The sequence below is a fragment of the Salmo trutta genome, chromosome 38 (genome assembly GCF_901001165.1).
Source record: "Salmo trutta chromosome 38, fSalTru1.1, whole genome shotgun sequence".
NCBI lineage: Eukaryota > Metazoa > Chordata > Actinopteri > Salmoniformes > Salmonidae > Salmo > Salmo trutta.
Window position 1 is genome coordinate 14,957,603 of NC_042994.1, and position 119,446 is coordinate 15,077,048.

At 44.0% G+C, this 119,446-nt stretch overlaps 4 protein-coding genes across 5 annotated transcripts; 3 read left to right on the top strand and 1 right to left on the bottom strand.

The window, feature by feature from the left end:
* The first annotated feature begins 4,304 nt into the window (after positions 1-4,304).
* Positions 4,305-16,328, top strand: LOC115178454 (cytoglobin-2). Its single transcript, XM_029739636.1, has 3 exons — positions 4,305-4,854; positions 13,061-13,292; positions 13,561-16,328. Exons 1-3 carry the CDS (start codon positions 4,697-4,699, stop codon positions 13,723-13,725), a joined length of 555 nt encoding a protein of 184 aa, XP_029595496.1. The 5' UTR covers positions 4,305-4,696; the 3' UTR covers positions 13,726-16,328.
* A 25,079-nt stretch (positions 16,329-41,407) lies between these two features.
* LOC115178789 (sphingosine kinase 1-like) lies at positions 41,408-68,275 on the top strand. Its single transcript, XM_029740105.1, has 5 exons — positions 41,408-42,379; positions 56,349-56,498; positions 62,200-62,294; positions 62,619-62,734; positions 63,932-68,275. Exons 1-5 carry the CDS (start codon positions 41,947-41,949, stop codon positions 64,845-64,847), a joined length of 1,710 nt encoding a protein of 569 aa, XP_029595965.1. The 5' UTR covers positions 41,408-41,946; the 3' UTR covers positions 64,848-68,275.
* A 114-nt stretch (positions 68,276-68,389) lies between these two features.
* Positions 68,390-113,556, bottom strand: LOC115178788 ((E3-independent) E2 ubiquitin-conjugating enzyme UBE2O). 2 transcript variants are annotated; one of them, XM_029740103.1, is made up of 20 exons: positions 113,105-113,556; positions 93,671-93,730; positions 93,181-93,291; positions 92,127-92,224; positions 91,967-92,030; positions 91,235-91,378; positions 90,949-91,058; positions 88,902-89,052; positions 87,475-87,580; positions 86,808-87,162; positions 82,667-82,821; positions 80,943-81,055; positions 80,429-80,560; positions 80,103-80,201; positions 78,872-79,745; positions 78,507-78,643; positions 78,010-78,213; positions 75,656-75,713; positions 74,429-74,583; positions 68,390-72,838 (listed from the first exon to the last, which is right to left on the bottom strand). In XM_029740103.1, exons 1-20 carry the CDS (start codon positions 113,477-113,479, stop codon positions 72,254-72,256), a joined length of 4,086 nt encoding a protein of 1,361 aa, XP_029595963.1. In that variant the 5' UTR covers positions 113,480-113,556; the 3' UTR covers positions 68,390-72,253. The 2 variants fall into 2 exon arrangements, with proteins under 2 accessions (XP_029595963.1, XP_029595964.1); XM_029740104.1 differs by having other exon boundaries at positions 80,112-80,201; positions 113,105-113,554.
* Positions 113,557-116,078: 2,522 nt separating this feature from the next.
* Positions 116,079-119,226, top strand: LOC115178176 (serotonin N-acetyltransferase-like). Its single transcript, XM_029739236.1, has 3 exons — positions 116,079-116,371; positions 118,270-118,424; positions 118,805-119,226. The coding sequence occupies exons 1-3, from the start codon at positions 116,206-116,208 to the stop codon at positions 119,108-119,110; spliced, it is 627 nt and encodes a 208-aa protein (XP_029595096.1). The 5' UTR covers positions 116,079-116,205; the 3' UTR covers positions 119,111-119,226.
* The last annotated feature ends 220 nt before the right edge of the window (positions 119,227-119,446 follow it).

Here is a 119,446-nt window from a genome sequence, read left to right on the forward strand (position 1 = left end):
TTTTGCCGTCAGAACAGCCTCAATTCGTCAGGGCATGGACTACAAGGTGTCGAAAGCGTTCCACAGGGATGCTGGCCCATTTTGACTCCAATGCTCCCACAGTTGTGTCAAGTTGGCTGGATGTCCTTTGGGTGGTGGACCATTGTTAATACACACGTAAAACTGTTGAGCGTGAAAAACCCAGCAGCTCTGCAGTTCTTGACACACTCAAACTGGTACGCCTGGTACCTACTACCATACCCCGTTCAAAGGCAGTTAAATATTTTACCCATTTACCCTCGGAATGGAACACGTACACAATCCATGTCTCAATTGTCTCAAGGCTTAAAAATCCTTCTTTAACCCGTCTCCTCCCCTTCATTTACACCAGGGGTTTCCAACAGGTTGATTGCGAGCTACCAGTAGCTCATAGCCCGTAAGCTACCAGTAGCTCATAGCCCGTAAGCTACCAGTAGCTTGAAGCCTGTAAGCTACCAGTAGCTCGTAGCCAGTAAGATCCCGGTAGCTCGTAAGCTACCAATAGTTTGTAGCCCGTAAGCTACCAGTAGCTAGTAGCCCATAAGCTACCAGTAGCTCATAGTCCACCTATGAGTAGCTCGCCAAACAATTCTGAAAGTACATGCACATGTGCCTTTGTGGGTTGACAGAAATACTTTCCCCTGAAACCTTCTCAATTAATTAAGGATCGGACCCTTTTTTTCAATTTTCGCCTCAAATGACATACCCAAATCTAACTGCCTGTAGCTCAAGACCTGAAGCAAGAATATGCATATTCTTGATTCCATTTGAAAGGAAACACTTTGAAGTTTGTGGAAATGTGAAATTAATGTAGCAGAATATAACACATTAGATCTGGTTAAAAGATAATACAAAGAAAAAAACATGCATATTTATATAGATATTTTTTCATCATCTTTGAAATGCAAGAGAAAGGCCAATATATGACTTAGGAATATAGGCGCAATTTAAATGTTGGCCACTAGATGTCAGCAGTGTGTGTGCAAAGTTTTAGACTGATCCAATTAACCATTGCATTTCTATTCAAAATGTTGTATCAAGACTGCCCAAATGTGCCTAATTTGTTTATTAATACATTTTCAAGTTCATAACTGTACACTCTCCTCAAACAATAGCATGGTATTCTTTCACTGTAATAGCTACTGTAAATTGGACAGTGCAGTTACATTAACAAGAATTTAAGCTTTCTGTCCATATCAGATATGTCTATGTCCTGGGAGATGTTCTTGTTACTTACACCTCATGCTACTCACAATAGCCTACGTTAGCTCAACCGTCCAGTGGGGGGGAGGGGGGGGCGATCCTTAGAGGTTAAATGTTAACTGCAAAGTAGGCTTACCTGGCAGAAGTATATACTTTATATCTACTATTCGTTATTTTCTAACTTTGCCATGAAATGAGGTGCAGCAGTACAGAACCGTTGCCAGACCAGCACATTAGATGGCACATTCCTCACTAAATGTGTTAGTGTTCTTCCAGACCAATTTGTTTTTCTTCTGATGTGATTTAAGCATTGACATGGACTCAGAACATCCAATTTCGTTGTTTCTCTATAAACAATTGTAATTTTAAGGGGGAAAACAAAATCTAAATCCAGGAAAAATAAAACTGAGAACCATATTTGGGAGAAGATAAAACATAATTCGTAAAAGAAATCACACATTTTATGGGGCCCCCCTTGGAGTTGTTTATTAACCATTATTTTACCAGGTATAATGACAGAAAGGACCCGGAGAAGAGTTGCAGGGAGGAGAAGAATGAGGAGCAAGCAAAAAAAAATTGGAAAGCCAAAAAATGTGTAGCTCGCGATATGTAGAATTTTTTTAAGCTAGAAAAGGTTGGAGACCCCTGATCTACACTGATTGACGTGGATTTAACAGGTGACATCAATAAGGGATCATAGCTTTCATATGGATTCACCTGGTCAGTCTATGTCATGGAAAGAGCATCCGTTCCTAATGTTTCTGTCACGTCCTGACCAGTAAAAGGGGTTATTTGTTATTGTAGTTTGGTCAGGGCGTGGCAGGGGATGTTTGTTTTGTGTCTTTCGGGGTTTTGATATAAATAATTCTATTTCTATGTTTATTCTAGGTTTCTCTTTCTATGTTGTGTTTTTTCAATGACCTCCAATTAGAGGCAGCTGGTGGTTGTTGTCTCTAATTGGAGGCCATATTTTGTGTGTTCGTTTTCACCTGTGTTTGTGGGTGGTTGTTTCCGGTTTATTCTGTGCACCTTACTGGACTGTTATCGTCGTTATTTTTGTTTAAGTGTGTTTGCCTTCAATAAATACGAAGATGAGCAATATACCCGCTGCATATTGGTCCGATGATTTCTCCTCTTCAGACGACAAAGTTTATGACAGTTTCTTACACTCAGTGTACATGTTGTTTACTTACAGCAAGGTCTGAGATGGAGAGGCGATAATATGAATACTATCATACACTATGATCATAGAGGCTAACTTGGCCCCAAGCTACATTTACACAGTACATATGCTTTATACATGTATGAGTAGTCTGTGACTCGGTCTTCATAATCTAGTGAGATTTTGAACCGACCTTTGCCAATTTGCAAAATGCTTTGTGTTTCAGTAGATGTTAGTGGCCAGTAACTTTATATTCCCACAGTAGAAATTCTTTATACTCATACTATGCTATGAACAGTGTATTCTGTATGTATATGAGCAGGGGGTCATTTAATTATGTCCATATAGGTTTTAGTATTTGACTTAGTATTTGCTCACCCTAAGGCTGTGTTTACACAGCCAGCCTACTTCTGACCTTTAAGACCAATCAGATCAGAGCTATTGCTAATAATTGGGCAAAAGATCAGAATTGGGGTGACTGTGTAAATGCAGCCTAAGTGACACGTGGAACGTCTGACAGACATTAGTGTGCAATTCAGTTTAGTGTTGACGGGTGCCACACTTTGTACAGAAATCTGTCATCTTTCAAATGCTGTGACAGCTCTGTCTCAACGGCAGGCAGGCTTTTTCTATAGCCTCCATGGCACAATAAAACTGTCACCGTAGCCTCCTTTTCTCTCCCCCCCCCCCCCCCCCCCCCCTTTTGTCTAGCCAGCAGTTTGTTAACCGTCTCCTCTGGCTGTAGCGAGCCACCGAGCGAATGTCAAATGTGGCATTTTCAATATCTTCAACACAAATTGACCCCTTCAGTAGCAGCTTTCTTCAATCTTCTTGTGTTGGTCTGTCTGCACTGCACAAATCAAAGGGTAATTTCAAACCCGACGATCCAAGACTTTTGTTGAATTTACTTTTGAATGGTTTCATCAAGATGTTTTATGAATCCTACATCCAATACAATTCAATCCGTGAGATGTAAATACTCTATGATAGATAATGTAATTCATATTTTACACTTTGTTCTTGGCCTCCATTATTTATTTCATAACTTTCTCAATAGCCTGAACGCAAATGCTAACTTCTCTTTTTTACTCTCTGTCTCTCTCTCTCTCTTCGATCTCCTTTACCTGTCAAACTGTCAGGCACAATGTCCTGTGAGAGCCTGTGGAAAGACAGAGGCTTCCTATAGCTTTTTCTGTCACAGTTTATACAAGCTCTCTCATGAGACAACACAGAACCCCACCACGCGCGCACATGCACGCAAACTCTCTCTCTTTCTCAATGTGTTTGTTTCTTTCCTTCTCTGGTACGGGAGCTGTCTTCTCTCTGAACTTCTGCGTTTGTGAGGACCTGATGGAATGGCGGAGGGAGTGGGAGAGAGGGGTGGAGAGAAAAGAGAGGGGGTGGGGAGAGATAGAGAGAGGGGGTAGAATAGATAGCATCTAGGATCTCTGTATTGTCCTCCCTCCTCCCTCTCACACACTCTCCTATCTCTCCCCTCTCTTTCTCTCTTTAATTTTGTCTACCTAATGTGCGCACACATGCAAACACACGCACGCACACACACACACACACACACACGTATGCACAAACATGCACGCGCGTGCACATACACTTTCCTCACACTTGTTTGTCTGCCTGTCTCTCTGTGCCCTCCCAGGGATGGAGACAGCGGCATCGCTCTATGAAAACAGTTGTGAGGAGTGTGTGCGTGTCTATGTGTGTGCGTACATGTGTGTGCGTGCGTGTGTTTGCGTGTCTGCGCACATTAGGTAGACAAAATGAAAGCGAGAGAGAGAGAGAGAGAGAGAGAGAGAGAGAGAAAGAGAGGGGGAAGGAGGGAGAGATAGGAGAGTGTGTGAGAGGGAGGCGGGAGGACAATACAGAGATCCTAGATGCTCTCTATTCTACCCCCTCTCTCTATCTCTCCCCACCCCCTCTCTTTTCTCTCCACCTCTCTCTCCCACTCCCTCCGTCATTCCATCAGGTCCTCACAAACACAGAAGGTCAGAGAGAAGAGAGCTCCCGTACCAGAGAAGGAAAGAAACAAAGAAACGGAGGAAGAGAGAAAGAGTGAGGGGAATAAAAAAACAGTGGAGGACAAGTTTTGGAGGAGAGGAGAGCAAAGGGAGAGAGGGGAGGTTTGGGTGGGGGGTGGGTAGCGTACAAGGCTGCTCCGTCTGTCTCCTCCATCCCTCCGTCTCCGTCGCCGTGGGTTCACAGCTCTCCCTCTCCCTCCCCCCCTCCCTCACTCCCTACCTCCCCCGCTCGCTGCTGGCGGGAGCCTCCGAGCTGCTGCGGCGGAGGTCGTCTCGGATGGAGTCGCCGAGAGACGTAGGAGGAGAGACGATGGAGCATGGGGAGCGGCCTGAGCGGGCCGAGCCGCTGACTGATGCCGAGCGGGAGATCATCCAGAACACCTGGGTACACGTCTACGAGAACTGCGAGGACGTGGGCGTGTCGGTCCTCATAAGGTATGTGGTCAGGTGGGTGGGTCCTCATAGTGGTGGGGCTGTTGATCTCCATAGTGATGGGACTGTTGGTCACCATTGTGGTGGGGCTGGAGTTCCTCCTAAGGCACATTTGGGCTGATGGTCCTCATTAAGTACGTGGGGCTTAGAGTCCTCATAGTTTTGCGGCTGGTGGTCCCCATAAGGTACGTGAAGTATCAGGGGGTCCTCATAAGGTTTGTGTAGCTGGTGGGGCCAGATGGCATGGGTGGGGGGGTCCCTCAGAGATGGGGCTGGGGGTCTGCAATTTTAGTGGAGTACAATTAAAAAATGACGTTCTCATGTACAGCATCTTATCAGGCATAGAAAAGTTTGGGCAGAAAAGTTGTGATTGGGGTAAATGAGGACTAGACTTGACCAACATATAGACACAGATTTCCACTGATGTTTACAGCAGCTGAGCACCGCTGGATGTGTGTTTTCCATAGATTTGTGCAGATTGGAGGGGGCTCATGCATTTCTATAAAGCCCACAGCAGGCTCTGGAAAAGGCAGGGAGATTGAGTCCACACTGCACAGACCACACACACACATAGATTATTCTGCTCTCATTCACTCACTTCTGTCCTCATTAAAAAGCAATTTCTCAGAAGCCCTCTTCATTCTACAGACTATTTCTGTAAGACACTATAATTGAGGGAGAGCTTAAATGTCCCCCTGTCTGAGGTAGACGTTCCTGTCCTAGCTGTTCAGTTTACACTTATTTTACATCTTTTACCTGTCACATTTTCACTCTAAACCTGAACCAGCAGTTTAGCAGGTACCTTTCTGTGGCACCTTGATGACTGCTTATTATTCTTTATTTATTGGAATTATAATATTACAAGTTGTCTGTCACTTTGTTTGTATGTGTGTGTTGGTATTAATGCTGAGGCTATGCATCTGAATAAAGAGTCGCTGTCTGATTGAGCTGGGATGCGTTTGACTTTTGTCTCAGTGTTGTCTCAGTGTTGTCCCAGTGTTGTCTCAGTGTTGTCTCAGTGTTGTCTCAGTGTTCCACATGGAACGCCGAGAGGGCTCGTTAAAACGGACAGCGTGGCGTCGCTAAGGCAGTGATGTGCTCTGATTTTGGGTCGGAGCGACAAGATAGTCCCTTAGGGAAAGCTCTGAGGAAAGAGAGTGTGTAGAGTTGTCTCTCTCTCTGTGTGTGTGTGTGTGTGTGTGTATGCGTCCGTGCGTGCGTGTGTATGTGTGTGTGTGTACATACGTGCATGTGTGTGGCGTTCTTATCTGTGGGTAACAGCAACAAGCTTTGGCACTTCACTGTCTCTCTCAACTCTCCCTCTCGGTCTCTCTCTCGTTCTCCATATCTGTTCCTCTCTCTCTCTCCCTCACTTTCTTTCTCACTATCCGTCTCCCTCCTATTCTCACTCGCTTTCTTCAGTCTCCCTCCCATTCTCTATTCCTTATGTCTCTTTCTTTCTATCTTTCATTTCTCTCTGTCCCTTGACATCAAGATCACAGGCTCTCTTGACATGCCCAGGCTTGAATGCTCTGCTGGGTCTGATGATCCTCCTGAGTGCAAAGCCTCTCATCTGCACATACAGTACCAGTCAAAAGTCTGGACACACCTACTCATTCAAGGGTTTTTCTTAATTTTTATTATTTTCTACATTGTAGAATAATAGTGAAGACATCACAACTATGTAATAACACATATGGAATCATGTAGTAACCAGAAAAGTGTGAAACAAATTAAAATATATTTTATATTTGAGATTCTTCAAAGTAGCCACCCTTTGCCTTGATGACAGCTTTGCACACTTTTGGCATTCTCTCAACAAGCTTCATGAGGTAGTCACCTGGAATGCATTTCAATTAACAGGTGCGCAATGTTAAAACTTAATTTGTAGAATTTCTTTCCTTAACGCATTTGAGCCAATCAGTTGTGTTGTGACAAGGTAGGGGTGGTATACAGAAGATAGCCCTATTTGGTAAAAGACCAAGTTCATATTATGGCAAGAACACATCAAATAAGCAAAGAGAAACGACAGTCCATCATTACTTTAAGACATGAAGGTCAGTCAATACAGAACATTTCAACAACTTTTATCGCAAAAACAATCAAGCACTATGATGAAACTGGCTCTCATGAGGACCGCCACAGGAAAGAAAAACCTAGAGTTCAAGTAACAGACACATCTCAACATCAGCTGTTCAGAGGAAACTGTGTGAATCAGGCCTTCATGGTCGAATTGCTGCAAAAAAACAGTACTAAAGGACACCAACAACAAGAATATACTTGCTTGGGCTAAGAAACATGAGAAATCTGTCCTTTGGCCTGATGAGTCCAAATTTGAGATTTCTGGTTCCAACCGGCGTGTCTTTGTGAAACGCAGAGTAGGTGAACGGATGATCTCCGCATGTGTGGTTCCCACCGTAAAGCATGGAGGAGGAGGTGTGATGGTGTGGGGGTGCTTTGCTGGTGACACTCTCAGTGATTTATTTAAAATTCAGTGTCATCACGCTCTCCGTAGCCGACGTGAGTAAGACCTTTAAACAGGTCAACATACACAAGGCTGCGGGGCTAGACGGATTACCAGGACGTGTGCTCCGGGCATGTGCTGACCAACTGGCAGGTGTCTTCACTAGCATTTTCAACATGTCCCTGATTGAGTCTGTAATACCAACATGTTTCAAGCAGACCACCATAGTCCCTGTGCCCAAGAACACAAAGACAACCTGCCTAAATGACTACAGACCCGTAGCACTCACGTCCGTAGCCATGAAGTGCTTTGAAAGGCTGATAATGGCTCACATCAACACCATTATCCCAGATTCCCTAGACCCACCCCGATTTGCATACCGCCCAAACAGATCCACAGATGATGCAATCTCTATTGCACTCCACACTGCCCTTTCCCACCTGGACAGAAGGAACACTTATGTGAGAATGCTATTCATTGACTACAGCTCAGCGTTCAACACCATAGTGCTCTCAAAGCTCATCACTAAGCTAAGGATCCTGGGACTAAACACCTCCCTCTGCAACTGGATCCTGGACTTCCTGACGGGCCGCCCCCAGGTAGTGAGGGTAGGTAGCAACACATCTGCCACGCTGATCCTCAACAGTGGAGCTCCCCAGGGGTGCATACTCAGTCCCCTCCTGTACTCCCTGTTCTCCCACGACTGCATGACCAGGCACGACTCTAACACCATCATTAAGTTTGCAGACGACACAACAGTGGTAGTCCTGATCACCGACAATGACAAGACAGCCTATAGGGAGGAGGTCAGAGACCTGGCTGGGTGGTGTAAGAATAACAACCTATCCCTCAACATAACCAAGACTAAGGAGATGATTGTGGATTACAGGAAAAGGAGGACCGAGCACACCCCCATTCTCATCGATGGGGCTGTAGTGGAGCAGATTGAGAGCTTCAAGTTCCTTGGTGTCCACATCAACAACAAACTAGAATGGTAGAAACACACCAAGACAGTCGTGAAGAGGGTACGACAAAGCCTATTCCCCCTCAGGAAACTAAAAAGATTTGGCATGGGTCCTGAGATCCTCAAAACGTTCTACAGCTGCAACATCGAGAGCATCCTGACTGGTTGCATCACTGCCTGGTACGGCAATTGCTCGGCCACCGACCACAAGGCACTACAGAGGGTAGTGCGTACGGCCCAGTACATCACTGGGGCTAAGCTGCCTGCCATCCAGGACCTCTACACCAGGCGGTGTCAGAGGAAGGCCCTAAAAATTGTAAAAGACCCCAGCCACCCCAGTCATAGACTGTTCTCTCTACTACCGCATGGCAAGCGGTACCGGAGTGCCAAGTCTAGGACAAAAAGGCTTCTCAACAGTTTTTACCCCCAAGCCATAAGATTCCTGAACAGGTAATCAAATGGCTACCCGGACTATTTGCATTGTGTGCCCCCCCAAATCCTCTTTTACACTGCTGCTACTCTCTGTTTATCATATATGCATAGTCACTTTAACTATACATTCATGTACATACTACCTCAATTGGGCCGACCAACAAGTGTTCACACACATTGGCTACATTTTTACATTTTAGTCATTTAGCAGACGCTCTTATCCAGAGCGACTTACAGTAGTGAGTGCATACATTTCCTACATTTTTTAAACATTTTTTTTCTTTATTTTAATTTTTTATATATTTTTTTGTACTGGTCCCCCATGGGAATCAAACCCACAACCCTGGCATTGCACACACCATGCTGGCGTTGCAAACACCATGCTCTACCAACTGAGCCACAGGGAGGGCCGGGCTATCTGCATTGTGTCCCGCCACCCGCCACCCACCACCCGCCAACCCCTCTTTTACACTACTGCTACTCTCTGTTCATCATATATGCATAGTCACTTTAACCATATCTACATGTACATACTACCTCAATCAGCCTGACTAACCGGTGTCTGTATGTAGCCTCGCTACTTTTATAGCTTTGCTACTGTATATGGCCTCGCCACTGTTATTTTCACTGTCTTTTTACTGTTGTTTTATTTCTTTACTTACCTATTGTTCACCTAATACCTTTTTTGCACTATTGGTTAGAGCCTGTAAGTAAGCATTTCACTGTAAGGTCTACACCTGTTGTATTCGGCGCACGTGACAAATAAACTTTGATTTGATTTGATCATTCAAGGCACACTTAATCAGCATAGCTAGCACAGCATTCTGCCATCCCATCTGATTTGCGCTTAGTGGGACTATCATTTGTTTTTCAACTGGACAATGACCCAACACACCTCCAGGCTGTGTAAGGGCTATTTGACCAAGAAGGAGAGTTATGGAGTCCTGCATCAGATGACCTGGCCTCCACAATCACCCGACTTCAACCAATTGAGATGGTTTGGGATGAGATGGACCACGGAGTGAAAGAAAAGCAGCCAACAAGTGCTCAGCATATGTGGGAACTTCTTCAAGACTGTTGGAAAAGCATTCCAGGTGAAACTGGTTGAGAGAATGCCAAGAGTGTGCAAAGCTGTCATCAAGGCAAAGGGTGGCTACTTTGAAGAATCTAAAATATATTTAGATGTATTTAACACTTTTTTGGTTACTACATGATTCCATATGTGTTATTTCATAATTCTGATGTCTTCACTATTATTCTACAATGTAGAAAATAGTCAAAATAAATAAAAACCCTTAGGTGAGTAGGTGTGTCCAGACTTTTGACTGGTACTGTATGTCACACTCCCTAACATCCCTCCAATTCAGGGAAACGGAGACATCACTGTACCCACTAATTGGCCTGCTCCTATTAACAAGCAGATGGCCCGAGTAAGCAGGTCATCTGTGTGGAATGGATAATGGTCTAATAGCTATCCTGAAAGCACATTGAAGAGTGGATGGATACTGGGTCAAAGCCTTCCACGGTTCGGTTGACTTCCATGGTTCGCCATGTGAATGCTTAGCTATTTGCATTTCTATCCTTCTGCTTGGATGGTTGGAAAGAATAGACAGTGACAATAGCCTGGGCTAAGGTCATCATCAATGCGCACAAATGCAATTTCACCCGTGAGGAGACCACCTCCGGCCATCTCGAGTACTGTAAACAAATGGCAGCTCAATGAAATCACCAAACATCGAACAATAGTATTAGGCTGTGACTGGATGCTTCTGATACTAGCATGATGGATATGGAGTTCTCCAAAGTGGTCCATCTTGAGGACCGAGGAGTCGAGACTTGATTTGATTTCATGAAGTGCTTTGAATGACCGTAAAGAGAAACTACTTCTCTGTGCTGTGTCTAAGGCTCGCTCGAGTTAGTCAAGGTTGTTTTTCTCAGTACTCGAAAGCGTGTTGCCTTTCCGAAAAGAACCCTTCAAGACTAATTAGAATGTGACTAACAAACCACTAATGATGCTGCTTTGATGACTTCATTTAAATGCAGCGACAGGTTGGGGGAATTCAGTGTGAGAACATCTTTGACACTCCAGACACTCCACTCTCACTCTCTGGTTCTGGCTGGGTTAGGGTTTCAGGGCAAATGTTTTAACAGTCTTGCATTATAGAGATACGAGATGTAGAAATATACATGCAGATATAAAAGTGGATATACACTGTTTGTATATTTAACAGTTTATTGCACAATACTCTTGTACCTATAAAGGGGGCCCTAAAGAGGATTGGCGAGGTATACGAAAAAAGTCCTTCATTTCTGACTTCAAAGAGAAAAAGTCCTTTCCTCACAAAGCTCTTAGGGACTTTCATGTTTATCTGCAAGGAACAACAAGCTAGTGTCCCTTGTTGTTTCAATGACAAAGTGAAGCAGCGACAGCTGGGAGAGCTTGGCTTGGGGACAGCTACAGCAAGCAGGCGCCTCTTTAGCATAGCGTAGCATAGCTTGTCACTGGATCTGCGGGGATGCAGTGTAGTGTAGCACTGCTGCCAGGGGCCAAACCTAACCAACGCTGAATAACTAAACCCTCGTACCCATTCAGCCGCATTGGTGTAAAGCACTTACATGAGTCAAATTGGGTCAGAGGTGAAACAAGACGAGAGTGTATGTGTGTATGTGTGTTTCAAGTGTTCATTTGTTTACATATAAAGCATGCTGAGCTTTCACCAGAAAGGGTGAGAACAGAGTCAAAAATCTAAAAATATCTCCTTGTACGAGCAGTGCACCGCCTTGTAAGCTTGTGGAAACATCATTATAGTCTTATCGTCAAAAATACATAGCCACTAATTGAGGTGGCCTGATGTGGTCAGTCTTGGTGGTGGTGATGTACAAAATGTAGACCTCAATCAAAACAAAGCCGGGCCATTCCCATTCTCTCAGCTTACATCTCATAGGGTGGTTGGAGAATGGGCTTTACTGTATGGCCCTAAAATAACTTGCAGTTCAAACTAGTCCATAGACGGCACACACATCAGTCATAACACCCTCTGTGTGAAGTCCAGTAATCCTCAGAGAGGTGCTCTTCCTTTTGAAGATCCATTCTTTTCCGTTCAGGACAAGTGTGTCGTTCTGCAGGATATACAGTATCTATGACTAGGGAGGGAAGGTCTTGACAAAAGCACTTTAGGACATGCAAGGCTCACATAGAGGCTGGTATCTACTGTCACCTTTGTGGATGACAAAGCAGTCACAGGACATTGAGTTTTTTGCATCCTTTATCGCTGTGTATGGCAGGTATTGTTATGTGGCTCATAATCAATTCCAAAGCATTTAGGCAGAGGAAACATCCCACGCACAGTGACCACGGGTGAAATGCTCCGAGAGGAACATCGACTGCTAACAGTCTCGCTCCTTCGGTCCCCAGCACCACCTGCATCTAATTACACTCAAAGAAAGGTAACGATCTTAACCCTCCTCGCCTCATCAGCACCACTTTACCGTTCCCGCCTGCCAATCACCCCGTGTTGCGTGTTGGTGGTGCCCTGAGCAGATTCTCCAAGGCTCCAAGTAGACACGAGAAATCATGAGAAGTGAGCCACACACTCCACTCGCAGGGCGTAAACACTTGAGTCGTAAGCCCAAGTCGTGACATGTGTAAGTAAACCCAATCACCGAGAGGCAGTTGAGGCTATGTTAAGCGGCTTATTACAACTCGAGGCACATTGTGCATTTTGAAAACTTTGGGTAGTTTTCATTAGCTCTAGGTCACACATACAATGAGCAATAACGTCTCCAGAATTTTTTTTGTAACGCATGGCCACAGGGCATCCGTTCAATGAGTAGATTCAGAAATCTTCAAGCTTGAATGCTTCGAATAAATGTTATGAAGCGTACATATTCCCCACTAGTACCGATTTCAGTAACTTCAGTAATTTCAGTGACTTTTGCCCAGGGTCTAAACGGACATATTATTCATCCCTCATTTTTACACTGACATCATTTGATTGCCTGTAGGTATGTTGATATCTTCTGGTTTGCTTTGGGAGGATTATGAGGACATTCGAATAAGAGTGTTATTGTCTAATTAGAATATCAATGTCCTGGAACATTTGAAACCAGCATGGATGATATCCACATAAGTTGTGCTTGTACCATCATGGCTCAGTACTAACTCTAACCCTGACTCTTTTGTCCCCCAGTTTCTTGGACTTCCCCTGATATTGTTTAATTGCATGGTCGTTCTGTGGGTATTATGATATTATGACACTAACTTCTACCCAGAGCCATAGATAAACCTTTTCACCAGAAGTTCCGGGAAAATCACAGAGTAAGAATGGTATTGCTCTTCTGTCCTCCAGGTTCTTTGTGAACTTCCCATCGGCCAAGCAGTACTTCAGCCAGTTTCAGGACATGGATGACCCAGAGGAGATGGAGCGCAGTGTCCAGCTGAGGCACCACGCCCGCCAGGTGATGGGCGCCATCAACAAGGTGGTGGAGAACCTCCACGACCCAGAGAAAATGTCCTCTGTTCTGGCTCTGGTGGGCAAGGCGCATGCTGTCAAACACAAGGTGGAGCCTATGTACTTTAAGGTGAGGGCGTGGCTGTCTGTGTTAATGGTCCATAATGTCCCTCTGAAAGGTTTTGAGTGGAGAGGACTGAAGTTGCATTGCTCTGTTTCAAGTTGAGGCCAACTGGAAAGACTTTGAGGGTGCTTTTGTTAGATGAGATTGCTCTCCTCCATTTTTACTCTTTTTTTTTCATCTAGCAATTTTTATTTTTCTATACATCTTGCCATCCTCTTCCTCTCACCTTTCTCCTCATTGTTTATCTCACTTCCTCCCTTTCTCCATCTCTCAGATCCTGTGTGGTGTAATGCTGGAGGTGTTCTCGGAGGACTTCCCAGAATTCTTCACGGCAGAAGTGCAAATGGTGTGGACCAAACTGATGGGGGCGGTGTACTGGCATGTGACGGGAGCCTACACAGAGGTTGGCTGGGTGCAGCTCTCCAGCTCGGCAGTGTGAGGGGCGATAGCAGGGGAGATTTATAGGGCTGAGACTGTTCATAGAATATCTTTTTGTGTTCAACTTTTGGGGGAGTCTTTCCCCTCTCCCTGCTGACTCATTGTGTGTACTTTACTGTATAGCCCCTGAGGTGTTGTCTGTATAGCCCCGGGGGTTTTGTCTGTATAGCCCCTGAGGTGTTGTCTGTATAGCCCCGGAGGTGTTGTCTGTATAGCCCCTGAGGTGTTGTCTGTATAGCCCCTGAGATGTTGTCTGTATAGCCCCTGAGGTGTTGTCTGTATAGCCCCTGAGGTGTTGTCTGTATAGCCCCTGAGGTGTTGTCTGTATAGCCCCTGAGGTGTGGTCTGTACAGCCCCTGAGGTGTTGTCTGTATAGCCCCGGAGGTGTTCTCTGTATAGCCCCGGAGGTGTTGTCTGTATAGCCCCGGAGGTGTTGTCTGTATAGCCCCGGAGGTATTGTCTGTATAGCCCCGGAGGTGTTGTCTGTATAGCCCCGGAGGTGTTGTCTGTATAGCCCCGGAGGTGTTCTCTGTATAGCCCCGGAGGTGTTCTCTGTATAGCCCCGGAGGTGTTCTCTGTATAGCCCCTGAGGTGTTGTCTGTATAGCCCCTGAGGTGTTGTCTGTTTAGCCCCTGAGGTGTTGTCTGTATAGCCCCGGAGGTGTTGTCTGTATAGCCCCGGAGGTGTTGTCTGTATAGCCCCTGAGGTGTTGTCTGTATAGCGTACAGTAAGTGAGCGTGTGTATTCTCTTATACCCTCATCCAACACTCATTGTAGTATTGTAAATCTCCAATGTTTTCAAGGGAACTAAGGACTCCATTTTAGGGAGTTTTGTTGCTCACTAAAAGTATGCCACTTTGGATTCCCAAACACACCCTGTCTCTTTCCATGCCCATCTCATGCACTATACAAACACACCCATCTGCTAACACCCTGTCCATACGGCAAATGGCTATTTAAATGTATAAACAGTTTCAAAGTGATGGGATAGAGCCAAAGGCTGACAGACCACTGTTAAGGTGTCATCTCCGACTTTATAAGCATGCATGCACGAGCACACACACACAAACACACACATACACCACTCTGCCGACTGCTAATATGCTAATATTTACGGAGCATTTACTTGGTTTACATTTCCTCATTAAACTCTCCATTAAGGGTTTAAGAAACTGACTCCGAAGGTCTCTGGAAATACAACGGACCCTTTGAAGTAGCATCAGTGTATCTTTCACCTCTGAACCACTAGGGTAAGGAAAAATATTCATATCGACCATATCTGGTATATTAAGCACTCTACAACCCTACCAACAGTTCTAGACACTTTGGTACAGTTTAAACCATGTTGGGTTGGCATGTACAATACGATAACACAAGTTGGAGCCCTGCTCCCGACTTTTCCCCTGAATACACTACAAATGGATTTTGAATGTCAGTTTAGATCCAATCTCCTCTGTGTCTCTGATGGTAACTCCTGCGCTCTGGTCCCTCTCAGCTTTGTAATTTACCATTAATGAGGAAGTAATGGGGCTCTGCTCTTCCTCTTCTGGTCATTCATCAAATATCTCCCCTACTCTCTCATCCTTTCTTTCCTCTGGCCAAATGCTGAGAGAAAACATCCCTCTATCTGCTTTGCTACCATGGCTATTTGGCTAATAATATAATTCTACTCATATTCTACTGCCTTCTCCTTTGTTGTTCCTTTGGAGGCCAGCAGTAAAGTTACAAGATCAAGGACATACAGTAGGCTTATATGGCTGATAAAAAACCGCCACAGGAAGTCGAGCTAATACAATATGACAAACTCATTCAGCAAGAGACCAGTGGCTGTAGATGAGAGGAAATGAGGTGGATTACTGTAGAAGTTGTTGTCTATAATAAATGATCTCTCCCATTACACCTTCAGTACAATACACTCACCAGTCTCACACTGTTAGCAAAACATTTGACATCAGATCTTGAGTACAAACCCGTTAGAGGTCAGGCTCCTCTGTTCCTCTGAGTAGCTCGGGGTGGAGGAGTATTTGTGTTGGGCGTGAGCCGCCCCGACAGGTTGTTTTATTAAACATGTCACCCATAATTCACAAAATGGCTACATAATCTTTTTTTCTCCCTTCAGCTGTAAGCTCGTACCCTCCATCTGCAGAGTTTTCCTCCCTGACACACTCTCGTGAACACACACACGCACACGCACACACACACACACACACACACACACACACACACACACACACACACACACACACACACACACACACACACACACACACACACACACACACACACACACACACACACACACACACACACACACACACATCATATACTACATCTGGGACTTCTTGTTGTGAATTGTTGTTTTTTTTGTCAGTGAGTTTTAAAGCTTGGACTTTATATTTTTCTAAATATATAAAACAAAATAATTATCTGTATATGTATTTGGAATACTTTATATAACTATGATTATATACATTTGTTGACTGGGGGAGTGGGAGGGGTTTTGTGCTTAGCATGTTTGCACAGCCTACTACAGACTTGTAGCTTTGCAGACCTGGTGAAATGAACTATCAATGACTATCAATAAAGTGATAATTACCTACTTGCTTCAGGGTGTTTGGACTGTCTTTGAATGTGTGACCATATACTGTAGGTTTTATGTATTTGAATATATCTGCCAAGAGCATATGTGTTGACTATCCAAGACTGTGCAGAATTTCCTATGAATTAAATAGTTTGTCAATTCTACTCAGTTCTCAATTTCTTTTAAACTTTCATTTAACTAGGCAAGTCAGTTAAGAACAAATTCTTATTTTCAATGACAGCCTAGGAACAGTGGGTTAACTGCCTGTTCAGGGGAAGAACAACAGATTTGTACCTTGTCAGCTCGGGGATTTGAACTTGCAACCTTTCAGTTACTAGTCCAACGCTCTAACTACTAGGCTACCGTGCCTCCCCAGATTTTACAGGTCTTAGAGTGCCAGTCTAAGAGAAGTAGCCTGGTCCAAGCAAAAACAGATCTTGGACCAGGCTAGGCTACTTCTCTTCCCTCCCCTTCTCTCCTCTGGTGCAGAAGACTGAAATAGCACCCAGGACCTCTTGCCTATAGGTGCACAGAGGTACTGGTTTTTGAGTCCATCTGTTTCACTCTGCTAATTCTATAATGAGATGTAAATGTCATTAATCAATGATTAATTAACGTGCCTGTTTGCTGGTTGATGCCCAGAGCAATGCTCTTTATCAAAGGGCACCAGTGGGATCTTCAAACAGTGAAGAAGGCATCCTTTTTAAAATTCCACACGGCAATGTGTTACTGGTCTCTTGCCGATATATCATCATGTACTGTATCATCCGATGTGGTTATAACTTTGTTTTATTGTAAATTTATGCAAATCCAATGACTGCTCGGAGTTTTACAGTGTTGGCGGGAAGAATTCCCGCTATCATGGAAACTTCCAGATATGGGTTTTAATTGAATGATAAAGCACTGTAGAAGATTCGACATCTCCCACCTCCTACTGTATCTGCAGAGGAATATCTCCAGTGGTATTTAGCAGTGTGTGTGCTCCCCTGTGTGCTGTGTTGACAGGATGGTGACATTTCACCATGGCGACCAGTCTCTTGTCACCAAGCTTGTCATTCTAGCCAGCGCTGGTGACAGTCAGGGACTCATTTGGACAGGTTCCCATGGTTGATAACAAAGACACAAACACACATGTGCACCTACATCAACATTCAAAGCCGTACAGTAAGGTGAGAAGTGCCGGTGAATGAGAAGTGAACACACACACACACACACACAGACACACGCATGTGCACACACACACACACCTGCCTACCTATCTGACTCAGCAGTTGCAGGGATGTTGGGATTAAACAGCCTATTAATAGTGTCAGGGACAAGAGAACAGCATTTGGCAACAGATCCATCATGCATCACCTATGTGGCTATGTAACCTTCTCATAGTACAATGGGTAATGTCAACACATAACCCCATCCAGAGGCCCTCTTAGCAGCATACAGGTCGTCTCTAGTCATGAGAGGTGCGGACTTAATTGTTCTTACCCCCATGGCTACCACATCATCCACAGCCTCCAATTGATTCATAGAACCCCTCTCTTCTCCACTGTAACTCATGACCAAGTCTTTGCTGCAACTTGGTAAAATAAGGGTTAAATATACCAGGTTATGACACATTTGGCCAGGTCATAGAGCAGGGGGTGTCAAACTCATTCCACAGAGGGCCGAGTGTCTGCGGGTTTTTGTTTTTTCCTTTCAATTGAGACCTAGACAACCAGATGAGGGGAGTTCCTTACTAATTAGTGACCTTAATTCATCAATCAAGTACATGGATGGAGCGAAAATCCACAGACACCCGGCCCTCCGTGGAATGAGTTTGACACGTGGGCCATATAGGGTTAAGTAATAGCAATGTTAACAACAGTCTGATGTCACTGCACTCAACCAGGTTTGGAAATGTCATAATAACAAGTATCCTTTCACTCATCTGAATGTGGATCTATATGAGTTAAAAGAATGTAGACTTGGTTAAAAGAATGTAGTGGAAAAATAGCTGGGGCAAGATATCAAAACCATGCAGGTGGCAGTGGTTCTTAGATACATATCTCTTGGTGATTTATGGATCCAAGAGGCTCTCCATCATGACAGGGCTGTGGAGGAGAAACCTGAGGAATCCACAATTAGGAACACTTCTCCAAGCCAGAGATGAGATGCGCACATAACTTGCAGAATTCACATTCCTGGCGGTGCTCCTGTGAATCCAAAACCATCCAATACCCACGCTTCAGAGCGTTCCTGACAGACAACGAGGAGTCTGTGCCTGCCTACATGGGGAATTTCACATCTCCGGTGCTGATAGACTGCCTTGAGAATGGCCATCTCGAGATGCCTGGGTCACATTCACAATCTCCTCACTCTAACAAGACAGGGGAGGATGGTATTCATTGACATCCGGGACAGAAAGCATCCATCCGTTCTTTGCGCCTTTCCCTGTAATGGTTCATTATGTTGCCAAGGGTCTGGCATTCAGGAGCCTATGAAAAGTTTTCCATAAAGGAAGTCGTCAATATAGGCTCCTGTGGGGCACATCATGGTAGTAGCATTGATAGACTGTGATAATACTGGTTGATAAACAGGAAGATGATTCATCTTGAGACTTTTTCTAGTCCAGTAACTCAAGCAGAAATTCCATGTGTAACTGGTATACATGTCTAATGAGAGATTAATGAGAAAGTGCGTACACATCACATAGTGGCTTATACTAGTATAGTATCAGTGATCTCATCTGGTCTAATCCCTACCTGCTAATCCAGCCAGGTTTTAGCAGGCGTCTAGGAAAGACGTATGGGCAGCGGACTGGAACAGGCTAACAGGCTAACGCTACGCTAACTTGGCCCCTCTGGATTGTGGGACAGGGAGCCCCCATGAGCTGTTCATGCTGACACGGCCTGCCTGCTGGGTGCGTGGGCCAGGTTGATCATGTGCACCACGATCCTGATCATCTCGACCCTGTCAGTCATTCTGCGCAGGCGATTCAACAACCGAGTCAAACCGTGAGTACATCCAAGCCTACCCACCGATACACGATTCATCCCTTTACATTCCCTGCTTGCCAGTGTCTGGCGTAGAGAAAGTCAACTGGTCTAGACGGAGAGCTCCAATCCCTATCATGCTCTGGTTGGGGGCTCTAAGTTTGGTGTCTGAGGGCTCTAGTCTTGTTTGATGGCTTTATTCTTGTGTGGGATTTGCAATGAGAAAGAGTCAGTTTTGCAAGCACTTGGGCTCTTCAGTTCAAATCATTTGTTCCAATCATTTGTCATCTCCCAATCATTTGTCATCTCCACTCTCTATCTCTATTATGTGTGATGACTATAATGCCAGTACGAAGTACACCAGATGTATTTGTTCTAGTTCCCCCAGCCTTAAGGCCCTCCCTGTCCTTGAATGTCATCTCACTGTGACTGTCAGAGTCTGGGAAAAGAGGCAATTAAGTGGTGTGAAAAACACCAGGGGTCGAGGGTTGAATTGATTCAAGGTGATTTTGTGCTGCGAATCTGGCGTCGTTAGTGTGAAGTGTGCTCAGTTAGTTCCCTGCTTAATGTCATGTTGAAGGACAGCTCTTGGAACAACCATTCTGGGAAAAACCAGAGGTTTCTAGTAAATATTAATTGTTAACGCCACGGCGGCCATAAAACTCAAGATCATGGGGAGGAAATCAATTGCGGTACTACAGCATGAGACCCTAAATAACAGACGATCTCTTCATGCAAAGCTGAGAGAAGAAGGAAAGCTCAGTATGTGAGGTTATTTTGTTTTGAGATTTAAGGAATGTAAAAACACCACTATGATGGATTGATTGTCTATAGAGGCTTGGGTGTGGTGGTTTGGATGGCAAGCTGATGCCAAATACCAGCCTGTACCCGGTGTGCCAGCCTCCCAGTCAACTCTGAACTCAAAGCAAGTTGGGCTATGAGATTGTTTACAACAAAAAAACGACCCAAGCTTCCATCGCCTCATGTGTTGTTTTCTACCATTATGACTCATGGATTACTGTCAAGCCATTCAAATCCATCCCTAAAATGCTTGTCAAGCTAATCTTTGAGATAATCTTTCTCTGCTCACATTTGTCTAACTGCAGAACAAGACAACAGGCTGTGATCGGGTTGAAAAGTTTGAGTTGAAAAGTTGAGGGTAGACATTATGGCGTTATTAGAGTTCAAGCCAGTTTGCCAGGAGGGAGATGGGACAGCCTGTTCTTTCGCCATGAGATTTACGACCAATGTGAGCATTCTATTGTGTGATCAATTTGACTGGGTGGGACAGTGTTACTGTAGTGTTTCACCATCCGATCTGATAGACATAGTCTTAGATTGGCCTGATACACTATTAGGTAACACTTTATTTGAATAGGCCATCTGTAGATGCTCTAAAGACTATTTGCAGACTATCAGTAGCATTTCAAATATCTATCTACCAACCCTAACCCTAGACCTACCCCAACCTTAACCCTTATCTAGGCTGTATCACATCCAGCTGTCCCGTAAGGCAGCGCACAATCGGCCCAGCGTTGTCCGGGTTTGTAAATATGAATTTGTTCTTGACGGACTTGCCTAGTTAAATAAAGGTTAAATAAAAACAAATGAAATTATTGTAACCCTCAGCCCTGACCCTTACCTAAACCGTAACCTTAGCAAGCAGCTGCTTATCAACAGATAGTTTGTTGATAGTATGATCATCTGTAGAACATCTACACATGGACTATCCACACTATCCAAATAAAGAGTGACACACTACTGTCCTTGGAGAGCCTTGTTGCTGGAGAGTTGAGTAGAGAGAGAGGCCACTGAGGACATTCTCCCGACAGTCCTTCCCACAAGCACATACTTACACAGACAACATTACAGACACTCTTCAGCCACCCACAGTATTACTCTCACACAACCAGTCTAAAGAAATAACACACGTTTAGTAACACTACCTCTTCAGCAATATAAAATGACCGCCTACCAAAAGGCCTCCTGCGGGGATGGGGGCTGGGATTCAAAATAAATAAAATAAAATAAAAATGCGGTGAAATGTGTTGTTTTACAGGGTCAGCCATAGTAGTATGACACCCCTGAAGCAAATTAGGGTTAAGTGTCTTGATCAAGCGCACATCAACAGATTTGACACCTTATGGGCTCAGGTATTTGAACCAGCAACCTTTCCGTTACAGGGCCGACACTCTAACCGCTAGGCTACCTTCCGCCTTGCCACCAAGTTTACTATGAAAGAGCATTCTCTCATCAGCTTTCCCTATCAGCTCAGCAAATGGAGATGCCACAGGGCTGGGCATGGCAGGAGTGGGTTGAGTATATTCAAACATCTCCCGTGGGACTGAGACCCAACAACACAGATCTTCTGTTTACCCCTGGAGCTGATTAACACTCTCTCTATGAACCTCTGGCCTGCCGTACAATCTCCGGTGGCTTGTTTTAAATCATGTAAACACACACGAGAACACACGTATACAGGCAGTACAAGCCAAAACAGGCTGCTAGATAGATATGCTCGGGTACTAATTCTCTCTGTATATTGAACACCGACTACATTACAAGGACCAAACATTGTCTATGCAGATTGTGGAACGCCCACCAACCTGAAAACAGTGACACATCACTTTGCATTGAACCAAACTGACTGTGCTTGAGCAGCTAAAAGGAGAAACCCCCTCAAAAATCAACAAAGCAACCAAAAAGCATGTCCTCGGAGTAATCTGTCTCTCTCTTTCTGGCAGGAAGTCACTGAGTCACTGAGGTAATGGTGATAGCCCATGCCAAAAAGGCGAGCAGTCACCATACTTACACTTAGAACCCCCCAGAGGTATTCAGCTGTGGGAGTTTATCTGTCACACTCTCCTCTCCTGTGCTAACGCGATCTTTCACCTGCTGTCCACCCACGTCTCCACCCCTGTTTTCCTCTTCTCTCCTCCCTTCCGTCCATCCTTTCAGCCATCCGGACAAGCTGGGGGAGAAAGAGATGGCATACGTGCAGAGAGAACTGCAGCCCGTGGAGAAGTGAGGCTCCCCGCGCTGTCAGGCATCAGTTCCAGGTGCATTGCTACAGTAAAGTTGGATGTAGGCCAGACCGACATAGCCTTCTGAAGCACACACCTGTCATCCTCTTCGGCCTCTAACGGAGTTCACCTGCAATTTGTGAGTAAACAATACAGTTAGTTGTGTCTGTAGTAAAGGTGTAGTTCAAAGAGGGGTTTAAATGATGCTGTGGGAAAGCATACCTACATCAAAGACCATCAAGCACAGTGGGCATAGTGTGCACCAGTCAAAATTCTGGACACACCCACTCAATCAAGGGTTTTTCTTTATTTTTACTATTACTAAGACATCCAAACTATGAAATAACACATATGGAATCATGTAGTAACCACAAAAAAAGTGTTAAACAAATCAAAATATATTTTAGATTTTAGATTCTTCAAAGTAGCCACCCTTTGCCTTGATGACAGCTTTGCACACTCTTAGAATTCTCTCAACCAGCATCACCTGGAATGCTTTTCCAACAGTCTTGAAGGAGTTCCCACATATGCTGAGCACTTGTTGGCTGCTTTTTGTTCACTCTGCAGTCAAACTCATCCCAAACCATCTCAATTGGTTTGAGGTTGGGTGAATGTGGAGGCCAGGTCATCTAATGCAGCACTCCATCACTCTCCTTATTTGTCAAATAACCCTTACACAGCCTGGAGGTGTGTTGGGTCGTTGTACTATCAAAAAACAAATGATAGTCCCACTAAGCCCAAACCAGATGGGATGGCATATCGCTGCAGAATGCTGTGGTAGCCATGCTGGTTAAGTGTGCCTTGAATTCTAAATAAATCACAGACAGTGTCACCAACAAAGCACCCCCACAACATCACACCTCCTCCTCCATGTTTCACGGTGGGAATTATACATGCGGAGATCATCCGTTCAGCTACACTGCATCTGACAAAGATCTCAAATGTGGACGTGTTTCTTGGCCCAAGCAAGTGTCCTTTAGTAGTGGTTTCTTTGCAGCAATTCGACCATGAAGGCCTGATTCAAGCAGTCTCCTCTGAACAGTTGATGTTGAGATGTGTCTATTATTTGGGCTGCAATTTCTGAGGCTAGTAACTCTAATGAACTTATCCTCTGCTGCAGAGGTAACTCTGGGTCTTCCTTTCCTATGGCGGTCCTCATGAGAGCCAGTTTCATCATAGCGCTTGATGGTTTTTGCGACTGCACTTGAAAAAACGTTTAAGTTCTTAACTTTTTCTGCACTCACTGACCTTCATGTCTTAAAGTAATGATGAACTTTCTCTCTTTGCTTATTTGAGCTGTTCTTGGCATAATATGAACTTGGTCTTTTACCAAGTAGGGCTATCTTCTGTATACCACCCCTATTTTGTCACAACACAACTGATTGGCTCAAACAAATTAACTTTTAACAAGGCACACCTGTTAATTGAAATGCATTCCAGGTGACTACCTCATGAAGCTGGTTGAGAGAATGCCAAGAGTATGCAAAGCTGTCATCAAGATAAAGGATGGCTACTTTGAAGAATCTCAATATAAAATATATTTTGATTTGTTTAACACTTTTTTGGTTACTACATGATTCCATATGTGTTATTTCATAGTTTTGATGTCTTCACTATTATTCTACAATGTAGAAAATAGTCAAAATAAAGAAAAACTACGGAATGAGTGGGTGTGTCCAAACTTTTGACTGGTACTGTAAATAAGAGGTCAAGGTCTATAGATATGGTTCAAGTTTAACCATATCTACATATCACTAGTTGCTCCAACAGGTGGAGAAAGAGCATGAGAAAGACACAGGCTTGTTATGGGAACGGGTTCAGGAAAAAGTATAAGACCTGCTCCCTCTGGTTTCAATCCAGTAAATTAGTCAAATTAGAATCTGGAACCGCTCTTCCCCAAATGCATCTGGCTGGCTAGTCTTTGTGTTTCCATGGTAATACCAGCAAAGCTTCCTGGATGGTAGGCATCAATAACCACCCAATCAGAGTTTAGGCTTAGTGCTAGTGAGGTGCAGCAGGCTCCGGGGCCCGCATTCACAAAAAGTCTGAGTAGGAGTGCTGCTAAAGGATCAGTTTTGCCTTTTAGATCATAATGCATATGATTCTACGGACAGGAGTCGTATAAAAACACTTTTTCTGAAACACTTTTTAATACGGGCCCTGGATTTACTACACAGAGACTTGGTATGACTGTAGTAGTGGATACTTTAAACAAGTGTCCAGGAGTCGAGCCAAAAGCATTTTAGTCCCAGGTGGCAGTGCATCAGGCTAGCTAGGCACGCTAAACTCTCATGGCAAACACGTGTTTTATAGTTCAGTCTATGTACTTATACAAGACAGTCTACTGGTTTAAACATTCTGGTTGAAATTCCTCTTTTCAGATCCTCAGGCAGCAGCAACCAGTTGTGAAGACACGGAGAAGGTGACCAGGCTGTATGGAAGGAAAAGGAACAGGTGAGAGACCAATTATTCTAGTCTAGTCTTTTCTGATTTCCAAAAGCGTTCTCTATATTACTCATCCATATAACCCCACTAATAGCTACAGTTTGTAATAATTATGATTCAGCAGCAGTGCTAGGACAGTAAATCATTAAATCTGTCTTCACATCAATAATGGGTCTTTCTTTTGTCAGATCCTTTATAATGCAGAGAGAAATAAATAGATGATCTTTCCCATAGATCAAAGCCTTCTCTGTTATATGGCCAGCCCAATTACACAGATAATTGAGGTTGAAGTAGCTTTTCAGATATTTGAAGTTGACTAAGTCAGAGATGGTTTAGCCTTACAGGATCGTGACTAGGGGCAGGATGTACTGAATGGCAATGAAAGAGTCTTGCCCTAACCAGAGGAACTCGACTCTAGCACACAGTGCAGAGTATCAATGTCTCGACTCAAGTTGCAAATACAGAAACAGTGTCGGTCACCTGAGACTGATAAGAGGGGGTGGTCTGGCCAGAAACCCCCAGCTCTGTTTGGGCCATTTCCAAACACCAGTGGACTGGGACTGTCTGGGAGTCAGAAGGGAGAGAGTGGATGCTTCTTCAGCATGCCTGGAGCAGAGGATAGAAGGGTGGCTTGTGCTCGCCTGCCAGGGCACTGGAGAGACGTGAGGGAGTGGAGCATAGAGAAGAGACAGAGCCACAGAGTAAGAAATATCTCACCTGAAACTTTCTTTTTCCATCTCTCACCTGCACAATCTCTCTGTGTTTTGTCATCTCAGGCAAACTACCAACACTACATTGTTGTGTGTCTGCCACGACCTCTCTAAGGGTTACAACTATACCTTGGAAGGGTTTTACTCTTATGTTATGCTACCTTTATTGATGCTGTTGATCAGCCTCTGTATTGTATGCACTGCTATGTCGTTTTTGTAGTATGTGACTGTGTGATGAGGTAACTTAGAAATGTCACTTCATCAAGACTTGAGACTTCTGGGTCACAAGAACCAAGGGTACTGCGGAAACTGCTCCCTTTGCAAAACTAGGTCTAGTGTGATAAAATGTGGCATAAAGAAATTCTGTTTTGCAACAACATCTTGCTCTCTTTGAATGATTCATGTCCTTGCGTGTCAGCTGCTTATCATCCCCTTGTCTGCCTGATCTCTCTTTTTCCTCTCCATCTCTACCTCTCTCTCTTTCACAGATGTGGGTCCAGGATGTCGAAAATGTCCTCAGTTCAATGACTAGGCAACTGGTGAGTCGATCCAAGTCTTTGTGTGATTTTGTGATTACCACTACTCTAGCGGACATCTGTGTTGTTTGAAGTTGAATTCTGGAACGTGTTTCAAAGGACGACTTCGTCTTTGGCCATTCCCTGTACAGGAATATTTACACAGTGATTTATCCTGTCAGCTGAGAAAGACTTTGAACCATGTGGTAAAGGAGATACGTCTACAGCCTGACAACTTCATACGCAGTAGACAAAATGGTTACAGTTTGTAATAGTATCAAAAAATGTGTTTGCAGGATGGTCTCGTGGATTTTAACCTGTGTCACACCATTGTTGCAGACAGTAGCGTTAGTAAGTTAGCTAGTCAGCAGCTAACTTACAAACTAACTGCCTCTCTCTTCCCTCTCCCAGTGTGCTTCCCTGGATAAATATCCTCGCCACGAGCCTGGGGATGGCTCAAACCACTTCTCCCCTTCCTTCCAAGACTGGTTTCCCTCCCGTCATCCAGCCCTTACTTACAGACAGCTGTAGGTCCTCTGCACCCACAGACTGAAGAGCCATGGAACATATTGCTCAGCAGCTAAAATGGACAATGGCAGAATGAAGCCTTCATTGTTGATTGATTTGAAATGTTTATTGGTGTGAATCATCTAGAAACCACCATAGATAGTGCTGCCACAGAGGAGGAGTCAAAGATATTCAGTTATATGCCAGAGACACCAAAGCTCATGAAAATACATTTCTACCCTTGTCTGACTCTCTCCATTTCAGGGCATGCATTGAAAGCAAAGAGGAACAAAGGGGATGCAACCGTTCCAAAGCATGATGTGTACTCCTCTATGATAAGTTGCTGTTTGACATTCTGGAGAGGTGTAATCATATAAAGAAAAAGATGTCCTCCAAGAGTTACACTCCAATAAAGGATGATGATAAGTCAAACAGAGACCAGAGTTTACAGTCTGGCCTTCTCTGGTCCAAGAGGCTAGAGACCAATTCTTCCCTCACGCAATCCTCCCCTCAATTAAATAAACTTGTGATTTATCTGAGCTTCTCTCTGTTGTATCTTTGTCTGAAAATGTTGGAAATCTGCCAGTGGAAACAGAACACACATATCAGTCTGTAAACCTGCAGACCACTTGACTAAGTATCCATTTGAGAAGTTATTGATTCTATTGGAGGCTCTGTGGCTTAGGAGGGAATGGGACTGTGTGGTTGGTAGTTGAATGATTTCTTGGAAGCAGATATGATTTGGTGTCTATATATAGGGTCTCAACAGACGGAGTAGTGCGACCTGTACTGTGTCAGCTGACTTCCTGGTCCCAAGTCTCCTTGGCCCCAAATGAGATCCAAGACGCCATGCTTCCTGGCTGATTAAATAAATTATTGAATCCTTGTTGTTGCTGTTGATTTTCTCCTGTTGTCCTGGGCATTTCATTGGCTTGTTTGTTTTCGTCTGTCAGGGGCACAAAGGGAAGGCAAGTTTCTTTTAACGAAAAAGTACAAAATGCATTGCCATAAAGGGATTTGGGCGGCATTGGATCCACTCTGTTAAAGGGACATTTTCACAATCATCTCCAGTAAGTCGGACCCCAGTAAGACTACCTGTCGCCATTGGCGTCGGCTAATGGGGATTGTAATAAATAAAAAAATATAAGCACCACCCCAACATTAACATATGTGAAAATGGCTGGCTTCTATGTTTTGTAGTAAAAAATATAGCGGAAAGTAAGTGTTTCCAATGACATCATCAACCAATTAGTAGACAATTACTTGGCAATTATTAGGTAATGCCTACTTATAATTGCTTAAAATCACACTAGCTTCTGTCCTCCTCTGGGTAATTTGACTTCAATACAAAACCTAGGAGGCTTATGGTTCTCACCCCGTTCCATAGACTTACACAGTAATTATGACAACGTCCGGAGGACGTCTTCAAACTTATCAGAGCTCTTGCAGCATGAACTGATGTTGTCCACCCAGTCAACGGACTAGGGAATGAATCTAGTACTGAAAGCATAAGCTACAGCTAGCTAGCACTGCAGTGCATAACACGTGGTGAGTAGTTGACTCAAAGAAAGACAATAGTTGAAAAAGTTAATTTCTTCCTAAATTAAGGAGAAGCAAGAGAGAGAGAGAGAAAGAGAGAGAGAGAGAGAGCTATATTTGGTTGTATTTTTTTAATTTTCACTTTCACTTAGCTGGCAAATGCAGCAAGCTAGTTTAGCCTACTCAAACACCCGGGTAAAACAGAGAGTGATGCTATGTTAGCTAGCTGGCTGTGGCTATCCAACACTCTTCCAAGTCAAGGAAACTTTTGATTTGATTAATTTATTACTGCTAAACTGCTTTCTGACTGTACACTGTACTGCATGATTGTAGCGGGTTTTCTAACCCATTGGTTTTAGTAGTTCCAGTTGACTATGACATGACAACGATGTAGGCTGTGTGTAGCGGTTAGCGGTCCTAATATGAAGGTTCGGCTTAGACGTTTTTTTCCCCACCTGGTCACAGGGAAAAGGTGAGAGGAGTAGAGTGCGTAGATAGATAGTTGCGAGAAGGAATTATATACACAATGAGTAAAGTGATCATGCTGTTTTTATGTGGCTGCTATGAAAGTGAGCTGTTTTTGTGTGATCAGGGGTGCATTCATTCCACCGATTCTGTTGAAAAGGGTTTCTTTAACAGAAGCAAACGGAACGAAATGCCCTAGATCAGCTAGGTGCAGGCAAGAGTGTGCAAGGCGGTATTGAATGTGTCACTGTCTGTCACCTTGATTACTCAAAATTCTCTCAACCTGTGCATCTACATTTTAGGCTAGGTTGTAGCAACCTCATGATGGGTACAGGGGAAATTAGAGTATCATGTAGTACTGACTGGACAAACTACCAACTCCCAACCGTACATGGCACAATGTCAGCCGCACCCAGCAGAAAATAATGGGGATAATATGTACCCTGTGCATGTCCCGCCCGCCTGCCAAGCGCACACTCTTAATCCGCCTCTGTAATCAAGAGGATGCAGGACATGCATATCAGGCGGAGAGTGGCGATAGCACTGGATGGCACATCTCTCTATCTTGCTGCCGGCACAATGCTCCCTAGTGTCTCAAATTAAGAGGTGAAAGCCAGGAGCTTTTGTGCAGTGAGTGGAGCAGAGCGGAGCAGAGGCTCCTGTGGGTAATGAGCATGGCCTTCCTGCTTGCCTCTCTCTGGCTGGCAGACCTGGAGAGCTAATTTAATGGCCAGAACTGAGGACAGGGCCATGCTGCTCTAATGGAACCTGATAGAGAGGGGCCAAGGGACATAGAGATAGTTAGGGCCTATTATACTGTAAACTGGGTTATCCGAGGCCTGAATGCTGATTGTTATAACAGACCGTATACCATGGGTATGACACAACATTTATTTTTACTGCTCTAATTGTGTTGGTAACCAGTTTATAATAACAATAAGGCACCTCGGGGGTTTGTGGTATAGGACCAATATATCACGGCTAAGGGTATATGGCCATGGTATATTGGCCATATACCACACTCCTCATGCCTCATTGCTTAAACAGAGTCTGCACAGCAACTCTCAAATCAATGTATGCCCAGGTACTGGAGCCCATCGCTGGTCACACGTCTCATTAGCCTAATATTTGCGTGGGTCCAAGCCCAAACATTGATAAACACAAACAGAGATGGAGACAGAGAGTTAGGTAGAGACTGGGGGAAAGAGAGAGAAAGGGATTAACTGATTGACCAGTAGGAGTTTTAAGTTTCCGAGAGAATTGTCTCACCATGCACAATATGTAGTTGCTTTTTAACATTAATAAGGCAAGTGCAAAGCACATGAAGGCACTGGCACACATCCCTCAGCCTCCTACTCATCCCCCTTTCCTCCGGTCCTCCTGGCCCCCAGGTTCCTCTCCTCTTCCCCCTTTTCCATTCCTCTATTCCTTTAACTCCTACTCCATTCCCTATTCTTCCTACCCCCAATTTCCTCTCCTATACCCCCTCTCCACCCATCTGTCCCCCATTACTCCTGTCGTTGTAACCCACATGTTTTTCCTCCCCAACTCTCCCTCCCTCCAGAGGAATTAAGGCCTGTGGATAACCCATCTCCTGAGGTAATCCTCACAGAGTGGGGCAGCATAATGAACCCTGGGCTGATACAGCAGCCTCCCGCAGCAGCCCTCAAACAACTGACAAGAGGCTCTGCAGGCAATTACATCTGGCTTGAGGGCACTCAAAACCCTCAGCCGCCCTCCACTCCGCAGGGATCACAGGGTCAGGTGTCAGGGACTCATCCTTCTTCTGTCCACAATAGCAAGGTATCCATTCGATTCGGCTTTTCTTCATTCTCTCACTCATAGTTGCCACTTCAGGCACGAGGCAACACTCAGGGGCGCTGAGGAGCTGCATCTAATTGGCCTTGCATTAGCATAGAGAAATGACCCTCTGTGTTTGGCGGTGGAGGGGTTGAAGAAGCCTAGCTAACAACAAACGTTCCAACAACTTTACAGAATGTTCCCTTGAGAGTCTCATTAGGTCATTACCTAACGTTTTCCTAGGAACTTTCAGGTGATGTGCAAGGACTGTTTCCAAAAGATCATTCCCTAAATGTCAAACAGAATTTACCCAGAATGTGGTTACCATGTTCTCAGAATATTCAGTATTAATCTTCTAGACATGTTTCATTGGAACGTTGCTAATGGTGGATAAAGTACCCAATTGTCATACTTGTCATACTTGAGTAATAGTAAAGATACCTTAATAGAAAAAAATATTCAAGTAAAAGTGAAAGTAACCCAGTAAAATACCCAAGAACCCAAGATGGCGCTGAAGAATGTGGCTGACGTTTTACATTCTCCCAACAAATTGTGCTATTTTGTTCGTTTTCTTGTGTTTTGTGTAACTTATTTTTTAACTTATTGTGTACATAATGTTGCTGCTACCGTCTCTTATGACCGAAAATAACTTCTGGACATCAAACTGCGATTACTCACAGCGGACTTTTAACGAGTCCGGTGAGAAGGATATCCTGCTTTCACTGGAACAGACCCAGATCCACGCAGATCGGGCGCCTTCTGAGAATCTGTAGGCGAGCGAGTAAACTCCCACTGCCATTCGTTCTTCTTGCTAACGTGCAATCATTGGAAAATAAAATTGAAGACTTATGATTAAGATTATCCTACCAATGGGACATCAAAAACTGTAACATCTTATGTTTCACCGAGACGTGACTGAATGACGATACGGACAATACAGAGCAAGGCCAGCATCCCAGAGTCGCCTCTTCACTGTTGACGTTGAGACTGGTGTTTTGCGGGTACTATTTAATGAAGTTGCCAGTTGAGGACTTGTGAGGCGTCTGTTTCTCAAACTAGACACTCTAATGTACTTGTCCTCTTGCTCAGTTGTGCACCAGGACCTCCCACTCCTCTCTCTATTCTGGATAGAGCCAGTTTGCACTGTTCTGTGAAGGGAGTAGTACACAGCGCTGTACGAGATCTTCCGTTTCTTGGCAATTTCTCGCATGGAATAGCCTTCATTTATCAGAACAAGAATAGACTGGTGAGTTTCAGAAGAAAGTTCTTTGTTTCTAGCCATTTTGAGCCTGTAATCGAACCCACAAATGCTGATGCTCCAGATACTCAACTAGTCTAAAGAAGGCCAGTTTTATTGCTTCTTTGACCAGAACAACAGTTTTCAGCTGTGCTAACATAATTGCAAAAGGGTTTTCTAATGATGAATTAGCCTTTTATGATAAACTTTGATTAGCTTACACAATGTGCCATTGGAACACAGGAGTGATGGCTGCTGATAATGGGCCTCTGTACGCCTATGTAGATATTCCATAAAAAATCTGCCATTTTCAGCTACAATAGTCATTTACAACATTAACAATGTCTACACTGTATTTCTGATCAATTTGATGTTATTTTAATTGACAAAAAATTTGCTTTTCAAGGACATTTCTAAGTGACCCCAAACAGTAGTGTACATAAGTAAATTCTATAAATAATTTTGAATTCCTATATTAAGCAAACCAGACAGCATGATTTTCTTGTTTATTATTTTCTAACATTATTTACAAACAAAGCATGTGTTTAGTGAGTCCGCCACATCTTTCTAGGAATGTAGTGGAAAAAAAGTAAATGTTGTCAAAAATATGAATAGTAAAGTACAGATACCCCTTAAAAAATACTTAAGTAGTACTTCAGATCATTTTTACTTAATTCCTTAATACCACTGAACATTGCAAGAATATTCCAGTGTCTAGTTTTCTGAGGGTTAGTTTTGTAGACACATTTCATGGGAACATTACAGGAACATTCATGTGTTCAGTTTTCAGAAGGTTAGGAATATAATCCATCAACGTCACACCAAACATACACAGAACCCGGTAGCCATTTTCTCAGAATATAAGGTGTTAATGTTCTAGAGACGTTTGATGTTTTCAACTTACAAATTTGACAAACTTTGACATATATGATTCCATTGGATTGCATTGTCTGTGTCAGCTATCAGTTCATCTGACTATTTTCTCATAATTCATTTAATTGACTCATTACAGACATTTTCTATATATAGCACCAGTCAAAAGTTCGGACACACCTACCCATTCATGGGTTTTTCTTTATTTGTACTAGTTTCTATATTGTAGATTAATAGTGAAGACATCAAAACTATGAAATAACATATGGAATCATGTAGTAATTCCACACGTGTTAAACAAATCAGAATATATTTTAGATTTTCGATTCTTCAAAGTAGCCACACTTTGCCTTGATGACAGCTTTACACACTCTTGGCATTCTCTCAACCAGCTTCATGAGGTAGTCACCTGGAATGCATTTCAATTAACAGGTGTGCCTTGTTAAAAGTTAATTTGTGGAATTTATTTCCTTCTTAATGCGTTTGAGCCAATCAGTTGTTTTGTGACAAGGTAGAAGTGGTATACAGAAGATAGCTCTTTTTGGTAAAATACCAAGTCCATATTATGGCAAGAACAGCTCAAATAAGCAAAGAAGAGAATCATTACTTTAAGACATGGAGGTCAGTCAAAGCAAGAACTTTGAAAGTTTCTTCAAGTGGAGTCGCAAAAACCATCAAGCGCTATGATGAAACTGGTTCTCATGAGGACCGCCACAGGAAAGGAAGACCCAGAGTTACCTCTGCAGCAGAGGATAAGTTCATTAGAGTTAGCAGCCTCAGAAAATGCAGCCCAAATAAATGCTTCACAGAGTTCAAGTAACAGACACATATCAACATCAACTGTTCAGAGGAGACTGGATGAATCAGGCCTTCATGGTCGAATTGCTGCAAAGAAACCACTACTAAAGGACACCAACAAGAAGAGACTTGCTTGGGCCAAGAAACACGAGCGATGGACATCAGACCTGGTGGAAATCTGTAATTTGGTCTGATGAGTCCAAATGTGAGATTTTTGGTTCCAACCGCTGTGTCTTTGTGAGATGGAGAGTAGGTGAACGGATGATCTCTGCATGTGTGATTTATTTAGAATTCAAGGCACACTTAACCACATGGCTACCATACATTCTGCAGCAATACGCCATCCCATCTGGTTTGCTCTTAGTGAGACTATCATTTGTTTCAACAGGACAATGACCCAACACTCCTCCAGGCTGTGTAAGGGCTATTTGACCAAGAAGGAGTGTGATGGAGTGCTGCATCATATGACCTGGCCTCCACAATCACCCAACCTCACCCCAATTGAGATGGTTTGGGATGAGTTGGACCGCAGATTGAAGGAAAAGCAGCCAACAAGTGCTCAGCATATGTGGGAACTCCTTCAAGACTGTTGGAAAAGCATTCCTCATGAAGCTGGTTGAGAGAATGCCAAGAGTGTGCAAAGCTGTCATCAAGGCAAAGGGTGGCTACTTTGAAGAATCTCCAATCTAAAATATATTTTGATTTGTTTAATGTTTAATGTTTTTGGTTACTACATGATTCCATATTTGTTATTTCATAGTTTGGATGTCTTCACTATTATCCTACAATGTAGAAAATAGTACAAATAAAGAAAAACCCTTGAATGAGTAGGTGTGTCCAAACTTTTGACCTGTAGTGTATATATCTAGTTGGTGGGGCTTATTACTCTATTTTAATGTTATTCCTTGGTCACAATGATAAATAAAATAGTTTTTCTTGGGCGTACTTCGAAGTGCAAAGTGTAGCAATACAGGTGAAATCAGTCACTGACACAGACATGGGGCTGTAGATCGGAATACTGTGAACCAAGAGGTTGTGAGTTCAAATCCCAAGTGAGGACATAATAATGAATGTATACATTTACATGCAAAATGGAATCATGCTTGTCAAATATGTAAGTTGAAAGCAATGTTTGTGTGTGTGTCCTTAACCTTTCCAACAGACAAAGAGCTGTGAATAGATCACTGGTTCACCAATCAAATAAAGTCAAATGTTATTTGTCACATGCTTCGTAAGCAACAGGTGTGGACTAACAGTGAAGTACTAACATATGGTCCCTTCCCAACAATACAGAGAGAAAGAAAATAGAAAAGTAATAATAATAATGAAAGTAATAATAGCTACACAATGAGTGATGATAACTTGGCTATTTACTGAGTCGATTTGTAGGGGTACAAGGTAATTAAGGTAGATACTGTATGTACATATAACTAGACATAAAGTGCCTTGATGGGCTTACCAACAGTAACAAGGGGCAATGTGTAATGAAATACATATATATATTTTAAAAAGTTTCTTTGGGACCATCAGGCGACGTCCTACGAACGTTTCTCGGGACGTCCCCAGAACAAGCCAGGAACTGGACAAAAACCTACAGGGGACCGTGACAGAATGAAACGTGTCTAGAACATTAATATATTATATTTGGAGAACATGGCAATCATGTTCTCTGTAGGTTGGGTGTGATGTTGATGGAATATTCTCCTAACCCTCAGAAAACTGGACACATTGATGTTCTTGCAACGTCCCATGAAATGTGTCTAGAACATTAACATTGCATATTCTGAGAACATGGTAACCAAAACATGCTAAATAGGTTCTCAGAAGGTTTTTGCTAACATAGACAGAATGTTCCCATAACTAACGGAAAACTGGACACTCAAACATCAGGGGAACATTACGGGTAACATTACAAAAATGTTCTCTCTACCTAGAATTGTTAGCTGGGAGGACCCTGCCTGGGAGCTGCACAAGCAAGTGCCTGAGAGGAAAGATATATATGACATGATCAGTGCACTAAGCGTTTTAGACCAAGAAAACAGAAAACACATAAAAGTGCTGACTTGGATTGACTGCATTCGTGCTTTTTCCACTGAGAGGCACATAAGTGTGCTGATGGATTCCGGCTTCAGGGCTCCGATCAACACATCACACTGGATCTGGCTGAAGAGAGGCCACACATCAGCGATACCCACTGGCCGTGGGTCTCACATAGTTGCATAAACGGGCTGACGTTCAAAGAGTTAAATGGAGTCACTTTAAATGAAACAGGCAAGTCGGCTCTGTCATTTCACAAGACTGCCTCCCACTCATACAGCATGAGTCCACCTGACACATATCAATGTGCATATCATCATTTTAGGCTAACCCCCACAAAACAACAAAGTCGGAACAACTCCCAACAACCAAACCAGGTCATGGGAATGAGAGTGACGAGAATGACCCAGAGCCACTACCACCCACCCACACGCAATGACTAGTGATCCCCCACCTTGGAGGGGAGAGCCTGGACTTCCCCTGCCTGCCTGTCTCCCCTGGCTGGTGTCCCCCTCCACATCAAGGGCATGATTCACCCTTCTGGCCTGACTCATCCCTCAGGCAGGCAGCCCTGGATGGGATGGATTGGTGGAAGAGTAGGAGGAGAGAAGGCTGAGTGTCTGAAGAAACAGAGCAGAATTAAGGGGAAGGGGGCGTCAGAGGGAAAGCCAGGACGACAGGCGGCAAACCCTCTGTAAGTCCTCAGAACTAAGAGGCCCAGACGGGGGACTTTGTCTTGGTTGACTTCATAACTGTAGAGACATGACAGTCTCTCCCTGCCTCCCGCTTTGTGTGTGTGTGTGTGCCTGTGTGTGTGCACGGGTGTGCGTTTGTGTGCGTGTGCATGCGTGTTTCCTATAGCTGATACAATGATCTGCCTCAATCTAAGTAACATAATAAAATAATCAGCAAAATCCCTCAATTTCAGCTAGAGATATCAGTCTCACCACTGCGTCTCAATCCACCACATGCGCCTATGTCGGCCTTCCACATCCCCGGTGGAAGGTGGCCGAGCTACAGCGGTGTTTGTCAGACCATGAGACATCCTGGAAATCGGTCTTCTCATGAAAACGTCTGTAGCGTCAGAACGGCCTACAAACTGGCCTACATACTGTAATGACCACTCTATGGAAAGGGGAGACTCACACGAACACGATAGTGAGCTACAAACTATTATGATCCCACTATGGTAAGGGGAGACTCACAAACACAATAGTGTTCTCCATTATGCTCTACGAAGGTAACCCATAGAAACGAATGGAAGTATGGAGATAGTTTTGCACCATTAAAAATAAGGGGGTAAATGTGTCTTTAAAAAAACAAAAATATTTCCTGAGCTTTCTTATGTCTCTTTGATATAGGACATACACTTCTAAACCGTATTCATTATGATGCATTTTTTTACTGTCTTTTTTGCCATTTATGAATGTTTTATTCAATGCTTTTCTATGGGCTGTAGTCGTAAAGGCCAAATTCAATATTTTATAAAATATTTTTTTATACCTAAGTGGGTCCCAACCCCTGAGGATTGAAGTACAAATGGAGAATAGAGAGGTTCAGCCAGGTAAAACAGAACGAGCACTTGACATCTCTGCACCTTGGCAACCAGATAATACTCCTGAGAATTGAAGTACAAATGGAGAATAGAGAGGTTCAGCTAGGTAAAACAGAATGAGCACTTGACATCTCTGCCCCTTGGCAACCAGATAATACTCCTGAGTTATTTATCCGAAATTCAAATCAATGAAATTGCTTTAGACTAATGTGGTCTGTTGTGGTTGAGCATGGAGTGCAAGTCTTCAGGGAGTGACTATTGTGCTGTGGCTACTGTAGCTACGTCTCAGAAGTTAATTGGTGATTGAGGCCAAGGTTATCTGAGGAGAATACATCTGCAGAGTTGTGACTGACAGAGAAAATAGAGCAGGTCATTAGAATGGTCCTCTCACAAGACTTATAAAGTAAAAGGGATTTGGACCTCCTGAAAAGGACTAGATGCGAGGCTGCGTCCCCCTTGGAGACCAACCTGGTCTCAGAGCAATACAAAATATACTTTACGTATTTCTAAGCACCTCCAAGACATATGATACCTACTAATTTACTTCAGACAGAAACAAAAGTAGGGAGGTTGGTCAGGGAGGATGGGTGGGTGTAATCTGAGACAATCCAAAGGTTGCATGTTCAAGTCGGGAACAACTGTAGCATTTTAGTTAACCCTTGGATTGAAAGTTACCTATCTAAAAGAACAGAGGGTTTTCTCTCTAATGCAAATTTGATTGAGTGTGGTGTACAGCAGGGCAGCCAGCTTGGGCCATTTTTGTTTTCTGATTTTACTAATGACCTTCCACTGACCTTGAATAAAGCCTGTGTGTCTATGTACACTACTACGACTTTTTACACTACACTATATCAGCTACATGTTTTGTTTCCTGTTTGGACCCAGCTAATTGGGAATCCTAATAAAATACCAAAAAATACTAAATACTCAACTTAACCCAATTCACCTACGTAAATTCACATAACCTTTGTCATTTTAGCTCTGCTCTAACCTTTGTCGTTAGTTCCCCTAACTGGCAACGTAAATTCCCCCCGTAATTCTCCTTTGTTATTATGCGCAACTAGCAACCAGGTAATAGATAAAGACGTGCAATACAATACGTCCTCCAAGAGGTATGATATTGTAAGACCGCTATTCCATTCATAATGTAACCTAACGTAATGTAGCATATCATACTAAATAGAGTGTCACAGATTAACGTACAGAAGGATATGAATTGCCCTGAAACCACATTGCGGAAGTGCGCAGGCTAGAAAGCTCACAGCTGGAGTGATGAGGTAAAAAAGACTCAAAAGTTGCCATTTACAGCCCACTCAGAGAACTTCTCAGCTGCGTAATTTTGTGTCAATGAGGAATCCACATCTTCACGTCACCCCCCCCCCCCCCCCCAATTTGAAATCAAAAGCGTCTTTGTGGAGAAATTGATAGGATTCTGTGATCTATATAGTCGCAAGCTGGGGAAACCGGCATGTTTCCAGAAATGTACACACACAAGCGCACGCGTACAGACACACACACCATAAAACACATTACATAACATATACATTTTGATATTCCCTTCCCTATTAACCTTGAAAGCAAACATTTTTTAAACACTCACTATCCAAGCGGGAATGCATTTCATTGGCATCTACCCTTCTTTTCAGCGTGGATTGGGGGGGGGACACCGTAGCTTTTAGTAGCACATCATGTGGTACAAGACTTGCATACGAATGAGATCATCTCGTCTCTCCTCCGGGCCCAGGTGTTTACTGAGACCCATAATTTCCATCTGCATAAACTCATTCAACCCTCCCTCCCACAGCAGGCTAGCTAGAGAAATGTGCCAATGCCTGGAGCACCAGCCCAGCCAACTACTGCCTCCCATTATGGATGCCCAAAGCATGATAACATGGACTCTGATTTTCAAACAAGGGGAGGTCAGATTGAGGGAACACTCACCTTGAGTTCAGTCTGCTCCCTGGGTGCAAAATTGTGTTGTGGCATCTAAAATTGTGTTGTGGCAATTCAGTAACCAAAAATGACAGTCTTTCATTTGGCAAAGCATTATGGCAACATCAGCTTTGGTCTGTTCACTGATCCAATCTAACACTGCCATCTGTTGGTGAATAGTAGGCTATACTGTACCTCAAAGCACCATTAAACTATAACACATGTGATACTGATAACAGTTATGGGCTTTCAATTCCCTCAGTAAAGTGCTTGATTTTCAGTATTGTATGGGACTTGGTGTTCAATATCTCAGTGAGTGGGAACAAAGTATTTGGTGCAATGCGTGTGTGAGTGAAAGGTTTGAGTTAATTGTCTGTTTAAAATTTCCAAAGAGTTCTTAACATAGAGTAAATTAGAAGAATTAGGTGTCAAATATGTAAACAAGCACAGTACATAGGTATAATCAATGCTTTGAAATGGATTATGAAGAGCCAAATGGAATAGGAAAGGGATGCAACGTTCCAAGACGGCTCCACAGATACAGTAAGCTAGCCCACATTTATAACAAGCTATAATAAGCTTGTATAACGTTTTCATGTACACGTTTGGCAATTGTTTTCCTATTTGAATTGAACAGAAACCATACTAGGCCTAATCATAAACGAGTAGGGGCCTACAGGTGTCATGAAAGTGGTGACAGATTTACGTCATAATGGCCAAGGTTCCAATTCCTAATTCTATGGGCCAAGGTTGTAAATCAAATCAAATCAAATCAAATGTTATTTGTCACATACACATGGTTAGCAGATGTTAATGCGAGTGTAGAGCAATGTTTGTGCTTCTAGTTCCGATAGTGCAGTAATATCTAACAAGTAATCTAACAAATTCACAACGACTACCTTATTCTTATGAATAAGAATACTGTATGTACATAAAAAGATACGGATGTGCGATGGCCGTGCGGCATAGGCAAGACGCATTAGATGGTATATAATGCAGTATATACATATGAGATGAGTAATGTAGGATATGTAAACATTATTAAAGTGCCATCATTTAAAGTGACTAGTGATACCATTATTAAATCAATTTATTAAAGTGGCCAGTGATTTGAGTCTGTATGTTGGCAGCAGCCTCTCTATGTTAGTGATGGCTGTTTAACAGTTTGATGGCCTTGAGATAGATGCTGTTTTTCAGTTTTCTGGATGATAGCGGGGTGAACAAGCAGTGGCTCAGGTGGTTGTTGTCCTTGATGATCTTTTTGGCCTTCCTGTGACATCGGGTGCTGTAGGTGTCCTGGAGGGCAGGTAGTTTGCCCCCGGTGATGCGTTGTGCAGACCACACTACCATCTGGATAGCCTTGCGGTTGAGGGCGGTGCAGTTGCCGTACCAGGCGGTGATACAGCCCAACAGGATGCTCTCGATTGTGCATCTGTAGAACGTTTGTAAGGGTTTTAGGTGACAAGCCGAATTTCTTCAACCTTCTGAGGTTGAAGAGGCACTGTTGCGCCTTCTTCTTCTACACCACTGTGACTATAATCGAAGAGAATTCTTACTGCGTCTTCAGTACAATGCCATGTCAGTGTAAGTACAGCAATGCTGATATGTTTAGCCTAAACTGTAATAACGTGTAATGCATATTGCACGTCATTATCAGGCTTTAAAAAAACAATGAATGTAACAACTCCATATCAACACTCAATAATATCAACACACAGTGTTGCTGTGACATTTTTTTCAAATAATCAAATAAATATTGATGATCATCATACTACATATTAAGAGTTTATTTCCCAAATGTTATATCCACCAATTTTTCACATGTATGTTTTTTCATCAGAAATGATTATTGCTTACCTTCATGTGTGTGTGTGTAAAATATTACTGTTCTCAGATTTTTTATTCATAGACTTTAGATGTGTATGAAATTGTGTTTTGTTGCAAAACGCTATATATCCATTGTTTAGCTGGAATGTAATTTCGTATCCTGTATGTTTGACTGTGATATGTGGTTGTTTTACTGAGCTACAGTATCTTAACATGAATGCATTTAATGTAGGTTGCTCTGAATTAGACCATCTGCTTAATGCATAAAATGTCAAATCTAAATGATTTACATACAGATCTCAAATCACTTTATTGAAAAACGTCACAAAGGTATCATTTGTGCATGTCTTTATTAAAAATTTAGTTATTTAATACATTTGACTGTAAAGCCTGGCAGTCTACTTATTTCTCTGAGTGAGACATATATTGCATTTAGCAAAAAACATGGCTATTTGTCTATCTGAATTGAAGTTACCAACATTTCTGAAAAGGGATATATAGCGTTTTGGAATTAAACTCTTCATTTCTAGAGAAAGCAACATTGGCCACTGAGGCGTTTACTGACCAAAACATTAAACTAACCGATGATACGCACTGGCTAGCCGCACTAAGTGGCAGCATCCTCCACTCCCTCTTTCTGGTTCTAGTGGCGACAACACAAGCTCAGCTTCCTCCAGAGAGCGCGCTGTGGACACAGACCGCAGATACGAGATTTTGTGATGAAGGCCTGAGACGAATGTTAGACTGCTGCATTCTTTTCCCGGAAATAACTTCAGGACTGGGAACATGTTCCGTTTAGTCTGTATAGATGGCAAGGCTGCCTAGTTTTACGCATGGGTTTAAAGTAGCTTAAGACCGCCTTCTACAAATGGACACTTCTTCAGACTAGTCTAGACAAATTTGGAATTTTCCCTGAGATTCTACTGATATGACAAGTATGCTTTGCCCTCCACTTTTCCGCTCCCCATTTCCTGCTCGCTTGGTGCGTTGATTAGCGAAGAGAAGCCCATGTAGGCTACATTCTTTCGAAATGACACAATTGTCATACACTTTGTAGACAGGGCCTGATGAAAAATTCTGAACATAATGTAATTCGTTGACAGGTCCCATGTGAAATATACAGTTACAAAATATATATGTATATCTTATTTCGTGGGCAAATCTAGGCGACCACTTTTGGTACAGGCGCAGTGCACAACGCTTTAATTGTCGTTCCTCAATGCTATCACTAGAGAGCGACCTGACACATTTTTCAAAGGGCAAAAAAAAATCTTAATTGCGTTGAAATCACTCGCAGTCTCTTGCCCTGCGGACCGCTTGCTTGTTCAGCCGGTATATGACTGTGTGCGTCCCCCTATCACGCGCAAGCAGGTCTGCGGATCGCGTCCCTTCCTCCCTCTGCGCGCAGGATGGACCCGAAGATAGCCGAATCGGACCCTCCATCATATCGCAACGGAATCACCAAGGTTCTGCAGTACGGGGAATTCACGGCCACGGGCAACCGAAAGGTGAGGTACGCGGTGAGTTTAACCGAGAGGGACCTCACCATTCAGAAGATCACGTCGACACCTGTGGGACGGAGCAAGGTGGTTTTCAACTTGAGGGACTGTGTCGGCTGCCGGGCTTTCAGCGCAGATGACAACGCGGACGCGGGAGCGTACTTCTCTGTCTATTTCTACCCTTTTAAAAGACGATGGATGAGCTCTGGGGTGGCCAGGCAACGGGTCGAGCAGTGCTTTCGGGTGGCCCTGTTCCAAGACCCACGCGCCAACCTGGAGGAGGCAGAGAAATGGGCTGGAACCATCCGGGAGAGCTCTGTTCGTCAGCAACATTTGAGAAATCGTGAGCAAGTTATTCATTAAATTAGTTAAGCATATAGTTTCGTATAATTTTCTTCATAAGCGGTTAAGGAAAGTGCTCGTTGTGCTCGTTCATGTTATTTATGAAGTCGGTATACCTGTCTAGTGCACGTTATTTAGTCATAGACAAAGGGTTGTTTTTGCGTAATCTAGTCTATTGCTGTGGAGCAAGTTCCGCACTTTCTTATCAGTGTCATGTCTCAGGCTACTCTATTACCTTTTTAAACTAATTTTCGTAAATTAATAAAATAGGACTGGTCAGACAGACTCAAATGACAGAATGTTCACTAAGCAACCTTTAACAGGCCACAGTAACAACAAAACAGCATCTAGAATAACAATAGCCTAACCCCCTCAAACTCAACTCTGGCCTTTGAATCCTGTTCCTCTGTTTTTTTTCATTTTGATTTAAACCTGGGAATTAATGATCAGAAAGAACAGAACCAGCAGCCTCCAGACTTCGTAGGGTAAGAGTTGAATACCCCTGGCCTAATAGAGAAATACTAACAGAGAAGAAACATCCAGATCAGGATTTCCCAACATGCTTCTCTCCTTGTTTTAACCCTAAACTGGCGCACCTGATTCAATTAGTAAAAGGCTTGATGATTAGTTGACTAATTGAATCAGGTGTTTAGGGTTAAAACTAAAATGTGAAACGTCTTTGGGGGGGGGGTTGAGAAATCCTGATCTAGACCAGGGCTGCCGAACCCTCTTCCTGGAGATCTACCCTCCTGTAGGTTTTCAGTCCAACCCGAATGAAGCATCCCTGATTCAGTCTTGTTGAGCAGCTAATTAGTAGAGTCAGGTGTGTTACATTAGGGTTGGACTGAAACCCCACAGGAGGGTAGATCTCCAGAAACAGGGTTCGGCAGCCCTGATCTAGGCAATAGGCCTACTAAAGGTATGAGTGCTAAGGGATATAAGTCTATAATTACTCTAGTGGGAAAAATGCACTTTAATTGGAAGGTTCAGAAACACGTCATTGTCTCTTACCTTGTAGACATGGTAACAATGCAGGGAACCAATGAAAGATTGATCCTTTCAGAAGGAAAGTGCTATGTAAGTCTATAGCTTAGGCATCCAATCACACTAATTTAACAGATTAAGGTAGCCTATAACCGAGGTAACTGGGAATTCTATAGAGAGCCTTTATCAAAGGATGTGAGCTATTGAAATTCCTCAGCAAAGTGAGGTATTTCTATTTACGCAGTACACAAATTTATGCCTGTGTGCCGTCAAATCTAATGGTGGGCGAGCGGTGGGCTGCTGCACAATCTAACTACAATGATCAAACTGTCCAATAAGCAAGATAGTGGAGAGATGAGTTAGAAGTCAACTTTGCAAGATACTGTACCATGGATATTATAGTTGCCTTTGAAACTTGACAATGATATCGCCTCAACGTTTACACAACCATTTTATTACCATAAAACAACATACCATTTTAGGGAGCCTTACCGTCTGTTCGTCTGCCTGTAAATCAACATATCCCGCGGCACCCATGTCATTACAGTGCATTTGTAGCGTGGAAATGGATCTGAGTCCCAAATGACACCCTATTGCATGGGCTCCAGTCAAAAGTAGTGCACTGTGCAGGGAATAGGGCACCATTTGGGACACAGTACGGATAAATTAATAAGATAGGCATCATTGTCCCACATCTCAAGGGCCTCTCATTTCAGCAACAAAGCAGGTCACTTCCAGCACACTCAATACCATTACTAATATCTTACCCAATGGCCCCTTCGACAAACCAGATGCACTGCACGGACAACAGCATGCATTACACATTTAGAGATTTAGGGTATAGTAATGAACATGGTGTAATCATACAACATAGCATATCAAATGGAATTTAATACTAGGATGACAGCATATTGTTATTATATAGACATCGTTGCACACATTGATATTCTATTGGAGTTGACTGGGTGTAATAATATACTATTGTATGTTATGGGATATTATCGATCCGGGACGAAACGGATCAATATACCACAGATTTCCACTGATACAGAGTTATCTTTTATTCCCAATGCTAAGGGGCATGGTTCAGCTTTTAGTTCTTGGTTTTTCTAGGAAAATAGGTAGCATTGAGTTCTCTGTGTTCATACATCTGTTCCTCTACTTCAAAAGCAGAAGAGAAAGAGGGAGATGGAAAGTCGTGTGTGTTTTTTCACTCGGAGGCCCCAGCAGTGAGACAGCAGTCCTTTCCCTGAGGACTCTTGTCGGCCGTTCTCCAAGATTAAAAAAATATATATATATTATTTCACCTTTATTTAACCAGGTAGGCAAGTTGAGAACAAGTTCTCATTTACAATTGTGACCTGGCCAAGATAAAGCAAAGCAGTTCGACACACAACAACACAGAGCTACACATGGAATAAAACAAACATACAGTCAATAATATAGTAGAAAAATAAGTCTATATACAAAGTGAGCAAATGAGGTGAGATAAGGGAGGTAAAGGCAAAAAAGGCCATGGTGGCGAAGTAAATACAATATAGCAAGTAAAACACTGGAACGGTAGATTTGCAGTGGAAGATGGTGCAAAGGAGCAAAATAAATAAATACAGTAGGGGAAGAGGTAGTAGTTTGGGCTAAATTATAGATGGGCTATGTACAGGTGCAGTAATCTGTGAGCTGCTCTGACAGCTGGTGCTTAAAGCTAGTGAGGGAGATAAGTGTTTCCAGTTTTAGAGATTTTTGTAGTTCGTTCCAGTCATTGGCAGCAGAGAACTGGAAGGAGAGGCGGCCGAAGGAGGAATTGGCTTAGGGGGTGACCAGAGAGATATACCTGCTGGAGCGCGTGCTACAGGTGGGTGCTGCTATGGTGACCAGCGAGCTGAGATAAGGGGGAACTTTACCTAGCAGGGTCTTGTAGATGACCTGGAGCTAGTGGGATTGGCGACGAGTATGAAGCGAAGGCCAGCCAACGAGAGCGTACAGGTCGCAGTGGTGGGTAGTATATGGGGCTTTGGTGACAAAACGGATGGCACTGTGATAGACTGCATCCAATTTATTGAGTAGGGTATTGGAGGCTATTTTGTAAATGACATCGCCGAAGTCGAGGATCGATAGGATGGTCAGTTTTACGAGGGTATGTTTGGCAGCATAAGTGAAAGATGCTTTGTTGCGAAATAGGAAGCCAATTCTAGATTTAACTTTGGATTGGAGATGTTTGACGTGAGTCTGGAAGGAGAGTTTACAGTCTAACCAGACACCTAGGTATTTGTAGTTGTCCACATATTCTAAGTCAGAACTGGATGGTGAGCCTTGACGTGCTGTCAAGACCTCTGACTAAGCCCATCTCTCTCACTTACACACACACACCTCTCTGGGGCCTTCCCTGTTTAGACCCATGGGCTCACACAACAGCTTAGTGTTTCAGGCCACTCAGTGAAAATTATAGAAAGAAAAAGAGGAATTACAACACACACACACAAGCTGGACGGAAAATCAGCAAAATGTCATTGTCACTCAATAATGTTGATAGGAATTTTCTCATGGCTACACAGAACAATGTACAGCACATTGAATGAGATTTTAATTACATGAACAGAATGAAAAGAATGTGGATGTACAGCACATTGAATGAGATTTGAATTACATGAACAGAATGTGAATGTCCTTGCACGTTTATGGCTTGCTGTGTTCTTTTCGTGTTCTCTATTCGGCTAATGACACAACAATGCTTCAACCCCGTTTCAACGAAGACCAACATGGTCTATTATCATCTATGAGAAGGGCAGTCTCTCACTATGTGGTTGTGGGTTTTCATGATGGGTATCCAGCTTCCTCTACACAGCTTTATTTGTAAAGTATCATGGCTATAATCTGCTGTTATGTTACGTTGCATGTTTACACACAGTGTACTGTAAGGCATGTAAGCTGCAAGTCTTTAGTTAAATCTGAGTGATAGTTTAATTCTGTCAAATGCAAAAGTCTTGTCAGTTATAGGTTATAAAAAATACGTACATTTTTTACTTCAGTCGTTTTTTTTTAATTCAACACAACCATCTCACCCCACTGCCGAAGTTACCCAGGAGACACCACTCAAGAGGAGAATGACAGCCGGTGGTTAGATCCTCTTCGCTCCTCTCACTCACTTTGTCTCTCGCTGACTTACGCTCTATGTATCTTTATCTCCCATCTCACTCTCTTTCCCCTTTTTCTCTCCCCCATCTTTCTCTGAATCTCTCTCACTCACTCACTCACTCACTCACTCACTCACTCACTCACTCAACAAATCACCACACCGGGCATCTCCTCCCTCCACACCCTTTGTGGTCGGTCTGGTTTGAGTCTCAACTCAGCCAGGATCTGCTTACTCGCTCAAACCCACTGCCACACTGTTGTGTACAAGACTCCTCTATTTGTGTTTGTCTTGGTGAGGTACCATCAGACGTAGATAAGATGCATTTAGGTTGGTGAGGGACTGTTCATGTAGGTATACAGAGACGATTTCAGGATCGATATAAAAAAAACTCAATTGCGGGGCGAACTAAAACAGCCTACGCAAGACACATTGATTTGTATCTTACCAGCACGAATACAGACAGTTAAGCTAACTACATTTAGTGGATGTGCTAGCCTATGACAAATCCATTCAATATTAAGGCTTTAACATCATATCACTATATTTTTGGCAGTATGGCGGTATTTGATGTTGCTGAGTAATACCAATTCAAAATATGTTTTATGAGCAGTGCATGGCCCTAGGATGGCATCAAATGAATTTTAAGTGGTTTTAATTGGCTTTCTCTGTTCTGATGGTTTAATGCTCAACAAAACATGGACACAACTTTTTGTAGAACTTTCGTTTATTTAGCATTTTTATCAAAATTAAAATTATAGACGGTATTGTAAACATCTTTACCGGTATGTGGATTCATAACGGTATTACCGGCATTCACGATATATCGCCCAGTCCTTCTCCATATTATACTTAAGATATGTGTTATGGCTGCTAGTGGCCAAATTGGTGATGATAACATATAATCGAGAAACCTTTCATGTGGAAACTGGTTTTTCTTGTGATGGGGGTTGGTCCAGATTTACTACTACCTCCATCTGATGTGTAGGAATGCATTGATGGGTACATGCAATAGTTAAGCATGACTTGGCTTGCTACCATTGTACTATATAAGAGTCTGTTGGTGTTGAGTTTATCATGGTAGGTTATGTACTTACAGTATGATGTACTAACTCAGGAATTTTTGAAAGTCGGGACAATCCTTGTCCGGCAGGGAAACTTTATTTTTATAGTTGGAAAATATTTGATTTAGTTTTATTATTTGAGATTAAAAATTACATTTCGAGGAATTTTATAAGGGGAGAGATTTTATTTTTGGAATTTTCTAAATATTTTCAATATTATTCAATTCCATGTGTTGCTCAATGCCCGGATATGCCCTTGTCCGGAGCAAAGGCTCCCAATTTAAAACTCTCAAAGTGTTTAAAATTCTAAAACGGGTAATAATGAATATTAACTGAAAAGGATCTTGTGTAGTCTCTTGCAATAGCCCTCTCTGATTTTAAACCAAATGTATTTCAAAACTGTGATTCCTAAAAAATGTGTCTGGAGATTTGGTCAATTCAATGAATCAGGGTCAGTGACACGATAAGGACCCCTTGTACATGTCCTCATTACATGTAGTGCAACAGGACAAATCATGGTCTGTAAAGCTTTCTACTTTGATAGATTTAAACAAACAATATTGAAATCACCATTGTCACAACCATAACCTGTCAGCTCCATCTGCCCGATGGATTAAGATAGGATATTAATTTTGGTGCAATTTGTTGCAACTTCTTGCAAATTTTGGTGCAACTCCAAAGAAATGTCAAAGTGCTGAAAGATCAGATAAAATTGTTATTTTTATTGAAATTATTATTCAAATGAATAATTTCTATATTTTACAAATATTTGTATTGAAGTAGTTTTTTTTAATAGGCAAAAATATGTATTTTGAGTATTTGTTGTTAACTCCATCAGTGGCTTGTCAACTTCACCATGGATGGTGAACCGCCTTAAGATCCATATTTTTGTCAATATAAATATAAAAAAATATATATTTTAATCACTTTTCTGCAACATATGCTTAAACTATTGACATATTTGCTGTGCTAGATCCAATGGAAAAAGTTTGCTTTCTAAATGTTGTTTTATGTTCGGAATCTAAAAGAACATGCCAAAATGCTAACGAAATTAACCCTGGAGCATGATATAGTGCTAGAAAGCAAAAATAAGTTTGGAGATTTGTATTACATATTTGAATAATCTAATGTTAAAATTAAACATATCAAGGCCTTTAAAACACTTGGACAATAAATGTAAAAATCAAAAGGCCTTTTATGGTGTCTGACGGAATTGACAAATCCAGTTTGTTGCAGTTTATGAGAATTTTTTTGGGAATTAGGACGTTGTTCCTTTACGTTGTGTGATTGCTGATACTTTGGTCTATCAAAATATACAGTACCAGTCAAAAGATTGGACACACTTACTCATTCAATGGTTTTTATTTATTTTTACTATTTTCTACTTTGTAGAATAATAATGAAGACATTAAAACTATGAAATAACACATATGAAATCATGTAGTAACCAAACAAGTGTTATACAAATCAAAATATATTTTATATTTGAGATTCTTCAAAGTAGCCACCCTTTGCCTTGATGAGAGCTTTGCACACGCTTGGCATTCTCTCAACCAGCTTGGAATGCATTTCAATTAACAGGTGTGCCTTGTTAAAAGTTAATTTGTGGAATTTCTTTCCTTAATGCATTTGAGCCAAGCAGTTGTGTTGTGACAAGGTAGGGGTGGTATACAGAAGATAGCCCTATTTGGTAAAAGACCAAGTCCATTTTTTGGCAAGAACAGCTCAAATAAGCAAAGAGAAACGACAGTCCATCATTACTTTAAGACATGAAGGTCAGTCAATACGGAAAAATTCAAGTTTCTTCAAGTGCAGTCGCAAAAACCATCAAGCGCTAAGATGAAACTGACTCTCATGATGACCGCCACAGGAAAGGAAGACCCAGAGTTACCTCTGCTGCAGAGGATAAGTTCATTAGAGTTACCAGCCTCAGAAATTACAGCACAAATAAATGCTTCACAGAGTTCAAGTAACCGACACATATCAACATCAACTGTTCAGAGGAGACTGTGTGAATCAGGCCTTCATGGTCGAATTGCTGCAAAGAAACCACTACTAAAGGACACCAATAAGAAGAAGAGACTTGCTTGGGCCAATAAACACAAGCAATGGACATTAGACCGGTTGAAATCTGTCCTTTGGTCTGATGAGTCCAAATGTGAGATTTTTGGTTCCAACCGCTGTGTCTTTGTGAGACGCAGAGTAGGTGAACGGATGATCTCCGCATGTGTGGTTCCCACCGTGAAGCATGGAGGAGGAGGTGTGATGATGTGGGGGTGCTTTGCTGGTGACCCTGTCTGTGATTTATTTAGAATTCAAGGCACACTAAACCAGCATGGCTACCACAGCATTCTGCAGCGATACGCTATCCCATCTGGTTTGCGCTTTGTGGGACCATCATTTGTTTTTCAACAGGACAATGACCCAACATACCTCCAGGCTGTGTAAGGTCTATTTAACCAAGAAGGAGAGTGATGGAGTGCTGCATCAGATGACCTGGCCTCCACATTCACCTGACCTTAACTCAGTTGAGATGATATGGGATGAGTTGGACCGCAGAGTGAAGGAAAAGCAGCCAACAAGTGCTCAGCATATGTGGCAACTCCTTCAAGACTGTTGGAAAAGCATTCCAGATGAAGCTGGTTGAGAGAATGCCAAGAGTGTGCAAAGCTGTCATCAAGGCAAAGGGTTACTACTTTGAAGAATATAAAATATTTTGATTTATTTAACACTTTTTTGGTTACTACATGATTCCATATGTGTTATGTCATAGTTTGGATGTCTTCACTATTATTTTACAATATAGAAAATAGTCAAAATAAAGAAAAATCCTTGAATGAATGTCCAAACTTTTGCCTGGTACTGTATATTTCAAATGTTAATATTTAGAAAAATATTTGAAGAAAAAGTAGAGATTGTGTCTTTCAATAATACCTGAACTGACAATATCATATAACTGACAGTATAATGTACCAGTGTAGTTTCATTTAGTTTAATTTAGTGGTCATAAAGGCGCATCGACACCTTGTATGAGTTATGACTGTGTCTGAGAACCACGTTTTGAAGGTGCAATCCTAGTCAATACCATTTCTTCAGGTCAAAACAAGCCTCTATAAACAACTGTATTACGACCTGAATGTAACATACATTATAGTAAACGTTTTGCTATGAAACTGTGACGCCTGGCTCAGGACCACAAAGTGGCTGAGCCAAAGTGTAGAAAGGCTAAAAGGTGGCGGATAAGGTCTTATTAAGGCCCTCTTAAGGAAGATTTAAAAAATGCATCTTTACTTCCTCCCTACTTTTTAAAGTCATCACTGACCTAACTAACAGTCAGATAGGTGTAAGCAAGCACACCTCTGCATTGCTTACACCACTAATCATGTTAGATCGGGGATTACTCCAAGGAAGGGAGGAAAGATACGTGTTCAAACATTGTTAGAAGTGAGCCTGAGTAAGTGAGGTGGGAAAGAGATAGCAGGATAGCAGAACCCCCTGTCCCACTATCCTCTCCCCCTAGACAGAACTCCCAAAGAACAGAGTGAACGACACAAGGAGAGAGAGAGAGACACAATGAGAGAGACAGAGGAGGGAGAATTGCCACATCAGGTATTCATAACCACATAGACGGCAGACAGAAATACATATTGGGCCCAGCCAAGTGTATAAAACACCTGGCACCCTGCCTTCCCTTCCTTCCTATAAAGATAGTTAGGTCACCTCGGGCTTATTCAGCCGCAATTAATGCTGTGTCATACCTCCACAGTCTCCCCAAACAGAGAACTTGAGCTACAGTCAAACTAGTAGAGACATTAGAAAAAGTAGCTAATGCATAATTCAAAGAATGTTTTCGTTGGAAGTTCAACCGAAAGTCAAGGAAGTTGAACTGTCTTTCACTGCCTGTCCCTGATATGAACATCATCGCTCAGGGGTGAACTTACCTCTAGGTACAGATCTAGGATCAGCTTCCTCTCCCCCAATCCTAACCTTAACCATCTGAGGGAAAACTGACCCAAGATCAGTGTGTCTAGGGGCAACTTCACCCTACACCAACATCTTATATAGTCAATTGAAGCTGTAAGCCACCCAGTTCAGATTCGAGGAAAAGTGAGTGTTAGCTAATAAATAAACAAATGCTCCGTCTTCCATGTGTAACGAGAACAGAAACATCACTGAGTCGCAGGCGAGATCTGTCACGCAATACTGTGCAAGTTTGCTTTTCTAAGATGCCGTCCTAAGCCTAGACCAGAAAAATATTCTATGGAGTTTTTCTCCTTTCCCTTTCATTTCAACTGGAATTTCGCATGGCGAATAACAGAGTAGTGATTATTTCATTAAAGCTCAGGACAAATTGTTCACTCTAGGTTTTGAAGTCTACGGATTGAGACATTTCTTAATCACTTCACTAGTGAATTCAGTTGAAATGTCGCTCAGACAGCAAGCATTGCTTTGGAATTGTTTGGTTTACCACCGTCAAGATGGTTCCACAGTAATCGGGTTTGGATAGTGCCTTTTAATGGCATCTTTAACCATCCCGAATAATTGTTTGTGGCCAATTTGCCTTCGTTGTTCTACAGTAATTATATTGCCTTTTTTTTAAATTGTGTCTTAATTGTGTCATAAATACTATCAGTGTTTATCTACTTAACCACGGGCAACAGACTAAAACATAACAACCAGACTATAGTTTTATAGTAGTCTGCTACCACTACATGTCGCAACCATAAGATGTTGAGGATTAAGAGATTGACCTTTAATGAGGATGACACGACTATGACCTTTTAAGGGCATGGCAAGTGTTGTTGTAACTTTATCCGCCCCCACACTACTGTGTTACCTCAGTGCCCACTGAGCATGCTCAGATGTGATTGTTAAGAGCTCCGACCACAACAGGCCAAAACAAACCGAGAGCAACATCTAGTATCACGATTCATTAGTCACAATAAGGATTCTAGAAATGCAGCCGTGGCTTCCCCCGGGTACAAAAGAGCCATTGTGGGGAGGCGGACACAATGAATAATGTCCGTTTTTATTTCTAGAGAAACCAGATTGCTAATTTATTTCTATCTGTTTGGGTGTGTGCTTTGTTGGTTTCGTCTAGATGTGTCATGTGGCAATGAGCCATGTCGTTTAGCTGATGGGTCATACTGGATGTTCCCCGATTTGACCAGGAAAACCTCCAAACCCTAGTTATAGGCTGTAGGATACTAGGGCTATAGGATACTATAACTAGGCCAAGAGCTTTCGTCGTCAGGTCAGCTAGAGACCAGTTTCACCTGGAAAAACTCCTGACCCTAACCGTTGCATCTTGCTGACAACCAAGACCGTAGGTGGAGGTGGTACTCTCAACCACAGCCAGTTTATAATGAAGGAATGTTTAGGACTGGGTAGGTTGGCTAAGAGGAAGTGTCAATGGGTCCAGACAAGACAGGGCTTGTAGGTAATGAGGAGGCAAAAACACAGCATGGTTGGGGCCCTTTCCAGCTGGGTTGGCACAGGTCCATGCCAAATGATTTATGAGGGAACTGCCCTGGGGCCTCATTTATAAACCGTGCTTAAGTACCAAATATAACCCCAAAATGTGCTAGCGCCATTTTTCATGCAAAAATTGGCATTTATAATAAATTTACTTGACGTGAGAATGTGCTCACCTCTCCACAAACTCTAGACCATGCATACACACATCTGCGAGTGGTTGAAATATTGTATTGCAAGCTGGCAAGTAAGTATTTTGTGCAAATGGGGTATATGATGATAAATTGTATTCATAAAAAAACGGAATGCCAAGAATCTGCAAAGCTGTCATCAAGGCAAAGGGTGGCTACTTTGAAGAATCTCAAATATCAAATATATATTGATTTGTTTAACACTTTTGTTGGTTACTACATGATTCCATATGTGTTATTTCATAGTTATGTCTTCACTATTATTCTACAATGTAGAAAATATAAAAAATAAAGAAAAACCCTTGAATGAGTAGGTGTGTCCAAAGTTTTGCCTGGTACTGCATATTTCAAATGTTGTTAATATTTAGAAAACTATTTGAAGAAAAAGAGATTGTCCCGTCTTTCAATAACCCCTAAACTGACAGTATCATATAACTGACAATATAACGTACCAGAGTAGTTTCGTTTGGTTGAATTTAGTAATGAGTAGGTGTGTCCACATTTTTGACTGGTACTGTCATTTGACAGTATGGGTAGGCTACAGTATTGCTGTGTGATGGGAGCGTAATATCGTTGTCTGTTTAATCTCAGAGCCTACCAAGGCAGGACATAGAACTCTAGTCATCTATTGATAAACAAAATAGTGAACAACAATTGATCTGGGGGTGTGGGCTGTAGCGTTTAGCCTACTTTTAAATTGTTTGAATCGATCTTGCAGAATGTGTCAGTGTGCGGACAAGCAGCATGCATGTTTAGCTTGAAAAAGTCACTGTAAAATATCAATAACTCCCAATATTTTTGTACGTGCACATACTTTTCAGAAATGGAGCATGCGGACATTCCGTGTGAAATTTACTCAACGGTTATGAATGAGGGCCCTGCCATCTCCGTCCTCCCAGAACTTCATTACTTGTTTAGAAAGTTGTCCACGTTTCATAGGAACAAGATCCATCAGGCAAAGACATCTGATAAACAACCAATTTGGTTGATATTAAAGGGGTAGCAAACGTAAATTCAACTTGGAATGAATCGAAAACACTATTGTTGGTATGTGGTTAGAATTTGAGTTAGAATGAGACATGAAAAACAGTGTGGCTTTTTTTAGCAAATTTATGATGTTGACCATATTGATTCAACCTATATTTTGTGTGAGGGTGTGTTTTTTTTAAATGGAAGTGTATTTGGGGCCGCTACAAAGCTTTATCTATACTGAACAAAGATATAGACAATTTTAACAGTTTTGCTGAGTTACAGTTCATATAATGAAATCAGTCAATTGAAATAAATACATTTTGCCGTAATCTATGGATTTCACATGACTGGGCATGGGTGCAGCCATGGGTGGGGAAGGCATAGGCCCACTCACTTGGGAGCCAGGCCCACCCACTGGGGAGACAGGACCAGCCAATCAGAATACATTTTCCCCCATTAAAAAAGCACATTTTAAAGTGGCCTTTTATTGTCCCCAGCACAAGGTGCACCTGTGTAATGATGTTTTTTAATCAGCTTCGTGATATGCCACTTCTCAGGGGGATGGATTATCTTGTCAAAGGGGAAATGCTCACTAACAGGGATGTAAACTAATGTGTGCACAAAATTTGAGAGAAATAAGCTTTTTGTGCGTACGGAATATTTCCGGGATCTTTTATTTCAGCTCACGAAACACAGAACAAACACTTTTACATGTTGAGTTGATATTTTTGTTCGGTATACGTCAAGCAAGGTAGGAAGCCTATCTAGGTACAATAGGCCATGTTAACTGAGACCATGTGTTATCAAACACACAAGAAAACCCGATGTCACTTTAACTGCCTTGTGACAAGGCTCTTACAGTAGACGCACCCCATTCCATCTTACGCCCTCTTACGCTAAGTCAAAGCCCCGTGACCAAACTCCACAGATACCACAGATCTACGGTACTGATAGGTGAGGTTTCATAACCTAACCTGTGTTGTCAGAGGTTTGCATCCCTAATGGCACCCTATTCCCTACTCAAAAGTAGTGCACTACTATAAAGGGAATAGGGTGCGATTTGGGACACACTCATAGTCTGCAATACACTTCACAGTAGTACAGATATGGTAACTCTGATAGGTGCTGTTTCCTAACTTGTAATGGTGTAGTCTGCAATATATGTTGACAGTAGCTCCAGTAGACGTGTTGTCGTCTAGAAAAACACATCCTGCCAATTAGGTTTGATGTTGGTGGATGACCTCATCCAGGGAGCATCCAAAGCACTGTCCCTGTGCTCCACCCATAGCAAGTCATTCATCATCTGTCAAACTTGTTTATCTTGCTTTTCCATCCTCCGTGACTAAAATACTTTAATTTCCCAGAATGGTTTAGCTCGAGAGAACTGATGCAGAAAGTTAATAATTGGCAAAGAAGCCCTGAGTCATAGTTCTGAGTGTTTGTCTAATCAGTATATTCTGAGGATTAATGGTAGACATAAGGGACAGGAGTTTTTCCTGACTACCAATGTGACCTGAACAGGAAAAACTCTGGGCCCTAGTTATAGGGCCGGGTCATGGAACATTGTCGGGAAAAACTCCTGGCCTTAATAATAGTAACATCAAGCTTCTCCCTCCATTGCCTATTGTTGTAACGAAAGAGAAGAGAAGTCACAGATTGAGTCCATCTGGTTTATTACAAGTTGCAACAGCGATACAACACCCAGCACAGAAGTAGAGAAAATATCTAACTGGCCTCTTGGAGACAGGCCCTTTATGTCCTAATCCGACAGCACCAAATGTTCTGGAAACGCCAGCCCGAGAGGCTTGTAGGACGTTAAACCAAAAAGGCAATGACTGTCCGCTGCTACAGAATCACACATCAGTGTGTCCTCGATCCTTGTACCTCCAGTCTGGCGTCAATCACTATCAACAGACATGAGAATCATCCATAACATTCAGTGTCATGTCTAGTGACCATCAACCCGCACCTTGGGTGAAACACTGGAAATCATGTATGTTACAGAAAGGGAAAAATATTTAATTATGCTAAACACACTGAATATGAACTTTATAATTGTGTAGGATTGTATTTATGGGATTTTCTGCCAAGGTTATCAGAAATAGCAGGTCTAACATCTGTCATAACCTCTGTCCATGCATCTCTCTGTTCTAGGTGTGCTTTACAGTGAGGTGCACCGTCCCTGCAGCGTCATGCTACTGGTGAACCCCCACAGTGGGAAGGGCCAGGCCCTCAGCCTCTTCACCGGACACGTCCAGCGCATGCTTAACGAGGCCGGGGTCCCACACACACTGGTCATCACTGGTGAGTTTAGCGTACTGTACGTGCGTATACACACATGCATGCATGAAAGCACACACACACACACGTCATCTCTGCTGAGTTAATGCATGTACATACACTGACACACAGGTTATCACAGGTCAATATCCTGCACTAACACCTGCAATTACAGGTTAATGAATAACTCGACTGTCAAAGCACTGCACTACCAGCACCACACACGCTCACCACACACGCTCAACCGCTTGGCAGACTGGACAAACAAAACAGAAACCATCATTCTGTGTCCCTCCACTCTAATTGGCAATATCCCACAAAGCAAAGCAGCTAATGACCGTCTCTCTCAAGCTGACCCTCCCTCTTTCTCTCCCCCCATTATAAATCCTCTGGCTGTTTTCATCGCTAGCTGGCAGTCATTCATCTGCTGCTGGCACATATGTATGTATGTAGATCCATTATGTAATATGTTATGTTTATACACACACCTCTAAATCTGATTTGATGTTATGGACCCTATTGATGGGCTAATAATCTGTGTGTGTGTGTGTGTGTGTGTGTGTTTGGATGTAATTTATAAGCCACATTGATGGGGTAATCATTATAATGTGTGCTGCCACAGTCTGGGGACATTGTAATGATAATGTCCTGGTTTTGCATTGGGCTTCTGGTTCAAAGCTTATCAGATGGGTCATATCCATCAGGGCACACCGTAGCTAACCGCTTTGCAACTGAAAAAGAAACGCTTGTTGTTGGACAAGTTTAGGCAGTCCCTACCATGTTTTAGTACATTTTCTACCGCTTGGTCCCTAATGAATATGATCCGGATGTAGCTTTTGAAGCCCTACATTTCAGCCCTAGTTTTAGGTTATTGAGTTTCTCTCCCTCTCTCTGTTCTTAAATGACTGCAGTGTCAGAGAGCAGGCAAGAAAGTTAATCCCTTTCCCAGAACTGAGAGAGCATTCCTCTGAACGCATTCTGAAATGCTGAATATGTTAAAATTGGAAAATAGAAGAAGAAAAGAGTTCTGAACTAGCCCCGACTTTGGGGACACACTTTATGGGAAATTAATCCTGAGAACAAAGTCTGGATAGAATGGAGAATTGAATCTATGTAAAAGCACATTATTTCTGAGAACAGTCAATTCCCCATTGAAGAGAGCCCTTGTTCTAGTCCTAAGCAGAAGGATGGGTGATCTAGCTCGCCAGACACAATGGTAGATCATCTCTGACTTTAGAATCTCTCTAAGACATTGTCTATTGGGATGTTGTCATCCTTCTCCATGATCAGCCACAGCTCGGAGACGCTGGGCTTGATTCAATCTAACCTGTAATAGCCAGGTAGTCACCATACAGGTAGATGTCAACACTTTTCAGAGTAAAACAAAAGGTTGCGCAGGCGTTAGTTTGCAAACAAAGATTCTGCATCACCGTTGCTACATCTTTTAACACTACAGAGTCCAGCCGAGCCAAGCTGTACTGGACTGGACTGGTTATCCATTTACTGGAACCATGCTGAAAAGGTCAATGGGAAAGGAAAATATCAGTGGCTCTGGGTGCTAATCCAGTGAGGCAGGGCCAGAGCTGTGCTAGCCTGGCGGACGGTTAGCATGGGGACGCTAATGAGCGAGGACAGGCCCATTATTGGAGCCCTGGCTGTGTTTGGTGCCAGTGGGAGGGGAAGGATGAGTTCACTACCCAGAGGGAGACGGGGCAACTGGTCATGGAGGATGCTTGGCACGAGGGTCTCAAAGGATCTCTGTTTCTCTCTCTCTCTGTGTCTTTCCCTCGCTCTTAGCTATCTCCCACTTCTTTTCCCAGTGACAGTCTTCCCAGTGAGATCAGTGCAGTTGTGACCCATCTACCATCAGTGCTAGCTGTGTTGGTTTTGGAACAGAACAGTAAAAGTCCATAATATAGCCTGTGACCCGGAAACTAGATAATAGTCAACACTGGCTTTTTCTACTAAGAGTCAGTCAGTTTGAGACCTAGGAGATTCGGTTGCGGGATGTTATCTTTCCAGTGCCGTTGTAACCTAGGTTAGTTTTTCAAAACAGTACAGTGAGTTCTATAGCCTGTGGCCTGTTCTATGGCTGGTCCACAGGGGGGGTGGTTCTACATCCCTCAGGCTGTCCCTGTCCCAGTCCCTGGGTGCTGACTAAGCTGCCACAGCGTGTCCTCCAGCTCCCAACCGGGTTGACTTATCTACACACACACACACACACACACACACACACACTTCTGCTCCACCTCTGTTGACCCAAAGTCTCCAGTTAGACACACACTCGGCATAGCCTTTGTGAACAGGTAGGCACACACGGCAATGAAAAGGACCCCTGCTATTACTGTCCGTGTGCATTATGGAGCCCTGGTGCGATCCTCATCATTCCCAGACCATTAAAAGGTCCCTTTTTTAAAAATGTAATGTCTGTCATGTCTGTGTCCTTAGCCCAGCAGCATACTGTATATACCCTTGTGTGAGATGGGTTTGGAACCTCCTTTTGTGGGAGGCAGGGTCAGTGAGAGTGTGGCTGGGAGGAGGGGGACAGAGAAAGGAGAGTGAAGCAAAGTGAGTAGGACGAGGGGAGTCTGGGGACATGAAACTACATGGTGGCATCGAAGGTTAAACCTCGCGCTCGTTCTGTTTTTTGGAATCCGAGTCTGAATTATAGCTTCTTTAGAGGGACAACAATGGCTGCCCTGAGAGACACATGTGCACGCCCACACTGTAGAGAACAGGATAGTTGGCCAAACTCACACACACACCTCCCCTCCACCCAAGGGCCAGTGTAGAGCAGAAGGGAGTGGTGTAATGATTATCTCGAGGCACAGAGCCACAGAGCTGGGAAGAGGAAGAACAATTGCTTGCAGCCCAGAGACTGAGCCGGTCAGTCCAGCTACACTACAGTACTGCACCCAGTCCTCTATATTTTACCTTCCAACCCAACACCAAAACAAACACTCATAAAAATGACTAAAAGCACCAGCTTCCCCCTCAGCTGTCTGTACTGCACCCATTCCCAAACCTCATATATTTTAACATCCAACCTCGCGCAAACACTCGTAAAAATGACTAAAAGCACAACCCCCCCCCCTCCGAGCTGTTTGTGTGTATGCGTGTGAGCACTTTAACACACACATGCTATCTCCCTCCCTTTTTGCTAGCGGCTACTATCAGCGATCACCATTAACAGTAAAGGGTTAACAACATCTCCTCCTACTTAGCAACCAGCCAACTTCTATTTTCCAGCTGCGCTGCCCTCCGCCTTAACACTGACCGGTTATCTACACACTACGTTTACAGCCTCTGCATATGCAAATGTCACGTGAGGAGACTGGTGAAGGGAAATTGATTTTCCCTGCCTGTATATACGGTTCTCAGGCCCAGCAGGAGGGTAATGAACGAAAGGTCTCGCTGCGTCTCAAATTGGCACCCTATTCCCTACACGGTGCACTACTTGGTCAAAAGTAGGCCCTGGTCAAAAGTAGTGCACTATGTCGGGGGTAGGGTGCCATTTGGGACGCTGTCTCTGTAAATCGGATGCCGCCACCCCCCGAGGCCTATGTTGCAGAGGGAAATGCTCTCTACTGCTGTGTCAAGACCAGCATAAAACGATACACCGAACAATCGCACTACTGCATTGTAGACTACATACACGGAAAGGAAAAATAGAGCGAGGGTATTGCTGTCGGTGGGTTTCATCAAGCGTGTTTCCCAACTTCGGTCCTTCAGTACCCCCAGCGTTACATATTGTTGTAATAGCCCCGGACAAAAACACCTGATTCTACTTGTCAAGGGCTTTATGATTAGTTGACAAATAGAATCAGGTGTGCTTGTCAGGGGGCCACAACAATATGTACCGCTGGGGGTACTGGAGGACCGGAGTTGGGCAACGCTGCTATACAGTATCTCTGTGCAAACAGACACTGCGATCACACAGGCAGCCCAAATCGGATGTTTTTTGACCAAATTAGATCAGCTATGAAAAAGATCTGATGTGATTGGTCAAGAGACCAATTAGTGTAAAAAAGATCAGAATTGGCTGCCTGTGTAAACACAGCCTTAGAGAGAGGTAGAGATAAGATTCCCTGGGGAAGTAAGAGAGACTTGGCTTATGCTGTTAAGCTTGAGTGGCTACAACCAAAGAGCTCTTAGACGGTCTGACCTTTTATAAAGAGTGTGTTTTGAGGCGAGAGGAAATACGTGTGTGTGTGTGTGTGTGTGTGTGTGCGCGTGAACATGTGCGCTTCTCTCTGAGAGTGTGCTGCTAATATTAACCTGGCAGAGTGTTAGGGAAATAAAAGGTGCGATTGAAAAGTAATGGTGATGATACAGGAAGCAGTACCAGTCACTCACTATATATAGACTACACAGGAGGCTGGTGGCACCTTAATTGGGGAGGATGGGCTTCATGGTAAGGGCTGGAGCGGAATTGGTGGAATGTTATCAAATACATCAAACACATGGTTTCCATGCCATTTCATTCACTCCGTTCCGGCCGTTATTATGAGCCATCCTCCCCTCAGCAGCCTCCACTGACAGACTACTGCACCCTAAAGAAAATGAATTACAGCTCTAGGAGCCATTAGTACAGATCTACAAGCAGTTTACCCTCACCTGAGCATAACCTTGATCATACTGATAAACAACACAAAACTGACTTTAGGTCAGTGCTAGGGGAAACATTATCCTTCTCCTGGTGAAATGACGGATACAGTTCTAGGATCAGCTTACCCTCACCTAAGCCCAACCTTAACCATTGAGGGAGAATCTGACCTTAGATCAGCATCATAAGGGAAACGTAATCCTACTCCTGTCGCAATGTACAATCTGCTGATTGCCTCAGTCAAATTTGATGGAGGGCCCTATAACGTAATTTGGCCTTTTAATCTAATTTACAATGTGATACTGCATTTCATTAAGGTGGCATATCAACTGTCCTCTCTGCCCTAAAGACATGTGCTGCTAGCCAGGTCACAGGCGGTTGGTGGCACCTTAATTGAGGAGGACGGGTTCGTGGTAATGTCTGAAGCGGAATTCGTGGAATGGTATCAAATACATCAAATATATAGTTTCCATGGGTTTGCCATTCCATTTACTCTGTTCCAGACATTATTATGAGCCGTCCTCCCCTCACCAGCCTCCACTGAGCCTGGTACTGTAGGTGGCATATCAGTTGTCCTCTACCACCAATCTCCTGTGTAGTCTACCTTCCATGTCCCCTTTGTTTTGTTGTTCAGCTATTGTATTTGTAACCGGTGTGAAATGGCTAGCTCGTTAGCGGTGGTGCGCGCTAATAGCTTTTCAAATCGGTGACGTCACTCGCTCTGAGACCGTGAAGTAGATGTTCCCCTTGCTCTGCAAGGGCCGCGGCTTTTGTGGAGCGATGGGTAACGATGCTTCGTGGGTGTCAGTTGTTGATGTGTGCAGAGGGTTCTGGTTCAAGCCCAGGTTGGGGCGAGGAGAGGGACGGAAGCTATACTGTTACATATTCTTAACAGTTTGTCCCCTGAAGGGTCATACTTGCCCTTGTCATCTCAAATTTCTGCACTTTGTCAAACCACACACCCTCTTGATTCCCAAAGTGATTGGAAAGTTAAAGGTCTCACAACTACAAAAGAGAGGGATTTTCACACTACAATAACACACAAACAGTGATTTTACAGCCACGTACACACCTAAACACATGTAAATGTAAATGTACTCTTTTTTTCCTTGTTTTCAGAGCGGCAGAACCATGCCAGGGAGTTGGTGAGAGAGGCTGACCTGTCAAAGTGGGGCGCTCTAGTCATCATGTCCGGGGATGGACTGCTGTTTGAGGTGAGGTACAAATGCAATAATCCATTCCCGACACTAATTCAAATTTACATTCTTACTTGACCTAGTAACTGTCTTGGAACTTTTAGTGCCGACATGGCATCCATTTAGCTTCTAAACCTCAAACCCCAGTTTGCTGAGATCCGTGGTTCTGCCTGACTTTGCATATTGTTACACAGACACCGATTTTCAGCCTATTTTTGGAGAGTTCCCACTGAAAGTGCAGTTTAGTTTAGACCAGGCCTCATCTTGGTCTGTGAAAGGGGCCCTAGATCTGGTGAGTCTCTGGCTGTTGGGTGACCCCTGCTCTCTGTTCCCCCCCCCCAGGTTGTGAATGGCCTGATGGAGAGAGAGGACTGGGAGAAGGCCATCCAGACCCCACTGGGCATCCTACCAGGGGGCTCCGGTAACGCCCTGGCTGCCTCTATACACCACTACTCTGGGTGGGTGACACACCAAGACCCCCATGGAGCAGTTAGATAGCAGCAGTTAGTCCCAAAAATGTACTTTGAAAATGCGTGCTTTCCCCCTCCCCTTCCTTGATGTACTCAATCTGGCATGATTACTTGTGGCAAGTAATGCATTGCTTTGATGTTTCCCATGTTGAATCAGTGATTACCTCAAAGGGAATAATTAATTGAAAACCCATTTATCCAGTTGGGTGAGAAATATACTTCCAGGAAGACCGAGAAGAATCACCCACTATAGACAACCATCTACACCAGCATAGGGCCTACTACTGCCCATATGTTTGACAAACTGTACTGAGTAAATCCCCAGAATCAGTAGTGGAGAACAAACATACTGCTGCTGGCTCATTCTTTAACCACCACAGTACAGAACATCAAAACAATGAATCACAATTACACAACCAGCATGCCCTCCTGTCTATCCATCTCTGCCACCCCCCCCCCCCCTCCCCACCAGAAGCCCCAGTCAACCAGCCACACAATGAGAGGAAGGACCCAGAGTCTGTTTTGTTCTCTCTGCCCTGCAGGGGGATCCAGAATATGATCTGCTGCTCTGTTTTTGATCAACAGTGGCTTACTGTATCACCGGTTTATCTATGTATATATGCTGGTCCCAGATCTGTTTGGACTGTAGGCTCTAGGAAACGGTAAAACGGGTCAGTTTTGCCTTGAGCAGTGGGATCGGATGACTCTAATCGTTTATAGTTAGAACCCCCTCTACTGGTTGTTAAGAGATGCTACACCCAGGTTCCCTTTTCAGTGACTAAGAAAATAGCTCAAAATGGTGCGATGTTATTGTGTATATAAAATACAATGTACAAAAACCGTGATAAAAGAAAGCCAAACAGAGATCCCAATGGCTGCTATTGAATGGTGAGCCTAATGCCTAGGTTGAATATTGAATACAAGCTGAATATGGATATGCTGCCATATGGACGTGACCCCAGTCGGATGGAACTCTATTGAGACGTCATTATCTAATAGGCTGTGATGTAGAGGAGGAAGGACAGCAGGCTGAGTGGTGGATGTGGGGCTGGTGGTCCCATTAACCCCCCCCCCAGCTGGGCTTGTCTTTGTCTGTCAAGTCTACTGCTAATTCCCCCCTCTTTGTCCCCCTTCCTCCTCCCCCCATTCTTCTCCCCCCTCTTTCTCTCTCCTCCCCCCTGACAGGGCCCAGCCGGTGTCAAGCGAGGAGCTGCTGGTCAGCTGTGGCTTCCTGCTGTGTAAGGGCCTGGTGTCTCGCATGGACCTGGCCTCCGTCCACCTGGGCTCCAGCCCCTCCAACCCCACGCGCCTCTTCTCCTTCCTCTCGCTGGCCTGGGGCTTTGTGGCCGACGTGGACGTGGAGAGCGAGAAGTACCGCCACGTGGGCGCTGCCCGCTTCACCATGGGCACATTGGTCAGGTTGGCATCGTTGAGGGTGTATAAGGGCCGTCTGGCATACCTGCCCGTTGACGAGGTGGATGGAGAGGAGGATGGGCAATCGCCAGTCTCATTGGAGGAGATGACAAGCATATCACCTCAACACCAACCGCCATCGTCTGCATTCTGCTCCTCCACCCTCCTCTGCCGACCTTTGAAGGACTCGCCGTGCCAGAACGCAGCCCACCACACCTTCCGTAACTCAAACAATGCCTTCAAGGGGAAGAAGAGGGAACCCATGTCCGCAAATGCCACCCTAACAGGCCCGCCAGACTCTCTCCTGGTGCCCCTGGACCAGCCGGTGCCCAGCGACTGGGTGGTGGTGCCCGAGGAGGACTATGTCCTCATGCTGGCCATGTACCAGTCTCACCTGGCAAAGGACCTGTATGTCGCACCTGACTCTACACTTGATGATGGCCTCATCCACCTAATATACGTCCGAGCAGGCATATCGCGCATGGCCCTGCTCCGGCTCTTCCTGGCCATGGAGAAGGGCACCCACCTGGCCAACAACTGCCCCCACCTGGTGTACACCCGGGTGCGGGCGCTGCGGCTGGAGCCCTACTCGTCAAAAGGGGTGATCACGGTGGATGGGGAGGTGGTGGAGTATGGGCCGGTCCAGGCCCAGGTACACGGCGGGATAGCCAGGCTCATCACTAGATGATAAACAAGATCCACTGGATGGATAGCTAGCGTTAGCATGTTATGCTAATAGATATGCTATGCTAAAAGCTAATATTAGTTAGCATTTTCCGGATGATGCTATGCTAACAATTAGCGTTAGCATTTTTCTGGACAATGCTAACAACTAGCATTAGCATTTTCTGCTCAGATCTAAAGGGGAGTTGGGATTAATGGACTTTTTAGTCTTCTCTGAATTTCTGCTTTGAATTGGAAGTGCCACGAAGGAGTAGCAAGGCTAGAACACAAAAAGTTCACAATGGGTGGGTATGTTTTATTTCTACAGAGCTCAATGTTCAATCTCCCATTAATTAGCATTTAGGCTGTTCTAAGATGGCTTCCCACTATCACAAAGCAACTGGCCTTTAATCGGCTGTTGCAAGCTATGACATGAATATATTACTAGAACCGAGGTGAGAGATCGATCAAGAGCTCTGCTGTCTTACTCCATAAGCATAACTCATGAAATATGAATATTTCACCCCACTGCAAATCCCACCACCATACCCACCCACACATAAACATTCTCCTTACCAGGGGTACATATGATGTAGTGTCAGTCACCCACAGACCCTGGGCATGCTTTATGTCTATGGAAGGGCATTGCAACTTACATTTTCTTTCTTATGCAACGAGTGAGGTATGGATAGATGCCTTCACTGCTCTCTTCCGCTGTGACGTGGAAATATGGAAGATACAATCTCCAGAAGCCAGCATTGACATTATTAGAAACCAACTCATTTGAACTCAATAAGGGGACTGTTGCGCTGATGCCGAAAACAACCCTCAACTATTGATGCTCAATTACCATAGGGTTGTTTTTGATTACCTTGAAGCTTGAAGGTCAGTAGTTTATCCTAAGGCCTAGACCCTGACCCTGGACTACTTGATGACTGGTTTTGGATTTGAAAAGATTGGCGTTTATTTTGGATGTTGTGATTAGCTGAAAACGCACCATACTTACATCACTTCTTCAACCAGCCACCTTACATTGACATGCAAACAAGTATACTAATTTGATATGTGCTTGTTTTATACCTCATATTTCCATGAACCGCTAGCTTTAGAATGGCCTAGAGTGAGAGCCTATTTTTTGTGCTGTGGCCTGTCCTGCAAAGGAAGGCATGCAGCACAGGTCCAGGTTACGTGTCTGATGACTTGTAGTGCCTGTATCAGGTCTCCAACTGCAGTCTTTCCCCATACCCCTCCCCCCATCCATCCTTCTCTTCCATCCCCTCCTCCTCCCTTTCGACACTGCAGTGCACCACAGGGCAGTCCGTCGCTTTTGTCTGCCTGCAGCTACAGCTGACACCCCAACAGTACACCACACGCACAGACCCCTTCCCCTTCTCAGCAATCATCACCTTATCATAAAGCTTTAAAACACACACAGAAGATAAACTATGAAATGATAAAAAGAGCAATGTGATGCTATTACAGTAATGTGATGCTATTACAGTAATGTGATGCTATTACAGTAGCTAGCCTGAGTTTACGCTCGTCATAGCCCTCTTCTGAACTGATTCTGAACTCTGAACGAGGGCGATTATTCTGCCTTAAAACACAAAAGGAAGAGAGGGGGTGCTTGATTAAACAGCACATTGGTCAGGGGATGGTAAAGAGGGAGGGATGAGGGAGAGTATTGACTTGTTAAATGCTGCCTGAGGGACCAGCATTGTGTGGGATGCATCCCAAATGGCACCCTATTCTCTATAAAGTGCACTACTTTTGAACAGGGCCCATATAGACGCAGACATGGTCTTGGCACACGGCCCTTCTCCACAGCAGTGTAACATAAGGTTCTGACTGACTGACACTGTGAAAGAAAGATGTTTATGTTTGTCTTGTTCGTCTCACGGGATGATAAGAGGTCATGGAACTGGGGGATACCCTGAGAGAATGTTATTTGGCCTCGGTTTATATTTTTTTGGAGCCACAAAGTGCCCCTGATATGAATGAGCGCACATTTGGGCCACAAGATTTCCCAAAATGCAAAAATGGCCATTTCATGTTGTGATATTGTGCAATGACTGTCTTTGTTGTAAACCGGTCATCAGGCCAGACTAAATAATTATACACGGGGGAAGACCAAAATGACATATTTAAAGAAATGACAAATGTGATTTTAGCTGCGCTGCATGCAAAAGAAAGCACCTTGCATTGATGTTTAAAGTACAAAATGATTAACTCTGCTTTTAACCCTTTCAGGGGCATGAGCTCATCTGGTGTTCCTCCCGCTACTGCTTGCTATTTTAGAGCAGCAGCACATGCCTTTCCAATCCTTACCTTGGTCGCGTTCCCCTGCTCAGACGTTGGTTGACTGACAAATTGCTAGTATAACATTTGTGGTTAGCTGATACATATGTAGGAGTTGTAAACTCTGGCAACACCTGGGCAGCGGAACGTGCCCCATAGCATGGTGGGAATCAATGAGTCATGAAGCATTATGACGGGGAAATGGATGTGAATATCAAAACGCACATGACATCAGTCTCTTATTTCAGTTCCTCCATGAGATTAATTGTTGTTCAGACTGCATTGATTGTCACAGAAATGTTCTGCTTCGCTCGGGCTTGAAACATGCTCCAAAAAAATCCATTCCTTAAAGCTAGCTTGGGCCATGAGCTTTTCCTGACCACTTCACTAGGAAACTCTGGGCCCTACTCATAGCCTATGCAAGTCTGCCTGCCTTGCTGGTGATGCAGTCCCTGGCGCTTTCTCAATTGTAACAATTCTTACCCTCTTCATTTTCTCTGCTTGTTTGCACTGATTGGAAAATATTTGACAGGTGAAAACATGGTGGAAGCTTATCAGTAGGCTGGCAGGCTTTCACCTGCTCAGTTCTTTCAGATCAGAGCAATGCAGGAAAGGAAACAAGGACAGATTTTAGACGATTGAGAAAGAGCCCCTGAAACTGTTTGGTGTGCCTTGAACATGTTGCCCCTTAGTTGTGGGAAGAGGGGTGTGTACTGTTTATGACGCTTAGAAGACTTGGCATACAACCCTGACACCGGTCCTGTTCATCTTCAATATTTAATTTATGAGGAAACGGACCTACTCCAGTAACCCATTTCCAGTTGAATTGAGCGCTTGCTTAAGAACGGAAAAGGAGGTTTGATGAAGCTTAATGTCCCAGTTTGTGAAAACCCAGAACCTAATATACTCCATTGTTGACACTTGAAGGTGTATAGCTAAAGAAATTCAGTCCAGTACTATCCCAAAAATCTTGGAGTCTTACTGCTGCTGCTTGACTGTTGTCTTATTGACAGTGATTTTCAGGTGTATTTGGTGAAGGGAAAGTAACTGTTCTTTTCACAAATCTTGATTTGATATTCTTTACTTGAGTTGAATACAGAGCTCTATTTTTCCACTTTTTCCAAAATGTTGAATCAAATAAAGTGAAAACCAAAACATTTGACTTGTTTCTTTTGAATAACAAGATTAAGTTGCTGTTTTGTCCTTTGAATGAGGTCAACTGAAACACTACTCTACAACCATATTCAATCCACCACAAGCGACAACTTGTAACCATGGTACTGCTTGCAAAGTTTAATACATCACTTTAAAAACAGGTCTTGAAACGTAATGAAAGGAACTGTAAAAAAATGACAAATCAAGAAGAAAAAAAAACTGCAAATGTATACTTATGTCCCAAGTGTTCATGACCACTTACAGAGCTCAAGTTAGTTAAATATATGTATTTATAGTATAGTCATGACTTCTGTACAGAGGGATCAGGCTAAAAATCATAAGTTTACCAATACAGGCCACTGTGGAAATGTTCACATGGTATAGTCAAGTCTTGTCTCCGTTCAAGGCTTAAAGCAACATGTTACATGCTTTGGCTGGAAATCTCTCGCAGTAATGAATACGTCTGAATATAAACATACACTGAACATTTTACATAACTTCATGTGCTTGAAATCCTTCATGTTTTTTTCTCAAGACATGGCTTCACATTTTTTTTCTGTTTTTGCAATAGTGGAGAAACAAGTGCATGAGCGAGAGAGAGATCTATGGTTGCAAACACAGGAGAAGGTTGGTGGGAACCAACCAAGGCTGCAACGCTACAAGTACTGCAGCCTAAAATGGGAAAGCACAAGGAACATCCTTCAGGGCTTACTGTACAGGCAGCAAAAGAGAAAAGAGGAAGAAAGTCAAGGAGGAAGAGAAGCAATGGAAGCCTGATTGCCATGCATGGTACAGGAATTTATATATTTTTTTAAGGTGGAAGGAGAAAAATTATAATAAAAAAAATATCCCATTCAGCTGTTCTTTTCTTCTTTACAATAATCAGTTTGTCTCCCGCTTGCACTCACTCATTTACAAATGGCACTTTGTACTGTCTCACACACTCATGAACACTAAGCATTTAGCGTCTTTGTTCAAGCGAAAAGACTAGACAACGCCCTCGTTTTCAGTTCACCGGTAAACACAAGGGGAATGGACCAACAGAATATCTGGCAAAAAGCAAGAGCATAATAATATATTTCAGATGGATGTCAACAGCGACGGTTCAAATAACCAAGGAAGCACTATCAGAACTAGCCCAGTTCCAGATCTGTTTGTGCATTCTTGCCAACTTGGCAAAGACCGCACAAACAGATTTGGGACCAGGCTATATAAAGAACCAGATGGCGTTAAATCGCTGCACTTTCTTTCACAGTAGTCCTTTTAACACTTGATCCTAAATCTGTTTGTGCTTTAAAAATCAACTACTATCCAAAAGGAGTTGATCAAAAGAACATACAGGTCTGGGACCAGGCTTTTCTTTCTTTCTTCGGCGCACACAATGAATGGAACCACTGACCCCTGGTGGTCATACAGAGAAAAGCTCCCTGTGTTAATAAATAGAACACTGACCATTTTTCAAGCAAGTATAAACAAACCAGCAATAATTTAAAGAAACATAAAAGTAACATCACAAAGTACAAGCATGAGTATGCCAGAGGCCATGTTGTCAAAAGTGCATCATTCACCCTTTAAACTGGGAAAATGAAAGAACGGGATACCACTCCAATCTAGGGGTAATCAGTGACACGCCATCATGCTCAAGGCAAAGGGCGAGAACAAAACCAAATCAGATATAAACTCAAAAACTTCTGCATCCACACTCAATCTCTGTCTACAAACTTCAATCAAATATCCATCACCAAACCAACCGCAGTTGAGAGTAACATTGGAATACAGAGGCTGAAGCTTCACCATTCAACTAGTGGGTTGCCATTGTCAAAGCAGATCTGGGATCAGTTATTTTGTTTTATTTATTATTCGTGTTATACATTTTTCCTACCTCCGAATTGTTAAATGAAGCATAAGTCTAGGGAAAACTGACCCCAGATCTGATGTTAGACGGCCAACCTCTGAACACTGGAATGGGGTGAATGTAGTGGGTATCAGGCGGGGGTAACAAGCAGCTCTGTACATAGGGTCTGATAATATATTAACAAGAACAATTCAAGTAAGGCAACATGTTGAGATAGGACTCATTTAGTGATGGAATGGATAGCGTTTTTTACTCGCGTCATGTTCACGGTAGTGGCTCTGCTTCTAGTAGTAGCCCAATGAGTGAGCAGAAGAGAGGATTGTGGGATAGCTCTGGAGGACCATTCTGAACGACCAGCCTTTAAGTGACAAAAGGGTCAATGAAAGCTGCAAGGAAGGAAAAAACATCACTACCTTGAACATGGAGAAGGTTAAGACAAGGTAATAATTCCATGGAGAAGCGTTAGAAAATTTCAAAAACATTCGTCGGACCAGCGCCAGACAGAAAAATGAATGGAAGTGAATGTTAGCAGTACAGAGAGTTAGCCATCAAAGTGGAAAATAAAACACAACCGTAGTGAATTTCAGCTAACTACTCAACAAACACATAGCATAACTGTTTTTAACTGTCATCCTATTCATTTAAACTTTTTTCAAATGATCTACAGTCACTTTACTTGATTTCTTGACCACTGGTCGCGGTTTCAACGCCAATCCTGTCGAATCAGCAACTGTGCTGGTCCAATGAATGTGTTTATTTTCGAACGTGGTCTTAAACTGGGCATTTTCAACCTAGCCTTGATCCCTTGTAGAAGAAAAATATGTCAAGTGGAGTCTAAAGAGCGACATGGGTGATATAACTAAAAAAAAGTCTGTACAGTGTCAAAGTTATCAAGTCTGAGAATGGAAACTTTCTACAGTCAAAGATATTAAAGAGCTCATTTGACTTTACCTAGAGGTAAGGTCATATAGTTCTGTGTAACTGCACTCCTCTATTCTAGAGCCAGGTCTCTCCTCAGGGATATACCGTGGGGCCTAGTAAGTTATATAACATCCAGAAGTAGTGATTAGTATGTAAACTTGTCACTCAAGTGTTTCTGCAACGACATGTTTTGGTGCGAGCGATTGGCGAGGGAACCAACAAGGACATAGCAGAGTGAAGCGGGTGTAGGTGGGCAGTTAATAACATTCCGATTGTGTGTGTGTGTGTGTGTGTCTGAAGCGAGAAAGAACGAGAGGAGCAGGGCAAAAAGCAAACAACCAGTAACATCTACATTAAAAAGAAACTCAATACGTCAGCGTGTCAAAAGGTGCCCAGCCCTGCCGAGATTGTCTGTTGATTGGAGAGTGCAGGGTGGTAACAGGGCACAGGAGCAGTGCTAAGGGTGCCCGCCAGGGTCAAAGGAGCCAGGCATACTGGGAAATGTAGTTCAGAGAAAACCCAGCTTTGAGAATCTGTCCAGGTTGAGCCTGCAGATTCCAGGACCCCATGGCTACTGTAAGAGCCTCCATTCAGTTTAGATCCAATTGACACGGCGGAGTAACATTTTAATTTGTGCTAAGAAAATGAATTTGTGGCGGCAATTCACAAAGAATGTCACTCTTCAGGTAATTCCACTTCCTCTTACAGCAGCTATAGACGATGCAAGTCAATGGCACTTTTTTTTATTTTTTTTATCAAACCAGCTCCGCATCTCTCCTCCTCTCCTTCCTCGTCCGTCAGGGCCTAGGAGGGTCCACGAGGGGCAGACGTGTGGCGCTGCCTTCCAGTCGAGGCTCTCGCTCCTTGTCTGTGTGTCCGTGAGAGCTCAGAGGGTCCAATATGAGGGAGGGCGCTTATGGTTCATGGCTTAGATCCCCATAAGACACTCCTCTCCCTTCACATCCGGCCTCTGTCTGGCCTCTGGACACTGACAGAAAAGCACATACACCTAGTTAACTTCTAGTGGTCTGAGGGAGGGTGCAAGAGTGCACTAGATAGATGACTGAGGGGCAGGGGCACTGGGCAGCAGTTGGGCAAGGGGGATCAGAGCGTACGGGGGGGCTATTTGGGAAATCATTGGGGGCACAGTGCAGCTTTTGGAGTGTGGGCTTTGAGGTGGTAGGCGTTGGGGGAGTCACTAGTCACTTGTCCTCTATGTGGTCGGGGATGGAGGTGGCGGCCAGGGCGGCCCGGTACTGCAGCAGCACGCTGCGCACGCTCTTCACAAAGCCCTTGGAGAGAGGAAAGAGGGGGAAGCCAATGTCCGGGTACCCGCTCCGCTCAGGCAGGAAGCTCCGGTAGCTCTTCCTACGCTTCTTTGGTCGCACCGCCGGTTGGGTGCCGCCCACAGTGTCTGAGGTGGCCCCCTTAACAGACCCGGAGACCACCACACTCGCCCCGGCTACCTCACTGGCCGAGACAGCGCCGTCGCAGTCCAAGTTCTGGCTGAGCTCCTGCTGGGAGGCGGCGGTGGTGGTGGAAAGGCTCAGGCCAGAGTCCTCCAGCTCTTCATCCCTGGTGCCCTGGGGCTTGTTGGGGGTGCTGTGGGCCAGAAGATCCAAGAGGAGCGTCTCGTCTAGAGGCCCCACTGAGGGAGGCCTGTCCCGGGATGGTCTTGGCGGAGGGCCCCTCTCGGCTAACTCGTGGAGCTCCAGCCAGGCCTCCAGGCGGTGCACCAGGCGCCAGCCGCTGGAGGTGAAGTGCTGCCGGATCTCCTGCTGGAACACCTGTTTGGAAACAGACGAAAGATAAATCATTATGGCTCAATCTCACCATGATCTGAATCATAACCTATAAGAATAATTTATAACTTCTATAAGGCTTTTCATAGAATCTCGAAGCTCTTCAAGAGCAAAAACAAACAAGCAATATATCATGACAGGTCAACCAATAGGGGCCAAGTCTTTAGTCCGAAGATGGAGAGGGTCGGTTCACGGCTTTAGAGGAGGGAACTGATCAGAGGATAGTGATGGGGGGTGTTTTAGCCACTGGGCCTCTTCCACTCTGTGTTGCACCCACTAGGTTGATACCTCAGCAGCCCTGGGCGCCAAAAACTCACCACACAGTTCAGAATAGTAGCCATTCGTCCTCACGACCAACCCTCTGCCTCAGCACTGCTGTATGACTCCATCTCCCATTCCTATTGAGTGTCAGGCAACTCCTCAAATTATGTTCAAAAGATCATGAACTGGCAGCCGGGTGAAACAAAAGCTGGTAGCTTACTGAGTCCAGACGCATTTTTCCAAACAAAAACATATGCCAGCTAGCAAGCCAAAAAGAGTTGACCTGCAAATTCGTGGCTCAAAAAGACAAGATATGCAATATAAAAAAAAGAAAACCACTTAAACACAAATATGTACAGACCTCTACCACAGCACCATGGCAACCACCTAACTATAACTATCCATCACCACCTGCCATTTGTCCCCAACTCATCCAGTAATAAGATAAACGTTTTCTTAAATCTTCAGAAAATTGAAATGTGTCTTTGGCACTTTGACTTACAGGTGAAATTTGTACAGCAACTATCAGCATACATTAACCGTCCGTTTATTTGGAGGATTTTTACTGCGTTTTGTATTCAGAGTACGACCCTGCCTCACACAGGAAGCGGCGCAGGTCCTAATCCGGGCACTTGTCATCTCCCGTCTGGATTACTGCAACTCGCTGTTGGCTGGGCTCCCTGCCTGTGCCATTAAACCCCTACAACTCATCCAGAACGCCGCAGCCCATCTGGTGTTCAACCTTCCCAAGTTCTCTCACGTCACCCCGCTCTCTCCACTGGCCTCCAGTTGAAGCTCGCATCCGCTACAAGTCCATGGTGCTTGCCTACGGAGCTGTGAGGGGAACGGCACCTCCGTACCTTCAGGCTCTGATCAGTCCCTACACCCAAACGAGGGCACTGCGCTCATCCACCTCTGGCCTGCTGGCCCCCCTACCTCTGAGGAAGCACAGTTCCCGCTCAGCCCAGTCAAAACTGTTCGCTGCTCTGGCACCCCTATGGTGGAACAAGCTCCCTCACGACGCCAGGAGAGCGGAGTCAATCACCACCTTCCGGAGACACCTGAAACCCCACATCTAAGGAATACCTGGGATAAAGTAATCCTTCTAACCCCCCCCCCCCCTAAAAGATTTAGATGCACTATTGTAAAGTGGTTGTTCCACTGGATATCATAAGGTGAATGCACCAATTTGTAAGTCGCTCTGGATAAGAGTGTCTGCTAAATGACTTAAATGTAAATGTAAAACCAAATCATATACAAAATCTACACAAAACAGATTGATCTGATTTATCTAGTGTCAAACTGTATCCCGACCTCTATGGGAGTCTGCAGCAGCTGGGTCATGGACTGCACCATCTTGATGAGGGCCATCTCGTTGTAGCAGCGACTGTTCTCATAGCCCTCCTGCAGGCCCCGGTCACTGTCGAAACCTGCCTCATTGTAGTAGGGCTCGTTGACCAGGATCAGGCCTGGGTGAGAGAGACACACAGCACACGCTTTAGATTCTTCTAGACACACAATGAAGCATTAAAAAAGGCCCAGCGCAGTCAAAAACGTGATTGTCCTGCATTTTATATACAGCGACTATACAAAATGTCCATAACAGACTGACCAGGTGAAAGCTATGATCGCTTAATGATGTCACTTGTTAAATCCACTTCAAAACAGTGTAGACGAAGGGGAGGAGACGGGTTAAAGAAGGTATTTGAAGCCTTGAGACATGGATTGTATATGTGTGCCATGTAGAGTGTGACTGGGCAAGACAAACGATTGAAGTGCCTTTGAACAGGGTACGGTAGTAGGTGCCAGGCGCACCGGTAAATTAGGTAATAGACCAATAAGACAATTCCAAACCTCTGCCAATAACAGCTAGTTTTCAGTTTTCCCCTCCCCACAGACCAATTCCAGACAGTCCTAGCCAAAATCTTGCTCAAGAAATTGCTCTTCGATAAGAAGCTATTTGTTTCCTTTTTGACCATTTGAATTTAAAACAAACACAGTAAGGTACTTAATTGTTAACCAGAAATGATTTGATATTGAGATAAAAACAGCTACATTGGATCAGTAACGTTACAAAGGACCCAAATACCTTAGAAATCAAAGACATTCACACATTAACCCTTCATTCTAGTGTACGTAAAGACTCAAACTTTGGTTAACCTCAAACACCTTTGACAACTCAAATGTATTTTGCCTTTTGTGGATTAACCTGAATAAACCTATTAGCATAGTTTGAGATGGCAACAAATCCTATAATTGTCTCCAAAATCCTGAGGTGAATATTGCTGATAGGAAGGTGAGGCAGTTTAACCACAACGGTCTTGTCAGAGGGTGATGGTGTGTGACACTCACTGTAGCCGAAGCAGACATGAGCAAATGAACGGCATGAATAAAACATACACTTCTGCTGAAAGGTAGACAACGGGGGGGGCTAAAGGACCCAAACCTGACTGGTAATGAGAGATTCTGGATGAGGTGGGGGGGTGAATCAAGACTGTGCGCGTGACTGTAAGAGTAGGTCTAGTGAGGTCAGAGACTCACCTTGGATGGAGATAAGCACTTGCAGCAGGCTAGACTTGCTGGTCCACCTCTCTGTACCCTGAGGATGGATAAACAGGGAAGACAGTGTGAGGCACATTTTATACAAACACAATGTTCAAAATAATATTAAAAAAGTCAAAGGGAAGGTAATGGGTGGTCCTAATAACAGTCAAAGGGAAGGTAATGGGTGGTCCTAATAACAGTCAAAGGGAAGGTAATGGGTGGTCCTAATAACAGTCAAAGGGAAGGTAATGGGTGGTCCTAATAACAGTCAAAGGGAAGGTAATGGGTGGTCCTAATAACAGTCAAAGGGAAGGTAATGGGTGGTCCTAATAACAGTCAAAGGGAAGGTAATGGGTGGTCCTAATAACAGTCAAAGGGAAGGTAATGGGTGGTCCTAATAACAGTCAAAGGGAAGGTAATGGGTGGTCCTAATAACAGTCAAAGGGAAGGTAATGGGTGGTCCTAATAACAGTCAAAGGGAAGGTAATGGGTGGACTAATAACAGTCAAAGGGAAGGTAATGGGTGGTCCTAATAACAGTCAAAGGGAAGGTAATGGGTGGTCTAATAACAGTCAAGGAGAAGGTAATGGGTGGTCCTAATAACAGTCAAAGGGAAGGTAATGGGTGGTCCTAATAACAGTCAAAGGGAAGGTAATGGGTGGTCCAATAACAGTCAAAGGGAAGGTAATGGGTAGTCCTAATAACAGTCAAAGGGAAGGTAATGGGTGGTCTAATAACAGTCAAAGGGAAGGTAATGGGTGGTCCTAATAACAGTCAAAGGGAAGGTAATGGGTGGTCCTAATAACAGTCAAAGGGAAGGTAATGGGTGGTCCTAATAACAGTCAAAGGGAAGGTAATGGGTGGTCCTAATAACAGTCAAAGGGAAGGTAATGGGTGGTCCTAATAACAGTCAAAGGGAAGGTAATGGGTGGTCCTAATAACAGTCAAAGGGAAGGTAATGGGTGGTCCTAATAACAGTCAAAGGGAAGGTAATGGGTGGTCCTAATAACAGTCAAAGGGAAGGTAATGGGTGGTCCTAATAACAGTCAAAGGGAAGGTAATGGGTGGTCCTAATAACAGTCAAAGGGAAGGTAATGGGTGGTCCAATAACAGTCAAAGGGAAGGTAATGGGTGGTCCTAATAACAGTCAAAGGGAAGGTAATGGGTGGTCCTAATAACAGTCAAAGGGAAGGTAATGGGTGGTCCTAATAACAGTCAAAGGGAAGGTAATGGGTGGTCCTAATAACAGTCAAAGGGAAGGTAATGGGTGGTCCTAATAACAGTCAAAGGGAAGGTAATGGGTGGTCTAATAACAGTCAAAGGGAAGGTAATGGGTGGTCCTAATAACAGTCAAAGGGAAGGTAATGGGTGGACTAATAACAGTCAAAGGGAAGGTAATGGGTGGTCCTAATAACAGTCAAAGGGAAGGTAATGGGTGGTCCTAATAACAGTCAAAGGGAAGGTAATGGGTAGTCCTAATAACAGTCAAAGGGAAGGTAATGGGTGGTCTAATAACAGTCAAAGGGAAGGTAATGGGTGGTCTAATAACAGTCAAAGGGAAGGTAATGGGTGGTCCTAATAACAGTCAAAGGGAAGGTAATGGGTGGTCCTAATAACAGTCAAAGGGAAGGTAATGGGTGGTCTAATAACAGTCAAAGGGAAGGTAATGGGTGGTCCTAATAACAGTCAAAGGGAAGGTAATGGGTGGTCTAATAACAGTCAAAGGGAAGGTAATGGGTAGTCCTAATAACAGTCAAAGGGAAGGTTATGGGTGGTCCTAATAACAGTCAAAGGGAAGGTAATGGGTGGTCCTAATAACAGTCAAAGGGAAGGTAATGGGTGGTCTAATAACAGTCAAAGGGAAGGTAATGGGTGGACTAATAACAGTCAAAGGGAAGGTAATGGGTGGTCCTAATAACAGTCAAAGGGAAGGTAATGGGTGGTCCTAATAACAGTCAAAGGGAAGGTAATGGGTGGTCCTAATAACAGTCAAAGGGAAGGTAATGGGTGGTCCTAATAACAGTCAAAGGGAAGGTAATGGGTGGTCCTAATAACAGTCAAAGAGAAGGTAATGGGTGGTCCTAATAACAGTCAAAGGGAAGGTAATGGGTGGTCTAAGTATTTGACCTAGATAGTTTGTGTATGTATTGGTATTGATATGTAGGCTGTGTGCCTTTTTTATTTTTTATTGTTGTAGTTCTATCCTTGATGTTCTGTATTATATGTAATGTTTTGTGTGGGACCCAGGAAGAGGAGCTGCTGCTTTTGCAATCGCTAATGGGGATCCTAATAAAATAGCAAAAATACCAAGTATCACACTTTTTTCGGGAGGGATAAAGGTCTACTTTTACCTTGCCAATCCAGGTGCCCAGCAGGCTGACACAGACCTTGCCGTTGTCGTAGAGGTTGGGGTTGAGGCGCCCGCTGCACTGTGACAGGTAGCGGAAGAGGGGCGGCACCGACGGGTAAATATTTGGTAGCTGGATGTCGAAGACGAACAGGCCGTCCTCGTAAGGGGTGCGCGTGGGCCCCTTGATCAGGGCCGAGAACAGGTCCTATGAAGAGAGGGACAGGGTGAAGAAAGAGGAGAGGAATTGGGAATCACAAATGTCAACGAGAGTAGCACATGTTCACTATCATCATCAGAATTATCATCACTTATCTTCAAAAATAACAGCATGAAGAGTTTTTAAATCAAGGGTTTAATGAGTGCAGAGAAACTGGCAGCTCAAAACCGGAGTCACTTAAGCCACTAAAGAGTGGTCTGATGCAATTTAACACTTGACTGTAATCGACTACATTCGGATCACTTCCAAACGGCTCTCTTCTCAGGTGTCGGTGAGCGTACCATGCGGTCCTCGAAGGTTTTGACCATGATGCCGTCGGGCAGCGAGGTGGCCAGCAGAGCCATCTCCTTCCTCACGGTGCTGAAAAACTTCTTGGCCTCGGCCGGCTGGAACTCCATCTTCTTAAAGGTGTGGGTGTCTGACAGAAGTCAGATAAATGTTTTGGTATTCTAACAAGGCATTTAGTGAATATTTGAAAAGGCCATTTTAAGTAACGGAGCAGTGCATTTAAAAATGTTCAAAGAGGGTATTTCTGGGGGTATTTAAGTCATGAAGTGTACTCTTCTCCCTGTACTACTAGTTTAGTGGATGTCTCAGTAACAAAGACAAACAATGACAAGCTAAAAGCGCAGTATTGCGTCCTCACCTGGTGACCACTCCAGCACAGAGAACACCTCTCCCTTGGCACTGGTGAAGGTGACTCCGGGCTTGCCACCACTCTGTTGGCACAGAACAGGCGTATCGCTTGGCCACTCTGGCGCCGTGCCTGGCGTCTTCGCCGCCGCCGCCGCCTCCTCCTGGGGCCTTTCTTCGCCCCCTCTTTCCCCTCCCTCCGTACTCCCACCTCCTCCTGCCCCGCCCTCCACCACCATCCGCTCCTCCTCCACGATGGCCACATTGTCTAGGGTCTTCCTCAGGTTCTCCTGGAGCTTCTTGATGTCATCCAGGAAGCGCTTCTCCTTGGTGGGCTTCTCTGGCGTGATGGCAGTGGCGGCGTTAGTCCCGTTGGCGGCGGGCGCGGCACCGGACGTGGGCGAGGTAGGCGAGCCGCCGGTCCACAGCTGCTCTACCGTCATGTTCTTCAGGCTCTCCAGAATCTTCAGGGCCTCCTTGAGTTCACGGAAGCCCCGCGGCGTGCCCTCTTTCCCGGGGAGCTTCTCTGCGGCATCACCCCCTCCTGCTCCAGGAGTGGCTCCCCCAGCACCAGTGCCTGGGCTGACTATAGCCCCAGCTCCCTCCAGGTCCTCTGAGGAGTTAGGTGGCTTGGTGGGGGTGGGGGCCCCTGCTTTGCCACCCTCCTCTGGGGGGATGATGAAGGGGCTGGAGCCGGTGGGGGTGGGGGCCGGGGTGGCGGTGTCGTCGTTGGCGGGGTGCTGGTCGTCCTCGTTGGCGGTCAGGCCGTTGTCAGTCTCCCAGCTGTCGCTCTCGTCCTCCCACTCCTCCGTGGACAGGCCACTGCTGCTCTCCTCCACAGAGTCATAGTCAGTCTCCTCGATCTCAGACTCCACGTTGTACAGGTGCTAGATTGAGGGGGGGGTAGAGAGAAAAACAAAATCACTGCGTTTATACGCACTCATTAATCATTGCTAACACTCATTGAGTGCTTTTTGTGTCAATATCAAAATGTCATTATAGAATAATACATTTTTAAAAGGGCAGCATGCAAGTTACACAGCAGCATGCTATCTGCAACAACTTCAGATTGAAAAGAATTAGCATCAACACATAATTAGCATGAACAGAAACAAGGTAAAACAGTAGCACACTTCATTGACATAGTGAACACAAGCCAACAGAACCTTAACAGAAACCAACAGAGCCACCGATTAGTGACCACTACAACTACCGCATTTGAGGGACAGAAAGACTACAATTACCATGAGTACCTGTGGTAGGACGATGGTCATGGAGTTGTCGGCCCACACCACCTCCACCTTGCTGCTCACGTCCACTCTGAAGACCTGACCTACTGACGTCTGGGCAGGTAAAAAAATATTAAAAAACGGTATGTGAAAACACTTTCTACACGATAGTACCATACTGGATGATATTTCCAGTCAGAGCACGCTTTTAGCAACTATGGTGGATCTGTAACCAGGCCAAAGCATCTGTACAACGTGGACGGGCAAAGAACACTCCAAGCACCACAGGGAAAAGCACTAACATGTCAACAACCAAAATTAAAGAAATTTTTTGAACTTACATCGTTCTCGCACTCCGTATTCCGCCCGTTCTCAGAGTTCCCTATCCTGATGACGATATCAGTGGTACGGAAGTGGAAGTCTGGGTGGTCGGCGATGTCGTACACACTAACATCCTCCTCTTCTCCTGTGACCTAAACAAACAAAACCACCATCCATTACTGACATCACACAGCTCAAATGACACTAGAAGCCACCCTGTATAGTGCACTGTTTCTGAGCAGAGCAATAGGAACATGGGGCTATTGCTTTGGCCCAAAGTAGCGCACTATACGTGGAATAGGGTAATGTGGAATAGAGTCAGATTTGCCCAAATTCAACTTCTATAGAGCTATTAATGGAATAAAAAAAAAATAAAAAAAAAAAATAATAATAATAATAATAATAATAATAATAATAATAATAATAATAAAAATAAATAAATAAATAAATAAATAAATATATATAAATATATAAATAAATAGGTTGTTGTTCCCCCGGCGACACGAGCCGACCCACAATGCCCAGCAAACTGACCTCCACGTCGTCGCTGGAGGCGTTGAGTTTGATCCACTTCACAGCGCACGTCCTGCCTTTGTGGTCGCCCGACTGGATGATCCCGTACACGCCCGGGTCCGTAGGGGCTTGGGCTGTGTGACCACACACACACACAAAGACAGAGCTGAAGTTACTCTCTGACCTGAGGCACAAAATGTATCACCAAGGACACCAAGTATGAAAGCAAACCTGATGAATAGCTCCCTCATTGCATAGCTACAATAGTCATTTCCAACATTAGCAATGTCTACAGTGTATTTCTGATCAATTTGATGTTATTTTAAATGGACAAAAAAAATGCTTTTTTCAAAAACAAGGACATTTAAGTGACAAACTTTTGAACAGTAGTGTAAATCTTTTGCTAAACCGCTTATAAAAGCTGATAGTAGTAGTATTTCGACTGAAATGTTTAACATGCTAATTGCTTACCCGTTAGCTATCATTTTTACAACACCAATAATCACAAAACATTGGAGATAGCGCTGTTGAATATGCCGATAATACAGGGTTTTATGACACGCACACAGGACAATACATTCGGGAAAGTATTCAGACCCCTTGACTTATTCAACATTTTGTTAGGTTACAGCCTTATTCTAAAATGGATTAAATTGTCCCCCCCTTCTTGAATTCTCACACAATACCCCATAATGACAAAGGAAAACCAGGTTGAGAAATGTTAGCAAAAAATAAACTGAAATATCACATTTGCATTCAGACCCTTTAAAACAGTACTTTGTTGAAGCATCTTCGGCAGAGAATAAAGCATTGAGTCTTTTTGGGTATGACGCAACAAGGACATTGAGACTTGTCCCGAAGCCACTCCTGCGTTGTCTTGGCTGTGTGCTTAGGGTCATTATCCTGTTGGAAGGTGAACCTTCACCCCAGTGTGAGGAACTGAGTGCTCTGGAGCAGGTTCACGCTCCTTTCATCTTTGCCTCGATCCTGACCAGTCTCTAAGTGACTGCCGCTGAAAAACATCCTCACTGCATGATGCTGCCACCACACTTCACTGTAGGGATGGTGCCAGGTTCCCTCCAGATGTGACGCTTGGCATTCAGGCCAACAAGTTCAATCTTTGTTTCATCAGACCAGAGAATCTTGTTTTAGGTGTCTTTAGGTGCCTTTTGGCAAACTCCAACAGAACGGAGCAAAGTACAAAGAGATCCTTGATGAAAACCTGCACCAGAGCGCTCAAGACCTCCGACTGGGGTGAAAGTTCACCTTCCAACAGGACAACACAGGAGTGGCTTCAGGACAAGCCTCAATGTCCTTGAGTGGCCCAGTCAGAGCCTGAAAATAGCTGTGCAGCAACGCTCCCCATCCAACCTGACAGAGCTTGTGAGGGTCTGCAGAGAAGAATGGGAGAAACTCCCCAAATACAGGTGTGCCAAGCTTGTAGCATCATACCCAAGAAGACTCGAGGCTGTAATCGCTGCCAAAGGTGCTTCAACAAAACTGAGTAAAGGGTCTGAATAACGTGATATTTCAGCTTTAAATGTTTTATACATTTGCAAAAATGTATAAAAACCTGTTTTTGCTTTGTCATTATGGGATATTGTGTGTGGATTGATAAGGGGGAAAACAATTTAATCAAGTTTAGAATAAGGCTGTAACGTAACAAAATGTGGAAAAAGTCTGATTCATTTCCGAATGCACTGTACAAGGCCTGAAGACGAGTGTGAAGTCCGCTAGCTACTTACGTCGTTTATCGACAACAAAGTCTCCGGGGCAGAACTCATGGTTGTCTAGGTGCTGGATGGGGATGAGGTCATTGGAGCGGATGAGGGTCTCCATACGGCCGTCCTTCCAGAGGACGTCGGCCGAGGTCTTGGTGGACACCACCTCAACAGCCACCCTGAGGGTAAAAAAAAAAAACAGGGAGATGGCAGATATTAGAACCCGCGACTTAGTAAGGAATACTGGAAGTTGTGTCTTCACTGACAAGGCCTAACTATTTCAGCAATAAGTTCTGGTTAAGAGTGGAAAATGCCTACAGGTTATAGAATGGAATGTTAAACTGACTCAGCCATATGCGCAGCAGCAGAGCGAATCAAAGATATCGCAGGGTGAGTGGAGCCTGATCTCCTCTGCCACGGTCTCCCTCCATCCATAATATAAACTCAGCAAAAAAAAGAAACGTCCTCTCACTGTCAACTGCGTTTATTTTCAGCAAACTTAACGTGTATGTAAACTTCCGACTTAAACTGTATTTACACCTTCGCCAAATACTGACAATTCCTGACATTTAATCCTAGTAAAAATTCCCTGTCTTAGGTCAGTTAGGATCATCACTTTATTTTAAGAATGTGAAATGTCAGAATAATAGTAGAGAGAATGATTTATTTCAGCAATTATTTATTTCATCACATTCCCAGTAGGTTAGAAGTTTACATGCACTCAATTAGTATTTGGTAGCATTGCCTTTAAATTGTTTAACTTGGGTCAAACGTTTCCGGTAGCCTTCCACAAGCTTCCCACAATAAGTTGGGTGAATTTTGGCCCATTCCTCCTGACAGAGCTGGTGTAACTGAGTCAGGTTTGTAGGCCTCCTTGCTCGCACACGCTTTTTCAGTTCTACCCACAAATTTTCTATGGGATTGAGGTCAGGGCTTTGTGATGGCCACTCCAATACCTTGACTTTGTTGTCCTTAAGCCATTTTGCCACAACTTTGCTTACAAGTATGCTTGGGGTCATTGTCCATTTGGAATACCCATTTGAGTTCAAGCTTTAACTTCCTGACTGATGTCTTGAGATGTTGCTTTAATATATCCACATTCTAGTATCTGGTGTGGCCACCAGCTGCATTAAGTACTGCACTGCATCTCCTCCTCATGGACTGCACCAGATTTGCCAGTTCTTGCTGTGAGATGTTGCTCCACTCTTCCACCAAGGCATCTGCAAGTTCCCAGACATTTCTGGGGGGGAATGGTCCTAGCCCTTACCCTCCAATCCAACAGGTCCCAGACGTGCTCAATGGGATTGAGATCCGGGCTCTTCGCTGGCCATGGCAGAACAGGACAGTCTTGCAGGAAATCACGCACAGAACGAGCAGTATGGCTGGTGGCATTGTCATGCTGGAGGGTCATGTCAGGATGAGCCTGCAGGAAGGGTACCACATGAGGGAGGAGGATGTCTTCCCTGTAACGCACAGCGTTGAGATTGCCTGCAATAACAACAAGCTCAGTCCGATGATGCTGTGACACACAAACCCAGACCATGACGGACCCTCCACCTCCAAATCGATCCCGCTCCAGAGTACAGGCCTCGGTGTGACGCGCATTCCTTCGACAATAAACACGAATCCGACCATCAACCCTGGTGAAACAAAACCGCGGCTCGTCAGTGAAGAGCACTTTTTGCTAGACCTGTCTGGTCCAGCGACGGTGGGTTTGTGCCCACCTGCCTTACAACAGGCCTACAAGCCCTCAATCCAGCCTCTCTCAGCCTATTGTGGACAGTCTGAGCACTGATGGAGGGATTGTGCATTCCTGGTGTAACTCAGGTAGTTGTTGCCATCCTGTACCTGTCCCACAGACGTGATGTTTGGATGTACCAATACTGTGCAGGTGTGGTTACATGTGGTCTGCCACTGCGAGGACGATCAGCTGGCCTTCCCGTCTTAGGCGTCTCAAAGTACGGACATTGCAATTTACTGCCCTGGCCACATCTGCAGTCCTTATGCATCCTTGCAGCATGCCTAAGGCACATTCACGCAGATGAGCAGGGACCCTGGGCATCTTTCTTTTGGTGTTTTTCCAGAGTCAGTAGAAAGGTCTCTTTAGTGTCCTAAGTTTCCATAACTGTGACATTAATTGCCTACCCTCTGTAAGCTGTTAGTGACTGTTCATTAATTGTGTATGGTTCATTGAACAAGCATGGGAAACAGTGTTTAAACCCTTTACAATGAAGATTTGTGAAGTTATTTGGATTTGTATGAATTATCTTTGAAAGACAGAGTCCTGAAAAAGGGACGTTTATTTTTTTTGCTGTGTTTACGTCTCATGTCGTCTTTTCTTTAAATCAATCTCTCCTCTACCTCAATTCAATCCCCCACTAGAATTCAGCCACTTTCCCCTTGCTCTGCCTCTTAACTTCAGTCACTACCTCGCCCTTGCCGTTTTATTCCCCCATCAATCTTCCTCTCGCTCGCTCTCCCGCAACTCAATCTCAGCTTTTTTCTCCCCCTTGATCTCCCTTGCTCTTTTACCCTCTGTCTCCCTCTCCATCACCCTTTTCCCCTCTCTCTCGCTCCGTCTGTCTCTTTCAATCAGAGGACCTGGATGTTATCTGGGCACACCTAAGCACATGCTACATGATTTATCAGCTGCCAGATATATTTAACCACCAGATCTGATCTACAAGGCAGTTTAAAAGGAGGGAAATCACAGCCTTGGGCAGCATCTGAAATGGCATCATATTGCCTATATAATGCACTACTTTTAACAAAGGCTCTGGTCAAAATTAGTACACTATATAGGGAAGGGGGTGCCATTTCAGATGTGCAGCCTTGGAAAACCTGAAGCTTTCGAATGGCGCCTGGTAGAAATTAAAGTACTTGAATTCTGAAAAGGTTACATTGACCCAAACTTCAACCTATTTGGAAACGTCAAACTAATGGTGCAGAGCTAGGCCTAATTGTGGGTACCGGTGTGAATTTTATAACAGAGGAACTTAACTATTGGGTTTTTAGTCAAAGGACCACAAGGAGAGCAAGTGCGGCAGCGAGCATATTCATTTTCACATCGCAACAATAATACTAGGTTTATGCTAGTATAACCTTTGGATTGTTATTTGTACTAGATTCAAATTGGTACTAGGAAAAATACTGGATTGGCACTAGATTGATACTACTAGGCCTAGTACTGTATTGGCCATAGAGTGGTACTAGTACTGGCTTGGTGCTAGACTGGTTCAAGATTTGAAGACAAGCGCAGGTCACAACGTCACTGGCAGCAGCCACACAGCCAAACAACAACCCGGGTCATTAGCAGACATCTGCTCCGGGAAATCAGCCTGAAATTGATCCCCGTAGTTAGTAACAAGCCATCAGAAAGTTCCTAAGGAGGAGAGGACATTTTCTGGGAGACAAGATGTTGGATCGATGAACACTGGTCCGTTCGGCTGGGGAGTGAGTGTAAGTTGATCAGCTCTGTGTGTAAGCGTCCGAAATGGAAGTGGCACCCTATTCCCTATACAGTGCTCTATTTTTGACAAAAGTAGTGTACTACATAGGGAGTAGGGTGCCATTTCATGTGCAGCCTCCGTCTCTGGCCTAAGACAGAGGATAATGATGTGATTGTGTATCTGTACAAGGCTGGGAGGCATGAGGAGCTGGGAGAGGCACGATGTGCCCTTGAGCAAGGCACTTCACCCTCATTTTCTCCAGGGGCGCCGTACTACTATGGCTGACCCTGTAAACAACACTTTTCACTGCACCTATCCGGTGAATGTGACCATAAAATAAGTGACACTGGGTTCAAGGATGCAGCATTTTTGCCAGCGGGAAGCTGAATTCTTGCCAGCAAGCTATTGATCCTCCTTTACACGTGCCAAGGAGAGAAGGAGATGGCCAGGGAGGGGCCATCTCCTGAATGGAGAGAGAGAAAAAGGGAGGGAGGGTGCAAGAGAGGGAGGAATAGCAGAAGTTCAGAAAGAAAGGGAGGGCGTGAGGGAGGGAGAGGAAGCAGAAAGTAGTAGAGGGGAGAGGACTAAAGTGTGGCCTATGCTCTGACCTAGCATGCTACGTTTGTAGCCATTTATATACACAATTGTAGTCTGCGACATTTATAATCACATAGCATACTATGAATACAAACATATTTGACTGATAACTGGCTCACCTGTCGCCGGGCTTGAACTCGCGAGAGAACTTGGTCCTCTTCTTCTTGTGCTTCCTCTTCAGGTTGCGGATGGACAGAGGGATGCTCTTCTTCCTGTTCAGGCCCCCCAGACCACCACTCTGCGACGATGCCGTGCTGCTCGCCGACGACGTCAGCGACAAGGTGTCGTCCGTGTCCTCCGCCCCTGCCTCATCATCTGCGTCCTGCTCCGCGGGCTCGGGCCATGGGTCAGAGGGAGGAGCGCACAGGGTCAAGGGCTGGAGGGCGTGGTTGGGGCCGTTGTTGGGGTGGTGAGGGCGGGGGAGGGCGGTGTGGTCAGTGGAGTCTGGGTGGGTGTTGTCAGGCTTGAGGTCACCTGGGTGTGAGGAGGGGGGCGAGGACACGGGTGATGGTCGTTGAGTTTGTTTTACATGTATAATTGACTAGTATAAGCAGTGACTTGGGACTGAGCAAAGCACGAAGAATAGATTTTAACTGTGGGGCGAACTACCCTGCACAAGGTGTGCAGTTATCAGATAGCCAGTTATCAGGTATAGACTGTATGGATCTAAAATGATTCTACAATTGGAGTTTGAGCTCGTCATCTGTTTAAGTGAGGATATCTGCCAAAAAATGGCAAGGCAACATTTCTGATGAGCAACAGACATAAATCAAAATCAGCATGTACCGCAAAGGCTGTCCGTCTTGTCGGTGGAGTGCTGGTTTGCACCTTGTGTCTCTGCATTCTCACTGGTCTTCTTCACTAACGACTCCTTCTTGAACATTCTTTTCAACTGCAGGAAGGACATTGTCATAGGACACTGATGTAATACGAACCATGGCAAAAACACAGTTGTTAGTGCATGCAACGAGGGAAGAAAGTTGGATACATGGAGTATCGCTGCAAAGACAGGCAACATTGTTACCAATTGTTTCACACATACAAAATGGGGACAGGCACACACACAACCAGTCAAAAGTTTGGACACCTACTCATTCAAGGGTGTTCATTTTAACTATTTCCTACATTGTAGAATAATAGTGAAGACATCAAAACTATGAGATACTACATGATTCCATGTGTTAACACACAAAAAAAAAAAGTGTTCAACAAATCTAAATATATTTTACATTTGAGATTCTTCAAAGTAGCCACAGACCGTGTCAACAGCAAAGCACCCCCACACCACCACGCTTCACGGTGGGAACCACACGCACAGAGATCATTCGTTCACCTACTCTGCGTCTCACAAAGACACGGCAGTTGGAACCAAAAATCTCAAAGTTGGACTCAGACCAAAAGGACAGATTTTCACCGATCTAATGTCCATTGCTCGTGTTTCTTGGCCCAAGCAAGTCTCTTCTTATTGGTGTCCTTTACTAGTGGTTTCTTTTCAGCAATTTGACCATGAAGGCCTTATTCACGCCGTCTCCTCTGAACAGTTGATGTTGATATGTGTCTGTTACTTGAACTCTGAAGTATTTATTTGGGCTGCAATCTGAGGTGCAGTTAACTAATTAACTTATCCTCTGGGTCTTCCTTTGGCGGTCCTTATGAGAGCCAGTTCCATCATAGCGCTTGATGGTTTTTGCGACTGTACTTGAAGAAATCTTCAAAGTTCTTGAAATGTTCCAGATTGACTGACCTTCATGTCTTAAAGTAATGGACTGTCGTTTCTCCTTGGAATTTTACCAAATAGGGCCATCTTCTATATACCACCCCTACCTTTTAACAACACAACTGATTTGCTCAAATGCATAAGGAAAGAAATTCCACAAATTAACATGGCACACCTGTTAATTGAAATGCATTCCAGGTGACTACCTCATGAAGCTGGTTGAGAGAATGCCAAGAGAGTGCAATGCTGTCATCAAGACAAAGGGTGGCTACTTTGAAGAATCTCAAATATAAAATATATTTTGATTTGTTTAACATGTTTTTGGTTACAACGTGATTCCATATGTGTTATTTCATAGGTTGTCTTCACAAATATTCTACAATGTAGAAAATAGTTAAATAAAGAAAAACCCATGAATGAGTAGGTGTGTCTGAACTTTTGACTGGTACTGTATATATAGAAACATTTCCTCTCCCTTTCCTCCTCACTCACACACCTTCCTGGCTACGGGGTCCTCTGGGAGTCCGGGGGCCCCGTCGGGCCACTCACAGGTGATGTGTGTGGTGTCTCCCTTGGCTGGGAACACGTACAGGGCCCTCTCCCCCAGCTGCCTCTGGGTGTGGTCGTAGTAGCCCAGACGCTTCACTCTGGATCAGAACAAATGTATGTAGGGGGGAGTGTGTTAATAGAAGGGTCATTGAAGCAAAATAATCAGTGTGACTAGGGATGAGCATCTTGATACATGTGCTCTGATACGATGCACTAACATTTGTTGCATGAGCACATTCATTACTTCTATTAGCCCATACAAATGCCTTGAATAACAGATTCACTACATGGAACAAAAAAAGTTTGTTCTGAAGTATCTGTCCTATAGCAGAGATATAAAAAAGATGAGGAAACACGCATTTGTTTTTATTAACACATTTTTGGCCCATATTAAACACATTTTTGGCACTATTTCTAATTGACCCCAAACTTTTGAACAGTAGTGTATACTTCCATCCATTTTTTCAAATGGTACCGGGGGACCTTTAGACGAGTCTTGTGAGACCTGTTTACGTCGTAGAGCAAAACAACCTACATGTACGTGTTTGTGAGAGTCTCACCTTTCCACAGAGGCCTCGCATTAGTGTTGTTGCCCAAACTGCTCGGACGCTACAGACAGAAGTTGGCAGATCGGCTGAACCGACTTCAGATGAGTCCCAAGTTGCTTGTGGGGGTCGTAGAGCAAATCATTCGGACGCTACAGACGATATTGTGAGAAGACCGATTTTCGGATGTCTCAGGTTGACGAACACCGCTCTAGGAAGTGCGACATATGCGGATGCAGTGGATTGAGACGCATCCAATTAAGATCAAGCTTAAACTGACAGATTTTTATTATGCTAAATAGATTTCCACGGGGGCGTGGACAGCTACCTTAGGGGGTCAATATAGCACAGCTTTGAATTTCACCCATCTCAAAAGCGAATGGTTGGTGTAACCGATGTGAAACGGCTAGCAAGTTAGCGGGGTGCGCGCTAATAGCGTTTGAATTGGTGACGTCACTCGCTCTGAGACCTTGAAGTAGTTGTTCCCCTTGCTCTGCAAGGGCCGCGGCTTTTGTGGAGCGATGGGTAACGATGCTTCGAGGGTGGCTGTTGTCTATGTGTGCAGAAGGTCCCTGGTTCGAGCCCAGGTAGGGGCGAGGAGAGGGACGGAAGCTATTCTGTTACATTGATGCTGTTGACCCGGATCACTGGTTGCTGCGGAAAAGGAGGAGGTCAAAAGGGGGATGAGTGTAACTGATGTGAAATGGCTAGTTAGTTAGCGGGGTGCGAGCTAATAGCGTTTCAAATGGTGATGTCACTCGCTCTGAGACCTTGGGCCGCAGCTTTTGTGGAGCGATGGGTAACGATGCTTCGAGGGTGGCTGTTGTCGATGTGTGCAGAGGGTCCCTGGTTCGAGCCCAGGTAGGGGCGAGGAGAGGGACGGAAGCAAAACTGTTACATTGGGACCGTTTGGAACTTTACTGAGAAGAGCTGCTCTTTCTCCAGCTCAGACCATAGGCTTACAATGTAGCTCGCAAAAAATGAACACGGTCCTTGTTATGAAATTACAACTTCACCCTGTTCATGTAAACATCCAATTAAGACATGCCTGCAAGTGTGAGATGTGATTGTGAGGCGTGTATATAATGTGTGTAAACCAGATCACCAGAAACAGACTGTTCATACACTGTATATCTATAAAATGGAAAACTGCAGCCTCTATGCTCCCAAGTGTGGATGGATGGTAGAATGAATCTATGAATGCAGGACTCTACAGTGCGATCATTTTACTCTCATATGTGGCTCAACATTTGCTGTGCTACCTGGAATTCTGGAGTGCCAGCGCACCTAGAAAAATTAAGGATTCTAGCTTTAATATCTCAAATATTTGTCATTACGCTCCTAAAGTTGTGCGCCTACATTTTTCAACTTAGGCGCACACGGGCTCTTGTAAAAAAAAGTCAGCGTAGAGAATTGAAATGAACAGACAAACGGGGTGCAGTACAGTACCTGCAGAGGTTCTCCTGGGAGATGGTGGACGGAGGGGGGTAGACGCTGTCCGTGCCCTTGGGGGAGTAACTCTTGGTGATCCACGTCACCTTCAGCTCCGCCACCTGGACCTATGGGGGGGGGGGTCACATGAAAACACAGACGGGCATTGACATCACGCGTACTTCAGCAGCTAAGCCTATTAGGTGGTAAGGTATGTGGTCAGTAAAAACCAGGAAAAACTCAGGGCCAAAGTTATTGCCTGTGAATAACGTACTTCTATAAAATACGCAAATTGCCATCATACCTCTTCGACCACCACCCTGAACTTGCTCTTCTTGCGGAGTACGGGCTTGACCCCGGAGAGCCACTGGACATTGGAGAAGACTTTGGCCGGCCCGATAAGCACCTGGCCTGGGTAGAAACCATAGGTCTCGTCGAAGAACAGACCCTACCAACCAGGAAGGAGATGCATCTTACTAACACACAGAGGCAGTTTCCCTTCACCCATCCATTGACAATCGAAGAAAGGTCTAAGATACTCTGCTGCTCATTGGTCGCTTCAACAAATGACAAGAGAACATAGCTAGTACTTAACAAGCTTGTGTGGTTGTTGTTTTTTTGTTGCTAAATAAGAGAAAGTTAACTATGTAGAAACGGTTGTATTGTTTCTGAAATAACAGCCAAAGTGAACAGGAGTAACACCTAGGTATTCCCAGTCAAAGCCCAACAGCTTCCGATTAATATTGGACGCACGCCACCTGGTACCTTAAGACTAGGGTCGATTCCATTTAAACTCAATTTTCAAAAATCGGTTTCCTAAACTGACCCAGCTCAAATGGAATTGACCCCCACCCCCAAGTATTACACCACCACCTATGGTCAATAAAGAGGAATAGGAAGCTCAAGGCTGTGAGCAGTAAGTTTATTTCATATTGCTTCCACCTAGCCAGCCTTATCAGATCAGTAAAGTGCAGTGGACGAGGGCAGATGGCTACATTTTCACACAAAAAAACACAGCTCGCGGCATTTCACCTACCGAGTCACTGACATGCGGACAGACGTCGTACAGCTTGGCGCCGTCCTCCACATTCATGGAACACCTGCAGTAGTAGAGAGAAGTTGAGGCTAAGCATGAAGCAGACCGATGTAAATTAAACTGTTTTGAATTGACACTCATACTAGGACAGATTATGTACCTGGCGCCATTGGAAAGCTTGAGGATTATGTGGTTGGTCAGGTCGTACACCTTCCCCAGCCAGAAGTCGTAGGCTATGTAGTCCCCATACATGAAAGACTAGCAGGGAACACACATGAAACAAAGGATTGAAACAGAGACATTGATGTGGTACACATACAGTACCAGTCAAAAGTTCAGACACATTCATACCCAGGTTTTTCTTTATTTGTACTATTTTCTACATTGTAGAATAGTGAAGACATCAAAACTCTGAAATAACACATATGGAATCATGTAGTAACCAAAATATATTTTATATTAGAAATTCTTCAAAGTAGCCATCTGATGCAGCACGCCACTCTCCTTCTTGGTCAAATAGCCCTTACACAGCCTGGAGGTGTGTTTTGGGTCATTGTCCTGTTGAAAAACAAATAGTCCCACTAAGCCCAAACCAGATGGGATGGCGTATCGTTGCAGAATGCTGTTGTAGCCATGCTGGTTAAGTGGGCCTTGATTTCTAAATAAATCAGACAGTGTCACCAGCAAAGCACCCCCACACCACCACCATGCTTCACGGTGGGAACCACACACGTGGAGATCATCCGTTCACCTACTCTTAACCACCTCATGAAGCTGGTTAAGAGAATGCCAAGAGTATGCAAAGCTGTCATCAAGGGAAAGGGTGGCTACTTTGAAGAATCTCAAATATATTTTGATTTGTTTAACACTTTTTTGCTTACTGCATGATTGTGTAATTTCATAGTTCTGATGTCATTATTCTACAATGTAGAAAATATAATGAATAAAGAAAAACCCTGGGATGAGTAGGTGTGTCCAAACGTTTGACTCGTACTGTGTGTGTATGCATATACCACGGGAGATACTCGAGAAGGACAAGACAATTGAATAGCCTAATTAAATGAGTATTTATATGCAAATGGTTCATTAAAATAGAAATCCTAACAATAATAAATTACAAATGAATTTGACAAATCACATAGAAATGCTTCTATCTTGCAACTCCTCTGTGGACATTGGGCAAGTGAATATTACGGCATCTGTTTTTTTCTTACCCAGATGTGATGTAGGTCTTTACTGTTGACAGGGTAAAGGACACAGTTGGTCCCCACTAGTTTTACAGCACACTCTATGTCGATGTTGGTCACGATGCCACACTGGTTGTCCTGGAAACCACAACCGCAAACAAGGGTTACCATATCACCATCACCCTACGCTCTATCCAAAAACAATGCACCAATGTGTGTCGGTGCGTTTTAGTTCTCTATCACTAGTCAAGTCAACAAAATACCACCTAGGGGTAGGTGTTGAATATTAGCATAAGCTACACATACGCTAAAATGTTTCCTCAATATATCAGTGTGCTTGCATCAGTCCCCATCTTAACAAAGATGGCAGGTAAGCGCTTTCTGATAAAGGCATGTTAGCACATTCTACATCAAACATTGCAGCCTGTACAGTCATCCTGTGTTGGTAAGCCAGTCATGTAGGGTGTCATCAGCTAACACAGTGTAGTGATACGACAGGCGACGGAGCTCGGCTTACGTTAGAATTCATCCGCCGCACAATGTCTCGGATAACGATGGATCGATCTATAAGTTTCAGCTGCAACAGAGGGTGGAGAAAAGAGAGAGGGGGTGAGATGACAACGTCATAGAATACATAGACAAGACCGACAACTCAAGTGGTCTAATTTCAGCGGTCATTTTAGCATCTTGGTGGCAGCTGGGATGCCACTGGGTGCCGGTTACCATCCCAATCATCTCATCTGAACACAGTCTTATGACTGCCGCCTGACACCAATAGTGATATGGCAGCAGTGAGGTAGCCTGTGCTAAATACTAGTCAACCTTTTCCAAACCACAAATCAGCAGTGTCTGTAGGGCGCTGCACATAATCCCACCTATACCAAAAAATAAGTACAACACATTTGATGACAGAACACTAGTTTTGTTACATTACAGCCATATTCTAAAATGTATCAATCTACACACAATAACCCATAATGACAAAGCAAAAACAGGTTATACATTTTTGCTAATTTGTAAATAAAAAAAAAATAACCCACAGAAATCACATTTACATAAGTATTCTGACCCTACAGGCAGTTATTTTGTTAAAGCACCATTGGCAGCGATTACAGCCTCGAGTCTTCTTGGGTATGACGCTACAAGCTTGGCACCTGTATTTGAAGAGTTTCTCCCATTCTTCTCTGCATATCCTCTCAAGTGCAGATTGGATGGGGAGTGTTGCTGCACAGCTATTTTCAGGTCACTCAATGATATGTTCAATCGGGTCCAAGTCCAGGCTCTGGCTGGGCCACTCAAGAACATTCAGAGACTTGTCCCGAAACCACTCCTGCATTGTCTTGGCTGTGTGCTTAAGTTCGTTGTCCTGTTGGAAGGTGAACCTTCGCCCCAGTCTGAGGTCCTGAGCGCTCAAGGATCTCTGAACTTTGCTCAGTTTCTTTTTCCCTTGATCCTGACTAGTCTCCCAGTACCTGCCACTGATAAACCTTCCCACAGCATGATGCTGCCACCACCATACTTCACCGTAGGGATGGTGCCAGGTTTCTTCCAGACGTGACGCTCGGCATTCAGGCCAAAGAGTTCAATCTTGGTTTCATCAGACCAGAGAATCTTGTTTCTCTTGGTCTGAGAGTCATTAGGTGACTGTTGGCAAACTCATTGCAGGCTGTCATGTGCCTTTTACTGAGGAGTGGCTTCTGTCTGGCCACTCTACTATAAAGGCCTGATTGGTGGAGTGCTGCAGAGATGGGATAACCTTGCAGAAGGACAACCATCTCTACAGAGGAACCCTGGAGCTCTGTCAGAGTGACCATCAAGTTCTTGGTCACCTCCCTGACCAAAGTCCTTCTCCCCCCAATTGCTCAGTTTGGCAGGGCGGACAGCTCTAGGAAGAGTCTTGGTGGTTCCAAACTTCTTAAGAATGATGGCGGGCACTGTATATTTGGGGACCTTCAATGCTGCAGATATTTTTGGTACCCTTCCCCAGATCTGTGCCGACACAATCCTGTCTCGGAGCTCTACGGATAATTGCTTCAACCCTATGGCTTGGTTTTTGCTGTGACATGCACTGTCAACTGGGGGACTTTATATAGACAGTTGTGTGCCTTTCCAAATCAAGTTACAGGAACATTAAGGATGGAAAAAAAGGACGCACCCAAGCTCGATTGAGTCTCATAGCAAAGGGTCTGAATACTTATGTAAATAATGCTGTAATGTAACAAAACTGTGAAAAAGTCAAGGGATCTGAATACTTTCCAAAGACACTGTATATTAACTCGGCAAAAAAAGAAATTCCTCTCACTGTCAACTGCATTTCTTTTCAGCAAACCTAACATGTGGAAATATTTGTATGAACATAAGATTCAACAACTGAGACAAACTGAACAAGTTCCACAGACATGTGACTAACAGAAATGGAATAATGTGTCTCTGAAGAAAGGAGAGGGGGGGGGGGGTCAAAATCAAAAGTGACATTCAGTATCTGTGTGCCCACCAGCTGCATTAAGTACTGCAGTGCACCTCCTCATGGACTGCACCAGATTTGCCAGTTCTTGCTGTGAGATGTTACTCCACTCTTCAACTAAGGCGCCTGCAAGTTCCCGGACATTTCTGGGGGGAATGGCCCTAGCCCTCACCCTCCAACCCAACAGGTCCCAGACGTGCTCAATGGGATTGAGATCCGGGCTCTTCGCTGGCCATAGCAGAACACTGATATTCCTGTCTTGCAGGAAATCACACACAGAACGAGCAGTATGGCTGGTGGAATTGTCATGCTGGAGGGTCATGTCAGGATGAGCCTGCAGGAAGGGTACCACATGAGGGAGGAGGATGTCTTCCCTGTAACGCACAGCGTTGAGATTGCCTGCAATGACAACAAGCTCAGTCATATGATGCTGTGACACACCGCCCCAGACCACGACGGACCCTCCACCTCCAAATCAATCCCGCTCCAGAGTACAGGCCTCGGTGTAACGCTCATTCCTTTGACGATAAAACACGAATCCGACCATCACCCCTGGTGAGACAAAACCGTGACTCGTCAGTGAAGAGCACTTTTTGCCAGTCCTGTCTGTTCAAGCTACAGTGGGTTTGTGACTATAGGCAACGTTGTTGCCGGTGATGTCTGGTGAGGACCTGCCTTACAACAGGCCTACAAGCCCTCAGTCCAGCCTCTCTCAGCCTATTGTGGACAGTCTGAGCACTGATGGAGGGATTGTGCGTTCCTAGTGTAACTCGGGCAGTTGTTGTTGCCATCCTGTACCTGTCCCGCAGGTGTGACGTTCGAATGCGCCGATCCTGTGCAGGCGTTACACGTGGTCTGCCACTGCGAGGACAATCCGCTGTCCGTCCTGTCTCGCAATGTCCGTACAGGCTCACAGTACGGACATTGCAATTTATTGCCCTGGCCACATCTGCAGTCCTCATGCCTCCTTGCAGCATGCCTAAGGCACGTTCACGCAGATGAGCAGGGACCCTGGGCATCTTTCTTTTGGAGTTTTTAAGAGTCAGTAGAAAGGCCTCTTTAGTGTCCTAAGTTTTCATAACTGTGACCTCAATTGCCTACCGTCTGTAAGCTGTTGGTGTCTTAACAACCGTTCCACAGGTGCATGTTCATTAATTGTTTATGGTTCATTGAACAAGCATGGGAAATAGTGTTTAAACCCTTTACAATGAAGATCTGTGTAATTATTTAGATTTTTATAAATTATCTTTGAAAGACTGGGTCCTGAAAAAGGGACGTTTCTTTTTTTGCTGAGTTTAGTACAAGGTATGAAAGTCGACTTTGACCGCAACTTCACCCTGCCTGGTCTCGCTCATCCGAATGACACACAAGGTTGTAAAGAGACAACACACTGAGTTTATTCAGGGATCTCTGGGGAAGCGGGGATAAGAGCATCCGAGTAGAAGATCAACATTTGCATGTCAGAGGGTTCAGTTCAGTCTCACTCTCGGCACACACACACAGAACTGGAAAAATACTGTTGGAATGATGCCCTTGTTAATCTACAAAACGGCACAGTGAATAAAACACCAAAATGAAATGCCAAAATTCCAGATGCCTAATCAGGAGATGACTGGGAAACCCTGTTCCTCCAAGCACCATTCTCCCGTTAACACACTTGGTGAGATGAAATGTTCAGAATGTTGCAGGGAGAATTGCAATGAATAGAGAGGACACACTCCTTGAAAAGACAATGATATCTGTTCTACTCCATACATTTCTGAAACAGACAATACCTTTAAAAACAGATTCCCAATAAGATAAACTCAAAATAGCCTTAACAGTCTGTATTCCTCACCGTTTTAGCTATAATTTAGACGTATCTATAATCATCCACCACGTTGATGCGGTAGACGAACAGGACTGGGGAATGGGAATTACACACAGGAGAACAGACAGACCACGCAACAACAGACCCGCTCGAGAGTCAAATCAGCATCGTTGCGGTCTATTCCGTTTTCCACGTGATGACACGTACTGTTTTCAAATGTGGGGAGACAGACAGAGCACTCTTCAAAGTCAAGAGGCATTCAGTAAGCCAGGGATAGGCTAGTGGTGGGGTGGCAACACGCTCCATAATACTAAATCAGTGTAATGTGGCTAGTGCTAGTAGCGTCAAGCTGCTCCTCCGGCTGGAGTTGGAATGGGTGGCAGCTGCCAGCCGGATGTCATCACCTACAATAGAATTCTGGTGGAGAGAGGAGGCAGGCAGGACGAGAGATGATTAGGAGGAAGAGAGGAGAGAAAATTAGGAGGGAGGACGTGTGGTTATGAAGTGGAAGGGAAGGGTGCGAGTGTGTGTTAGCCAAAATGGGACATTACGGAGATAAAAAAAAAAGAAGCAATTACTCTAGTATTCCTGTATCTCTTGTACACCCACAAACACCACAATCTGATTGGCCTAGGCCAGCGGCAGCTATCTCCATGTTTTCAGGCTCTGCTGTCTGGACTATAACCTTATTCCTGTAAATTGTGGGGCGAGGAGGTGGGCAAGACAGGATCGATGCTCCATTTACACACAACGCCGTGCTAGCAGTCACACCAGTCCCAGTGTAGAGGCTGGACACACTCATGCGTGCACACTTACACAAACACAGATAGGCCTACACTGAAGCACGCGCACACAGCCCCTTGTGTGTGTTTAGTGATTCTAACTCTGCCATGGAGAAGAGGGGTCGGGCAGCCTCCGGATGCACCAACTGTCTCGCTGCGTAGGAACCATGAGGCTAAAATCAATACATACTCAACCAAATATGACGGAAGCAACCATGCGAAGTACTAAGATATGACATTACAAGATAATACAATAGGGCAACGCTTCCAGAAAGCATATTCTACCGTGACTATTTTATAGCTATCAAAACAATCCAGTTTAGCTTAGTTATCATTCATTATTCATGGTACGCTTGTAACACAGTCACGGTTCCACTCCCAGAAATAGTCAGAGGGAGAGGAGGACAGGATGAGAGGGAGATAGCAGAGGAAGGGTATACAGTCACTGATCTCATCTCATATAGAAGTGCAGAGAAAGAACGGCATGAATATCCTCCCTCTCCCTTTTCTAGTCTTTTCTTTTCTTCTTCTCCCCCGGCCCACCAAAGGAAGCCATTTCCTAGAGATGTCACCACTGACTGTCTCATCTGTTGCCTGCCTGTTCACTGCTCAATGAGCTGATCTGTGCCTCGCCGCATCCTGCACAAATCACTGCTCCTCCCGTGGGCGTGGAACACACACACACACACACACACACACACACAACACAGTATTCCATTTGTATGCATAATCAGATTGCACAAATCCCAATTGCTCAAGTGCATACAAAAAACTCTCACATATTACATTGCCTATGTGCAATACATAGACTACGGGAAACTACTAACAAAGAAAACATACACACAGGTTTTCCCCTTGTCTCAACAACGATCCTAAAGCTAGAAATATCCAGAGGGAAAACGCTGAAAATATCCTTTGTGTGTGTCATATGTTGGACGACTGTCTGTCGACACGATAGCGTTGTTCAGGAATTCAGTGGAAACACCTGTGTGTATTGGAAAGAAACCCCGGTATTGGCATCTTTTGTTCAGGCACCAATAACTGTCCAATAACAATGGCTGTTAGTCAGCAGCACAGAATCAAGCGTCAGCCTGGAAACCAGCAGGCTGTTCTGTAAAGGTGCCGCTAAAGGGGGGGGTGTGGTCTTTCTCATAGACACTAGTGCCAACACACACACACAGTGTACTAGAACACACTAACAAAGCGGACATCTCTCTGAAGGGGCAAGCTAAGCTGTCAGGCTAAAGGCTTACAAAGCAGATCTGTTCCTTTGTCTCATCTCAAGGATGGAGAGACTGTGTGGTGATAGATCAGTGTTTCCTAAACTAGGGGTTGAGACCATGGGGTGGCGAGAGAATCTCAGAAAAATAACTACAATAATTCACCGCTTGGTTCATAGAACCTAACCTCCAATATACACTCAATGTGGTCGTGAGTGTTTTCCTACAAAACGCCTGACCTTCTGAACTTTCCAATACCTTTGACGCATTTCAGTATTTCAAACCATACTTCCTTCAGTTTGAAATACTGTCAGATTGATTTGTAATTGACTGCCATAGCCCTAAATAACATTTTAAAAAGTTAACATTGGCTGTTGATGACATCACCTTACTGTTTTACATGGTGTGGTTGCCAAAAAAAAACATCTCAAAATGGGGTAACGGGCAGAAAAAACTAGTTTGGGAACCCCAATGGAAAAGGCTGGGGCTCTGGCAAGTAGCCACTGCTTGCAGGTCTCGGCTAAATGTTACCATGTCTCATCTCAGGGATTGAGAGAGTGCCGGTCTAACATAGACAATGGACTCTGATGACCGACAGACAACCAATCACAAAGCACAACTGATGCGTCCTCTCCTTCAGTGTCGAACTAAGCCTGCAACTGTGTTGACAGTGATTGATCAACAAGTCCTTTTGCATGCTGAATAAACCCAGGCAATATCAGGTATACCACTGTATATAGACTTTTCTACTGTATCAGTGACTGTATGTTTGTTATTCCATGTGTAACTCTGTTGTTGATTGTGTCGCACTGCTTTGCTTTATCTTGGTCAGGTCGTAGTTGTAAATGAGAACTAGCCTACCTGGTTAAATAAAAGGTGAAATAAAAAAATAAAGGTATTATTTAATGAAGCTGCCAGTTGAGGACTTGTAAGGTGTCTGTTTCTCAAACTAGGCACTCTAATGCAAAAGGGTTTTCTAGTGATCAATTAGTCTTTTAAAATGATAGCTAATCTAAGGTTAACACAACGTGCCATTGGAACACAGGAGTGATGGTTGCTGATAATGGGCCTCTGTACGCCTATGTAAATATTCCACAAAAAATCTGCCGTTTCCAGCTACAAGTCATTTCCAACATAAACAATGTCTACAGTGTATTTCTGATCAATTTGATGTCATTTTAAAAACTGAAAAAAATAAACAATTATAAAAAAAACACATTTCAAAAACACGTATTTTTCTAAGTGAACCCAAACTTTTCAACGGTAGTGTATACGGTCATTTTCAAATATATAGGGTGAAGTTTATTTCATAACAAGGACAATTGCTTTTTCTACCTGCACTACTAGATCAGCGGGAGGGGAAAAAAATTATCAAATGGTCTAAACCAGGGATGCCCAACCCTCTTTCTGGAGATCGTCTGTCCTGTAGGTTTTCAGTCCAACCCTAATTTAGCGTATCTGATTCAGCTAGTTAAGGTCTTGTTGAGCAGCTAATAAGTAGAATCAGGTGTGTTAAATTAGGGGTGTACTGAAAACCCACAGGACGGTAGATCTCTAGTAAGAGGGTTGGACTGAAAACCTACAGGACAGTAGATCTCCAGGAAGAGGGTTGGACTGAAAACCTACAGGACAGTAGATCTCCAGGAAGAGGGTTGGACTGAAAACCCACAGGACGGTAGATCTCCAGGAAGAGGGTTGGACTGAAAACCCACAGGACGGTAGATCTCCAGGAAGAGGGTTGGACTGAAAACCCACAGGACAGTAGATCTCCAGGAAGAGGGTTGGACTGAAAACTCACAGGACAGTAGATCTCCAGGAAGAGGGTTGGGCAGCCCTGGTCTAAACTATTAGATATTTTTTAGATAAATATTGATATATTACTAGCTTCAAACACTGAACCTGCAAAAATGACATTCCTTAGTAGGTGATGGTAATTTCAGATTAAAAGTGTGGGGGGGGCAGGGGGGGTGACAGACAGAGCTCATGAACAGAATATTTGAATTTAGAATGGAAAATTAAATGTAATTTATGCAACAAATGTTAGTGCATCGAATCGTATCGCATTGAACGTTCCTCTAATCAAACCGAATCATTTCAAACTAAAACGTTTCGTTCCTGTATCACATCGGAGCCCATGTACCTAGATGCATATCAAATCGTCTCGAAAGGGGAAAGATGCACATTCCTAGTACAACAGTATTGGTTTTGTCTTCCTGGGCTCATTAACACGAGTCACACTCTCCAGGTGGGGTGCCGGAGGAAGGACAGAGGAAAAGGAGAGACTGCAGCCATGGGCCACGCCTGTTCTCCATTCACATGGAGCATGTTGATACTTAAAAATGATAAAGATCAAATATTTATCGCATACTAGATTCACCCTCTGTCTCACTCACACACACCAGGGCCATGTACGACACCTACACACAAAATGATTCTACACACACACACACACCTCCCTACATGTCCCACCTCCATCTCCAGCAGACCAGCCATGTCTGACAGAGCTGGTGGTCCATTCATCCAGACAGCGGGACCACACAACTCCATTAGAGGGGCGGTAATGTTCTAGGCCTTTACTCCTGTTCTCCTGGGGGAGAGGAGAACCAGGTGGCGTTAAGAGAACTGACAGTCTGGTATAAAACCACTATAAACTTCTGGAACAACTGATGGGAGCTGAGGAAGGGTCAGCAGAGAGAGAGAGAGAGTAACTGATTGAGAGTAAAAATAGTGGCAGGGCAATAGGACACAGGGAGACCGTCAGACAGATAAGGGGAGGTGGACGGAGAGGAGGGGTGGAAAGAGAGCGGGAGGGAAGAGCAAGGCAGAGGGAAAAAACAACAGAGTGAAAGAAAGCCAGACACAGAACCAGCCTGTCTCCCCCACTGTGGGGTGTCAATACTGCAGAGGGAGAGAGGCTGCAGCCAGCCGGCCTTTCTCCGCAAGTCCTCAGCGGACACATCTACCACACACAGAGAAGCAGAGAGAGCGAGCGAGGCAGAGGGAGAGAGAGAATTAACTACAGGACAAAATACAAACCCTGCAACCCAAAAAAGCCTGTGGAGTTGATGGTATCCTCAATGAAATAGACAGACCACAAATTCCAATTAACTATACTTTATCATCCTCAGCTCTGGCATATACCTCAATATTTGGAACCAAGGACTGATCACCCCAATGCACAAAAGTAGAGACAAATTTGACCCCAATAACTACTGTGGGACATGCGTCAGCAGCAACCTTGGGAAAATCCTCTGCATTATAATTAACAGCAGACTTGTACATTTCCTCAGCGAAAACAATGTACTGAGCAAATGTCAATTTGGCTTTTTACCAAATTAGCGTACAACAGACCATGTACTCACCCTGCACACCCTAATTGACAAAAACAAAAAACAAAGGCAAAGTCTTCGCATGCTTTGTTGATTTAAAAAAAGCTTGACTCAATTTGGCATGAGGGCCTGATATACAAATTGATGAAAAGTGGTGTTGGGGGAAAACATACAACATTATAAAATCCATGTACACAAACAAGCGTGCGGTTAAAATTTGGCAGAAAAAATTTCTTCCACAGGGCCGGGGGGTGAGACAGGGATGCAGCTTAAGCCCCACCCTCAACATATAAACAAATTGGTGAGGACACTAGAACAGTATGCAGCACCCTGCCTCACCCTACTAGAATCTGAAGTCAAATGTCTACTGATGATCTGGTTCTTCTGCAGCACCTAGATCTTCTGCACAGATTGTCAGACCTGGGCCCCAAAAGTAAATCTCAGTGAGTCAAAAAAATAGAGACACCGTTGCGTTACAGCACACAAATGACACATACCTCGGCCTAAACATCAGCGCCACAAGTAACTTCCACAAAGCTGTGAACGATCTGAGACAAGGCAAGAAGGGCCTTCTATGCCATCATTATGATCTGGCTAAAAATACTTGAATCAGTTATTGAACCCATTGCCCTTTGTTGTGAGGTCTGGGATCCACTCACCAAAAAAGCATTAACTTAAGGTATAGGGGGCAGTATTTTCATTTTCGGATGAAAAGCGTGCCCAGAGTAAACTGCCTAATACTCCGGCCCAGAGTCAAATATTTGCATATTATTAGTAGATTTGGATAGAAAACACTCTGAAGTTTCTAAAACGGTTTGAATGATGTCTGAGTATAACAGAACTCATATGGCAGGCAAAGACCTGAGAAAAATCCAACCAGGAAGTGGGAAATCTGAGAATTGTAGTTCTTTTGAATCCCTATCGAAACTACAGTGTCTGTGGGGTCACGTTGCACTTCCTAAGGCTTCCATTGGCTGTCAATAGCCTTTAGAAACATGTTTCATCCTTCTCCTGTTACTGGGCAGAAAATAGGAGCTCAGTCAATGAGTGGACTGCCTGGGACCAGTGAGTTGTTTACTGCGCATGCACGTTTGGTGCGCCGCTCCTTCTTTTTCCTCTGTAATGAATACGCTATTGTCTGGTTGGAATATTATCGACGTTTTATGTTAAAAAGACCCTAAGGATTGATTGTAAACAACGTTTGACATGTTTCTACGAACGGTAATGGAACTATTTGACTTTTCGTGTCTGGATTTACACTCGCGCGTTATGCCTTTGGATAGTGATCTGAACGCATGAACAAAACAGAGGTATTTGGACATAAATATGGAGTATTTCAAACAAAAATAACATTTATTGTGGAAGTATGAGTCCTGGGAGTGCATTCTGACGAAGATCAAAGGTAAGAGAATATTTATAATACTAATTCTGAGTTTAGTTGACCCCAGAACTTGGCGGGTATCTGTACAGCTTGCTTTGATGGCGAGCTATGTACTCAGAATATTGAAAAAAAATTGCTTTCTCCGTAAAGCCATTTTAAAATCTGACACAGCGGTTGCATTAAGGAGAAGTATATCTATAATTCTTTCAATAACTGTTGTAAATGTTAAACGTTTATGATGAGTATTTTTGTAAATTGATGTGCTCATTCACCGGAAGTTTTGGTGGGAATACATTTCCTGAACATCACACGCCAATGTAAAATGGGGTTTTTGGATATAAATATGTACTTTATCGAGCAAAACATACATGTATTGTGTAACATGAAGTCCTATGAGTGCCATCTGATGGAGATCAAAGGTTAGTGAATATTTTAGCTGTATTTTTGTTTTTTGTGATGCATGTCCTTGCTTGGAAAATGGCTGTGTGGTTTTTCTTGTTTAGTTTATGTCCTAACAATCTACATTTTATGCTTTCGCCGTAAAGCCTTTTTGAAATCGGACAATGTGGTTAGATTAACGAGAAGTTTATCTTTAAAATGTTGTAAAATAGTTGGTTGATTGAGAAATTGAAATGATATTTTTGCTGTTTTGTATTTCGCGCCATGCTATTTCACTGGCTGTTGAATAGTGGTCCCACCTAGCCCATAGAAGTTAAGAAAATGGGAAAAACACCAAATTGAGGCTCTGCATGCAGAATTCTGCTCAAATATCCTAGGAACTGTTGTAAGTGTAATGTTTACTGTTCCTTTTTTATTGTTTATTTCACTTTTGTTTATTATCTATTTCACTTGCTTTGGCAAAGTAAACATTTTCCCCATGCCAATAAAGCCCTTAGAAAGAGAGAGCGAGAGAGACCGAGAGAGAGTGAGCATCAGATACATCATCTAAGGAGGGGTGTGGTTGACAACAACCCTTCCACATTACATCACTGCTCTGCATTCTCCAGAACAGAACCCCACAGGGACAGGGAGGAGGGGAAGAGAGGGATAGGAGGAGGGAGGACTGCTTATCATTTCACATCTTTGTAGTGAGTTACCGAGGCTATTCTCTCGAGCCCTAGGCTATAGGGAAGGATGGATCCAAGATGACTTAGCTGCTTCTCTCCTCTCACCACCTGCTGTAACGCCTCTTCACCTTCCAGACCTGTCACTTTCTCTCAATCTGCTGATGATCCCTTGTTCTGGCTGCTTGTGAATGTGTGATGTGTATGTGTCCACTCCACGCTAAGGCCTTGGCACCTACTTAACATTACTCAAGCTCATACACTCCCTTCTTATTTTATGTCACCTTTATTTAACCAGGTAGGCCAGTTGAGAACAAGTTCTCATTTACAACTGCGACCTGGCCAAGATAAAGCATAGCAATTCAACACATAAAACAACAGAGTTACACATGGAATAAACAAAACATACAGTCAATAATACAGTAGAAAAAGAAAAAAAGTCTATATACAGTGAGTGCAAATGAGGTAAGGCAAAAAATAAGCCATGGTGGCGAAGTAATTACAATATAGCAATACATGTTCAGAAGATGAATGTGCAAGTAGAGATACTGGGGTGAAAAGGAGCAAGATAAATAAATAAATACAGTATGGGGATGAGGTAGGTAGATAGATGGGCTGTTTACAGATGGGCTATGTACAGGTGCAGTGATCTGTGAGCTGCTCTGACAGCTGGTGCTTAAAGCTAGTGAGGAATATATGAGTCTCCAGCTTCAGAGATTTTTGCAGTTCGTTCCAGTCATTGGCAGCAGAGAACTGGAAGGTGGCCAAAGGAGGAATTGGCTTTGGGGGTGACCAGTGAGATATACCTACTGGAGTGCGTGCTACGAGTGGGTGCTGCTATGGTGACCAGCGAGCTGAGATAAGGCGGGGCTTTACCTAGCAGAGACTTGTCGATAACCTGTAGCCAGTGGGTTTGGCAATGAGTATGAAGCGAGGGCCAGCCAACGAGAGCGTATAGGTCGCAATGTTGGGTAATGTATGGGGCTTTGGCGACAAAACGGATGGCACTGTGATAGACTGCATCCAGTTTATTGAGTAGGGTATTGGAGGCTATTTTATAGGTGATTTCACCGAAGTTCAGGATCGGTAGGATGGTCAGTTTTACGAGGGTATGTTTGGCAGCATGAGTGAAGGATGCTTTGTTGCGAAATAGGAAGCCAATTCTAGATGTAATTTTGGATAGGAGATGCTTAATGTGAGTCTGGAAGGAGAGTTTACAGTCTAACCAGACACCTAGGTATTTGTAGTTGTCCACATATTCTAAGTCAGAACCATCCAGAGTCGTGATGCTGGAGGGGCGAGCAGGTGCGGGCAGCGATCGATTGAATAGCATGCATTTAGTTTTACTTTAAGAGCAGTGGGAGGCCACGGAAGGAGAGTTGTAAGGCATTGAAGCTCGTCTGGAGGTTAGTTAACAGTGTCCAAAGAAGGGCCAGAAGTATACAGAATGGTGTCTGTGGCTACTTGGCAGTGTGTCCCGGATTACTTCATTAATAGTCAACCACAGGGCCTGCAGTTTAGCCTATTTTCTGAGAACTGCAGGACTAGAACCAGGTTGCTAAGTAGCAAAGAGGCTAGTAACCAAAAAGCTACATAGCACTAATTGCGTCAAAACAAACGTCATGACGACATGTCAATTACCATGTGAGGAGAATGGCGTTTAGTCTTAACTGTAAGTCAGTTAGGATCATCCGATGTCTAAATACAGATACCCTAATTTGTGATAGTTTAAGCCTCCTCAGTAGGGAATGGCTAACCGCTAATGGCAATTATTCAAGCACCATGCTAATGAGTTGGCTGGATAATTAATAACGACAAGATGGTTGATGTCTCAATATGATTGGAGAAGGCTAGCTAGCTAGTTAGCTACTGTTATCAGCACATGCGGAGTGACTCGCTGGATTACAAGGCATCAACTGTATAGGCCAGGGCTTCCCAAACTCAGTCCTGCACCCCCGGTTTCACCTTTTGTTTATTGCCTCAGCACTACACAGCTGATTCAAATAATCAAAGCTTGATGAGTTGGTTATATTAATCAGCTGTGTAGTGCTAGGGCAAAAACCTAAACTGCACGCATAACGGAGATGGATCCTTCCAACCTCCCATACATCACTAGCAGACAGGCCAGCCCAATAAAGCGGCAAATGAGACGGGGGGGGGGGGGGGGAATGACGGGGCAAAAAGGTGACAAAGGTGACAAATAGGACCAAGGCTTATGTATGACATGTTCTCCAGAGGGGACAGAGCGGGAGAGGCAAGGTCAGAAAAACAAAGCATAAGCCTTGTGCTGCTGCTTACGAGCCTCTAAAAAGCATACCTCTAATGCCTTTTCAGCTAGTCGTGTGGTGATACCTAATGTATATCAAACCACATTCCAGTGCCCAACACAGGCCGTTATCTGACGGAATACTCACTCATTACCCTGGATAAACCAGAGTCATAAACAATACTGGTGAATGCTGATACTCAGCATTCACCAGATTAGACTTAGCAATACCTGTAAACAGCATCCTGAAAGGACCGCACTACCTTCCGGACAACAAAAGGAGACCAAATTCTCCCAAGTCGGTACGTAAAAAGAGATATTGGCCTATTCAGCAAACTAAGGGGTTAGGCCTATAACTGCAACTGCTTGCAACATGAAAACAAAAACCTCTAAAAATAGACCCTGGTAAAATAAGAAATTGAAGGGGGGAAAAGAGAACCAATGGGACAGAGGGGGGGGGGCCTTATCACTTAAGGACAAAAAGCTCTTCACTGGCATAGCAACCATCTGCCCAGAGCTAGCCCATCTCTTCCTCTTTCCCTCCTCACTGCATCTCTCCCTTGTGCCCCCTCTCATTATCCCTCACTTTTCCTGCTCCCTTCATCCTCTTTCTCCCCTTACTCTCTCCATTTCTCTCTCTCTCTCCTCGCTTCTCTTTTCGTCCCCCTCTCTCTCTGCGGTAGAGTCGGCAGCAGTAGGCCCTGGCCCCGGCTGCACCCACCGTCATTAGCAGCATCATGCCACACTCCACCCCTCCTCCACCCCCAGGGCCTAGGCGTCACGGTCACCTCAGACCCCCGTCTGACAGCTCCGTCTCCGAGCACAGCCTTGAATAAGGGATAAGAGGGTGGGAGGGAAACCGTCGCCCCGACCTCAGTACCACGTCCTGCGCTCCACTGTCAGCTACCTGCTGCAGTCATAGCCTTGGAAAGCCTATCAAAAGAGAGCTAGGGAGTGCTAGACAGTGTACTGCAGCAACAGGGCCGAGTTAGCTAATGTTCTAGCAATGCCGCTGTGTGCTCACTGTCGCTGTACTGAATTGTAGGCAGCCACAGGCTTCCACAGCATGAACCCTGTCAAAGACCTTCAATAGACCCCTTAGCCTCATTGAGGGACCATTGAGAGACAATGTCCTTCATAGTCAAGAGATGCACTATTTTCAGTCCTAGCGTCCTTGCTAGGCTAGCGATGTAATGGTTGCTATTCAGGAGGCATCTCCAGTTAGTAGTTATTCCATTAAACTGAGCCCAATATGAACAGCTTTTCACACAGGTATTGATGAAGAAAGCAAGGTTGAAACATGGGGTTCTTTGTACAGTTTATAATATGACTAGCCCACCATTGTGAGAGTGCAAAGCCCCTTCCTATCCAATCAGGTTTAAAACGGGTAGCTATAAATTCTATTCAACTGAGCCTCATTAAAACCATTTCACTTTTAATTCTTGAAGAAAGCAAATGTGAAACATTGGGTAGTGGTCCACCTCTGATAGAACTAGCAAAGCAATGCACTTTCCTTTCCAATCAGGTTGGATGGAAAGATCACTACAGAGGAAAATGATTGCCCGCTCAAACAAGGACGTCACAGAGAGGCGTAGTCCTTGACTTAGATGACATTACATTTTTTATGAACTTTTATTTAACTAGGCAAGTCAGTTAAGAACAAATCCTTATTTAAAATGACGGTCTACCCCGGCCAAACCCGGACGACGCTGGGCCAATTGTGCGCAGCCCTATGGGACTCCCAATCACAGCCGGATGTGATACCTCACAGCCATTATCGCTTATGAGGCGCAACGCAATGTGCCAAGCTTTACACATATCCCTCATATCTTCACTGTCTCAGAGTCAGGCGGTGAATGAAATATGCAATGCATGTTCTTGACCGGCTTCGATAATGGGGTTCTGGGAAGTGATTGAAACAGCGCCACGCCAGTGGAAGATCTGAGACCAATCACACGATACTCTCCTTTTGGAGATGTAATTAAGATTTCAGAGGGAAAACGTGGCATAGCTTATTACAGTGCAGATAAAATAGTGTCAGTCTGCTATTGCTGAGGCAGCGGCGTGCATCTAAATAAGTTTCCACAGGGGAACTTGATGAAGAGTAATATGGTTCCATCTGAAGAGAAAAAAACGACAGAGGTGACAGTGGGAAATGCAAGCTTTGCACCCCACGGGGACGCTTCTTTTTCTATTACGCTTTCACCGAGCACGTTTGCGAGGAACTGAATACGAGAGGGAATTAGTTCAACTTTACCTCACGGACGCATATGTCACGTTGAGACAAGTCACAAGACAGGCCTAAGGCTCAATCTACTTGTTTGTCGAGACTATGTTGTTCGCCTTCTCTGTCTTGAAGTAAATATCTGCCATACAAATCCTGAATAAACTCCTCATTGGTAAAAAACCTTTGAGGAATAATAACTGCAGTAGCAGTGAGGGAGACAAAGAGGCTGGTGAATCAGGTAGCCAGGCTTCCCTAATAGGAAAGCCTTGTAAAGTCAATGGCAGAAAGTAGCTACAAAGGGGTGGAAACCAGTGCAGCCTTACAGCACGTCAAACCAATCCCTTGCTTGGGCGGAGCTGAAAAAGGTGCCCACTAAATGAGTTTGTGCCGTAGGAGCAACAGTGGTCGGGAATAGTTGATTAAAATCCCATCAAAATATGTTGATGTATGCCGTGTTTGTGGTTCATTTCAATAAATCAGAGACCGTCGGCAACACTTGATACACTAAACTCTTACCATAGCCTGTAAGTAGACACGTTTTGTAGTGATCAAGCAGAGGAGTTGTAGTGCCTTCAACGACTCGATGTATAGAGCACATCTCTGGCAAAACAGAATTCCGTTTGTCCTCTAGGTTTTCTTATATTTCCTGCAATGTTACAAACTAGCATACGCAACAACTCTCTGCAAAATGTGTCCTACCCGGTCGGCAAACAGTCACTAACATAACCCAGCACCCCTTCCACGAGCACGTAAGGGGGGAGGTTCTTGAAATGTCAAATCCACTAAAACATTTGTACACCATTCTAGCCAAATCTTCAGACCTCCAAAGGTTGGTGTGACAACATGATTTGGATGCATGACTATGCAAAACTAGGGTTAAGGTCTGACTTTTCGTACACATTGATGCACCCCCCTATCCCAGTGTCCCCGGAAGTGTGTGAAAATGGGTATAAAGCAGAGGAAGGTGAGAAATAAAAGCAGTCAGTCTATATAAGGACAGACTTTCTTGTAAATATGCCATTTTTGCATACTGCAGGAAGTGGCCTGGTCATGAATTATAGATGTGAATCTTTGAGTTGCTCAAGAGAATATGTGACTGAAAAAACACCATCTGAGCAGTAGGTAGACAGAGGATGCACACTGACAGTAGTGATGGGAGAAAACAAAATCGATACAGTTCCATATATCGGGATATTATTTGATGATAGATCATATTGTTTTGATACTATCATTTTTGCACTAGTTCGGTACATCTGCATCAAAACTCCAGTCATTTCCCATCTCCTTTTGAAATAGGTAGCATATTTGTTTTCAGCACTTTTATTTCCATGACTGATCAAAACTAGTTCTCATGGCGCTCTTGTCCCTCTGCAGTAGACATATATTGAGCAATATGTTTGGAACAATGAATCGCGATACATGTAGAACCATGAGAATTGTAATATCGTATCGTGAGGTCCCTGGCCATTCCCAGCCCTAACGGACAGCCAAACAGACACGCACACACACACAGGGAGGAAGAATACACACACAGATCAGGCTGGACTAACACACAAACTGATGAGGACAAAAACACACACGGAGGGCAATGTTTAAGGCCTAAAACAAGACTGGCATTCAAAGTCACACAGAGCCCAGTCACCCTTGTGTGTGTGTGTAGGTAAACATCGCTGACCTATTGTTATCCCCACAGTTACACGACTAGACCTTTGTCCTGACTTCCAGACCCTGAATCCATTGCTAGAACTATACACATTTACTCCAGAGGACAAAGCAGCACTGTTCACCGTGAGTATCTTCTAGGCCCAACCCATCCCCACTCCCTCAGTGTGACCCTTTTCCATAAGGCCCTGGAGTGAGCTCCCCGTTACTGCAGTACTGAATCCCATTATGTCAATACGGCAATAGCTCTCTATTTGGTTTGTAATGATACTGGCTCGACAAAGCTTTTATGCATGGGCTTTGAGTGCTTGGATACTATGCTTCGGGCAATCTTTCTTTTGAATGAATATTGTGAATTGATTGGACCCTATTTACTTTGACTTTTTTGGGATGGCATAGGTTATCTTTCCCTATGTAATATGGCGATAGCCTCAACCTGCTTCCGACTAAGTTTGGTAACTAATGTGAAATGCATTCATAGGCAAGGTTAAATACAATTTATAGCTTTGTATCGATGTATTATTGTTAATAATAAATGAAACGTCAGCAAAACCTATCCGCTTTAAAATGTCAGTCATGCAGGATGTTATCCACTTTAAAACTGCCTTTGGCCAAAGGAAAACTAAAATTACACCATCAGTATCATTGATTAAACTGACTCCTCGCGTAGTGGAGGGTTTAGCATAGAATCAAAGATGTGTATAACTAACCCAAGATGGAAACAACAGGCTGTGGTCTAATGGGAGCAAATTAATAATAGTGTGCAGAACAAGCAAGGAGGTGGGCAGAACCCATATTGACGCATTCTAGCATGTATTTGCATATTAGAGAAGGCCTACGCGTGTGCAATAACTCAATTCGCCCTCCTAAACAACCGCCTCTTATGGGGACAGAAAACTGCATAGAGATAAAATATGCTTCATCAATGACAAAATGAGCAGAAAGTCGGCCAAAATCCATCTCCTCCCACTGCCGGCAATTGGGCTTCCGCTCATCACATTTGGTGGTGAGTGGATACGTCAACCAGATGCTTCAGGTTTATAGATCCGGTGAAACATCTGGGTCATTGTTCTATCAGTGATATCATTTCAGCAATCTCATCTCATATGATGGTCATGGCTAGCTTGAGCTGTCAGATACAGCATCAGCTAGAGACCACCTTACATGATTCAGTTAAAGTCATGTATCTCATTGTTTAAGCTGCAGTTTTAGCAAGTGTTCCCTGTCCTACAAAAGTTGTCAATGATTCAGTTACTGAAAACCCGAGATGCAAACTAGCTAGTTAATTGATCAGCAACGTGCGTTTAATTAGCTAGCAAGTTAGCCTAGCCAACCTGCCAGTTAGCTAAACTGGTTCGTGGAGAACGTTAGTTATACCTAAATAAATGACTAGCACACTAGTTAGTCGTTTAACCAGTAAGCAATAATAAAAAGTTAGCTAGCCAAGCATGCTATGTCACACCCAGTTGTACTGCACATTTCAAGAAATGTAGGCAATATGCTGAAGCTAGGTATAGTAATTGTAACAAACAAGTACACAAGAGCGCGGATAAAACGTTCACAATGTATAGCATGCTAAACCGGTGGCGGTGTACGGTTACTAATTCATTGAACCAGCTAGCGTTAGCTGTCAGTAACGGGAAAACACACCTTGTGCTGAAAGCTAGCTAACTAGCTAACTAAATGTTACCTCCAACGTTGAAAACATATTGTGTGGCTAGTTAGCTAACGTTAGCAGACAATTACCTTTGTTTCCCGTATATCTTGCTTCCCTCCTTCTGGGTACCACTGCACCCGGACAAAACCCCTCCCCAGAGGTGCCAGGCTGTCCACAACACTGCTCTCGGTGTCCGAGTTACAGGGGATACAGCCACCTCCACCGCCGCCGCCTCTACCTCCGCCATCTTCGAGGTCCGAGTCTGAATCAAACTCCTCCTCGCCTTGTATCATTCTGACTAGGCCGAACCGGACCAAGTCACGATACCGACCTGACACCAAATCGTGGGAGAAAAGAAGCCGCTGGGAGCCGCCTGCAGAAGGAGAGAGCGCCATGGATGGAGGCTCCGAGCCCGGGCTTACAGCCGGAGAAAGAGCTGTGTCCGATGCCACCGGTTCCGCCATCGCTGCAGTTGTCAGATAATAATGCGAGAAAGGCGGAGAGACCGTGGAGAAGAAAAAAGAGAAACCTGTAACCAGGGAAGTGCACGTGTTTACGTCGGTAGGGCGCGCGCTGCGTAAATGCATGAGCTTGACTCTGAATAAATGAGTCTGAGACTGCAGACAGTTATATCACACCGTTATTATAACACATCTTTCTTTATATTCTAGTCACACAGGCAGGTGTTGCTACTAGCTACACGATGACACAAATGTATGATGTAATGTGGCCAATTTAGGATTAGAGTCCCCCTTAGGACACAGCCTAACAATAAAGTTAATTAAATATCACAGCCATGATCATGGTATTTTTTAAATATAATTTCTTACAGAAATGCAAACATAATGAAAGAGAAGACGTCAATTTCATCAACAAGTCTGTAGCCCGGGCTCGAATAGGGGTTCTATGCCAATTTTCGCCTCTTGGTGTCAGTGTCGAGTGCTGAAATTGGCTTATTATTGCAGAAAGCCATGGTTTCACAGGTTTGTGGCATGAAATAACATATTTGATGCATACCTTGCCTGACACTGTGGTTGTGTTATGTAGGCTAACGTGAGGGGGCATATGCGGACGTTGGTCTTATGTGTCAAGCGCAAAGATGCGCTTATAAATCGATAAAAATTTATAGAATGCGAGAAGCCTATTCTATTTTTTGCAAAAGGGATTACAACAAATACAGACGCTTACTCTGATCTATACCTGCATTTACCAGGAAACCAAAAAACAACAAGACTAATTTCGTATTGGTCAGCAACGTATTGCCAGCAGGGGATAAACTATACATTAAAACTGAAATAATGATCAACAAACTCTTACATGGGGGGAAAAAACATGAACCACAATCTCGAGACAATTGATGTACAATGGAAAGGTTTCCCTTATTTGAGTCACATGACGTTTGGTAAATAGATGAGGGCAACCGATAAGATTCGTAATACAATCACCAGTAGGCCTATTCTATGCGGAAAATTCTGATAGAGTGATATTGATATCAACATTTAAATAAAATAGCCATTTTACAATTACACACAGCCTATATTCCACTTATATTTGAAATTATACACTGAACAAAAATATAAACGCAACATGTAAAGTGTTGGTCCCATGTTTCATGAGCTGAAATATAAGGTCCCAGACATTTTCCATATGCACATAAAGCTTATTTCTCTAAAATGTTGTGCACACATTTGTTCACATCCCTGTAAGTGAGCATTTCTCCTTTGCCAAGGTAATCCACCCACCTGACAGGTGTGGCATATCAAGAAGCTGATTAAACACCATGATCATTACACAATGATGTGCTGGGGACAATAAAAGGCCACTCTAAAATGTGCAGTTTTGTCACACAACACAATGCCACAGATGTCTCAAGTTTTGAAGGAGCGTGCAATTGGCATTCTGACTGCAGGAATGTCCACCAGATAATTGATCATTTAATGTTAGTTTCTCTACCATAAGCCACCTCCAGCTTCATTTTAGAGAATATGACAGTATGTCCAACCGGCCTCACGATTGAAGACCATGTGTACTTCGTTGTGTAGGCGAGCGGTTTGCTAATGTCAATGTTGTGAACAGAGTGAGCCATGGTGGTGGTGGGGTTATGGTATGGGCAGACATAAGCTACAAACAACAAACACAATTGCATTTTATCGATGGCAATTTCAATGCACACAGATACCGTGACGAGATCCTGCCATTCATCTGCCGCCATCAACTCGTGTTTCAGCATGATAATGCACGGTCACATGTCGCACGGATCTGTACACAATTCCTGGAACCTGAAAATGTCCCAGTTCTTCCATAGCCTACATACTCACCAGACATGTCACCCATTGAGCATGTTTGGGATGCACAGGATCGGCATATACGACAGCGTGTTCCAGTTCCTGCCAATATCCAGCAACTTCGCACAGCCATTAAAGAGGAATGGGACTACATTCCACAGGCCACAATCAACAGCCTGATCAACTCTATGAAAAGGACTGCATGAACGCTGCATGAGGCAAATGGTGGTCACACCAGATACTGACGGGTATTCTGATCCACGACCCTACCTTTCAAAAAAATAAAGGATCTGTGACCAACAGATGCATATCTGTATTCCCAGTCATGTGAAATCCATAGATTAGGGCCTAATGAGTTTATTTCAATTGACTGATTTCCTTATATGAACTGTAACTCAGTAAAATCTTTGAAATTGTGGCATGCATGTTCATATTTTTGTTCAGTATAGAAGGCCAAAATTGTACCCATCAAACACTGAATTTTTAGACCTATATATATGTAAATTGTCATTTATAGATATAAATAAAATAACTGAAAATAGGTGATAGGTAGGCTTCGCCAAAAGCCGATCCATTAGTTGCATCTTTACAAGAGGCTAATTCCAAACACAAGTGACAAATATCCCCTATAAATCCGTGTAAATGTTTATTGTTGACAGGTATCCTCTCAGAATTTGGTCATCCAGCTTGTAGGCTTATGACTTATAGCGCTTACTGCCAAAGGTATAAATACACACGGGGCACCACATTAACCTCAGACTTTACGCACAACCCTTCTTCACTTGGATCACTTGAGTGGAGCAGATATCGAAGAGACAGGCAGCCATTTAATACCCAAGTAGAAATTATATTGAAATATCAACATTTCTATTTGATTTAAGAGCTTGGAACTTCGATCAGAGACCATGTCGACAGTCAGTGCCCTGCCTTTCCTGAAATCTAGTCTCCTAATGCGCCCTCCCATGGGTTCCACCTCCCCCAGGCGCGGGCGTCGCCACACACTCCCGGCCAGCGAGTTCCGTTGCCTCAGCCCGGAGGACGCAATCAGCGTGTTTGAGATCGAGAGAGAGGGTAACAACTTTTAACTTACTAAAATGTAGAACTTGTTTTTACCCCAATACTGGTCGTTTTTCTTTACAACTTTGTACCTAGACATTAAAAGGTATATTGATGTTTTGTGGAAAAAAAATATGCTTTGTCATTAATTGGACTTGTCAAATGTAGACTATTTAATGATAAGGTGCTTTACGTTTAAAGTTTACTTTTACATTTTTTTTATAGACTAGGCTAATATTTATTTTGGAAATAAATCTTTGGATACCAACCAAATTCATGACAAACAAACAGTCAGTCAGTCATAATGGGATTCATGTCACCAAGCATGTAAACTCAGCAAAAAAAGAAACGTCCTCTCACTGTCAATTGCATTTCTTTTCAGCAAACTTAACATGTGTAAATATTTGTATGAACATAACAAGATTCAACAACTGAGACATAAACTGAACAAGTTCCACTGACATGTGACTAACAGAAATGGAATAATGTGTCCCTGAACAAAGGGGGGGTCAAAATCAAAAGTAACAGTCAGTATCTGGTGTGGCCACCAGCTGCATTAAGTACTTCAGTGCATCTCCTCCTCATGGACTGCACCAGATTTTACACTTCTTGCTGTGAGATGTTACCCTACTCTTCCACCAAGGCACCTGCAAGTTCCCGGACATTTCTGGGGGGAATGGCCCTAGCCCTCACCCTCCAACCCAACAGGTCCCAGACGTGCTCAATGGGATTGAGATCCGGGCTCTTCGCTGGCCATGGCAGAACACTGACATTCCTGTCTTGCAGGAAATCATGCACAGAACGAGCAGTATGTCTATGAGCATTGTCATGCTGGAGGGTCATGTCAGGATGAGCCTGCAGGAAGGGTACCACATGAGGGAGGAGGATGTCTTCCCTGTAACACACAGCGTTGAGATTGCCTGCAATGACAACAAGCTCAGTCCGATGATGCTGTGACACACAGCCCCAGACCATGATGGACCCTCCACCTCCAAATCGATCCCGCTCCAGAGTACAGGCCTCGGTGTAACGCTCATTCGTTCGACGATAAACGCGAATCCGACCATCACCCCTGGTGAGACAAAACGGCGACTCATCAGTGAAGAGCACTTTTTGACAGTCCTGTCTGGTCCAGCGACGGTGGGTTTGTGCCCATAGATGACGTTGTTGCCGGTGATGTCTGGTGAGGACCTGCCTTACAACAGGCCTACAAGCCCTCAGTCCAGCCTCTCTCAGCCTATTGCGGACAGTCTGAGCACTGACGGAGGGATTGTGTGTTCCTGGTGTGACTCGGGCAGTTGTTGTTGCCATCCTGTACCTGTCCCGCAGGTGTGATGTTCGAATGTACCGATCCTGTGCAGGTGTTGTTACACGTGGTCTGCCACTGCGAGGACGATCAGCTGTCCGTCCCGTCTCCCTGTAGCGCTGTCTAAGGTGTCTCACAGTACGGACATTGCAATTTATTGCCCTGGCCACATCTGCAGTCCTCATGCCTCCTTGCAGCATGCCTAAGGCACGTTCACGCAGATGAGTAGGGACCCTGAGCATCTTTCTTTTGGTGTTTTTGAGAGTGAGTAGAAAGGCCTCTTTAGTGTCCTACGTTTTCATAACTGTGACCTTAATTGCTTACCGTCTGTAAACTGGTAGTGTCTTAACGATCGGTCCACAGGTGCATGTTCATTAATTGTTTATGTTTAATTGAACAAGCATGGGAAACCGTGTTTAAACCCTTTACAAAGAAGATTTGTAAAGTTATTTGGATTTTTACAAATTATCTTTGAAAGACAGGGTCCTGAAAAAAGGGACGTTACTTTTTATGCTGAGTTTAGTTGGAAGTAAGCAAACTGAGATTAGACTAAACAACTACGTATGTACTTGATCATGGACTTGTGTTGTCTATCTGCCCTCCTCAGCCTTCATCTCTGTGTCTGGAGAGTGTCCGCTCCACTTGGATGAGGTGTGTCACTTCCTGACGCTGTGCCCTGAGCTGTCTCTGGGCTGGTTTGAGGAGGGACGCCTCGTTGCCTTCATCATAGGATCACTGTGGGACCAGGAGAAACTAGCCATGGTAAGCCCCAAGTCAAAACGTGTTGAATAAGTGGGACATTGTCTTTATTATAATGAATGACTTTTGGTAGCCTACCCAATTAATCAAAAGACAAGCTTTGAGGATGTACTTCAATGTGGTATTTTAGTACAATAATTTTTTTAGCACAGGGACTTCAAGGTTTTTATATAAAACATTCAAAATAAGAGAATGTAACCAACCTTACATCCACACAACCAAGCTTACATCCACATAAACCAAGCTTACATCCACACAAACCTGTCAATTCAGGGTTCAATAGAGTTGATCATGAAAAAATCTCCATGACAATGATAAATGTCGGGTGATCTCACATTGTACTCATGCACTCAAAACTCAGCCTTCCCTCCCTCCTTTTTCAGGATGCTCTCACCCTCCACAAGCCCCATGGCTCCACGGTCCACCTCCATGTGCTTGCTGTCCATCGCACCTTCCGGCAGCAAGGCAAGGGCTCCATCCTGATGTGGCGCTACCTGCAGTACCTGCGCTGCCTGCCCTATGTGCGCTGTGCCGTGCTCATGTGTGAAGACTTCCTGGTCCCTTTCTACCAGAAGTCAGGATTTAAAGTGCAGGGCCCCAGCGACATCACCGTGGGGCCCCTGACCTTCATTGAGATGATGTACCCTGTCCGGGGCCACGCGTACATGCGCCGCAACAGTGGTGTTTGAGGGGATACGAACCAAGATGGATGCCTCCTTCAATGGGGGGTGTTTGACCAACCTTCCGTGGCTGGAAGACGGCTACAGTGGCAAGAAAAAGTATGTCAACCCTTTGGAATTACCTGGACTTCTGCATAAATTGGTCATCAAATTTGATCTGATCTTCATCTAAGTTACAACAATAGATAAACACAGTCTGCTTAAACTAATAACACACAAACAATTATACGTTTTCATGTCTTTATTGAACCGTGTAAACATTTACAGTGCAGTGTGGAAAAAGTATGTGAACCCATGGATATAATAACTGGTTAACCCTCCTTTGGCAGCAATAACCTCAACCAA

What these genes read in the sequence shown, in the direction of transcription:
- LOC115178176 (XM_029739236.1), top strand. Translation starts at nt 116,206, where the DNA reads ATGTCGACAGTCAGTGCCCTGCCTTTCCTGAAATCTAGTCTCCTAATG. An exon ending in GTTTGAGATCGAGAGAGAGG is followed by an intron (nt 116,372 to 118,269) that starts GTAACAACTTTT and finishes TGCCCTCCTCAG; the next exon opens with CCTTCATCTCTGTGTCTGGA. An exon ending in ACCAGGAGAAACTAGCCATG is followed by an intron (nt 118,425 to 118,804) that starts GTAAGCCCCAAG and finishes CTCCTTTTTCAG; the next exon opens with GATGCTCTCACCCTCCACAA.
- LOC115178789 (XM_029740105.1), top strand. Translation starts at nt 41,947, where the DNA reads ATGGACCCGAAGATAGCCGAATCGGACCCTCCATCATATCGCAACGGA. An exon ending in ACACACACTGGTCATCACTG is followed by an intron (nt 56,499 to 62,199) that starts GTGAGTTTAGCG and finishes CCTTGTTTTCAG; the next exon opens with AGCGGCAGAACCATGCCAGG. An exon ending in TCTATACACCACTACTCTGG is followed by an intron (nt 62,735 to 63,931) that starts GTGGGTGACACA and finishes CCCCCCTGACAG; the next exon opens with GGCCCAGCCGGTGTCAAGCG.
- LOC115178454 (XM_029739636.1), top strand. Translation starts at nt 4,697, where the DNA reads ATGGAGTCGCCGAGAGACGTAGGAGGAGAGACGATGGAGCATGGGGAG. An exon ending in GGCGTGTCGGTCCTCATAAG is followed by an intron (nt 4,855 to 13,060) that starts GTATGTGGTCAG and finishes TCTGTCCTCCAG; the next exon opens with GTTCTTTGTGAACTTCCCAT. An exon ending in TGGAGCCTATGTACTTTAAG is followed by an intron (nt 13,293 to 13,560) that starts GTGAGGGCGTGG and finishes TCCATCTCTCAG; the next exon opens with ATCCTGTGTGGTGTAATGCT.
- LOC115178788 (XM_029740103.1), bottom strand. Translation starts at nt 113,479, where the DNA reads ATGGCGGAACCGGTGGCATCGGACACAGCTCTTTCTCCGGCTGTAAGC. An exon ending in CAAGACGGACAGCCTTTGCG is followed by an intron (nt 87,163 to 87,474) that starts GTACATGCTGAT and finishes CCTCACACCCAG; the next exon opens with GTGACCTCAAGCCTGACAAC. An exon ending in TGCTGCAGACTCCCATAGAG is followed by an intron (nt 72,839 to 74,428) that starts GTCGGGATACAG and finishes GTTTCCAAACAG; the next exon opens with GTGTTCCAGCAGGAGATCCG.